The following is a 144,179-nucleotide window of genomic DNA, read 5'->3' as shown; positions in this document are numbered from 1 at the left end:
ACTCTCTTTGCTGTACACCCCAACCTTGTGGAGTAACATTTGACATTGATGGCAAATAGGAAGTAATTTGGACTTCCAGAAAAGGAAAGAGTTTTGTTCAGAGTAGTGTGAGCACATCCACAGGGATGGTACCATTTGGTCCAACTCAAAGGTCTGTGAGCAAGAGCCTAGACTTTCTTGAGACTAAAGAACAGCATTTGAGGAGAGGAGAATATGCGAAGCTTAGCAGTGTTCACTTTATAGCAAGATCCAGAAACAAGTGTAATGACATCTTAAACTAGACTGGGTTCTTACTCAGCGCTGTTCCTTTGAGCAGATGGATCCGTCTCGTGGGAGGGCCAGTGGCAGAAATTTCACGGTGTCACTTGTGCGGTGACATTTGTTTCATGATGGTCAATTTTATATTGAAGTGGCTCAGAGCAGGTATTTTAGGTGAGCTGGGTTTACACTGCAAAACTCAACACAAGCCGGGCTTTGCTTGGCGGCGGTGAAGTAAGGCAACGAGTGTGTATCGCATTATTGCCACAGCTGTCATCTTTTGTGGATTCAAAAACTTTTTCACGACGAGCTTGCTATTAACACAGGCTCCTTGTTCCCGTTGTTTTTGTGGGCGAAGAGAAAGAGTTTGGAATTTCATTTGTCTGAGCAAGGGGTATGATGTACAAGAAGGTCAATCATTTCAAGACGTGTTCAACGGTATATCATCTTTAGCGCTCAATACAGAGTTTATCATAAAATATGCACCTGAGTTTATATTTTTCTGCCAGGCTGTAGGGCAAAATGTCTTGCTATGCAAATACTCTATTTTATGTGTGAATTTTTTAAACTGTAATTTTATGTGTGAATTTTTTTTTCTAACTAAACTATATCATCCGTTTCTATGTCGACATCTGTTGTTTTGTGTGTGTTTTTAATCTGTTTCCAACTCTCTGAGTCTGTGAACCATCCCTCTGACTGGATGCTGGCCTAAAATCCTATTAGTGTTTAAACAGACCTCAGAGATACCCTGAACCTCCAGGCAAATGCAGACGCGTGACTCTGATATATCTTGGGCCCTTGGTGTCTTCAACAAACAAGATTGCAATCCCTCTAAATTCATTTTCTGTAGATGCTTTCTTCTCGGTTTTGTTAAGGAAAGTAAACCCTCCATGGTTTTCCAAGGGAAGGAAAGTCTTACCCCAGACTTCAGTGCTGGAAGGGAGGTTAGAGACGTTGAAGTCTGGTCCTCCCTTTGCCTCAGCCCCCGTGGTACTCAGTGACAGACCTGACCATAAACCTGGGATGTTCTGAGGCCTTGACCTTTCTGTGTGGCTGGAGACATGTGAAACCAACATGAGTCTTCTCAAGACCTTCACTGGGGAAGGCAAGCATGAGGGTCCAGTGTTAGGCATCTGGCTGTTACTTTGCCAAACATTTTAAGTCCCTGGTTCTTCCTGGAGAAATTCAGGAGCCACTTAAAATGTTTACAGACCTCTAACTCTGTTGTGAGTACAGCATTCTAATGAGTGCAACCTGCTGGCCACAAAGTAAGCAGCATGTTTTGGCAAATTCATTGTCCCTGGGTACTTGCATTTTAATTATAAAAGTGGCCCTCAGACAGATCATAGCTGAGCAGTCAGCTTGCCTTCCAGAAACTGAAGTTCTGATGATTGCCACGCAGGCGTTTCCTCTCCCCTTAAACTAAGAGGTACATTCAGTCCACCCCTCCACCTCCCTCTCCCTGTCCTCTGGTGCCTGCTGTGGAGCCCATCCTGGGAGCCTCTAGCCCCGTGGAAGTTTGCTCTCTGCTAAACCTCATCTCTACTGAGCAAGGGGGGGATTGTTCCATGAGGCAGCAAGGAGCCAGGAACCACGATATTCAAGTCTTTGTCTGCTGGACATTTTTCAAAGTGTCCTTGAACTCAACTCCGCAAACAAAACTTCCTGAAAAACCTCTCAAAACTTAGGCCCTGCTCCATTTGGCCAAAAATGGATGGCTGCTCCAAAACTCTGAACTTCTTGAAACTCTATCTGCTACAACATTACTTCTGGAGTTTGAACGTGACCTTTTCTGTCTTCGAGTATAGAAACGTTTGTTTAATTAACGATACACAAGTCTGTTAAGCAGAAGGCTCCAAGCGGTGTTCTACACTCGAGAACTCCTGGCGCCATCTTTATTCTACCAAGTGCCAATCACCCTGGCTCAAGGGGGGTATATTCAAGTCCATGTCCTGAGCTTAGACACTTTTCTTTTTTAATGACAAATAGTACAGGGGGTTGAACATTGTAACTAAAAGGGTAAGGTTAGATCAATTACATGCAAAGATGTTCATTTAATATCGTGTGAGCTGAGTCCATCTGTATAAATTATTTGCACCCTTTTCTTGCATGATGAACTGACTTTTTCATAGTTTGTACCAGACGGTGGCATATTTTTGTAAAACTTTTTGACACTGAATTGCAATAAATGTTTTTCCAACAACACACACTGGTGCATTTTTGGTATGCATCAATTCAAGTTGGCTTTTTATCATACTGAGTGTGTTTATCTTTTGCCTTGCTAGGTTTATATGCCTTCTCCCAGAACTTCTCATTGTTGTAAAATTTCTAGGAATACATAGGAAAAGAAGCTCGCTGCTGGGTACCAACCTAAGTCAATAATACAGCATTATGCTTACATGGGATATTTCTACTTGCTGTTGTATAGTACAAAGATTAGGGAATAATGAACTTTCAAGTCGATATCCATTTACTCACCAACATCTAATGAATAACTACTATATGCTAGACTCTGCCAGGCACTAGGAATAGGAAGATGAACAAGACTCAGATGGTCCCTGCCTTAATGGAATTTAGGTTCTAGTGAGAAAGACAACAAAAACAAATAGGAAAAAATTAAAATTTGTAGTAAGTGCTATGAAGGGAATAAAGAAGGGGCTGAGACCTGAAAAGTGAGAAGGACTTGGCCCTAGAAAAACAAGGGCATGAGCATTCCAGAAAGAGGAAATGGCTTGTGCAAGGTGCAGATCATGGCCCTGCCAGGCAGAGACCACACTTACCCCTGTCTCAATCTCCTCAACTCCAAGATGATGATAATCACTCATTTCTTATGGTTGTGGGGGTCAAGTGAACTAGTACATGTAAAGTACTTGGAGCCAGGCATATGATATGAGTTCAATTTACATCAACAATTATTATTCCCTGAGTCTGAAAAGGGGGTAAAAATTACACTGTGTTCTAAGTTGGGTGTGATTTACTCAGGTGACTTACTTGTGGGCAACTGTCTCAGTACATTCACTCTGGAAAGTACCCTGATCCTGCCACTAACTCTCCACCACAAAATGACATAAGATGTTCATGAGAGGTAATTTTTTTAAATTTCCACCAGGATCACAAAATTTCACCATTTCAGAAATAGCCCATGCATTCTTTGCTCAGGCTGTTCCAACGTGCCTAGAATGCTGTTCCCCTCCCCTCTGTCTGGTAAGCTTCTATTGCTTGTAGGGCCACCTCCTTGCTGAAGCCTCCTCCAAGTAAATCTCTCTCCCATAACATTCTAATCCTTTTTGTGGCTGTGTCTAGTACCTAGCACAGTGCCAGGGCAGAATGAATGAATAAACCACACATCATATATTCATTAAATGCTTTTAAAGTCTCAGTTATAACCACACACTTACCTTTGGCTAGAATGAGAATCAGCATGAGTTTATGTATATAGCTCCTCAGTTAAAAACTAATAGTAGTTGATAAAGTAACAAGTATAGAGACTCAGTATTCATTGAAGTTTCTTTTAAGTGCAAGTAAGTCTTTACAAGTCTAGTAAATTTTCATACAAAATAAGAGGGCCTTCTTTTACTGTTTGAAAAACTCAAGTTGAACAAACCAAAGTTTCTTAAAAAAAAAAAAAAGTCCTTTAACAAACTTAGTAAAAATTCCTTAAAAAATTTTAAAGCTGCAATTATAAATCTAATGAATTTGCTTTTTTAATAAGCACTTCAAATACCTGCTCAGAGAAGCTTTAACCCTAATAAGCAAAACACTCCCAAATAAAATTCATAATTTATAAATTTAATAACTTAAGCATAAATATATCTCTAATTTTCTTTAAAAAAAAATTCTAACAAGGTAAAATTAGTAAAAGTATTATACCTTTCCAGTTAAAATCACATCTTACACTAATTATTATTTTAAATGGACATAAATCATGCAGCTGTGGTAGGCAGAACAATGGCTACTAAAGATGGCCACATCCTACTCCCCAGAGCCTGTGAATGTTAGGTTACATGGGAAAGGGGAAGTGCAGGTGTGATTAAATTGGGCACTTTGAGATGGCGAGATCAGCCCGGCCTATCTGGGACGGTCCAATGCAATCACAGGGTCCTTAAAAGTGGAAGAGGGAGGCAGAACGGTTTAAGTGATGCAATGAAAGTGATGAGTCCTGTGAAAAGGACTTATCCCGCCATTGCTCCCTTTGAAGATGGAGAAAGGGGACCACGAGCCAAGGAATGAGAGCAACATCTGGAATCTGGAAAGCGCAAAGGCAAAGACACGGCTTTCCCCTAGAGCCACAGAAAGGAACGCAGCCCGCCCAACACCTTGACCTAAGTCCAGTGAGATCCTTGTCAGACTTCTGAACTTCTTGAGCATTTGTGTTCTTCCAAGCTACTAAATTCCATGGTAATTTGTCACAGCGTAACAGGCAACCAAGACAGTGAATCTGACAGATTCTCTAGAGTGCCCAGCAACCCATCTCTACAAAGCTTTTCTCTATCTATCCAAATTTCCTTTCAGACAAATTCCCACTGGCCAGAGCTCTGTAGACACATGATGATAGATGATAGATAGATAGATAGATAGATAGATAGATAGATAGATAGATGACTGATAGATAGATGACTGATAGATAGATGGATGATAGATAGGGATAAACATGCTGTTGATTCTATTTCTCTAGAGAACCCTAACTAATATGAGCTCCTAGAAAGAGAACAAGGGCAAGGACAGGCTAGAGGAAGGCTTCAGAGGGCAGAAGGGAACACAAGAAAAACCAGAGGGAGAGCAGAATCCAGTGGCTGTAGGAGGCCGTCAGCCAACTACCACATCCTGAGAAATCATATTTGGCAGATGCCAAAGAGTAAGTACATCCAAACAGTCCTCTTAACCCACATGCAAGTGTCTGAGTGGCTCCCCTTCTTTGTACTTTCCAAACTTGCATTCAATTGTTTTGTTTACGTCTCACTATTCGGTTTTTCTTCATTGCAAAGCTATTCCCAGGAGCCCTGTTCCCTTCAAAGAGGCAGCACAGCAGGGCAATCAAGGGCACAGAATCGAAGGGGCCAGTGAAGACGGAGGCAGAGGCTGACATTACACACCACAAGCCAGGAGCCCCACAGCCTGCCAACAACTACCAGGAGGTGGAAGAGGCCGGGAAAGACTGCCCAACGGGCTTCAGAGGGAGCACGGTCTGCTGACACCTTGATTTTGGACTTCTGATCTCTAGAACAGAGAATACATTTCTGTTGTTTTAGGCCACCAGGATTGTGGTCATGTGTTATGGCAGCCCTAGGAAATACTATACTATGCCACCGTTTGGTGACTTAAAACAACAGTCATTTATTATTTGCCCTGATTCTGTGGCAATTTGGGTTGGGCTCAGTGAGGTAGTTCTGCTGGCCTTGCTTGTGTGTGGTCATTCATGTAGCTGCAATGACCTGGTGGCTTGACTAAAGCTAGAGTGGCTAACATGGCCTCACTCGCATGTCCCAGCCGTGGAGCTGGCTGTCCCTTTCCATGTGGTCTCTTGTCCCTCAGTGGTGTAGCTTGGTGCTCCTTATGTGGTGGAGGCCACATTCTAAGAGGCTAAGCTGGAAGCTGCAAGGCTGCAGGAGGCTTCATCTGAACACATACAACGTAAGTGCTGCCACGTTCGTTAGTCAAAGCAGGTCACACGGCAGGCAGCCCAGCTTCGCAGAGGAGGGAGGTAACCTCAGGCTCTTGATGGGAGGAGCTGCAAAACACTGGGCCATTTTAATCTGTTACAGCATCCAACAGAAAAAAGTAATCCTATCCTCTTCAATCTTCACATATTTAAGCAGAAGTCTTGTCATTCCTAGCTAAAAAATACCCATTTTACTGGCAGAGAAACTGAGAACAGATTAAATTGACTCCTTCAAAAAAAAAAAGAGCAAAGAATCTGAAGCCAACCTGCCTGGGTCAAACCCTACTCCGCCACTTCCTACTTGTATTGGACAGTGGTTAACACATAGTAAACTTGACAAAAACATTTCTTACATGGATCGCAAGTCCACTTTCCATTTTATTTTTGCATCATGTGCTCTAGGCAGAAAAACCATGTAAAAATCACTGTCTATAAAAAGAAGCATAGTGAGTAAATCCATGACCCCCTCAAATTGTTTAAACCAGTGAGTGGTCTCTGACCATCCCATCAGTAAATAATTTATTTTTTTTTTATTGATTTTTTACAGAGAGGAAGAGAGAGGGATAGAGAGTTAGAAACATCGATGAGAGAGAAACATCGATCAGCTGCCTCTTGCACACCCCCCACTGGGGATGTGCCCGCAACCAAGGTACATGCCCTTGACTGGAATCGAACCTGGGACCCTTGAGTCCGCAGGCCGACGCTCTATCCACTGAGCCAAACCGGTTTCGGCAGTAAATAATTTTTAAGCATAAACCAAATATTTGTATATTTATTTATCTATGCAGTATTAACTAAATGTTAACTAATAATTCAAAGCATAATGAACACTTAAGAGTCATTATTAGTAGTGATAAATATAAATCCACATTTCAAGTAGTTGTGATCATTTTGAACTTGCTGGCCAATTTTTGGTCAGACCTCATTAGCTTATCGTTCTCGCCGCAGCCAATGAGGAGGCAAACTACAGATCGGATCTGAGAGAGACCTTATAAAATAAACCAGGCTGAGGCTCGGGTACTGGGATGAGACTGCTAATAACCAATAGGAGCTGAAAAGCTGCTGCAGAATTTGACCTGAAGGTCATCAAGAAAGCCGTTCCCATGGAAACCACAGGAAGAGCCATATAAGATTGGGAGCCAATACTGAAAAAAATTTTTTTTCATATTTACACCCCAAACTGAGATTTCCCAGTAAGCTAGTTAGAGCCATCATATTTAAGAAACCCACACATTAATGGGGAAGAGGCAGGTATATTAAACCAATTAATTTTCATATTCTATAATCAGGTATACATGAGTTTCAGCAGAGACACAATAATACTTAACTTATATCGAATAGACTTTTCTGTGTTTCAATTTCCTCATCTGTAAAATGGGAATAATACCAGCACTGACCTCATAGGATGGTTGGTTGGATTAAATGAGCTATTTTCTATAAAACTGTGCCTGGTGCAGAAGAAATAGGACACGTGCTAGTGTTCAATACTGTAGTTATTATTGTTACTTTTATATCGAATAGGTAGGCACTGTGCTTGATTAACCCAACAATCCTAGGAAAGTGTACTATTTCTTATTCCCAAGTTACAGAAGAGGGAAGTGGGCACAGCAGCAGAGGGATTCAAAATTAGTCTGTCTACATCCAGAATCTGGGGAGCGTAGGGGTTAAGAGTGGCCAATTTTGCTGGGCACTTCCGGGAATGCGAAGGCGAAAGTACTTTTTCCAAAACAGCAACCGATAAAATGTAGTCCTAAAATAACCTGCAACCCAAAAGCCCGGCTCCACGCTTTTTTAAAACATTTGCATGAATTCTTCACTCCTGTCACAATTAGAAAAGACAGAAATTCATCATGAGGTCCTGGGCATGCAGCTGTGAGCTCGCTGGCCGGTGCCACTGGCCCATCCTGACGTGTTGGTCCTTCAACCCCACAGCCCGCTCCTCTGCAGGAAGCTGTGTCCTGTTCCTCAGCCCAGGGCCTGGTTTGGTTTTGGATGCCATTCCCTCCCAAGAGGAATTTCAGGTCCTCAAAGTGTAGCCTGGGCAGGCTATGCCTGCTCTCCGTGTTTATATAACCATCCATCCCAGCTCCCAAACAAGGGATGCTGGTGATGAGTAATTACAGGCTGGCTGGCCCGTCACAGGGGAAAGAAAACACGGGTAATAGCTCCATCTGCCTGTGAAATCCAATCTCTCTCTAGAATCCCAAGAAAGCTCCTGGAAAAGGAAGCACCCGGCCAGGTCCCCTAGCACCACCATTCAAAACATCAATTTTTATTAAATTAACAGAATTTGGCTGCCCCCAAACTAAGCATGACTATGGCCTCATGAATGACATCATCACATCTGGGTAGCATTTTGTTAAATGGAGTGCCTCCTATAAAGTCCCCAGCCATATCAATAGCTCCTAAACGTGTTCTTTAATCAAGAACAGCTAGAGTTCAACTTGAGAAGCATAAAAAAAGGCATGTTCGCTAATCCTTATTTGTGCATCAATCAGGATTTCAGACACCAAAACCATGCTTCTCTTTTACACACTAATAAGTTGTGCGGTCCTGTCCACTGTTCTCATGGGGGGAGGAGAAGGTTCCAGTGAAAGGAGTTAACGCAGAATTAGGTAGACAGGGGACAAGGGGTAGAAGAAGGAAGAATCCTGGAGCTAGCTGAACCCACACCAGCTGTTAATTCAACTGCATTTTATCAATTCTAAGATGAACATTCTTTTTACACATTTATATACATAATATTTTTTTAATTGATTTCAGAGAGGGAGATAGAAACATCAATGATGAGAGAGAATCATTGATCGGCTGTCTCCTGCACACCCCACACCGGGGATCAAGCCTGCAACCCGGGCATGTGCCCTGATCAGGGATCAAACTGTGACCTCCTGGTTCATAGGTTGACGCTCAACCACTGAGCCATGCAGGCCAGGCCTCTTTTCACTTTCAATAATCCATGGCATTGGATTGCATCTTACAATCCATGGCATCTTAGATTCAATGAAACACGGACTCATGATTGAAACACATGTAGCCCATCAATTCTACTCTTAAGTCTCCCCCTGATCAGTCCCCTCCTCTCCTTCTCCACTTCTTTCTCCTCAACTAGAGCCCTCAGCATCGCTTGCCTGGAAATTTGCAAGAGGTGCATAACCTGTCTCCCCGACTCCTTATAATTCTCAGACCAGAAATAAAAATCATAGTGGTATCCAATTCACATTTCCTAAACTGGTATTCCATGGAAAACTTCCCTGGGAGGTATTAATGAGCCTGTCATGATGAAAGACCTCTGTGGTCCCATAAGTTTGGGAAACTCAGCATAGTATATCCTCACCCTGTGTAACACTGCCCATGGATTGTTCAGGGACTTTTTAAAAATGTGTTTTCAAAAAAAAATTATATGTTCAAAAGAAAATATCAGACAACTTTATGGAAGCAAAAGATAGACCAAGTAAACATGTCAAATCTATATGCATTTTTTGTCACACAAATTTATTTGGGACTAAATGTTGATCAGAGCAATAACCTGAAAACTTTAAAGTGTGATCACATTCCTTGTTAAGAGAAGCTAATATAATACATGTTTTCAAGTGGCCTTTAAAATCTAGGGGGAAAATTGCGTTAACTTTACCAAGGGGCAAATGTATTCTAAAGAAAAAAGGATCTTTCTTCCTGCCATTGAAATATAGCTTCCCAGCATTTCTGGAAAAGCTACCAACAAAGACAAAAAATTAGGTTTCAAAGTAGTCATTTTGTGGATGAAGGTAGAAACCTACAATCTTTCCTTCGCCACATTTCATATTTAAACCTTCTATTTTTAACCTGATGGTGGGATTCATGGCTAATGCTTATGAGATCTGTGTCTAGACAGTTGAGAAAAACAGGAAATGAGTTACATTGTTGTAGCTTTAGAGAATTTAACCTTTTGTCTTCTAGCTCCAAGCTCTGCTTAGAGGAAAAAAAAAAAAGCCTCTCTCCTGAGAATTTCAGGGCATTTAAGGAACTATAATCATCCAGGGCCTCTTCAGGGAGCAGAGATGGCTATTTTGGTGGAAAAGGAAAATAGAACATGGGTTTACTGTGCTTGGACCATAACATGAGCGTGGCCATTTGGAGGGCCAGGTTTACTGTCTGCTTCTGAATTCTAAGGATGTGCTTGCAGCTCTCTCTGATCCTCTGATCGTGTGCGCAAGGGCGGGACAGCCGGAGAACGCACGCTCCCTCTGTGCTGGATGCACAGTTCGATGCTGCAGGACTTCAGACGTCCCCCAGGCGCACAGTAAAAAGAAGCAGCTGGCATTTATGGAACGCTTCCTATGGGCCAGGATTGAGGTCAGCATGTCCCATATATTATCTCATTCAATCCCTGCAACAACCCAAAGGTGTGCAGGGATGGAAGCACACAGAAGTTTAAGGAACCTCACAAGAGTAGCAGAACTGGCATTTGAACTCAAATCAAAAAAAATTCTAGAACCTCTGCTAAACTGGCATGCTCTACTGTTGTAGAGCTGTTGTCAAGGTTAAATGAAATGATGTAGGCAATAAACTTATCACAATTGCTAACCCTTAATAAGCCTCATAATTGCTGCTGTTATTTACATGTGTAAGTAAAATAATGCTGCCCTTCAGTATTAAGTAGATGCTGGGACTCATCCCCCTGTTGTAAGATACACAGCACTTAGTGCTCCTAAGAAGCTATTAAATTGAAGCAAATTGAATAGTGGGGATCTGACAACCTCCGCTATCTGAATCATAACATAAAACTGAAAGCAAACAAGTCCTATTGACTCTGCAATATTGTAATGAACCTGTTCTCTTTGAAATAAGCCAGTCAGAGAAAAATAAATATCATTGGAAGACAAACAGAAGCCTGCTTAATGATACACGTGCATTTACCTTTTTTTCATTTATTGCGTTCATTTATTCATTCCCTTGCATTCATGTATTCATTCTTTCAACAGATATTTATCATGTACCTATAGTCTGCAAGACAATGAGCCAAGTGCAAGAGAAACAATAATGAACAACAACAAACAAAAAGTGCCCGACTGGTGTGGCTCAGTGATTGAGCATTGACCTATGAACCAGGAGATCTTGGATCGATTCCTGGTCAGGGCACATGTCTGGCTTGCAGGCTCGAACCCTAGTCGGGGGCTGCCTCAGGGTTTGCAGGAGGCAGCTGATTAATGATTCACTCTCATCATTGATGTTTCTATCTCTCCCTCTCCCTCTCGGAAACAAAAAAAAATTAAAGAACAAACAAAATGTAAAAAGTTAAACAATTTGAAAAATCAACAATTTTTCTCAGATCCATTAGAAAAGTGAAGACACAGGGCAAAGGGTTGCCCTGAAAATTGAAGAGACAGATATAGACACATACAGAGAATCATAAATGACCAGAGCAGCAATCAGGAACTGGGGTAAGAAAACTTAACCAACACTGATGAATTGCTACAGCTCAGTGTACACATGTCTGAGAGACACAAACTTTAGGAGGTGCTAGTCACCTTCCGGTGAGTTTTACCCCCAGGAGTAGTACCAGGTCCTCAAAATGACTGGAGAAATATCAGCTTCTGCTTCCAGAAAGAGAGAAAAAAGGAACCAGTTTTAAACACATCAGAGCACCCAGTTCTTCTAAACAAGGCCTGCCCTCAGGAGAAACTATTACAGAGCTTAACGTGAAGTGTTATCAGAGCCTAACATCCCTGGAGGCAGGGAAATACCCATCTCCAGGCTCCTCCAGCTGCTCTGCTTCACCGAGGAGGGTGGGTACATACTGAGAAGCGCTGAAGTTCAGAGACTAGGGTCCCAGGCTCCCCAAAAAAAAGATCTAATCACAGGATCATAAAATGCTTCCCCTCGCCCCCTCACATTGCATTTACCTTAAAATGAATGTATGCACCATGGCTTTTTATACAGATACATATTGAAATAAATGCATACATTTGTCTATATACAGATATTTCTTGTCCACTGAGAAGACCTAAAAGCAATGATGCTCCAGGAGCAATGAGCACACCCAGCACCAAGATCTGATTTTAAATCCATTCTCCAATAAAAGAAACTAGTGATTTGGGGGCGGGGGCGGGGAGAAAATGTTGCTTCCAAGGTCAGGGCAAGGAAAGTACAGGAAGTGACTCCCCCAAAAAAAAGAAAGAAAGAAAGAAAGAAAGAAAGAAAGAAAGAAAGAAAGAAAGAAAGAAAGAAAGAAAGAAAGAAAGAAAGAACTAAGTGAAATAAGCCAGTCAGAGAAACATAAATATCACATGATCTCACTCATTTATGGAATATAATGAACAACATAAACTGATGAACAAAAAATAGATCCAGAGACAGAGAAGCATCGATCAGACCATTAAACCTCAGAGGGAAGGTAGGGGAGGGTGGGGGTAAGGGGGAGAGATCAACCAAAGGACTTGTATGCATGCATATAAGCCTAACCCAGTGGTCGGCAAACTCATTAGTCAACAGAGCCAAATATCAACAGTACAACGATTGAAATTTCTTTAGAGAGCCAAATTTTTTAAACTTAAACTTCTTCTAATGCCACTTCTTCAAAATAGACTCGCCCAGGCCGTGGTATTTTGTGGAAGAGCCACACTCAAGGGGCCAAAGAGCCGCATGTGGCTTGAGAGCCGCAGTTTTCCAACCACGGGCCTAACCAATGGACACAGACAACAGGGGGGTGAGGGCATGAGTGGGGGGGATAGGGGGAGTAATGGAATAAGGACACATATGTAACACCTTAATCAATAAAGAAATTAAAAAAAAAAAAAGAAAGAAAGCACTCAAGAATGATGGGGCGCCGAGACCGGTTTGGCTCAGTGGATAGAGCATCGGCCTGCGGACTGAAAGGTCCCGGGTTCGATTCCGGTCAAGGGCATGTACCTTGGTTGCGGGCACATCCCCAGTGGGGGTTGTGCAGGAGGCAGCTGATCGATGTTTCTAACTCTCTGTCCCTCTCTCTTCCCCTCTGTGAAAAATCAATAAAATAAAAAAAAAAGAATGATGGGGCATGTTGAAAGGATACAGGAGCCAACCTGATTAAGTTCCCAAGGGGCCCACCTTCTCATCATTTGCCCCAACAAACCCAGGGAGGGCAGAACTAAATCCCACCCTCGGTAACCCACTGTCACAGGACACTCTAGCCAGTTCTCTTTGCCACCAACTATAGGAACTATTTTTCAAGCTCAATCCATAGTCCTAAGGAAGTCCCCATCACACACTGTCAGGGCAGGGCAAGCACCCCAGCCTTTCCCCTGGGCAGCGAGGGAGGAGTCACAACATGCATGCTCTCTCCAGTAGCATCGCCCCACCTCCCACCCCTGCTTGTGTATTAAGTCTGGCTTCAGGGCAGGTGGGAGTGGGGAGGGGCGCCAAGCCTTCGACAACAGGTTCACAAGAGTGCCCTGTTGTAGTGGATGCTGTGGTCTCTGCCCAGATCTGCCCTCAAGACTGAGGCCCACATTGCCTCCGTGCACCTCTGAAATTGCTCTAAGCTGGAGAAAACTACCTCATCCAAGGTCATGTCCCCTTCCCAGGGGCAAGGTGCATCCACGACTGGTCGGTCCATGTGGAGGTCTAACGACCCGGCCTCCTTGCCTCAACAGGGGACAACTCTGTAAAACCACCTCAGCTCCAAAGCTAATGGAGGGCCTTAGCGAGACTGCGTTGAAGTTCAACCAGCCCAACCCTACTTCCTTTGTTCTCCCACAGGTGCTGATCCCCAAACACTCCCGAATAAACCCCCTGTACACAAGTCTCCATCAGAGAGTCTCTTCCTGGGAACCTGGCTTGTTACACTTGGTAAATTCCATAGATGATGGTCAGTCTCACTCTCACTTTAGAATCTGATAACTACTGAACTGGTACCCGAGTCAACACTGAGGGGAAAGAAGTCCCACTTAGCACCATGTTATATTTATGAGAGTAACAACCAAAGAGAAATTGATTAATACATCATGGCAAAACAGCTTCATGAAATATCAAGTATCCAGCAAAAACTGTAAACATTTTATAGCAAAATATTCCAGGAAAATGACCATAATCTAATTAATATTAAAAGAACACAAAATTGATTCCGGATTGGGGAATAAAGCAACAAAGAACATCTTTGGAGAAATTTGAATATATTAGATAATATTGTTGCATCAATGCTAAATTTCTTGGACATGATCATAATATGGTCAGGCAGAAAATGTCTTTGTTTTTAAGAAATCCTGCTGAAGTATTATAGGTAAAATCTTGTGATGCCTGCAACTGGTTTTCAAAGGGTTCAGCAAACAATCATGAGCAAGAGAGAGAGAGAGAGAGAGAGAGAGAGGGGGAGAGGGAGAGAGAGAGAGAGAGAAGGAAAGGAAGGAGAGAGAGAGAGGGAGGGAGAGAGAAAGAGGGAGAGGGAGAGGGAGAGGGAGAGGGAGAGGGAAGAGAGAGAGAGAGAGAGAGAGAGAGGGGGAGAGGGAGAGGGAGAAGGAAAGGAAGGAGAGAGAGAGAGAGACCAAAGAGCAAGAATATTCACTTCCTAGTGATCTTATTCCCATTCCTGTGCTACATGCTCCCCCTTGTGTACCAACAGAGCAGAATGCAGTCATCAAAATGCATTTAAAAACTCCCCTGCACAGTGGGAATGCAAGATGCCAAGATTTAAAGGAGGCCATCAAAGTGTGGCATGTTTTAATGTATTCTTTCCCAATCCCCAACCAACAGTGTAGTTCACGTCATCCCCCAGTTTGCTCTCCATGATGTCAAACTCTGACCTTCAGTTCTGGTGGAGGGAGGGCAGGATTGGCAAAGGGGCAGGGAGAAGAGTACCGACAGCCTTGCCTATGAAGGGCACAGGCTCCGGAGTCAAAGAGATCAGGGGCTGAATCCCACTTTGTCCACTTATTGGCTGGGTGACCTCTTGGAGCATCAGCTTCCTCAGGAGTGAAGCAGGAATGATAACAGCACCTCTATGAAAGGGTAACTGGGAGGATTAAATGAGACCATGCAGACCAAGACATAGCATAGGGAGTGACCGCTGGTCTAATTAGAGTTCAATAAGCATTAATCAATTATTATGACCTATTAACATCTTAATAGGTCATAATAATTGGAGGAGGCTTCGAAACGAGTTCTTTAGTAGTCCTAGTGCCTTGTAGAGCATAATTTGAAAAATACTGTCCTAGAATATCTGATCTGTAGACTTTACTCTTTGGTGAGTGTTTTTTAGACAAAACTATTACTAATGACATATTAAAGACAAAAAATAAATTTAAAATTACCCTTCAGGGATACATGCTCTGAAAGGATTATTTCATTGGATTTATCTTCCCTCATAAGTGATTTCCAAGAAAATAGACTCTTTGAGTTCTCCACCAATTTTGCTGCTCAACATTGTGTCTCCTCTGGGTCTTCAGCTTTTTTACACTCTAATCATGGTCTCCTCCAAGGCAGTCACTCTCACACCATATCAAGATGCCCAAAGCATGCCCTGACCGGTTTGGCTCAGTGGATAGAGTGTTGGCCTGCTGACTAAAAGGTCCCAGGTTCAATTCCGGTCAAGGGCATGTACCTTGGTTGCAGGCACATCCCCAGTAGGGAGTGTGCAGGAAGCAGCTGATCAATGTTTCTCTCTCATCGATGTTTCTAACTCTTTCCCTCTCTCTTCCTCTCTGTAAAAAAAAAAAAAAAATAAAAAATATATAATATATATATAAATATATATATATATTTTAAAAAAAAGATGCTCAAAGCAGACCTTGCAACAGGGGAGGGGGATTGACATCTGCTATACCTTCTGAAGAACTATTTTGGTGGACACATGAGATGACAAAAGCCCTGAGCAGAGTACCTGGCAGATCATTAAGTATACTTACTAGTAAAAGTAAAGGTAAGACGAAGACAGAGCATGTTAAACATGTTCTATTTTCTCGCCCGGCCAGCATTGCTCAGTGGTTGAGCGTCAACCTGTGAACTAGGAAGTCACAGTTCTATTCCAGTCAGGGCCATGCCCAGGTTGCAGGCTTGCTCCCCAGTGGGGGGCATGCAGGAAGTAGCCAGGTAAAGATTCTCTCTCATCATTGATGTTTCTCTCTCTCTCTCCCTCTCCCTTCCTCCCTGAAATCAATAAAAATACTTTTTTAAAAACATGTTATTTTCTCCTTGCTTTCTTTTCAACCCGCAACTCCTACAAACCCTAACAAATCCTCAAAAACAAAATCTGCAGATCCATCCTTCCCCCGCTTTCCACAGAGGCCTCCCCAGCCCTGACCTCCATCCATTTGCATGTGGAGCCCTTTTCCCTCCAGTCTCCTCCCTCTCTCCCCCCCCCCCCGCAACCTGCCAACCACAGTACAAGGACACTCCACGCCTGCCCTTTAAGAGCTTGCCACCAAAGCCCCCTCTTCCCTACAAGATTAAGCCCTAATTCTCACCTGGTGGTTTGAGGCTCTAGGTTATTGAAGACACCTGTAGGCCAAGACAGGCCACCCATTTCTGTGCTAGGTGCTCACTTCTATATCCACCATGTTCCTCAGTCTCGAGACCAGCATGAGAAGTAAGGCCCTGATTTCACCTTTGCACTTATTCCAGTGTGTCTGGACCTATGATGATGTGGTCATTCTGGAGTCAGACCCAGGTTCAAATCCCGTTCCTCTATGTATTAATTGCATTCCTTTGGAAAAGTCACCCATGCCTGTTTTCCCATCTGAAAAACAGGGATAATAATAACCCCTACCTCATAGGGTTGTTGTGAGGATAATAACTTTATACACAACAAGTAGCTTTGAGTAGTGCCTGGTCCAAAATGAGTGCTATCCTTATGGGTTCCCACAAGTTGTTATTTTCAGATTCTTAAAAGAAATCGAGAAGTAGCTACTAAGGTTTTTCTCTCTTTGCATGAGCTCGTGGACTTTCTGAACCTTTCTGCACCCAAACTGCAGCTCAAAGCCACATGTGGCCCAGAAACACACCCCTTACCAGCACACACAGCTCCTGGGCTGTTTAAAGGTCTCACTCTTACTCACAGCAACGAAACCAAAGGTGAGAACTGTTGAACAAACAGCTAAGAGCAGGATAACAGAAAAATAACTTGGGGCATTTTCTCTCAATCCTCAGTCTCTCCTCACCTGAACATTACCTTCAAGTTCCGTCAGTGTGGCCCTGGCCGGTGTGGCTCAGTTGGTTGAGCATCCTTCTGTGTACCAGAAGGTTGCCGGTTCGATTCCCAGTTGGATCCCCAGTAAGGGGTGTGCAGCAGGAAGCTGACTGATGTTTCTCTTTCACATTGATAATTCTCCACGCCCCCCCCCCCCTTCTCTCTCTCTCTAAAAATTAATTAAAAATCTTAAAAAGTTCTGTCCGGCCCTAGCCGGTTTGGCTCACTGGATAGAGCGTCGGCCTGGGGACTGAAGGGTCCAGGTTCGATCCCGGTCAAAGGCATATACCTTGGTTGTGGGCACATCCCCGGGGGGTAGGGGGTGTGCAGGAGGCAGCTGATTGATGTTTCTCTCTCATCGATGTTTCTAACTCTCTATCCCTCTCCCTTCCTCTCTGTAAAAAATCACTAAAATATATATATTTTTTAAAAGTTCTGTCCATGTGTGTCACACATCCTGGCTTTTCCTGCTGCTCAGTGAACTTGAACTGCACACAGCCTCTGAAGCTGTACCTGTTCAAAGCTGTGTTTGTTAAAAAAAAAAAAAAAATTAAGTTGTGTGGGTAAATGTGTGAGGGGAAGGTGTGATTTATTCATTTTTTACTTCAATCCTATGTTTAATAAGTAATATATCCACAGGGCTCACAACTCTTAAACACACAGACGAACATGCAATGACATTTCTCCCCTCTCTGACCTCAGCTCCCTAGTTGTCTCCAGGGGCAACCAATGTTACCAGTTTCTTTGGGATATTGGATATTCTTTTAGATATTCTATACAAATGCAAGCAAATACATTTATATTATTTTTCTTTGTGGGTATGTGTAAGAGATATGGTAGCTTTATCCTTTTTTATTTTTGTTTTTTATTGAATTTATTTGGGTGACTCGGGTTAATAAAATTATATAGATTTCAGATGCAGAATTCTATAATACATCATCTGTACAGTTTTGTGTGTTCGCCACCCAAAGTCAAGTCTCCTTCCATCACCATTTATCCCCCTGTACCCTCTTCTACTTCCCTCCCATTTCTCTTTTAATACGCACTCTCTCACTTCCTTTCTAAACTTAACTTTACTAACTACTTAGCACATGCAAAAGAATCTAGCATAAGCTTAAGATGAGAGAATAAAAACGTCACTAGTTAGCTTAAGAAATATAACCTTCTTCATTTATTTTCATAGTTTTATATTTTCTTCTCCAGTTGTATCATAATTCATTCCATCAGTTCCCACGGAGGAGCCCCTAGGTGGTTTCCAATCTTTTGTTATCCACAACCCTATACTGACTAACCCTGTTTGTCCATCATCCTACATATGTGCAGTGTATCCATAAGATCCAGTCCTACATGGGAATTACTAGATCAAAGGGTATGTTCATAGGTCACTTTTAGAGTTAAATATCTGGATTTCCCTCCATAGAGATAGCACCAAATTGATTTGTTCATTTTTATGTTGCCAAAAAGCCTAGAGGTTCAATAGCTGGCAGTCATTTAAGTGACAGAGCTAAGAGGATTTGGAAAACAGAAAGGATCTCTTTAAAGTGACATTTATTGGGTTGTACACTTGAAACCTGTATGGTTTTGCAAACCAATGTCATTCACAATAAATTCAATTTTAAAAAATTACATTTCAAAAATAAGCACTATCTTTTTTTTTTTTTTTTAACCATGAGGTAATCATATCAAACAACTTCTGGCTTCTTCAGGAATTGTTTGATTTGGTGAAGAGTCCAAATATATGCTTTTATTCTGGTTTAATTCCTACAAGGATTGATATTGCTCGGAACTGCCAGAAGAATTCTTTCCTGTTATGAGGTAATTATTGAATCAAGTTCCGCAATACTCTTTTGCAACTTTGTTTACTTTAAAATGCCTAATGCCTTAGATATTTAAGATGTGTATCTTGGGTTCCAAGTTTTGAAATAAAAATCCCGGCCATATATAAGATCACTCGACACACAAAAGCATTAGGAATAAGCAGGGTGGTTATGTACTGAAGTGCTTGTCCGGTAATATAGCCACTGTCGGATTATAGGAAACTCTGAAAGGGAACGTCACAGCCCCCGGAATCTGGCGTTAAAGATTCAGTAACTCAATACAGTGAGTGAAAGTGACATTCCCAAAGCCAACGTCACTTCTGATCATGAGCCTATTCACAGCCAAGGAAGTGAGTCCATGTGCTGGTGGTGCCCCCGGATACCCTCTGGTCTGACCATGTCCCCGTGACGCAGAGTAGCTGGTCGTCTGGATGGTAGAATGCATGGCCCATGGAAGGCTGAGGCACAGCACCTGCTTGGGGCACCACCGGTGACACTGGGGTTCTGTCCTATAGGATAGGCTTTGAGGCAGTGACAGTGCTGCCAGAATTCATGGGTCTGGGCACCGAGGGACAGCAGCCAGGCATCTCTGGCTGCTAACCGCACTGACCCCTCTCCAAATGTTTGCTTCCCTTCTCGGTGACTTTGAACCAAATCCCCTTCAACCTCAGTAGCAAGAGTGACTTCTGCGATCTGCAACTGAAGTCCCAACGGTGTGCTTCTGAATTAGCATCTCTCAGGGAGGGGTCTGAGCATCTGGCTTTTTGTTGTTTGTTTTTTTAAACAAACTCTCCAGTGAATCTCAAATTCGCAAAGTTTGAAGTTCACTGATGAACAGTTCTTTGCAGTAACTACAAGGTAGGTTACTTCGGGTGAAGAGCTTTAAAGGACACTTCGCCCAGGCCACGGGGAAGCTGGATGCTCCACTCCTGCTCCACAATAGGGAGCACCTCTCTAGTGATGGGAATTGGACTCAGAATTGCGTGTGTGTGTGTGCGCGAGCGTGTGTGTGTGTGTGTGTGTGTGTGTGTGTGTTTGTGTGTGAGTGATGGGGGGGAGGGCAACTCTGGGAACTGGGTAAAATGAATGAAGGCAACTGCACCAAGACTGGGATGACCTGGATTCAAATCCTGCCTCACTAGCTATGTGGCTTTGGGTAAGTTACTTTAATTCACTGTGCCTTGATTTCCCCACCTGTAACATGAAGAGAATCTTACATTGTTGTTTTGAGGACTAAGCAGGTTAATACATAAAAAGGGTTAGAAGGGCTATCTAGCATATATTAGTGCTAGCTACTTAAAAACACTTTACCATTCGGAGTATAAAATATTCTCTCTCTCTTTCACACACACACACACATACACACACACACACACACAATCTCATTTGAACTCTTTCAAAATAACTCTTGTCCAAGCTCAATTGGTTAGAGCCGTGGTCGGCAAACTGTGGCTCGCGAGCCACATGTGGCTCTTTGGCCCCTTGAGTGTGGCTCTTCCACAAAATACCACGGCCTGGGCAAGTCTATTTTGAAGAAGTGGCGTTAGAAGTTTAAGTTTAAAAAATTTGGCTCTCAAAAGAAATTTCAATCATTATACTGTTGATATTTGGCTCTGTCGACTAATGAGTTTGCTGACCACTGGGTTAGAGCATCATCTCAATATGCTGAGGTTGGGGGTTTGGTACCTGGTCAGGGCACATACAAGAATCAACCAATGACTGCATAAATAAGTAGAACAAAAAATCACTCTCTCTCTCTCCCCCTAAATAAATCAATAAATAAAAAAAATTTAAAACTCTTAAGGCAACCAAGGCCCAGAGAGGTTAAGCGAGCTCCCCAAGGTCACACAGCAATTAATTAACAAAAGCATGTCTGTAATGGGGACTAAGGACTCAAACCTGATTTTTCCTGTATTCTGAAGGCAGGGCCTAAGCCACATCTGACCCCAAGGATGTCACACAGAGCTCTGCACCCTGTGGGCCTTGAGAGGGAGGTGACTCGTCCATCACCCATAGTTCTAGAAATGGTGTGTGCTAGAACAGTGTGGCTGTGTTGACATATTGCCCCTCAATTTCTTCCTAATGTTCTTCCCCGAAATTGCTCTAAAACTCCAGGTCCCCATGGAAACCTCAGGAAAGACTGCCTGCTGACTCTAAGTGAAATTCAAATCCTATGACTGCTTCCTTGATAACAAATGGATGTTATTAAAAGCCTGGCCCCAACAGACGCCTGCTGTAGCTCATGGCAAAAGCCACATTTTCCTTGGACTGCGAGGGTGAAAGAGACAGTTCACTCCCTAGCGCTAGGCTACTGTAAGCTTGGAGGGAAGGGCGGAGAGGTAACCTGAGCCCCAGCTGTCACAATCAGACACAGGACCGGGTGCTTTCCATACATGTTCACGACAGGATGCTGGAGAGAGGTGTCCACGGAGTGTGAGTGACACTAATTAAATCAACTCGTGATCATCTCTGCTATCTGCAGAAGTCATCTGTAATGTGCTTTCCAGACCAAAGGGTGAAAGAGTGGGGCTTGGAGTTGAGGCTTGAAAGATTGCAAAAGAAACCTGTTTGAAAAAAGGACAGTGTAATCTAAAAAAAGAAACTGAATCAAAGGGATGAATTCAAAGAGCAGGAATTTAGCAGCATTTTTCCAGCATGATCCAGAGATCCAGTGGAGGGAGGCTGGATCTTCCAAATTCCTTTGGGGACAGGAACTGCTTCTGCAGTAAATACTTGAGGGCTATTTGTTGAGTATCTACTGCGTCACTCTGTGCTGGGCAGCAGCATTAGAGAGGAGAATACGGCAAAGAGAGAGTTCGCAGTCTAGTGAAGGGAGATTTTTTTACAAAAAGGCTTTTAAACAAATAAATATACAAGATAATTTCAGTTAGTGATAACTGCTATGAAGTGGGGTGGGGTGGGGGGGAAGTAGTTAAATATCCTGATGTTGACTTGGGGCAATCAGCTTTCGATAATTGATCAGGGAAGGATTAGTTCAGTTGGAGATGAAACCTGAATGTCAGGGAGATGTCAGACACAAGAAGATATAGGAAAAAAGGGACTTCTTGTTTCTGAACCCTGAATAAGGACAAAGTTCACTTGGCTTATTTCCCACAAGGCTCCTGAACCTCATGCAAAACAAGAGATGTAAATGGACATTTGTTTTCAGGGTTCCTGAACATTCTGTGAAGGGCAATGATTCCACAAATATTGTGGGACACTTAGAGGGAGGCTTGCATGAGCATAGAGAATCTAACTTCACATGGTACATCACAAAGTCTTATTTCCAACCCAGTCAAAATACCATTACAAATGTTTGAATGGGCACTGTATTATTTAGAGAGGGAGCACTGTATTATTGAGAGAAGGAGAGCTGAATCAAGAGTCATCAATGATTCTGTGACTTAAAAAAATACACTTCTGCCTCTTAATGAACAGTTAGTTTCACACTATACTTTTCAGGCAGGTGTGCAACTCGGCTCCACAGGATCATTCAGGAATCCAGGCTGATGGTGGCTCTGCTATCGTCAGTGAATAACTTGTGAGGTCGTTCTAGTCATCACCATTCCATTCAGTAGAAAAGGGGGGAAAGATAAGAGGGGTAGGCAGGCAATGTTTCACAAGCCAGCCCTGTCAGTGGCCACATCTTGCCCCCCCTTACAATGGTGAGAACCTGGTCACATGGCCACACCTAACTGCAAAGGAGACTGGGAAATGTGGCACAGCAGCCGTAGATCAGTATAACTCTTTTACTCTAGAACAAGGACAGCAAATTATAGCCAAAGGGTCAACTCCTCAAACCCCCTGGTTTTCTAAGCACAGTTCTACTGGAGCACAGCCACACCCACTCATTTTCATACATTCCAGTGGCTTTACCTGCCACAGGTAGAGTTAAACAGTCATGACAGAGACCTTAAGGCCTGCAAAGCCTAAAATATTTACTCTATAGCCCTTTATAGAAACACTAGAGGCCTGGCGCACGAAATTCGTGTGCAGGTATGGTCCCTAGGCCTGGCCTGCGATCAGGGCCACCTTCCCCTGCTGCCTGCAGCCAGCCCCACCCCCTGCTGCCACCCACCCCCAGTTCCCCATTCACCATCGGGTGATCAGTGCCTGACAGTCAGGGGAAGGGACTGAGAGATCGGCAGTTCCTGCCCACTCACCGGCCCCACCCCCGCTGCAGGTGGCCATCAGGTGATTGGAGCCTGCTGGCCAGGGAAAGGGACCAAAAGGTGGTGAGTGCGCCTCATAGTGACTGGTCCAGCAGTTGTTCTGGTCGTTCTGCCGTTATGGTCAATTTGCCTATTACCCTTTTATCATATAGGATTATCCCCTTGTCTAGGAAAAAATACAACCTAGAATGGATTCGGTGGGACAACTAGCAGTCTACACTTTCAAAATATATCTCAGAAATTGTTATAAAGACACAAGGACGCCCTAGCTGGTTTGGCTCAGTGGATAAAGCATTGTCCTGAGGACTGAAAGGTCACAGGTTAGATTCTGGTCAAGGGCACATGCTCAGGTTGCGGGTTTGATCCCCAGTGTGGGGCGTACAGGAGGCAGCCGATCAATTCTCTCTCATCATTGATGTTTCTATCTCTCTCTCCCTTCTCCCTCCCTCTCTGAAACCAATAAAATCCTATATAATAAAAAGGTGATATGCAAATTGACCCTCACGCCCTTGCATCACAAGATGGCTACCCCCATGTTGTCACAAGATGGCCGCCCCACATTGTCACAAGATGGCCGGCAGGGGAGGGCAGTTGGGGTGATCAGGCCTGGCAGGGGAGCAGTTAGGTATCAATCATGCCAGCAGGGGAACAGTTAGGTGTAGGTGTCAATCAGGCCGGCAGGGGAGTGGTTAGGGGGCGATCAGGCTGGCAGGCAGAGTGGTTAAGAGCAATCAGGCAGCCAGGCAGGCGAGTGGTTAGGAGCCAGCAGTCCCAGATTGTGAGAGGAATGTCCGACTGCCAGTTTAGGCCCGACCCCCTAAGGGGTCCCAGATTGGAGAGGGTGCAGGCTGGGCTGAGGGACACCCCTCCAATACACGAATTTCGTGCACCGGGCCTCTGTGTGTGTGTGTGTGTGTGTGTGTGTGTGTGTGTACACTAAAAAATGAAATTGTTTAAAAAAAAAAAGACACAAGGACAAAAATATTCCTTGAAGCATTTCATGCCATATCAAAAGGCTAAAAACAACTTATAAGAAAGGACTGTTAAATGAAGGACCTGCATACCACAGAATACTATGTAACTTTTTTAAAGAATGAGGAAGTTCAGCATGTACTGATTAGAAAAATACCCAAACATACTAACTTTAAAAAGTAAAGTTCAGAACAGTTTATTTAGAATATTACCATTTGTGGGGAGAATGAAAAAAACAGAACTTGATACATAATAAAAAATGCTTACATGGGCATAATAGAACTCCTGGTACTATATAAATGAAACTGAAAACGGAAGTTGTTTCTTGGTAGCAAAGTCAGAAAATTGAAGGACAGAGTAGAGGGAAGTTTACTTTTCACCATATACCCTTTTATACATTTGAATTTGTACAATGTGTATGTACCATCTATTTTCCAAGTACTGAATTAAAAATCATCCTGGCCCATGTGGCTCAGTGATTGTCAACCCATGCACCCAGTCAGGGTTCGATACCCAGTCAGGGCCACGACTGGGTTGCAGGCTCGATCCCAGTGGAGGGGTGTGCAGGGGGCAGCGGATCAATGATTCTCATCATTGATGTTTCTCTCCCTCTCCTTTCCTCTCTCTGAAATCAACAAAAATATTTTAAGAAATTAAATGGAAAAAAACCACAACCACATACACAAAGGAGTTTGTCATTATGTCCATCCTAATCAACCCCTCTTCTGAAAGGCATAATCTTTCTTAAAAGGCATGGCAATGTCTTCAATCAGGAATAGTCAGTGCTGACTAGGGAAGCACTTTATATTTCTATATTTGCATCCCTGTTCCACTGTATGTCAGATGTTCAGATATACGTCATTTCTCTTATTTTCATAGTCAACTTACACATTGTATTTCAGCCCCCTGCTTTCTTGCAAGTTCCTCTTTCCAGGCAGTATTTATTCAGTTCACTCACATATGTTGAATATAAAAAGAAACAAATCTGACCTCAGAGAAAAATTAAGCACAGAAAGACAAAAGTAAAAGTTCCTAAGCCTGATAAAATAAACAACTTTGTAGAAAAATCTTGTAAGGGAACCAACCCACCTTTCAGTTCAAACTGACAATTCACACACGCTGAAGAGAGAAAGGAACCCACAGGTTTATGTCACTGGATAGCTCAATAGTTGGAACTGGCTTGAAACACAGACAGATCCGGGCACTCGGAAATGTCCTTGGAGCTATGGCTCTGCTCTCAGTACTGCTGGGTTGCACTCTGCAGTCAGGCCCATGTCTGTGGCAGCAAGATGCCCACAGAGTCCCAAACCCCCAGGTCCCTAGCTTAGCAATCCTGATGGAGAGAGAATGTCTCTCTCTGAACTCAGCACAGCACATCTGGAGAAGACTGTACCAGGTCATTCTTAGACTTGTCCAAGGCTGTGTTCCAAGCCTGGCCCAGGTTAGGCTATATGCCTTTACCTATAGGCCCCCAGAACGACATGAAATGTGCAAAGAGGGGTTCCCCAAAGGGCACTGTACGAGTGCTAAGTAAAAAGAAGCAATAGGAGAAACCAAGATGGCGGCATAGGTTAAACACCTAACCTGCAGCCGGGCACAACAATTTCAAAAATACAACTAGAGGTCAGAACGGACATCGTCCAGAACCACAGGAGAGCTGGCGGACTGAAATGCCCACAGCTGGGGGGAAGGAGAAGGCCACGGAGACAGTCGGGGAAGCCGTAAAAGCCTGAGGTATGGAGAAACGGGCGGAGACACGAGCACACGCGCCTGCGGGGAGGATGGAACCGGAGAGGAGGGGGCGGCTGATGACCTGGCCGGAGTTCACTGGCAGGAAGGAGATAAAGGCTCCGGAGTGCGCTGAGCACCGGCTCCGATTGCACTGAACCCCATTCCGGGCGAAACCCTGGGAAACTCACTCACTTTCGCAACTCCGCCGCCCCCCGCAGGCCGCCCGGCCCGGGACGCTGGGGACGCCGCCGCAGCAGCGGCGCCCGGAGCCCGGCGGCCTCCCAGCACCCGTCCCCGCCGCGCAGCCCCCGCGCGCCAGGTCCCGCGGGCAGCGCGCCCCGCACACCGGACGGAGGCCCGGGCGCCCTCTCCGTGCACCTCCCGGCGGCGCTAGACTTCAGTAGAGTTGACTGAATTCAAGGGATTAAAAAGTATAAATTGGGGGGACGCCGCGGCGGCGACGTCCGGAACACGGTGATGGCGGTGCCTGGAGCTCGGCGGCCGCCCAGCGCCCGTCCCAGCCGCGCAGCCCTCGCGCGCCTGGTTCCGCGGGACGCGCGCACCGCGCACCGGACGGAGGCCCGGGCGCCCTTTCCGTGCACCTCCCGGCGGCGCTAGACTTCAGTAGAGTTGACTGAATTCAAGGGATTAAAAAGTATAAATTGGGGGGGACGCCGCGGCGGCGACGTCTGGAACACGGTGATGGCGGTGCCTGGAGCTCGGCGGCCGCCCAGCGCCCATCCCAGCCGCGCAGCCCTCGCGCGCCTGGTTCCGCGGGACGCGCGCACCGCGCACCGGACGGAGGCCCGGGCGCCCTTTCCGTGAACCTCCCGGCGGCGCTAGACTTCAGTAGAGTTGACTGAATTCAAGGGATTAAAAAGTATAAATTGGGGGGGACGCCGCGGCGGCGACGTCCGGAACACGGTGATGGCGGTGCCTGGAGCTCGGCGGCCGCCCAGCGCCCGTCCCAGCCGCGCAGCCCTCGCGCGCCTGGTTCCGCGGGACGCGCGCACCGCGCACCGGACGGAGGCCCGGGCGCCCTTTCCCTGCACCTCCCGGCGGCGCTAGACTTCAGTAGAGTTGACTGAAATGAAGGGATTAAGAAGTACAAATTGAGAAGTTTGAAAAAGATGGCGGCGGAGGTTAAAGGCTGTTCTGTTGCCTCGCACCCAGCGAAATCGGAGGGGATGAGGTGTGGAGGTGCGTGGGTCTGGCTGGTGGCGGGGGAAAGGGGCTTTTGTTCCAAACCTAAGGGAGATTAGCTCTCCATCACCCTGAAACCCATCTTCTGGCGAACCCCGGGAGACCCAGATGCCTGCGGGGAGAGGCGGGACTCTTGCAGAGGTGCGCCCAGCAATCAGTGTTTGCTGCGCTGGAGTGCGGAACGAGGGGACTTAGATACATGGAAGGCAGAAGGACCAGACTCACAGCCATCGAGGCTCGCCGCACCATGGCCTGTTGGCGCCCTGAGACCCCGCCCCGCCCTGGGACCCGCCCCGCATGTTTTGAAGACCTGCCCCGCAAGTCTTGCAGGCACACCTGCGCCCCAAGCAACGGCTTATGCATGTGGGTGGCCTGCCCTCTGGCAGCGGACCAGATGATCTGCTGTTCTAGTCGGACTGCTCCAGGGCCACTCAGACAGGAGGAAGAAACTACAGTTTTTGCTGTAATCCTTGCTGAGTGCCTAAGGCAGTAGCTGATCTACACCCCATTGGAGACCCAGAAACGAGGGCATCTAGTGGTCTGTGGGAGATGACACCAGATTTCAACCACGTGCATAAGGGACACATTCAACGGGAATATTCAGTGAGCGCCAAAGCTTTGCTGCACCAAGACCCGGCCCATAAACGTGTCTCCTGCACAGCAACTCTTCCTTTATAGACAAAGAGAGCCCCCCCAGTGACACCAACAACAATCAAGACTTAACTATACAAAGGAGGACCAAGATGGAGGCATAGGGCGGAAGCCTGATTGTTGCCTACCACAACAACTTTGAGACTACGACAAGAGAGCAGAGCAGACACCATCCAAGACCACCATAGGGCTGGCTGAGTAGATGCTCTACAACTAGAATAAAAGAGGGGTATGTGGGATGATGCTGATGCCGGTGACCCAAAGACCACACTTTAAGAACTACAGCTCAGGCGACACAAAAGAACTATGGCTCAGGCGATACAACAGCGGCCTGGAACGTGCTCGGCGCAGTTCCCCCGGCGGTCTCCGGCTGAGGGGACGGCTCCACTGGCAGCCAAGCACGGACAGACGAGCCCCTATGAGACATGGGGTGGGAGACTCCGCGCTTGCTGACCTCTGAGTCCGTCAAGAATCTCAACGCCCCGGAAGCGGCCAGGTGCGCATGCTCAGCGACCGGCCACCTATGCAGACCCAAGGGCCGACGCAGCGACGCCAGACTGGCCCACCGCCATGCACCGGGTGCACCGGAACTTCGCCGAGCCACCGCCCGACGAGTTCTGCAGCAGCCATACTGGAGCTCTGGAAGGATGGCCAGGGGAATTGCTGAGGGGGGATTGACCGGCAGGAATTGGGATCGGGAAGACGGGGCCCCGCTGAGACCCGGGTGCGGGCGGGGTTGCGCGCCTCTGGACTCGGGTGTGGTCACACGCCTCTGGGTATAAGTGAGGCCTCACGTCCCTGGGTCTAGGTGAGGCCACATGCCCCTGGGTCCAGGTGAGGCCGGACTCCGGGTCCGGGTGAGGCCAAGTGCCCCTGGACCCGGATGATGCTGGACCCCATGCCCGGGCGAGGCCAAGCGCCCCTGGGTCTGGGAGAGCCCACACACCCCTGGGTCCAGGCGAGACCATGTGTCCCTGGATCCGGGTGAGGCTGCGTGCACCTAGGCCCGGGTGAGCCCAAGTGGCCCTGGGTCTGGGAGAGGCCAAGCGTCCCTGGGTGCGGGTGAGACCATGTGTCCCTGGATCCGGATGAGGCCTCGTGCACCTAGGCCCGGGTGAGGCCACGTGCCCCTGGGTCTGGGAGAGGCCAAGCGTCCCTGGGTCCGGGCGAGACCATGCGTCCCTGGATCCGGATGAGGCCTCGTGCACCTAGGCCCGGGTGAGCCCAAGTGGCCCTGGGTCTGGGAGAGGCCAAGCGTCCCTGGGTCCGGGTGAGACCATGTGTCCCTGGTTCCGGGTGATGCCTTGTGCACCTAGGCCCGGGTGAGCCCAAGTGGCCCTGGGTCTGGGAGAGGCCAAGCGTCCCTGGGTACGGGTGAGACCATGTGTCCCTGGATCCGGATGAGGCCTAGTGCACCTAGGCCCGGGTGAGCCCAAGTGGCCCTGGGTCTGGGAGAGGCCAAGCGTCCCTGGGTCCGGGTGAGACCATGCATCCCTGGATCCGGATGAGGCCTAGTGCACCTAGGCCCGGGTGAGCCCAAGTGGCCCTGGGTCGGGGAGAGGCCAAGCGTCCCTGGGTCCGGGTGAGACCATGCGTCCCTGGATCCGGGTGAGGCCTCGTGCACCTAGGCCCGGGTGAGCCCAAGTGGCCCTGGGTCGGGGAGAGGCCAAGCGTCCCTGGGTCCGGGTGAGACCATGTGTCCCTGGATCCGGGTGAGGCCTCGTGCACCTAGGCCCGGGTGAGCCCAAGTGGCCCTGGGTCTGGGAGAGGCCAAGCGTCCCTGGGTCCAGGTGAGACCATGTGTCCCTGGATCCGGGTGAGGCCTCGTGCACCTAGGCCCGGGTGAGCCCAAGTGGCCCTGGGTCTGGGAGAGGCCAAGCGTCCCTGGGTCCGGGTGAGACCATGCGTCCCTGGATCCGGATGAGGCCTCGTGCACCTAGGCCCGGGTGAGCCCAAGAGGCCCTGGGTCTGGGAGAGGCCAAGCGTCCCTGGGTCCGGGTGAGACCATGTGTCCCTGGATCCGGATGAGGCCTCGTGCACCTAGGCCCGGGTGAGCCCAAGTGGCCCTGGGTCTGGGAGAGGCCAAGCGTCCCTGGGTCCGGGTGAGACCATGCGTCCCTGGATCCAGATGAGGCCTCGTGCGCCTAGGCCCGGGTGAGCCCAAGAGGCCCTGGGTCTGGGAGAGGCCAAGCGTCCCTGGGTCCGGGTGAGACCATGTGTCCCTGGATCCGGGTGAGGCCTCGTGCACCTAGGCCCGGGTGAGCCCAAGTGGCCCTGGGTCTGGGAGAGGCCAAGCGTCCCTGGGTCCGGGTGAGACCATGTGTCCCTGGATCCGGGTGAGGCCTCGTGCACCTAGGCCCGGGTGAGCCCAAGTGGCCCTGGGTCGGGGAGAGGCCAAGCGTCCCTGGGTCCGGGTGAGACCATGTGTCCCTGGATCCGGGTGAGGCCTCGTGCACCTAGGCCCGGGTGAGCCCAAGTGGCCCTGGGTCTGGGAGTGGCCAAGCGTCCCTGGGTCCTGGTGAGACCATGTGTCCCTGGATCCGGGTGAGGCCTCGTGCACCTAGGCCCCGTTGAGCCCAAGTGGCCCTGGGTCTGGGAGTGGCCAAGCGTCCCTGGGTCCGGGTGAGACCATGTGTCCCTGGATCCGGGTGAGGCCTCGTGCACCTAGGCCCGGGTGAGCCCAAGTGGCCCTGGGTCTGGGAGAGGCCAAGCATCCCTGGGTCCGGGTGAGACCATGTGTCCCAGGATCCGGGTGAGGCCTCGTGCACCTAGGCCCGGGTGAGCCCAAGTGGCCCTGGGTCAGGGAGAGGCCAAGCGTCCCTGGGTCCGGGTGAGACCATGTGTCCCTGGATCCGGGTGAGGCCTCGTGCACCTAGGCCCGGGTGAGCCCAAGTGGCCCTGGGTCTGGGAGAGGCCAAGCGTCCCTGGGTCCGGGTGAGACCATGTGTCCCTGGATCCGGGTGAGGCCTCGTGCACCTAGGCCCGGGTGAGCCCAAGTGGCCCTGGGTCTGGGAGAGGCCAAGCGTCCCTGGGTACGGGTGAGACCATGTGTCCCTGGATCCGGGTGAGGCCTCGTGCACCTAGGCCCGGGTGAGCCCAAGAGGCCCTGGGTCTGGGAGTGGCCAAACCTTCCTGGGTCTGGGTGTGACCATGTGTCCCTGGATCCGAGTGAGGCCTCGTGAACCTAGGCCCGGGTGAGGCCACGTGCCCCTGGGTCTTGGAGAGGCCAAGCGTCCCTGGGTCCGGGTGAGACCATGCGTCCCTGGATCCGGATGAGGCCTCGTGCACCTAGGCCCGGGTGAGCCCAAGTGGCCCTGGGTCTGGGAGAGGCCAAGCGTCCCTGGGTCCGGGAGAGACCATGTGTCCCTGGATCCAGGTGAGGCCTTGTACAACTAAGCCCGGGTGAGGCCACGTGCCCCTGGGTCTGGGAGAAGCCAAGTGTCCTTGGGTACGGGTGAAGCCAGATCCTGGGTCCGGGTGAGGCCGTGCGCCCCTGGATCCATCCGGGTGAGGCTGGGTCCCAAGCCCGGGTGAGACCACGCGCCCCTTGGGTATGGGTGAGGCCACGTGCCCCTTAGTCCAGGTGACGCCGTGCCCCTGGGATCGGCCGAGACCAAACCAGAGGGAGTCAGACCTCCATTACCACCATTTGTCCACCATCCAGAGCTGAGGGGTCAGTGCTGACATGTACACATAAGGAACTACTGGACATCGAAATTGGGTCTCAAAAGAACTGTTGGTCCAGGGGGAAGCTCGCTACAGATTGATTCATTTGCCTGTCAGCATAAATATTATTGCTCGTCTCACATTCAGTTCTTATTAGTATATATCTAGCGACATTTGATCTCGTTCATCTAGAGGAAATGATGAACAACATAGACTGAGGAACAAGAACAGAACCAGAAGCAAGGAGGCATCGATCGGACTATCGGGCCTCAGAGGGAGGATACGGGAGGGTAGGGGGAGGGTGGGGGGAGGGGGAGAGTCCAACCAAAGGACCTGTATGCATGCATATAAGCCTATCCAACGGTTAAGTTCAACAGGGGATTGGGGCATGCGTGGGGAGAGGGGTGGGATGGGAATGGGGGGATGAGGACAAATAAGTGACACCTTAATCAATAAAGAAATTAAAAAAAAAAAAAAAAAAAGAATAGAGGAGGGCACGCTGATGATGAGAAGAGAACCCACCCTCTACTTCTTCGAGCATCAGGGATAAGCCAAAGGACCATTAGATGAGTGGATATTAGTCATTTGGGGATAGAGAATTCTCATTCCATATGCCAACCACTGATAATACCTGTTTTCTGTTAAATAAGTTGCTTACTGCAGGTTTGTGAGAAGGCATGGTACATAAAAGTACCTATGCTTTCCCCCTTGTTATTTAATCTGGACTTGACATATATTAAGCATTAGTTAAAAAAAAAAAAAAAAAAAAAAAAAAAAAAAGAAGCAATAGCCCTAACTGGTTTGGCTCAGTGGATAGAGCATTGGCCTGCGGACTCATGGGTCCCAGGTTCGATTCCGGTCAAGGGCATGTACCTTGGTTGTGGGCACATCCCCAGTGGGGTGTGTGCAGGAGGCAACTGATTGATGTTTCTCTCTCATTGATGTTTCGAACTCTCTATATCCTCTCCCTTCCTCTCTCAAAAAAATCAATAAAATATATATATTTTTAAAAAAGAAGCAATAAATGTCCTCTATTGCTACTCACAAGTTAAGACTATGGCCCCTGGATATTTTAACAGGCTTAAAATGATACACCTTGCTCCTCCCTTGGTTAGGAGACAGGGTTTTTCAACTTCAAAGCAAGGTAGCAGAGAAGGTCAAACTACCACACACACACACTGATGTGTCTGCACTAGACATAACTTTGAATACCATAGAGAAAACCTGCTTATACTCTAGCAAAAGAGGAAAAAGGCAATTTGTAAATCAGATGACCATCCTTTGGTCCCTCTGAAAACATTTCGTTCAGGATCAAGTATTCCCATGGTGCAGCCTGCCAAATTTTATCTTCTTCATTTTAGCCACATTTAAAGGTCAACAAGACACACAAGTTTGAGGTCTATATTTAGCTCTAAATTATAAAATAACTTAAGAGGTTGTATTTGTATTCCTCTTACAAACATTCATTCGCTTTCTCCCAGAAACTTCCTGGTCAGCTGAACCCAATGGATACCTGATATTTCCTTAGATTGGTTGATCCTTGAGTAAATCATTTCAGTTGTCCTTCCACAGCACAAGGCAGGAAGTTTATATTAAACTAGTGACCCGGTGCACAAAATTCGTGCACATTAAAAAGAGATTAATTAGAGGAAATAATTTAATATTGCTATTTGCCCTTTCTCTATAATAGAAGTGTCAGAGATTAAAGAAAATTAGTAAAATGTATATGAAAACCTTCCTCCTGTCAGAGTCTGGGCACACCACGGGACCCAGAGTCAAGTCCCCGCCCACCCACATGCACCTCAAAATCACGTGAGACCCAGACCCGGCCAACCCCCAAACCCCCCATTGGGCAAGATCCAGACCCAGCCAGTCCCACCCTTGTCAAGCCCTGCCGGACAGGGGGCGTAGCCTCAGGTCCCCTGGCCTGGCGCCAGGATAGGGGGCGTGGCCTGAGGTCCCCCAGCCCAGACCAGGGCGGGAGGCGTGCCTTGAGGTCCTCCATCAAGCCCCGCCAGGTGGGGGACACAGCCTGAGATCCCCTGTCAAGCCCCGCTGGATGGAGGACATGGCCTGAGGTCCCCCATCAAGCCCTGCCGGTCGGGGGGCGTGGCCTCAGGTCCCCTGGCCCGGCACTGGGGCAGGGGGTGTGGTCTGAGGTCCTCCAGCCTGACTCCAGGGCAGGGGGTGTGGCCTGAGGTCCCCTGTCAACCCCTGCCAGGTGGAGGGCACTGCCTGAGATCCCCTGTCAAGCCCCACGGGGGTGGGGGAGGGCATAGCCTCAGGTCCCTGCTGATTGCTCGTTAAGGCTCCTAATGAGAACTTGGCCTCAGCTGTGGGTGCAGCCATCTTTGTGATGGAGTGATGGTCAATTAGCATATTCCCTCTTTATTAGATAGGATTAAAGTTTTTTAATAAGCAGAAAACTCATTTAAGATCAAAAGCTTGGGTATCCTTGCTATAAGAAATTACTTATTTTTTACAGGAGAATCAGGAAAACATGAATGAGGGCTGCCGCTATATGCTGGGTTAACGCCAAACAACTTTTATTTGGAATTATATGATGAAAGCCAAATTTTTAACACATCTTCAAGAAGGAAGACAGGTAAATGTATTATTATTTTTTTTTTTAGGCTAGTCAAGTGAAGCAGTGGGAGTGGAGAAGGAACAAAGAAATCTGTAACTGGCTGTGATCAATTAGTTGTAAGACACCACTGCACTCGGACCAGCCGGTAAATGTATTTTAAAATCACAGTTCCCATCTACAAATCAGAATATTCTTTGGCATCTCTCAGGTCATCAAAATTGACACAAAATCTTTAAAATCAAAATTAATTTTAAATAAATTTTATTTTTTTTTAAAAAACACACATACAAATAGGCCAAACTACATTCAAACCTGAGCAAGCTGTCATCTTTTTAAAGAACTTAGGAGTCCAAAAAGACTAATACTTACTGCTGATTCAGCTCACAGTATCAGCCCTCTTCAAGCAGCCACACAGTCACAAACATCATCTGGCCACCTTTCACGGGTACTAGAGCCCCACTGTGCAACGAGCCACACAGCCCTGCCCGCCAGGAGCTTACAGTGTAGCTGGAGAAGAACGCAACATCCAGAACAGACACGAAGTCTACACTCTATCACAATGAAAGCAATCACTGGCATACGTCATCACATGTTTTAACCAATGAGCCGTTAGGACTCTCTTGGCAAACATACACGACATCTCGTTTCAACCTGACACATGGAAAAAAAAAACGTTTTTCTGTTTTTGTTCACTCACGTTGCAAGTGAAATGACTTAAAAGAAGAAAACACAGTTGCAAACCAAATGTACCAGGAGGTTGACTGTTCGTGTCCCCGCACTGCTCCATGGTTCTACGTCCGGGTGTCAAGTTCAGCAGCTTTGACTGCCAAAACGATGTACAAACTCAGACAGCGAGTACACAGCTCCCCACCCGACCTTGGGGTCCATACTGATAAAATCATTCAGGTTCATTTTGGAATCTAAAAAAGGACATGAGAGAAATGTCCACTGAAAACACAGTTTTGGTTTAACAGCAATAAAACCACCCAGAAGACCAAAAGGAGGGGGATTTATTCAAATGGATAAAGGGTTCAATATCACTGCTGTGGTATTCTTGTCGCAGATGTGAAACCTTGATCTACTCAGGACAAAACATCACACAAACCCAAACGGAGGGATACCCTACAAAATAACTGACCAGTACTCTTCCAAAGTTTACAAGTTACAGCAGAAAGAGAGAATTTGTCACAGATTGAAGGAGACATCACAACGAAACCTACTAGCCTGGACCAGAAAAAACATGAGTGGGAAAACTTGCAAAACGTAAATGACGTCTCTAAGTTCATAGTATTACGTCAATATTTTTTTTATCAATTGTATCATTTTCTTGGTTTTAATGATTACACTATGGTTTACTCGGAATCTGAGTAAAGTGTATATAGGAACTTTGTTCTATTGTAGCAAATTCTCTGGAAGTCTAAAGTTATTTAAAACTCAACAGTTAATTCCATTGTGTAATGGTTAGCACTCTGGACTCTAAAACTAAACAGTTAAATGAAAAAAAAAAAAATGCATGAATAACCAAACTGCCAATTTACAGGGAATTCAGAGGATACAAAAGAGACACCATTAGGAAAATCCAGACTGCTTCTCCCAGACTGTTTCTTCAGCAAATAAATTACAAGAAAATAAAAGAACTGCAAAAAGAATCTGTATATTTAAAAAGGGTCCCGGGTTCGATCAAGGGCATGTACCTTGGCTGCGGGCGCATCCCCAGTGGGGGGTGTGCAGGAGGCAATCGATGTTTCTCTCTCAATGTTTCTAGCTCTCTATCCTTCTCCCTTCCTCTCTGTGAAAAATCAGCAAAACCAGTAGTATCACTGAAGTCATCAGAAAGCTGGGATGCAGGGTGGCCAAGTACCCCGAAATAAAGGAAATATCGGAGCCTCCAAGGAGAGATGGGCAAAGCTCTTGCTTACCTTGGATAGACACCAGGCCCCATGTAAGTCAGAGAGCAGGTCAGCTAACATATTTAACAAACTGCTAATGGAAACCTCAACTTCTGAAATATAACAGTATTTGTTTTCTAGGCCCTTTAATATAATTAAGTAAAAAATCATTACTATCTTCAGGTAGTCTTACTTAAAAATATCAATAGCCCAGCTGGTGTGGCTCAGTGGTTGAATGTCAACCTATGAACCAAGAGATCCTGCTTTGGGCTTGATCCCCAGTGCAGGAGGCAGCCAACAGATAATTCTCTTTCATCACTGATGTTTCTACTTCTCTATCCCTCTCCCTTCCTTACTCTCTAAAAATCAATAAAAACATTTTTTTTAAAGTGTGTATAGCATAAAAAAAAAAAACAAAGAAGACACCTCCTCCCCCATAAAAAAACCTTTCTTAAGCACAGTGTGCTGACCCTACCACTTCCTAGCCACGCACCTTAGGCAAAAGGTTCATGCATCTATCCAACGTGGAAAATAAGGCTGAACTCGTTGAGTTGTGGTGGAAAATAAATTAATATGTAAAGGGGATGCACAAAGCCTGACACAAAGCATCACTGATTACAGGAGAGTAGTCATCAAACCCTAAGGAATGACTCAAAGACCATCAGGGCTGATGAGGTGGTGTTTCCCGCACGTCTACTATGCACAAGGCTCTGAGTTCACATCCACGAGATGGGAAGCTGCCGAAGCACATTGCCCCAGACCACGCCCCCTACAGCAGGTTGTCCAAGACTGAAAGGTAGACCTGTGAAGTCCTCGCCTAGCCAAGGATCGGTCCCAATTCCGATGCTGAGCCGGGAAAGCAGGCTGGTAGACCAAAAAGCGATTCCAGTATCAATTTTTTAAATGACGAGAGCTTCTCACAGAGACCCTCAAAAATCAGAGTTTGATTCCTCTCTTAGTTCACGCCCTTCGAATATGCCAACTATGTTCTTACTTTCTTCCTTGCTGAACTCTGGATACTTCTGCTCCATTTCTCTGGCTGTTGCACAGCTTACAGAGCACTTTCCACAGACAGTATCACCCATGTGAGGGGATGACCTCACCAATCAATGGCAAGGTTGTGAATTACTCTCAACCATTAATAATGTTTCAACTCATGTGAGTGCCAAACAATAGTAATAGGGTGAAGAACTCTTCATCTACTCAAATCTCAAGGAATTATTAACTGGACTGATGCCTAAAAGCACATAAACCGGATGAGTGGGACAATAAAACCTGCGAGCTCTCCCCTCCTCCTAATGCAGATTTTGTTCTAGCGCCAGGGATCTGACACTTCATCCATCACAAGGATGCACTGGTGATTTTTTCCACCAGAACGTGAAACCCTACCACAGCAAGGTGCTACTAGCCCCAGTGTTAAATGGCACAAACATGCAGCTCTCCTACAGGCCAGTGTCCCAGCAATAAGTACCTCCAATATTCTAGCAGGTGGCGAAGTCTACTCCCAACACTTTTCCTCTCCCATGAGGCCTTATGCCTTCCAGTCCTGTTCTCCGTGCCTCAATTTCTGAAGCTAATAAAAACACAGAACCACACTTCCTCTTCTTATCTCTTTACCCCTCAGAGGGTTTACCCAAAAAGCAATGAGATTTTTCTCCCTAAAAAGCTGATCTGCACAGGGATCGGAAATGCCTCCAAGGACGAGTGTTTGGCTCACCTCCAGTTTGAATGCAGGGATACGAGGGAGGAGGTTCTCTCCAGTTCCCACTGGAATCTTTCATGTGAGATCGGTCAGAAGCGAAGTTCTTCAAGTAAGAATCGGCGCGGATAACTCTAAATTTCCTGCAGATAAATCAGCATTCATTTACCACAGTTGAAATGAATCACAGTTGAAATTCTAACTCAATTTTTGTAAAGACTCATTTTCTATGACATGCACAAAACTAAGCAGGCATTTTGCCCTGACTGGTTTGGCTCAGTGGATGGAGTGTCGGCCTGTGAACTGAAAGGTCCCAGGTTCGATTCCGGTCAAGGGCATGTACCTTGGTTGCGGGCACATCCCCAGTGGGAGGTGTGCAGGAGGCAGCTGATCGGTGTTTCTCTCTCATTGATGTTTCTAACTCTCTATCCCTCTCCCTTCCTCTCTGTAAAAAATCAATAAAATATATTTTTAAAAAAACTAAGCAGGCGTTTTCCTACTATTAGTAATATGCAAATATGTGTGTGGCTTGTTAACTCTTAAAGAAGCCATGAGAAATGATCAAATGAAATCCAGAACTACAAAGGTACAAAATATATCTGGTATCGGGGGCAAAACACATTATTTTCAGGTGCTGCCATGACGGCCTTCTCAATTTTGGCATCATAAGGCATCCTATCCCACACCACACACACCCTACCACCCCCTCAAAAACAAGAGTATGAGAGAAATCCCCTAAATGACTAAGAAAATGTTTGAGATCTTATCACACACATTTTTAAAAGACTGCCAACCTTTTATACGATGGACAAACTTTAAAACATTTTGAATCTTCTGTGTAGCACATCATTCTCAAATATCAACTCAATGGTGATGCCAAGATAAGCAATCTTTTACTAAGCAAATGCAAAAAGAAACAAACCCACTCTATATAATTGTCAAGGTCTCATGTCAGAAAGTAGGAAAATTCATCCTGAATTTCCTCACCTTCTAAACTGGGGATGGATGTCCTCATCGGACTTAAAGGCATCTTCCACATAAGCATCAAAGAGGCAGGGAAATGGCAGGACAGTGTCGAGATCATAAATGAAGCTCTGTCCTCCACTTGAAACATGAAGCAAAACAACATGGTAATCCTGGAGGTAAAAGTTGCCCAAGTTAACCAAGTTACTCTATGATGGTGAATTCCAAGGCTGTCTAAGATATAATGCATACATAGCCCCAAGAGCAGACACAAGATGAATACAGCCCTCTTTATAAGAGCAAAATAAAACAAAGCAAACACAAAATCCTGAAAACAGACCAAATGTCCAGTGACACGGTAGACAGTGGAAATGTTCGTATATATCAGAAACTCCTTGACCCAGCAATTTTACCTCGAGGAATCCACCCTAGAGAGAAATGGCAATACACAAGAAATGGCATATATATATTTATACATATATAAAATCTCTGCAGCACTGTTTATAATAGTGGAAATTCAGAAAAAAACAAAAGCCCACCACAAGGGGTAAGGTTAATAAATGATGATGCATGCAGCCATAGGATGGAGTAGCTGTTAAAAAGATTTTGGTAAATTTATGTGGAAAACAGGAAAATGTCCATGTTATATAGCTGGGTGTAAAAAGCAAATTGCAGAATATGCATAATATATTCTTTTTAAAAAGTTTATGTGGACACACATGCATTCCGAAGTACACATGCATGCATATGAACAGAGGATAGAGTCTGCAAGAATATCCTCCCACCTCTTAATAAAGGGGACTGTTTTATACTAGACTGGTAGCTAAAGGAAAGGAAAATGTTGGCTTTTGTTTTTGCTTTTGGTTTTGTTTTGTTTGTTTGTTTTGTTTTGTTTTAATCAGCTAAAACCTCATGTGTAACCATTAAGGAGTAAAGAGAGCTTTGTGTGCACAGCTCAGACACTGTATGTGAATCCTCACTCTCACTCCTTGACACCAGGCACTGCTGGAAGGGATGTCAGGGTGGTTATCAAGGAACATGAGGGCAGTCCAGTGCGTTGAGTTCTTAGAAGCAAAAACACTATCACAGAGAACAGCACTGCGAGATTAAAAGTTCAGTCATCTATATAATAAAACCCTAATATGCAAATCAACCAAATGGCGGAACAACCGGCAGAACGACCAGTAGCTATGACGCGCACTGACCACCATGGGGCAGACGCTCAATGCAGGAGCTGCTCCCTGGTGGTCAGTGGGCTCCCACAGGGGGAGCAGCACTCAGCCAGAAGTCGGCTCACGGCTGGCAAGCGCAGTGACAGTGGCAGGAGACTCTCCCGCCTCCGCTGCAGGCGGGCGGTAAGGAGCAAGGGGTCCCAGACTGTGAGGGGGCACAGGCTGGGCTGAGAGACATCCCCTCCTCCCCCGAGTGCACCAATTTCATGCACCGGGCCTCTAGTATTAGGATAACATTCATAATATCATCTTACGTTTCTAGTACTTCAGAGCTTATAAAGCATTTTCTCAAATGTTATTTCATTTGACTCTGTGAGGTGGGAAAGGTAATTCACTTATTGAGACTCGCGATGTTGTACCGTTGGAGCCTAAAGTGCTTCCTCTGGCTCCAGTTCTACCTTAGGAAAGCAGAAATAGCTTCAGGAATGGATGCTCATTCCCTGTACTCCCCTCCTAATGCATCTGACCCTCCAGGTTTAAACGAAGAGTGCCTCCCCCATAACAGTCCAGTTTCCTTTCCCTGCGCTTGTTCATCTTATTCTCACCCCCCCCCCCCGCCCCCCCGCATCTGAGGCAACCTTTCCTACGGTTCTCTCCACACCCATCACTCAAGCTCTAACTCAAAGGCTCTCTTCCCGTAAGTCCGTGTTGTTGTTGTTTTAATCTTCTCCCATCCCCTGCCAGAAGCAGTCTCTGCCGTATCCAAAATCTGTTTCTCAAGGCGTTGGTAGTATAGTGGTGAGCACAGCTACCTTCTAAAAATCTGTTTCTCTCTTGACATCGTCTAACTCATGTTACGGTTGTTTTGCAGTACACACTCCCTTCCCTATCGTTTGTGGGAAACTGTGCTGTTAAAATATAGATACAGAGGCGAGAAAGACAGCTCCTCACCCTTGGGGAGTTCCCAGAGAAGCGAGTGGGAAACACAAGTCAATGGTTGCAGGGGGCAGGGGAGCAAGCAGTAAGGCATTCTGAAGTCGGCTCGCCTACTCGAGCCCCTCCACTGACCAGCCTCAGTTACCCTTTTATAAAATGAAGGTAACTGTAGCATGTGCCTCAGAGTATACTGGGAGAACGAATGAGATTATGTATGTAAATGTCTTTTTATTTTATTTACTTATTTACTTATTTATTGGTAAAGGCTTTTAAAAAGAGGGACATGACCACAGGTCCTCGCCCTGCAAGTTACCTAAAAAAAAGGGAAGCAAGACCCTGACTCAAAATCAGCTGAGCGGGTCATTAATGAGGATGGTCATAAATGAGATGGACCGTCTGCAACAGGGGTTATGCGGTGTCGCTAACAACAATACTAGTAGCTACCGCTTATCGAGCACAGCACCAGGCACCGTCCCGAATACCTGGATAATACTTCCTGCATTACCTCCTCGAGGCCTCCCAAACCCACTGACCTGAGAGGACACTGAAAAAAGAGGGTACATAACACGTCCAGTTCACAGCCATCAACGAGAGACTGGGGCTTCACCCCACTGTGTCTGACTCCTGATCCGAGCTCCTGACCCAACACCCAACACTGCTGGATTTGGGCTTCAGTGTCAGAGCCGCACATCACCCGCTGGGAAAGGAGTGAAAATGTGAGCTCGGTGAAGCCAAGGACTTTAGCCTGTTTTGTGCCTGACATATAATAGGTACCCAATAAATATATGTTAAATGGAGCCAATTCAAATGGTCTCTTATTTTAAATAAGTATCAGAAACTACATGTTCGTTAACTTATCATGAATGGCCCTAACCGGTTTGGCTCAGTGGAGAGAGCGCTGGCCTGCGGACTGAAGGGTCCCAGGTCGATTCCAGTCAAGGGCATGTACCTTGGTTGTGGGCACATCCCCAGTGGAGATGTGCAGGAGGCAGTTGATCAATGTTTCTCTCTCACCGATGTTTCTAACTCTCTCTCCCTCTCCCTTCCTCTCTGTAAAAAAATCAATAAAATATAATTTAAAAAATTATCATGAATGGAGTTTTTCTTTTACTTTATCTTCATGGTTACTAGCATAAACATTTCTGTTCTTCACGGGGCCAGGTTAAGGTGACGCACGATGTGCACTGGAAAGGACCCAGGCCTGAGACCCAGTTCTGCACTGATCAGCTAGATGACCTTGAGCTACTCACGTTGCCTTTCTGGGCTTGTTTCACCTGAAAAATGAAGGGGCTGGAACAGATGTGTTTTTCCAACACCAGTCAGGTTCACGCAGGAGTTTGCTAAAAACGCTAATTCCTAAATCCTTCTCTAGATCAACTACATCAGAAATTTGTACAGTATTTTTTTAATATATTTTTATTGATTTCAAAGAGGAAGGGAGAGGGAGAGAGAGATAGAGACATCAATGATGAGAGAGAATCACTGATCAGCTACCTCCTGCATGCCCCCTACTGGGGATCGAGCCCGCAACCCGGCATGTGCCCTTCACCGGAATCAAACCTGGGATCCTTCAGTCACCAGGCTGACGCTCTCTCCACTGAGCCAAACCAGCCAGGGCAGTACAGTATTTTTAACAGTTTTCAGATAATTCTCATGTGCAGCTGGACTAGATATTTCTAAAGTCCTTCCCAGTGCTGAAAGGATAAGGGTCTGGGAGATAACAAATATATCTGCCACACACACCATTTAAATTCATTCCTGTAATGCCTTAGGCAGTGTGGCTCCGTGGATAGAGCCCAAAGACTGAAGGGTCCTAGGTTTGATTCTGATCAAGGGCATGTACTTCGGTTGCAGGCTTGATCCCTGGCCCTGGTCAAGACACATGCGGAAGGCAATGAAATGATGTGTCTCTCACATTGATGTTTTTCTCTCACTGTCTCTCCCCATCCCTTCCACTCTCTCTAAAAATCAATGGCAAAAATATCCTCAGATGCGGATTAATAAGAACAACAAAACAAACAAAAAATAAAATCGTTCCTGTAATAATTTCAAAATTAAAATAAACATGGCTGTAAGGGCTTCTACCTTAGCCCAACTAACATCTATTCTCAAAAGTCAATTTATAATTAGCCTTTCTCTACTGCCCTATCCTTTCTGCTCTACCAAAACTTAAAGGGCCCTCAGGGATCACCATACTAATAGTGCATCAGACACTCTCTGTGTTGACCATCTTACCCAAATCACAGGCCCATCTCCAGGTCTTGCCTGCTGTTTCCAGATAGGAATCTACAAAAACAACAAATTGCATAAGCCACCCTTTTAGCTAAACCACCACTAAATTCTTCAAAGCAACGCATACACGAAAAATAAAATATTTCTAAGCAACCAACAATCCAGGTGAAAGAATGAGTGGGTAAGGAATCCAAATACTACTACTAAGTGTCCTTAAAAATTTTAAAGCAAAAATTAATTATACGATGGTCCTTGGAGAGTAGAGACCTGAATGAGGAATCAGAAGGCCTGGCAGATTCAAGTCTTGCTTTCTCGCTTCATTATTCATGAAACCTCCCTGAGTCTCTATTTCCTCACCTATAACACGGAGACAGCGGTCTGAAACTGCCTCGTTCACAGGATTCCCATTAGGATCAAATGAGGCGATCCTTGCAAACGTGCTTTACAAAATAGGAAGGACTTACTTTTATTTAATCCTCCATATATGTTCATTATAGTTCTACTTAAACTCCTAGGGAAAAGGAATTTCATCTGTGTGAACACACCATCCCATATTTCCCTACCTACAAGTGAGAAACTAAACACTCCTAACTCAACTGTACCCTAGAAGGTAAAAAAAAATCTCATCCAAAAACAAATGTTAAGATGCTGCTGTACTTTACAAAGCACATTTTAAAATAGTATTAAACCCACTCTATATTTAGCACCTAATGTCCTAAATCTCTTGTTTTCTTTCTGCAGTCACTCACCAACTTACCATCTTCCTCTCATTCGATATGAAGACAGCGTAGCATTCTTCTAAGGGATACTGGTCGTGGTTTTGGATGTATTCACAGAGCTTCCAAATATTTTCTTCACTGGAATAAAATAATTATCTAATCAGTATAATTAAGCAAGAACACTCTGTGTCTTTCAAATCTGAACAAAAGACTGATGATGGCATGAAACGCCATCGCATCCAACAAGTCGCAAACATTTGAACCTCCTCTAAAACATCCCCAACCAGCTGTTATCCAGCCTATACGGTGTGGACCCTCTGCAGACACAGAGCTCATTACCTCCCCCAGCAGTGTGTGTGTATAGAGGCATTTTATAACTGATAAAAAGCTGTGTCAATATTCTAGAAGCCCTGGCCCGTAGCTCAGCTGGTTAGAGTGTCGTCCCAATATGCCAAGGTAGTGGGTTCGATCTCTGCTCAGGGTACATATAAGAGGCAATCAGTGAATGCACAAATAAGTGGAACAACAAATCAGTGTCTCTCTCTTTCTCTCCCTCCCTTTCTCTCTCTCTCTAAAAATCAATTAAAAAATAGAATGTCTAATGTTCTATAAGCATTGGGTCCAGGGATGTGAGATACAGTTGGAATTCCAACTCAGACACTTAAAAAGTAAGAAACTTTAAACATCCTGAGCTGAGATGAACATCCTTTCTCCTCTGTAAAAAGTAAGAAACTTTAAACATCCTGAGCTGAGATGAACATCCTTTCTCGTCTGTAAAATGGGCATAATCACATTATATTAGAAATACTCAATACATCTTAGTAATACCAGTTGCCTGCTCCTTAAGGAATGGGACAGGGTGGGTGTGTGGGGTGGCAGGGCTCCTGCGTGGAAAGGATCAGGGCAGTGATGTGATATGTCCAGGAATTCTTTGCCGGGGGGGAGCCCCTATGAGTGCGATTCCCCAAGTCCCTCTGGTACGGAGGAAGTCCTGACTTACATAACGTTCTTTCTCATAGTGAATTGAAATCTACTTTCCTATACCTCGGCCCCAGATAAAACTCCCTTCTACAGGAGAGGCCTTTAACTATCTGCAGCAGCGGTCAGAGCCGCCTAAGTAACGCAATGGCCAGTGCGTCCAACCAAGCCACACTAGCGGCCACAGTCACACTCCTGCCCAGACACGCACAGCCCCTGCTGGCAGTACCCTCAGGTCAGCTCTTGGGCTCCTTTCTCCAGGGAGCCACAAACCACACCAAGACTCTGTTCACGCACGTGACTCAATCTGTCAAGGCCTAACTTCCAGCCTCCTACACCATGCTACCCAAAAACAAAGCAAGGCCCCAAGGGCTTGGAGGGCTGTCACCATTTTATGGAAATAAACACTTTTTTTATTCACGAGTCTTGCCCTTGTCTACCTGTCTCAATGCTACGTAAGACTGGGCTTAAAGCACCGAAGTTGAGCTTCTGGTGTTTTTCTCCTGTGATTTTGTTTTTAACTAAAATACCTAAGAAACCTTATGGAAAAAGAGGTGGTAGAGGTAACAGCAGGAGATTGCCACTAACTACTTCCATAGGCTATGACGTATGGAGCAATAAACATGTACTGTTTCAATGGGACATATAACATGTGGTATCTAACATTGTTAAAAATCTGGATGTTTTGAGACCAAGTTCTGAAAAGACATTTGTCTGTCTTGCCTATAGACATTTTGGAGAGTTGGCCACAAACATCTTCAAGAGCCTGTGATATACAAAACGCTATGCTAAGTGCTTGGAAGATCTGATAAATCAGAGCTTACAGACAGTGAGAGGAGACATACAGATCCATAAATAAGCAAGCATCCAAGGCCATGAAAGATGCATAGAGAAAGCACAGAAGAGGGAATCGCTAACTCTAAGGGATAAGGGAAGATGGAGGAACAGGTCAGTTGTTTTTTCTTGTTTGTTCCCCTTAACCTCCTCCCACAGATGTGCACAGAATGCAAAAAGTTCATGAATCCATATGTACCATAAGCAATACTCGTAGGCTGAGCACACATGTGGTTTGGACATATTTGGCCTAATTTTTCAAATACGTGTGAATGTTACACAGGAGAAACAAATTTAAGAGATACTGAACTTATAGTCCATTTCTATTGTCCTTTTTCTTTCAAGAGTGCAATTAATATCATGTAGGAGGATTTCATGAAACTTGTGATGTTAATAAAACTAAGGGCCTTATATACTTGGAAACACTGAGATGGAAAGAGCCCTTGATTTAATGTGAGTCCTGGCACCCATTTAACTGGTTTAGAAAAAAGTGGGGAGTGATGAGAATTTCTCAACCTGTCGGTTGATTATTTTGGCAGCAGAAAAGCTAACAAAGCAGCATTAGGGCCAAGATTCTGCAAGGAAGGATTGCTCGTGATGGGTTTAGTCAGAGAAGCACGCAGAAAGGTAAAATGCTCCACAAACCACACAGTGCCACACAGAAACTGGCCACCACTGGTATCACGAAGCTGGGTCTTAAAGATAATCAGCACCTGAGGGAAGCTAACCGACGTGGAGGTGGCATTTATTTCAAGTTAGAAGAACTCACAGGAGCAAAGGCAGTAAGGCATACCTGCCGGGTGTGTTCCGACAGGGCAAAGCACGGGTTCTCAATCAGAGGCGATTTGACCCCCCAGGGGGAATTTGGCAATGCCTGCAGACATTTTCATGGTCACAAATCGGGAGGGGATGCTACGGGACTCTATTGAGTACAGGCCAGGGATGCGGCTACATTTCCTACAACACACAGGACAGCCGCCACAACAACGATTTAACGCATCCAAGGTATCAAAGGCACCAAGGTGCGAAACCCTGCAGTACAGCAGAGAAGGCAGGTTCAAAATGAGACTGGAGGAACAGGCAGTGACCAGATCTTAGAGGACTTGCTCTGCTCAAGAGGCCGGCTTTGGCCCCAACCGGTTTGGCTCAGTGGATAGAGCGTCGGCCTGCGGACTGAGGGGTCCCGAGTTCGATTCCGGTCAAGGGCATGTACCTTGGTTGCGGGCACATCCCCAGTAGGGGGAGTGCAGGAGGCAGCTGATCGATGTTTCTATCTCATCAAGGTTTCTAACTCTCTATCCCTCTCCCTTCCTCTCTGTAAAAAAAAATCAACAAAATATATTTTTTTAAAAAAGAGGCAGACTTCGTTGTCTATGCCTGTATTCCTCGAAATGTGATCAGTGGACTCAAACTCCTCCACTGTGCTGCTCATACATCCAGAGTCTGGGGTGGGAGCCTAGGAGATGCATGTTTTACAAGCTCCCAGGTGATTCTCCAGCACATTCAAATTCAGGACGGCACTGAGCAGTGTGAAGCCAGCTGAAGTTAAAGACCTGGCAGGGTAGGGTACAGGCTGGCAGAATGGCCTGTTAGGAAGAACTGGATCAGGTCCCCAAGAGCTAGCCAAGGAGAGTCTGGCCTGTGGCTGAAGAAACTAAAAGATGATCTACTGGAGACACATTCATCTCCTCCCATCCTCCCATCAAACCGCTCCACTCCAACTGTGCCAACCTCCTTGTTAGTCCTAGAATATTCATGGCATACTTCCTTCTCAGAGCCCTCGCCCCTGCTGCTCCTCCTGCCTGGAATGTCCCACCAATATCCACGAAGCTCCCACCCTCTTTTTCTTCAGATTTCTGTTCAAATACCACTTTACCAACAATGTCTTCCTTAAATATCCTAATATAAAAAAAGTCAGTCTCCACCTGACCTGGTTCTGTCTTGTGTGGCACTTACCACCCAAACATGGTTTACTTGTTTTTGTCTGCTTTCCCCCAACAAAAACATTAAAAAAATATCAGATCTTACCAGGTACTTGGTCTATTTTGTTCACTGCTGTATCGCTAGTGCCTAAAATCCTGCACTACACACTCCAAATGCCTAATAGACATTTACTGAATGAATGAATGAAACAATGAATAGACATTAGGGATAAGAACTACTAAGATTTAGGTGGGAGCAGGGCAGACAAAAAGTGTAGTAGTTAAGCATGGACTCCAGCATTACAGGTTCCAGTTTCAGGACTACCACGTGCTAGATGTGTCATCTTGGGTAAACAACAGGCTTCTCTGTGGCTCATCTTTTTCATTTAAAAAATTAGGAAAATGATAATAAGCAGAACCTGTGTCCATGGATGAAAGAACTTGGCACCGGGCCTGACATGTAGTCAGAGCTGAACAAATTGTTAAGCTTTTGGTGGCACCAGATTAGTGACCAGCTGAAAGAGGGAACAGTAGTTTCAGATGGCCCTAAGGCAGTGGTTCTCAACCTTTCTAATGCCGCGACCCTTTAATACAGTTCCTCATGTTGTGGTGACCCCCAACCATAAAATTATTTTCGTTGCTACTTCATAACTGTAATTTTGCTACTGTTAATGAATCGTAATGTAAATATCTGTGTTTTCCGATGGTCTTAGGCTCTACAGCAGACCCACAGGTTGAGAACCGCGGCTGTAGAGCCTAAGACCATCAGAAAACACAGATATTTACATTACGATTCATAACAGTAGCAAAATTACAGTTATGAAGTAGCAACGAAAATAATCTTATGGTTGGGGGTCACCACAACATGAGGAACTGTATTAAAGGGTCGCGGCATTAGAAAGGTTGAGAACCACTGCCCTAAGGTTTCACAACTGTTTAGGGACTCAAGTGGAGAAGGAGTCATACAGGCAAGGGAAGGGTAGGTGTGGGAGTCAAAGGACTAAGGTAGGCGTGGTCATTCAGCCACAGAGGTGGCGGTGGACAGGGGCACAATATGTAGAGTCCACAGCCAAATTCTACATGTAAATCCCCATTCCTTACTCGCAAGCAATGTGGCGTTAGGCATGTTACTTCAGTGTTCTCATCTTTAAAATGGGTATGACAATGGGTACGTACCGCCAGGGTAATTGTGGGACTTCAATGAATTCGTTTACATAGACCACTCAGCACAATGCTTGGCATATAGCAAGTGCTATGTAAGTATAACCATTATTATAATGGCAACAGGGTGGTTACGATCATGGTTTTTGGTACAAGAGGGTCTGAATTGTATTCCGGGCTGCTATTAACTGGGTGACCCTAGGAAAGTTATTGCAAAATCTCTGTGCCTGCATTGTCTTCCAAAATTAAAACGACCTTCACATCAGTGTGAAACCACACAGGTTTCGGCAGAGTAATTTCCAAAAGGCTCTCTGCGTTCCACCCTCCAGCTCCAACTCCCCTGCCTTGCCCTCAAGCACTGAAATCTGCTGAGAAATGTCCAAGCGAAGAGCGCCCAGCAGAAGTAATGAGCCCCCGACCCTACCATTCCCCGAGAAATCCGTGCTTCCCCACCCCCACCCAGAGACCACGTTCTACCAGGAGACGAGGCTACCATACCCACGGCCTCCTCCCGCCAAACCAGAAAACCCGCCAGTCGGGGCCCAGAGCACCCCGGGAAGGGGCCGGGCGGAGGCGGGGCCCGGCTGCAGCGGAGCAAGCCTGGGAGATACTGGGGGCTGCGCCCGCGCCCCTCACCAGTAGCAGCTGTTGTAGACACAGGCGTCCCGCGGGGGGCTGGCCGGCTGGTACTGGGCGGCTGCAGCGGTGGGGACATCCCCATCCATGGTGGCTTGGACCAGGGCACGGGCTTGAGGCGGGCGACTAGATCAGCCCCGCAGGCGGGCTTCGGGGACGGAGCTGGCGTGCAGCAGTCCGCTCGGGTTCTCCTGCTGCGGTGGGCGGGGCCTGAGGCCGCTGGTGCAGTTCCGAGCGGTGGAGCCTGGGATGGGTGGGCGGGGCCTGGGTGGAGCCTGGGGGGTGAGTGGGCGGGGTCTGGATGGAGCCGGGGGTGAGTGGGCGGGGTATGGGTGGAGCCTGTTGTTGGTGGGCGGGGTTTGGGTGGAGCCGGGAGTGAGTGGGCGGGGTCTGGTGGAGCCTGTGGTGAGTAGGCGGGGTCTGGGTGGAGCCTGTGGTGGGGGCGGAGCCGGGGCGGAGCTGGCGGCGCAGTTTCTCCCGCGCACCGCCCAGCGGGTGGGCCTAGGGGCTGGGTGGACGGGCCCAGGGCAGCCCTGAGGGCGCGACACGTGTGGGGCCGGGGCCACGTGGGCGGGATCGGAGTGGGGTGAGCGGCCTGAGTTTCCTGCGAGGAAGACGGCGCGATTCTAGAAGGAGCCGGGCCCGGTGGGAGGGGCCAGGAGCGGGCCGGCGGCGCGGGTTCCGGGTGGACGGCGGAGATCCGGTTAGGTGGGGGAGAAGAGGTCACCGACCGCGACCTGGAGAGGAGTCTGGGGGCGCTTGGAGTCGGTAAGCCGCCAGGCCCTGGACGACGCTTCGTGAGGCCCCACGAGGAGCCTGAGCCCTTCATCCCGGGGCCGGGTTGCCAGCTGTGAAGGAACCGGCTGAGATGCGGAGGGCTCCGTGTGTGCGAGTGAAATAACGGAAACTTCTGTGTGAAAAACACGCTTTAGCACTTAGAGCCTGGAGTCCGCGGGAGCCCGAAGGAAGAAGGGGCCGGCGGAGGGGGCGGGGTTAATTCCAAACGGGTCCGGCAAGAAAGGTGTTTATTTAGGGGCCTTTAGTGGTTTAACAAAGCCCATCTCATGCCAAATGGACTTCATTGCAAATTGTTGGAAGAATTGATTGATTGTTGGGTTACAGTACAAACAATATAATTTTATTCCAATAAAGCAGCTGGCCCAGTTGTGTGGGGTTTTTTTAAATCCTCACCTGAGGATATTTTTCCCATTGATTTGTAGACAGTGAAATGGGGGAGAGGGAGAGAGAGAAACGTCGACATGAGAGAGACACATGGATGGGTTGCCTCCTGCACGTGCCCAGGCCTGGGAACCCGCAACCGGTATGTGCACTTGACTGGGAATCGAACCCACGACCCCTTCGGTCCACAGGCCATCGCTCTAACCACTGAGCAACCCGGCCAGGGCTGGCCCAGCTTTGTTATCATGACTCTACTCATTTTAAAAGTTAAAAGTCAAGGCAGAAAAACTGTTTTATCAGATTGTTTAACACTTTAGGGTGAGCAGCAGAAACCAGGATCTCAAGGGATCAGAAGCAGAGCTGGCCTCTCAGGCCTCCTTTCTTCCCGCGTCGGCCAGTTCCTCCGTGCTTGGCTCCACGCTCGGGTGGCTACACTTGGTGCTGTGGGGAGGATGGCCGCTGGCAATACTCACATTTTCCAGGCTTGGCAACCCCAGTGGAAAGAGAAAACTTCCTTTTCCTCAGAGCAACCACACAGAGGGACTTGTCCCTTGATTTTTTTACATTTCTGTACTGCTTGAAATTTCCTCATGTATTAGTTTTTAGGAAATTTTTATTAAACCAAATATATAAGCATTGATATAAAGAGCTGCAAGGACATACTGTTGCTCACTTCATTGATGCCCAACTGTTTGTTGCACATTAGTTTGTTTTCAGATCCTACTATTATAAATAAAGCTGCAGTCAACATCTTGACACATAAATCTTGGTCCATGGCTCTGATTATCATGTTAGGATGGAGTCCTAGAGATCGAGTTCCTGGGTCACAGGTTTTTAATATTCTCCAGGTTTGTTTTCTTTTTAAATACGTTTTTATTGATTTTTGAGAGGGAGGGAGGGTGGGAAGGAAAGAGAGAAACAGAAAAACATGCATTGGCTGCCTCCTGCACACTGCACACACCCCAACTCTGGGGACCTAGCCCACAACCCTGGCATGTGCCCTGACTGGGAATCAAACTGGTGACCTTTTGGTGCATGGGACAATGCTCAACCACTGAGCCACACCAGCCAGGGCTCCAGGTTTCTTAATACATGTCGTTATATTGGTTTTAAGAAATGAGCCCATGCTCTAGCTGGTGTGGTTCAGTGGATAGAGCATCAGCCTGCGGACTGAAAAGTCCCGGTTTGATTCCAGTCAAGGGCACATGCCCGGGTTGCGGGCTCAATCCCCAGTAGGGGACGTGCAATCCTCTCTCATCATTGGTGTTTCTATCTCTCCCTCTCCCTTCCTCTCTGAAATCAATAAAAATATATTTTTTAAAAAAGAAATGACCCCATACCTCAATATCACATTGAATACTATTATTACTTTTAAAACCAAAAATATTTGTATAAAACTGGCATTTCCATTGTTATTTTAGTTTGCATTTAACAGATTACTACTTTCCTGTACTGAAAGGGAAAATTTTAATATAAAGCAGAAAATCCTAAGAACAGCAATGTACTATGGGAACTCTGAAGGGAGCACCCTCACCATTGGGGTCAATATTGGGCTAGGTTGGAGCACAATACTATTATTGCTCATCTTACTTAGAATGGGGTGGGAGGGAGGCAATAGTCCCAGACCCCTCTGCCATGGACCAGTTGGTGACTGTGGTATTAGGGAAGGCAAACTAATGATTTCCCTTTTGTGGAAAATCAGTAAGATTAGCTGCAAAGTTTAAGTAAGGTCAGATTTGCAACATTCCTGAAAGAAATCCATGTGCAAACTGATGTTTACTTTCCAACTTTGTTACCAAAAGAGAGAGAGAGAGAGAGAGAGACCCACCTATGACCTCATCTCAAATGAGGTAATGGAATTTTGATTAGCTCTTACCTCAGCCCTCTTTTCTGCCACACTTAAGGAAAACAACAACAACAAACTTGACCCTGTTTGAGTCAGGCAGTGTGGGAAAGAACCTCAGTTTCCATCGCCCCTCCTTTGCCTACATCGGGTCACTCCGATCTGCCATAGCTGAAGACTGTGGAAAAGGAAAGAAGTACTACTTGCCAAAGGCCAGTTCTAGGCCAGGTCTTTAAGTTTCCTAAGGCTGCTGTCACAAATGACCACAAGCTAGGTGGGGGAAAAAAGCACACAAATTAATTCTCAACTCAGGAGGCCAAAAGTCTGAAATCAAGTCGTCAGCAGGGTTGGTTCCTTCTGGAGGTTCTGAGGGAGAATCCTTCCATACCTCCCTCTTACTGGTGGTGGCTGGCAATCCTTGGTGTTTCTTGGTTTAACGATGTATCACTCCAATTTCCGCCTCCATCTTCACGTTCCCTTTGCTTAGTGTCTCTGTTGTGTCAAATCTCCCTCTCTTTTATGACACCAATCACTGGGTTTTTAGGGCCCACCATAAATCCAGGCTGATCTCTTATCAAGATCTTTAATTACATCTGCAAAGACCATATTTCCAAATAAGGTCATATTTACAGGTACTAAAGTTTATAACTTAGACATATCCTTTTAGGGTACATGAATCAACCTGCTGCACCAACTGAAGGCTGAAGCAAGTGTGGTAATCCTTAATGTTGAGGGAGAGAGAATAATGGGGATAGGAAAACCCTTTGGCTGGCTCTGTCTATGGTTGTTCTAAAATTTCTATTTCTTTGCTTTTTTTAAAAGAACTAAAATGACTGCTATAATTTCCGCGGAAGGCAATTTGACACTATCTAACAAAATCACAAAGTCATATGCCTTTTGGGTGGAAGCCCTTTGTATACATTGTTATCTATATATATAAAAGGCTAATATGCTAAGTGTCCAACCCTCCAACTGGTTGCTATGATGTGCACTGACCACCAGGGGGCAGATGCTCAATGAAGGAGCTGCCGTGACGCGCACTAGCACTGCGGACCTGGTGCCCACAAAGCAACACTCGGCTTCCCCCAAGTGGGACACAGGCCCTGCCACCACCCCAGAGAGACACACCAACAAATTGCAGCCAATGCTACCGACACCCCATGGCGCAAAATGCAGCCCACAGACCAGACCAGCCTGGAAATGGTCACTGTGTGCACTGGGTAATGATGTCACATAGCAACGCCCAGCTCCCTCAACCTAGCAACAACTAGCCTCCTTGCAGTTTCTTCAGCCCAGGAACATGACTTGCTTTATAGCCAGGTGCAAATATTTCACACTGTAACCAAATTTCTGTGAAGCATTTTCCCGTGCCTCATCTCATTTGATCCTCACAGAAGTCCTGGAGTAGGTAGATAGGAGACTCGGTGGAATCCTGTTTTTTTTTCATTAGCTGGAAAACGGAGATTTAGAAAACTTAGAAACTTGACCCAACTGAAAAGAAGTAAGAAATGGTGGACCTTGAAAATGACTTCATATTTTCTCACTGCGCAGAATATAGTCAAACACTGCTGCAGTTAAATATTTTACCCTTTGTTCTCCCTGCGTGATCTACAGTAATAATCTGCTTCATGTTGATATTTACTGCTGTGTTGCTGACAATTACCTGAAAGACAAGTTGGGGTGCTTCACTGGGCTGGAAAAAGTTCAGCTACATCAGGAAGCAGGACTAATTAAGCAAGTTTATTCTACATATATACAAGCTGATTTGTGCATGCGCAATACCTATAAAGCTCTCGCTGGCACCAATTGCACGCATGTGTTTCAATCTGTCATTGTCGATTGTGAATTTGGTTGACACTTCTATTATAGAGAAAGGGCGAATAGCGATATTAAAGTATTTCTTCTAATTAATTTCCTGTCAATGTGCACAAATCCGTGCACTGGGCCACTATTTGAATATTCATAAAGAAAAGTGAACATGTCAGAAGGGTAGACTATTTGACTTTAAATATGATTTTTTCCTCTTCCATTTATGTTTGGTAAGCAGCCATTTAAAGCTTTTTTAATTATAAAATTAATACATAGTCAATGCAAAATCATAATAATTGAGAAAAGTGCAAAGAAACTACACAACAACCATTTATATTACTATGCAGAAATTAACCATTCACATTTTGTTGTAGTTTCTTCTAGGCTTTTTCCAATGCAAATATACACATATCATTGTGGGGTTTTTTTTATGATACTATTAACAATTTACAATGTATTGTACAAATATAATTTTCCATATAATTAAAACTTTCCATATAATTAAGTTACATTCATACTTTTTAATGATTGTACACCATTTCTTTTTTGTTATTGTTAATCCTCACCTGAGGATATTTTTCAATTGATTTTTAGAGAGAGTGGAAGGAAGGGAGACAGAGAGAGAGAAACATCAATGTGAGAGAGACACATCGACTGTGGCCAGGCACTGAGCCTGCAACCGAGGGACCCTCCAGTCTGGGCTGACACTCTATCCACTGAGCCAAACCAGCTAGGGCATCACATTCTTTTTAAGTGAGGCCTCACTGAGGGACATTACAGTTGTTTTCAGTTTTTGACATTATGAACAATTCATAAATATCTTTTTTAGATATGCATTTTTTAAATTTTATTTTTCAATCACAGTTTACATTCAATACTTACTTTGTATTAATTTCAGGTATTGAAAACTTTTTAAAGGTAAAATTTCAAGTGTAGAATATATAATAATTCTGTATCTTAAATGTGCATCAAAAGGAATTGCTAATATTGGCTCCAGACTTGCTTTAGCCATAGCGTTCTCCATCTAAGTGTAGCTTCATCTTTTCATTAGCTCAAACAAAAAGCCATGCAAACAAAAGACCAAACTTTGCAGTCATCCTCTCTAATGCTGAAATCCAATTAACCAGAAAATTCACTTTGCTCTTTCTTTCAAATATACCCATAATTTGACCATTTTCCATGATCTCCACTGCTCTCACACTATGTCACCATCATCTCTTACCTGGGTAACTGCAGTGGCCTCCTAACTAGGTTTGCCATATTTAGCCAATAAAAATATAGGACACTCCATTAAAATTGAAGTTCAGATAAACAACAATTTTTCTTAGTATAAGTATGTCCCAAATATTGCCTTCTCCATGCAGGAGCCAAAGGGATTCTTTTAAAAAGTCAGAATAAGTCACTTCTCTGTTCAAAATCCTGTGATGTCTTTTCATTTCACTTATAATAAAAAAATAAATAAATAAAAAACAGCTGAGGTCCACAGCCCTGCAGGATCTGCTATTAGCTGCTCTTTCCTTTTTGATCCTCCCTATCCTCCCCTTTCCTTTGCTTGCACTTCTATTATCTGGGTCAGACTTACCCTCATCACCTTGTTTAAAAATGCACTTTCTTTCCCTTTCCCTACTTTATATTTCTGTGACCACCTTTTTTTTTTTTTTTAACAAATCATTTAGTTTGTCTTTCTCCTTCCACCAGAATTGAAGTTGTATGAGGGCATTTTTGCTTTTTGTTCACTGCTGCATCCTCGGTGCTTAGCATAGTGCCCAGCACATAATAGATGCTCAATAAATATTTAATAAATGTCGGAATTAAGTAAATGTAGTTAGCCACATCAATAAATAGCTTTTGTTTCTGTTTCACTAGAACACTCACATTCTGATCATTCAGCATGTTATCTATTTCAAAGTAGTCAAGTAACTGCTGTAATCTTAAAGAAGCCTTTCCCCCCGGTAATTCTATAACAGTAACATTTATAATTGTAGACACGGTTCTGAAGTATAGTAATATCTTATAACTTTAGGTATTATTATTACAGTTAGTTTAAAGAGGAAAATTAAGACCCGGAGAGGTGAGTAATTTGCTTAAGAACGTGCACGTGGGATATGGCAGTTTAGGGTAGGGAACCTGCGCTTTTAACTCCCTTTCTGTTTGCTTTTGAACTTGTTCAGGTTAAGCTATCAATAAAAAAACAAAACAAAAAAAACAAAACAACTCTTGTGGATTCAAGCCCAAACTCAACAAAGGCCAAGCGCTTCATCCCCTCCGGGCAAGGGCTCCACATTTTGCATTTGCAGCCTGCAGGGAGGAAGCTGGAGGCAGGTGTCCTAAGGGGCGGGCCGAAGTCGCCGGGGCCGCCGCCAACCAATCAGAGCGAGCGGCAGCCTCCCTTCCCCCTCAGACAGCCTCGCGCCAAAATTCCAAACGGGACGGCGCGCCGCTACCCGCCGTCTCCCTCCGCCGAGGTCCGCGAACCGGAACTATGTAAGGAAACTAAGGCAGCGTTCTCCAGCCACGGTCCGCTCAGGGCCTCAGTACTGTGGGTGCGGGTTCTCCTCCACCTTGTCCGAAGTCCTTCGCTCCACAGACTGGGAGGAGAGTTTGGAGCCCGCCGCGGTAGGGGGCGGCGTGGGCGGGACCGGCGGCGGAGGGATTCCGGACGCGCGCGCTGCCGTCGCGGGCACCGAGCTAGTGGCGCCAGAATTCAGAGCGCGGAAGAGCCTGGGCGCCCGCTCCTGCCGCTCGGACCCGCCGCCCGCCGCTCGGACCCACCGCCCGCCGCCCACGCCGGGGCCCGGGGCCGAGAGAAGATGGTGGTCCTCCGCAGCAGTCTGGAGCTGCACGGCCACTCCGCCGCTTCGGCCACGAGCTCCCTGGACCTGTCCAGCGAGTTCCTCAGCTTGGAACGGATCGGCCGGAGGCGGCTGCGCTCGGCCCGCGCCGCTGAGCAGTCCGCCGTCCCCGCGGCCGCCGTGGGAGTGAGTACCGGCCTGGGGCGGGCCCCCGGGGCCGGGCCGGAGGGACTGCTCGCGGCTCGTTGCTCGGGTGGGGCCCCGGGGGTGGGCGGCGCGGCCGGGTGACAGTTGGGGGGCGGGGGAGGCCGTTGGGAGGAGTGCTGTCGAGGACGGGTAAAAATGGAAGGCTCCTTCAGATCGGAGCCCCACGGCGGGTGGGTCGGGTGAAGAGACCGGGCTGCCAGGAAACGGGCCCAGCCGTGACGACCCACTTTTACGCCAGAGGAAGCCGAAGCCCTCCGGAGCTGAAGTGCAGTTGAGGGGGCGAGCCTTACTTAGTTTGGGGGGCTGCCCCCCGCCCCCCCCACCCACCTCACACACTTTGCCCAGGCTCCCGCCCTAGGTTCGCATCCGTCGAGTCCGAGACGCCTGTCCTGACAGTGAACTGTACGCACAGGGGAGGTGTTAGGGGCCGCGGGGATAGGAGGATTGCCAGGCCGGTTCCCTGACCTCCATTTACGATCCGGAGAGGTTCCGTAATCAGAGCGCAGTGCCTAAGTGCCAGGTTGCATAATGTGGAGGGATGGAGACCAACATTTCGCGCACAACCGCGTCACTCGAGCCTCGGAACCGCTCCGTGAGCGCGGGGGAGTTAGGATGTGTGTGCCCGGCAGATGAAGAAACTGACTCCAGAAGGTAACCAGTGGATGGCAGCTCCCCGGTCGGGGCTTGGATCCTCAGCCTCCAAAACCCTTCCCGTTCCAGCGCGCTGCAGTTACCGGCAGCGTCTGTAGGGAAGTTTCCGAGGGCCGGGAGCAGTCCATTCTCCTTTGAAAGACGGGCTTCTCCTTCGAGGGAGAGTCCCCTCCACGCCCCACCCCTGCAGAAGGCACAGGTGGAGGGGACCGCATTCGCCAGAGGTTGGCGAAGTGGAGGAAGCAGCACTAGGGGAATGAAGGCAGCGGGGAGTCTAGGTCTGTTGGGAGGGGGAGTAGGGCCAGAGAGAGGGTTAGGAGCTGGCAGTGGGAATGAGAGACCCAGCGGAGGTGGGGGGGGGGGGGTGGGGAGGGACTGGGACAGAACGCGGTGTTGGGGGCGTTCACTGTCTGAAATGCGTTGTCAGTTTCTGTGGCAGATGCTGCATCTACAGCAGGGCAGTGGAAGAGCTCCTGTCCCATCCCTGAGATGGTGGTTCTGAATTATAAAAACGATTTCCTGACTTTCAGGGTCTGTTTCTCCAGCGTGTGCAGAAGCTGGTAGAGATCTGGGGAGGCCAGACTCTTTATTTCTGCACTGAACTCAACCTGTGTTCAAAAAAGTAATTATTTCAGTAGATAATGTATGGAATGTTTATCATTTTGAGGACAATGCTGGATCCTGTGACTGCAATAATGTATTGAGTACTGGCTAAATAACCTAGGTGCTTAGAACAGCTGTTATTTTGAATCTCAACTTACCGATAATCAGATTCCTACATGTTAAAAGGTGATACCCACCACCTGGGTAGTGTGAATTAAATGTGATCATGCATGTAAGGAGATTACCTGAACACTTGGCATGTACTGTAGTGAGGACTCTGTCATTGCCAGTTATTAAGACCACAGTCAGATAATGGCCACTCTGTCTTTCCAGTTCCTCAGGCCAAAAGCCTTGGAGTCATCCTTGACTCCTCTTTCATTTTATATTAGCAAGTTTTGTTGGCTTGCTTTCACCATGCATTCAGACCACTTCTCAGCTCCTCCTCATTATTGCCATGCTGATTCAAGACATTATTGCCTGGATTATTAAAATAGGTTCTTGACTGGCCTCCCTGTTTTCCACCTTTATGTACATATGTGTTGTAGATTGTGCTTGCTCTAACAGAACTTAGTCTAGCAAAGGAGACTTAACAGCAAAACGTATACAGAGACTATTTGCCATAAATGTCATTTCTGTGACGTGGTGGTTGAGCAATTAGCACTAAGCTAGCTGTTGTAGGGTAGGAAGGATTTTTTTTCCAGGCCTGGCTTATATCTTTTTGAGACATAATATTCCTCGCTTTTATAAATCCTCTGTGGACCAAGTGAGCATGGGATTGGATCAAAATAAATGGATAATCCTGAAGAGCTGTGTATTCATGTTGACAAAGCCCACCAGTACCAAATAAGAAACATACCTTTGTGATTAGACTATTTTCTAATTTGGGGACAATCAATGCATTTGATTAAATTATAGCTTGCCTTTTTTTTTTGGCATTTATCATGTATTTCAGAAGCTTAACACCCTGGTTTTATTTGGGTCTAATAGTATTTTTTAGCCTCCTCAACCAGTCATTGATAGAGTATTTCTTAAGGTAAGTTACTTTTAAAGATGGTTAAATTTATTCATATTCATTAACTTGGATTTTTTTTTCCATCTAATCTCAGAGGCTGACCTTATCTTTAAATTCTGAAGGTACCTGCCTATAGTCATCTATTTATTAACCACATTCTACATTTAAATTTTATATATACACACACACACACACACACACACACACATACACATATTGTTTTTTACTTCAGAGAGAGAAAGGGAGAAAAAGATAGAAACATCAGTGACAAGAGAGAATCATCAATCAGCTGTCTCCTGCATGCCTCCTACTGGGGATTGAGCCTGCAACCTGGGCATGTGCCCTGACTGCAAGTCAAACTGTGACCTCCTGGTTCATGGGTCGACATTCAACCATTGAGCCACACTGGCTGGGCCCTCATTCTATGGTTTGAATATGATCTCACTCAACTGAGCTTAAGGATTTTTTCTCCTGATTTGTATGGATTCTCTGAATTTTTTGTTTTAATTTTTTAAACTTTTGCTTATATTTACCAACTTTATGAGTTTGGATGCCCCCTCTGGTTTCCTTTTCCTTCAGAGTTAGACTAGCCATTGTCTATTTCTATGCTTTCACAGGTCTGGGCTCTGATTTATTAGATTTAGGGTTGTTTCTGACACTGAAGACTCAGTTAAGGATGGATAGTAAAGCGTTTGTTTGGTGGTGATGGTACGTTACTTCTGGATTGTGTTTATGTACACTTTTTATTCTCTAAGTTAGGTAAAGTAAAACATGCTATAGCCTGTGGAAGATACTGTTTTTTTCATTGTATATTTATTTAAAAGTTGGAAAAGATACTCTAAACTCGACTTTGATGTGTACAACATATGGGGGATTTTTTAAAAACTTGTAATAGACTTACAATCTAACAATATATTTTTCCTCTTTTAACACTTTTAAAGAATTATCAGTGCTCTCAATAATTAAGTAGGTTTTAGCCAAAGAATAAATGAGGGCATTACATCTCCAGGATTATTAGTTTTCAGATTATATTTTCTCTTTGTTTTTTACTTCTTAGGGAAACTTTTTCTGGTACTGCATGTTGTAAAAATGTAAAAAATAGAAAGTGAAAGTCCCCATTTTTATCATTCAGTGTTAATTGCCATTATGAGTTGGCTTTTAACTTACCTCTTGAGAATTATTTTGATTTAATAATTGCGCTAGTTTTTTTTGGACATCAAATGTACATAATTTATCTATGACACACAAAAATTGCAGATAACCTAATTGTGATATATTAAGCAATTTGTTAAATGCATTCATGTAATGGGTAGAATACTATTGATTCATTTAAAAAGATTTTAGAATAATATTTCACAACATGGGAAAATGTTTGTATTACTAGGAGTTAAAAAACATAAATAGCATTATCCCAATTTTTAAATGAATATTTTTGCATAGGAAAAGAATGCTGTGTACACCAAAAGGTTAATGTGTGTTATCTGTGATTGCTGCTTTCACTTCACATAATGTCTTTTATAAGAAACATTTTTGAAAGTTACTGATATTTTAAAATTCTCCCATGTGTACCTCTAGCTGATTAACCCAAAACCTGTTTTTATTTTTTTCCTCCACATAAGGAGAGCCCGTGCTTATTTAGGAAGGATGGACTAAGCCACTCACTACACAAATGAAAGGTTCACTTATGCCATGTTTCTCAAGGAATCTTTTTTCCTATGGAAAGATACTTATTATCCCTAAGAATATGGTGACATTTACTTTCTTTTTTGTTAAAATACAGATATATAAAATTTACCATTTTAACCTTTTTTTTTTAATGTACAGCTTATAGCATTAGTATAGTCACATTGTTCTGCAACCATCACCACTATCCATCTCCAGAATTTTTTCATCTTCAAAAACTCTGTACCAATTAAACATTAACTCCCCATTCTTCCCTCCTCCCAGCCTCTGGTAACCGCCATTCTATGTTCTGTCTCTATGAATTTGATGACTCTAGGAGCCTCAAATAAATATTGTCCCCAAAAAATGCTTATTTTACTGTTTTCTTCTGAGTTTCAAAAAAAAAAAAATTTTAGCTCTATATTCTATTGTACATTAAAAAAATTTTTTTTTTATTTTAGAGAGGAAGGGAGAGGGAGGAAGAGATAGAAATATCAATGATGAGAGAGAATCATTGATCAGCTGCCTCCTGCACGCCCCATACTGGGGATCGAGCCCACAACTGGGCATGTGCCATTGACTGGAATCTAACCTGGGATCCTTCAGTCTGGAGGGGGAGGCTCTATCCACTGAGCTAAATCAGCTAGGTCTATATTCTGTTGTACATTTTTAAACTGCTAAATTTCTCCCACCCCAGTTGGTTTAAAGAGTTACAATGGAGATCATTTCTATCATCTTTTAATGTCATCATTAAAAAATAAAACTATTGCCCTAGTCGGTTTGGCTCAATGAATAGAGCGTCGGCCTTTGGACTTGAAAGGTCCCAGGTTCGATTCTGATCAAGGGCACATGCCCGTGTTGCAGGCTTGATCCCCAGCTGGGGGCATGCAGGAGGCAGCCAAACAATGATTCTCTGTCATCATTGATGTTTCTTTCTCTCCCTCTCCCTTCCTCTCTGAAATCAATAAAAATATATTTTAAAAAATAAAAATAAAACTATTACAAGTATCCACTGGAATTTAAAAACCATAGTTATTTAATACCTGTCTTAAGAACATTAAAATAATACAAGAATAAGCTTTCTTAGCAGTCACAAATTTTATCTTGACTCTTTACTCCCTCTTGTAATTTGCATTTTCAATCCACTTAATCCACAGCATTTTATCTTGATATATCTTTATGCTTTAAATTTGTTTATATATTTGTAAAACAAAATTTGAACTTTTTTCCTACTTCTCTATGCTCACAAGGCTCCAATATAAAATTTTTGTGTATTGAATTATAATTACTATTCAACTGAACAAAACAACATAAACATTTTGATTAACATGATTAAGCATGGGAAGTAAGATTTCATTAGGATTTCATGTGTGAAATCCTGCCCACCCAATTCATGTATCTGTAGATAAATTTTATTGCTATAGACAGTGTTTGACATCAGTTCCATTGTTTTTATAATTTTAAGCACTGAAAACATTCATACAAATAAGTAGAATGTAATGAAAGAAGTTTGTTTAGCAGTGCCATCCAGTTTTTCTGGCTTTTCATGCCAAAAATCATTTGCCAAAATTTATTTTTAATGGTCTCTTAGCTTATTTAGGTCTTTTTTCAATTTTGTTGAAAACAAAGAATTGGAAACCACTTAACAAAGGTAAGGATTTTGTTGCTTAGCTTAGTCATTCAATTACTTAACACCTACTCTAGTGTTTTCTTTGTTTGGCTTTGTGAAGGTTTGTAAGGCCTGAAGGCAGTCCACAATAGTAAGATTCAAAATGAGAGAGAGATAGGACTCTGGGTAAATGAAAGAGGTGCCTTGTTAGTTAAGGTTGCCTTCTCAGGCAAGTCAGTTTTAAGAAAAAGTAACCTGTGCAAGTTGAGAATCTGGAAATATTCTCCTCAAATTTTCCTTGGAAAGTCTTATGTTACCTTACACCCATCAAGATGTAGGTGTTTGTTTTAAAAATAATACACTTACCTAAAAGTGTAGGTATCTTTTTTTTCAAACATCTTTAAATATAGGGATAGGCAAAAGTAGGTTTACAGTTGTGAGTACACAGAATAGTTTATTATTATTTATTAATTATTGTATAATTTATTTGTATTACAACTGTAAACCTACTTTTGCCCACCCATGTATCATATAAAAGTACACTGATAAAAGTGCTAACAAATCATACATATGACTTAGTATTTTATTAAGTATTTTCCCAGTTCTTACACAAATCCTTGTGGTATACATATCTTTATTTTGTGAACCAATCAATATTCTGGCCAAAACAAAATCAAATGACAAAATGTCTCAATAAAATGAAATAATTGGGTAAAGCCTGTGGGGGCAGGGAGGATTAATTTTTAAACACTTCCTGGTTTTCCAACCTTATCAATTTTCAGAGTAGTAAGGCATCTATCCTATCTAATAAAAGAGTAATATGCAAATTAACCATCACTCAGCTATACCCACAAGCCATGCCCACCAGCCAATCAGGAGCGAGTATGCAAATTAACCCAACCAAGATGGCTGCGGCCATGGAGCAAGCAGGAGGCTTGGGTTTCCCCGGTGATGGAGGAAGCCAAGCTTTTCGCACACCCTGGCCGGCTCAGGCCTCCACTCAAGGCTACAAAGTTTCAATTATGGAAGATAAATAAATCCCAACAAAAATGGCTGCAGCCACGGAGCAAGCAGGAGGCTTGGCTCCGATCAAGGCTACAAAGTGTCAATTATAGAAGATAAATAAACCCCAGATACCAGGGCCTCCGGCTTTGGTCTACGGGGGCGTGGCCAGCCTGCAAATCACCACAGGCCCCTCACCCAGGCCGCCCCATGCCCCAAGGGAACCCCCACCCTGATCTGGGACACACTTCAGGGCAAACCAGCTGGCCCCCACCTGTGCACCAGGCCTTATCCTATCTAATAAAAGAGTAATATGCAAATTGACCATCACTCCAACACAAGATGGCTGCCACAAGATGGCCAGCAGGGGAGGGCAGTTGAGAGGGACCAGGCCTGCAAGGGAGGGCAGTTGTGGGCGATAAGACCAGCAGGGGAGGGCAATTGGGGGCGATCAAGCCTGCAGGGGAGGGCAGTTAGGGGTGACCTGGCCAGCAGAGGAGGGAAGTTGGGGGCGATTGGGCCTGCAGGGAAGAGCAGTTGGGCGGGGGAGACCAGGCCTACAGGGGAGGGCAGTTAGGGGCAAACAGGCTGGCAGGGGAGCAGTTAGGCATCAATCAGGCTGGCAGAGGAGTGGTTAGGGGGTGATTAGGCTGGCAGGCAGAAGCAATCTGGAAGGCAGGCAGGTGAGCAGTTGGGAGCTAGCAGTCCTGGATTGTGAGAGGGATGTCCCAGATTGGAGAGGGTGCAGGCTGGGCTGAGGGACACACACACCCCACGTGCACGAATTTCGTGCACTGGGCCTCTAGTCTATGTAACAACCGGTCGCTATGATGCGCACTGACCACAAGGGGGAAGATGCTCAATGCAGGAGCTGCCCCCTGGTGGTCAGTGCACTCCCACAGCAGGAGTGCCATTCAGCTGACCAGCGGGTACCAGACATAGGGCTCATGGCTGGCTACCGCAGCCCGGAGACCACAGTGGAGCGGCGGCAGGTGCGGTGGGGCTGGGATGAGCAGGAGTGGCAGGTGGTGTTGGACTGCCGGTTTCGGCCCGCTCCCCACAGGCTATGCTGAGGGACCCCACCAGTGCACGAATCCATGCACCAAGCCTCTACTTTGTAGAGTTGTTAGGTACTTTTGCCTTCTAATGTAAAAGTATCCTTTATACATGAGGTGCATATGAACTTTTGAATAGTTTATGATAGAAGCTCTGTAGGTCATGAAGTCTATTGTGCAAAAAATAGTTACATAAAACTCTGGTTTTTATAATAGATTAATATACCTAAGCAGTCTTTGAATTCAGTTGTTGCATTATCTGGGTGAAATAGGTAACTCCTTTTTGTCTTTCAAGCCAAAATTATAATTCTAATTGTCTAGTTATTTTAAGATTGCTCAGTGATTGCATGACAGACAGCGGTGTGTGTGTATCTTTCTAATTTCTGTAGCCTTAAAAAAAGCAGTACTTAGTGTTATGAACTATCACAACTATTTTTTCAGTGATGGAAAACTTATGTCTGAACTACTCACTGTGAAATAGAACTATAAGTCTCAATAATCAATAAGTCTTGCCATAGCTGGTTTGGCTCGGTGGAGAGCACATCGGCCTGCGGATTTTTGATCCCCAGTAGGTGCATGCAGGAGGCAGCTGATCAATGATTCACTCTCACCATTGATGTTTCTCTCTCCTCCCTTCCTCTATGAAATCAATAAAAATATATATATTTTAAAATTCATGTCTTACATTAGCCATTTCATAGACATTGCTGATATCATAAAATCATTCTAGATACTGTTGGGAAAATACAAAAATGATTCTGCACAAAAAGCAGTTGTACAAACTTGTAATCAGAGAACACTCTTGGAGTAGTTTAACTTGGGAATTTTGACTAAATAAACACTTAGATGGCCTTCTTAATTTTTCTTGAAGGATGGGTCTTCAGTTAAGGAAGTTGAAACCTACCACCGGAAACGTGTTTTAAGGACTTTGAGAAAAAATGCACAGAATTCTTCAGATTCTAGTTTTGATAAGAATATGGAAGTAACGGAGAAACATGCTAATGGCAGGCATTTTACAAGGTAATACAAGTTTTCCAAATGCTAATTCAGAATAGTTTTAAAGTAACATTTTAGGATTTGCATTTAATTTTTAAGTGTATTCTTGACTGCTCATCAAGATTCCAGGGTTATAAAATGTCATTTATAAATAGATTTATTGAAATACACCCAAGCCCATTCATTCTGTTTATGATTGCTTTCCTCCTTCAAAGCTAGAGTTGTGTGAATGTTTGTGATAGAGACTATATGCACACGAGCCTAAAATATTTACTATCTAAGAAACAGCTTACCAACTGCTATAAGGGGAAAAGTGCTCCCCTTCCTCGGTAGGCAAAAAGGAAAGGAAAAGTAAAACACCCCTTCAATCATTGTGTCCCTAGTATCTAATTGGAACCTAGTTTATAAAAATAGACCTACATGGTATGGAAGGAGGGGCTCTTATGAAAAGTCTATGAGCCTGTTTCACAACAGGTTTCTCAGACTTTGTTAGCCATCCTGTATAATAAAAGCCTAATATGCTAAGTGTCCAGTCGTCCGGTCGTCCATTCACCAATCAAAGCATAATATGCTAATGATACGCTAAGGCCGCTCAACCGCTCGCTATGATGTGCACTGACCACCAAGGGGGCAGACACTCTAACCGGTAGGTTAGCTTGCTGCTGGGGTTCAGCCGATGGGGACTGAGCGAAACAGGCTGGACACAACCTGGAGCCCTCCCACAGTCCCGTCCCGGCTGGCCAACCTCCTGCGTTCTGCCCCGATCGTGCACCGGTGGGGTCCCTTGGCCTGGCCTGCGCCCTCTCACAATCTGGGACCCCTCGGGGGATGTTGGAGAGCCAATTTTGGCCCGATCCCGCAGGCCAGGCCGAGGGACCTCACTAGTGCACAAATTCATGCACTGGGCCTCTAGTAATTTATGTAAGCATAAATATTTTCAAGCTATTTTTTTTTTTTTAGTGTTTGTAGGTTTTTATGTATCTACAGTTACTCTCCAAGCTGATTTAAATTTTTGTCCTACTTTGTATATTATGAAAATAGAGGATTTAAAATTATGTCAATTATTTTGAATTATTTAATTTTTTTCAATAGGCAGTTGGCCAGACAGCAGGCTGATAAAAAAAAAGAAGAGTGCAAAGAAGGTAAGTAATGTTAAAGGCATTTTTTGATGTTGTTAATTCTTACCTAAGATATTTTTCCATTGAATTTAGATAGAGTGGGAGAAATGGAGGGAGGGAGGGAGAGAGGGAGGGAGGGAGGGAGGGAGAGGGAGAGAAAGAGAGAGGAAAACATCGGTGTGAAAGGGATACATTGATCAGTTGCCTCCCACACTCACCCCAACCAGGGCCAGGGAACAACCCAGGTATGTGCCCTTGACCAGGAATTGAACCTGAGATCCTTCGGAGTGAAGGCCAACTCTCTAATTATTGGGCAACACTGGCCAGGACTAAAGGCATTTTGAATGTTTAAAAAACATGATGTTTTGTTTATAGGTGCATTGCAATACATACAATAAACTTCCCTTATTTAAAGTATACAGTTTGTTTGATTTTGACAAAAGTATATGCTGTGACATCACCACAATAAGGTAGTGAAGATAACCATCACCCCCCCCCAGATTTTCTCAGACCCCTTTATCCCTCCTGACCCCCCAACCTTCTCCATGCCCTCTATCCCCCAAAGTTCCTGAGTATCCACCAATCTGCTTTTTATCTCTATCAGTTCATTTGCATTTTCTATCATACTCTACTTATAATTTTATAATTCTATAAGTAGAATTATATAGTATGCATTCTTTTATGGTCTGGCTACACAGCATAATTACTTTGAGAATCATCTATGTTGTTGCCTTTGTTGCTGAGCAGTTTTCCATTATATAAATACTAGAGGCCCGATGCACAAAATTCATGCAAGAGTAGGCCTTCCTTCCCCCAGCTGCCAGTATGGGCTTCCCTCTGGCCGCAAGCACGCACTCGGGACCCGGGCTTCCCTCACAGCCCCAGCTTCGTCCGGAAGGTCGTCCCGAAGGACGTCCGGTCTAATTAGCGTATTACGCTTTTATTATTATAGATACCACAATTTTGTCCCGTCCCATCCCCCCACCCCACCAGTTTTATTGTGATATAATCCTATATAATAAAAGCCTAGGTGGAGTCATGCAACGTTGTCACAAGATGGCCACTGCAACGACATCAGAAGATTCCCTCCACAAGATGGCTGGCAGGGGAGGGAAGTTGTGGGTGATCAGGCTGGCAGGGGAGGGCAGTTAGGGGCAACCAGGCTGGCAAGGGAGGGCAGTTGGGGGCAACCAGGCCAGCAGGGGAGCATTTAGGCGTCAATCAGGCCGGCAGGGGAGTGGTTAGGGGGTGATCAGGCTGCCAGGCAGAAGCAGTTAGGGGCAGTCAGGCAGGCAGGCAGGTGAGCCTTTAGGAGCCAGCAGTCCCAGATTGTGAGAGGGATGTCCAACTGCTCTCTAGAGCAGATGTCCGCTCTAGAGGGATGTCCGATGAATGATGAATCGGGCCTAAACCGGCAGTCAGACATCCCCCGAGGGGTCCCAGATTGGAGAGGGTGCAGGCCGGGTTGAGGGACATCGCCCTCCACCGTGCACGAATTTCATGCACCGGGCCTCTAGTTGACATATAATGATGTATAAGTTTAAAGTGTTAAAGGAATATTGATTTGATACTCGTATATATTGTAAAATGATTACTAAAATAGCTTAGCTGACACCTGCATCTTGTCACATGATTACTATTTCTTTATTGTGGTGAGAATATTTAACATATACTCTCTTAACAACTATCAAGTATGTATTACAGTATCATTAACTGTAGTCACTCTGCTGTAGATCCTCAGAACTTACTCATAGCTAGAAATTTGTACTCTTTGACCAACATCTCTCTTTAACCTTTACCATCCAGCCCTTGGCAACCAGCATTTTTGTCTCTTGCTATGAGTTTAGCTTTTTTAGATTCCACATATAAGTGATATCATGTGGTATTCCTCTTTTTCCATCTAACATATTTCACTTAGCATAATGCTCTCAAAGTTCATCCATGTTATTGCAAATGGCAAGATGTCCTTCTTTCTTATAATAGTTCATTGTGTGTATACAGCAGGTCCTCGAATAATGTCATTTTGTTTAATGTCGTTTCTTTTTTAATATTTTTATTGATATTTAGAGAGAGAGGAAGGGAGAGAGAGAGAGAAACATTGATTGGCTGCCTCCTGCAGGCCTCCTACCAGAGATGGAACTTGAAACCTGGGCATGTACCCTGATTGGGAGTCAAACCGGCAACCTTTTGGTGCACAGGACAATGCAGAACCAACTGAGCCACACTATCCAGGACTAACCTCATCTCTTATAACATTGATGAGATGCTGTAGGAACTTAATTCTTTAAATTAATTAGCCTAATGTAAAATTGATTTCATTATGTGTCATTTTGCTTAAAGTCACAGAACCTATTTAGAAGAGTGTTACGTGAGGACTAACTATATTCCTCTTCTTTTTTTTTGTTGTTGTTTGTTAATCCTTACCTGAGAATATTTTTGCACTGACTTTTAGAGAGTGGAAGGGAAGGGGAGAGAGAGAGAGAGAGAGAAACACATCCATGTGAAAGACACATCGATTAGTTGCTTCCCACATACACCCTGACTGGGCTGGGGATCAAACCTGCAACCCAGGTACGTGCCCTTGACTGGGAATCGAACCTGAGATACTTCAGTACACAGGCTGACCCTCTAACCGCTGAGCACACTAGCCAGCGCTCCATGTCTTTCTTCTTTATCCATTCATCCATTGATGGGCAGTTAGGTTGTTTCCCACAATTTCTTTCTTTCTCCCCCCCCCCCCCCCCAATTTCTTTATTCATCTTTTGTTGGATGTTTGGGTTGTTTTCAGTTTGGTGCTAGCACCAAACTGCTTTGAACATTTGTGTCCAAGTCATTGTGTTATATATATCTTTCCTTTTCTCTTGAGAATGGAATGGCTGGACTATATGATAAGAGTATGTTGTAACTTCATTTTTGTTTTCTAATATTTTAATAAAGGCTAAGTTCAAGATACTATAATTCTGTTATGTGAAAGTGTAGCTGTTCAGTCGTTTATTTTAGAGTTCTTTTTAAAGTGCTATTTCTATTTCTACTTATTTTCATGTATTGATCTATGAAGACAAAGTAATTCCAGTTACTCGGTCATTGAGGACTAGAAACATTGTTCAGACTCCAGAACACTTGCATGAAGAGAATGGTGATGTTGAAGTTCGCCGCAGTTGTAGGATTAGAAGTCGTTACAGTAGTGTGAACCAGTCTGTGCTATTTGATAAACTTATAACAAAGTAAGTGAAAATTATTTAGATCAAGATGATTTAGGTGATAAAAACTTTTTGTTGGGGAGGGGTCAGAAATTTTGACTAGCCTGAATATTTAATACATTTAGTTTATGTTAAGCATAAAGGAGAATGATTACTAGAGGACTTTATAATAATTCTGTATACATATTTAAATTATTTTTGAAAATATAAAAAATACACAAGTAAATTAAGAAATAGAGATATTTAAAATGCTAGTACTCAAAGAATACAATGGAAGGAAAATTAAGTTTTTTAAAATGCAATATTTTACAGTGTTAGCTTATATTTATATAAATTTTCTTTAAGCACTGCTGAAGCTGTACTTCAAAAAATGGATGACATGAAGAAGATGCGTAGACGGCGAATGAGAGGACTAGAAGACTTGACAGTGTTTAATGAAACAGAAGAAGTAAATATATTTTCCATCAAGGGGATGATTTGATAATCTTTAACCTTTTCTATAATACCTATCCATTTTTTTGGTTAAATTGATCATCGTTTTATTCAGCATTTGTTTGATTAGTCACTAGTTATTGCTGGAGTTGTAAGAGTTTATGGCTGTAAATATATTTATTTTAAGCAACATTGGAAGGTCCTATTGAATTTTTTAAATAAGTGTACTAAATGTTAATGGATTTTATTTAAATGTTTTTAGGGGAATCTTAATATGTACACAAGAGGAAAACAAAAAAGTATTCAAAGAACTGATGAAGAAACAACTGATAATCAAGAAGGCAGTGTGGGTTAGTCTTTTCTCTTGTTCTATCCCTGAGTTTGAATATTAGTACTTTTATTTAGTAGAATGTAGCCTTTTTATTCAGAAGCTGTGACTTTTATGGTAGTTTGGGAGAGATCAGAGTAGTGGTCATAATTTAAAAGAAAAAAGTGAGGGCAGGGAGAGCTTAAAGGATAGTATGTTTTGTTTGGGAAAGTATTTGAAATCAACTATTCTAAAGCAACTGGTTTTCTTGTGTAATACAAGATAACACATATCTACAGATAACATATTTACCTATTTTTAATTTTTAAAAGAAATTATTAAAATTTTGCTATTCTGTTTAGGACTTATTACTATACTCTGTTAGAAATTTTCTTGAGTGAAAACCAGTTGTCGGAAATGCATTTTAAATGTTTGGTGTTTAAATGATCATAAGTAGATTATTTGAGTTATTCTCTTATGTAACTCAGTGACAGCCAGGAAGGCTGAAGGGAATGTCCAAACTGAAATTTAAAAGGCAAAAAGCTAAGTAAGGAGATACTTAAATTTGTCAACATGTTACATTTACTTGAAGCTTAAGTATAGTCATCTATATTTATGAAATTAGAAGTAATACCATAAACTTGAATTTGGTACCTACTGACAGTAGCCTTTTTTTATTTATTTTTAAAATTTTTATTTATTGATTTGAGAGAGAGAGAGAGAGAGAGAGAGAGAGAGAGAGAGAGAGAGAGAGAGAAAATGAAACACTGATTTGTTGTTCCATTTATTTATGCATTCATTGGTTGATTCTTGTATGTGACCTGAACCTGCCACCTTGGTGTATCAGGATGACAATCTAACTGACTGAGCTACCTGGCCAGGGCTAACAGTAGCCTTTAAATTTTTTTCTCTAGTTCCTTTTTTCTTCCTCTAGTTGTTTTTAATTCTACAATTATTTTATTTCATTAAAAAATTATTTAATGTTGTGAAAGAATTAGATTCTTTATATATATATACTAGAGGCCTGATGCACGAAGATTTCGTGCAAGAATGGGCCTTCCTTCCCCTGGCTGCCGGTACCGCCTTTGCTCCGGCCAGAGCCGCCTTTCTGCCTTCCCACGCTGCCCAGAGGCCCAGAGCTGCTGGGGCGGTTCAGAATGCCTGCGTCATTGCCCCCGGCCTGCTTGGCACCTGCGTATGCAAATTAACCCGCCATCTTTGTTGGGTTAATTTTATTTGCATACTCACTCCTGATTGGCTGGTGGGCATTGTGAAGGTACAGTCAATTTGCATCTTTCTCTTTTATTAGTGTAGATATATATTTATTGATTTCAGAGAGGAAGGGAGAGAAACATCAATGATGAGAGAGAATCATTGATCAGCTGCCTCCTGCACACGCCCTACTGGGGATCAAGCCCTCAACCTGGGCATGTGCCCTTGACCAGAATCGAACCTGGAACCCCTCAGTCTGCAGGCCAACACTCTATCCACCAAGCCAAAGCAGCTAGGGCAGAATTAGATTCTTTTATACAAGAAGCAATCAATGAATGCATAAACAAATGGAACAACAAATTGATGTTTCTCCTTTCTCCTCTCTCTCTGAAATCTATCAATAAAAAAAAAAAAATGTAAAGAAAAAATTAGATTCTTTCTATGAATACTCTATGAGAGCCCGGCCGGTGTGGCTTGGTGGTTGAGCATCAACCTATAAACCAGGAGATCACTCTTTGATTCCCTATCAGGGCACATGCCCAAGTTATGGGCACGATCCCCAGTGAGGAATGTGCAGGAGGCCGCTGATCAATGATTCTCTCTCATCATTGATGTTTCTATCTCTCCCTCTCCCTTCCTCTTTGAAATCAATAAAAATATATTTAAAAGAAAAATAATAATCTAGAAGTAAATACATTTTAACAGAAGGGTCTCTTTCTCAGTTACCCTATGTTAAAAAGTGTTAACATTTTGGTGTGAGTATCCTAATAAATATTTTTAAATTGTAGAATCATCTGAAGAGGGTGAAGACCAAGAAGACGAAGATGATGGTGAAGATGAAGATGATGAAGATGAAGAAGATGGAGAAGAAGATAATCAGAAACGATATTATCTTAGACAGAGAAAAGCTACTGTTTACTACCAGGCTCCATTGGAAAGTAAGTGCTATTTTTTTCCCAGGAGATGTAACTTTATTACCTTTGTCTTGACTGTCCTTCCTCTTTTATTATTTTTTTAGTCTTTATTTTGCATAATACACATAGTTTTTGTCTTTCTTAACCTATCTTAAAAGTGCAATAAGTCAATTCTTCGAAAAAGAGTTAAATTTTAGTTATTACCCAAAGCAAATAATTGAGCTGTTTTGAAATTTCATGTCTGTCTTTAATTATTTTAGATCTTACAGCTTTCTACTTAATTTGTCAGTTTATATATAGCTAGAACTGCTTATTGTTTATGTTAAAGTTGTGCCTCAATGTTTATGAGCATGTACATGCAGGTCTGATAGTGAGCTGTTATCTATCAGTATAATCATAATGGTTATTTATGGCCAGTGTATGTTTGGTTGTTGGTGTATGTGCTATACATATTTTCAGTAGCAGCCCTGCAGACATAAATGATTGGAAATACGAATTGTAGAATATTCTATAGTAGATGTGTACTAATATTTTCATGGAAGGGGCAGCACCTTTGTAAGTGTTTATATGAAGAACAAAATTACCTTCAAACATATTCATATGTCATGTACATTCTAACTCCTTCTTTTAGAACCTCGTCACCAGAGAAAGCCCAACATATTTTATAGTGGCCCAGCTTCTCCTGCCAGACCAAGATATCGATTATCTTCTGCGGGACCAAGAAGTCCTTACTGCAAACGAATGAACAGGTTTGGTTTTGAAGTAGTAATTGATTTATGACAACATAATTGTGGCTATGTTACAGTAGGATTCTAGAGTCTTAGGATTGAGGATATCAGAATAGAATTCTAGAATTATATATTTGGGCAAGTAGTTAACTCTGCCTGTAGTGCTTTAATTTCTACTACCACTGACTAGTTTTTGCTTCCACTAATAGGAATTGTTAGTAACTACCATGGTAAGGTAGTTTACTCGGTTGTTCCACACTTTAATAATAGAGAGCTTCCTTTGTTTCTGTATTCCTAGCTTGGTATTAAGCATTTTACGTAGACTGTTTTCTTTAATCTTTACATTAAGTTAAATATAGGTTTAATTTTATCTTCACATACTATCACAAATATATTTTCCTACGATGAAAAGCCTTCTAATTTACATTGCTTCTAGACTTGTCATAACTTTGACCATCTTTTTCTGGATCAATCGTAAAAATTTCTTTCTTTTATATATGTAGTATTAATTTTCTCTATTTAAATTATTTGTGGGTTTCTTTTTCTTCCACATCCCAACATTTGTTGCTTGTTTTTCATATTTAAATCCAAAGAGGTAATTCTTGTTATTTCCTCTTTCTCCTAAGTAATAAAAGTTTTTCTGACCTATTAGAACTTTCTGGATAATAGTAACATTGTAATTGTTCATGAATGAGAGAGCTTGTTAGTGAAGACTAAAAGGGCAGGAAAAAATGACACTGGTGTGGGAAATGGCACTTTTTTCCTAATAGTAATTTGCTCAGGAGTAAGACTGAAGTCCTATGAGAATTCCGCTATTTTAACAGTTCTTAGAAGTCTCCTAGAAGCAGACTATCTGATCATGTTTTGGTCATGGAAGGCAACACCTTTGTAGGTGCTGACAAATTTCCTGTCTTGTAGGGAAAATATAAAATAAAACTGTGTCCCTGGGTCTTTTAATTTTCAGAGTGCCAAAATCACAAGTGTACATTCTAGATTTCTTGTATCATCATTCCTTTTCTCACAACTAGAAGACCAAGAAGGCAAACTCAACCTGCCTGGCTGTTCAAGATAAATTGCACTTGAAAGGAGGCCACATTGTCTATATTTTTCATAGGTTCCTTGTTAAAGACCGATATTTTGATAGTGAAATTTAATTATCTTCAGAAAAGGAGAGTAAGGCATATTGCTCCCTGGAATCCCCAACAATCATAAGGCCCAGGCAGTTCTTGGTTGCCTGACTCAAGGGACAGATCTCTATTTGATTCAGCAGAAGTGAGAGGCTGGCAGTTACTTTGAGATTTAATTTCTTCCCTCATCTTTACTGGAAGTAGCATACTGGAAACAACATACTTGTTGACTGACTACCTCTACAATCACCACCTACAGTATATCTTGTAGCAGGTAGGAATTTTTTTGCCCCTTTTGGTTCACAGAGTCTACTCTTTCTTTATATAAAGTGTCTCACATTGTTGCATAGCTCCTTGGGTGCAGGATTTTTTACCCCCTCCAATTATTTAACAAATGTTTGAGTACTACCATGTGCCAAGTACTATGGATATAAAAATGATGAAGCCAGGATTCCTGCCCTTGGATGTCATAGACTAGTGGAGGATCCTGGCACATTTAAATTAAAAGTATGAACTATGATTTACGATGTATCCTAGAGTCATATTATGTGACTTGATGACCTTCTTGGTGTTGGTTTTGATAACCCTTTAAACAGTTTTTCTTTGATCACAGCTTTATTGGGACATAATTCATATACATATAGTTTACCAATTTAAAGTATACAATTCAATAGCTTTTAATATACTCACAGAGTTGTGCAACTATTACCACAGTAAATTTATTTTATTTTTAAAATCTCATAATGTTTTTTATTTTAAAAGTGTTAATTGATTGATTTGAAAGACATAGTGAGAAACATCGATTTTATTGTCCCATTTATTTATGCATTCGTTAGTTGATTTCTTATATACTCCCTGATTGGGGGTTGAACCCACAAACCTGGTATATGGGGACAGCACTCTAATCAACTGAGCTACCTGACTAGGGCCCACAATAATTTTAGAATATTTTCTTGCCTATAGTCTTTAGTTATCACCCCCCACTCCCAATATTTCTATCCCCCAGCCCTAAGTCACCACCAGTCGACTTTCTGTCATTATAAATTTGCCTATTTTGGGTATTTCATATAAGTGGAATCTCTTGTGACTAGCTTCTCTCACTTGTTATAACACTTTTAAGGTTCATTAGTGTAGTGGTATGTATTAGTACATCATTCCTTTTCATTGCCAAATGAGATTCTGTTGTATAAATATACCATATTTTATTTATCCATTTATCAGTTGATGAACATTTGGGTTGTTTCCACTTTTTGGCTGTTATGAATAATGCTACTGTGAACATTTGTATACAATTTTTTGTTTGGATATGTTTTCATTTCTCGTGGGCATATACCTAGAAGTAGAATTGCTGGGTCAAATGCTAACTATATTTAATGTTTTGAGGAAGTGCCAGATTGTTTTTCAAATGGCTGCCTCATTTTACATTCCTAGCAGCCAGAGTTCCAGTTTCTCCGTGTCTTTCTAACACTTGGAATTACCTGGCCTTTTGAATGTAGCCCTTTAAACCTTTTTTTTTTTTAACTTCCTTCACAAGGTGGTATGAACATCTCAATTTTTTTCTAACAACTTTAATGATACTTTGCTTAGCCTTTTTATTTTTTAATCAAGAGACCAGCTTCTGTTTATAGTTCATGTTCTACTACAACTACTTAGGCACAGAAACAAAGCACACATCCAAAGAATCACTTGAACATTGCTTTTAGCAAATGGTTAAGAAAGCTTTCAACCACAGTGCAGGAGTTTCCAAGGGTCTTTTGGCAACTTATCATAGCAGAGCTTCAGGAATACTGCCTTTAAGCAGGAATTTCTTTCTTCCTTATGATTGATAACCTCTAGTCATCTAAGGATTATTCTTTAGCTTGATCTGCAGTTTCTGGAACAAGCCTAGTCCCTCTGAACAAGAAGATAATATAATAACACAATTGTTTCACCAGTATTCCAAAGTACTCCTTCCTTGCTAAGGCACTACAACTGGCGACTCTAGCACTCTAGTTAGGTTTACAGTGCTTGTCCATGCCAAATTTTTCAACAGTTTTTAATAAAGTGAAAAACAACGTGCACACACACACAAATATGGATATGTATGTTTAGAATCTTTTTTAAACTGAAATAATGGCCTTTCTTCAGTATAGAATAATTATGAAGAACCTGGACCCATGACTATGACAGCTCAGGTTGCCAGCTCAGTTCCACCACTTATTAGTGACTTTGGGCAAGTTACTTAACCTCTCTATGCTTCAGTTTTTTGATCCACACAATGGGGGTAATAGCACCTATTTCATAATATTGTGAGAATTAGATGACTTAATACATGTGAACCTTTTAAAATAGTATCTGGCACATATTAAGGGCTACATGTGATTGTTATTGTAACTATACTTTAATGTTTTAAAATAATTCAGATTTGTAAATCAAATGTTGAAAACTTTATGAAAGTCCACAAAGTCTTATTGTTTGCTTGTAACTTTACTGGTTTGTGAAATAAACAACTGAAAATCACCAGTATAGTAGTGTATAGAATGCGGATTTTTTGAATAGACAGGCATGAGTTTTAATGCTGATGCCACCATTGACTAATTCTGATATTTTGAACAAGTTCTTTAAACTGTGAGCCACATTAGCTCTGACTGTAAAATGAGCCTACTAATAAGTACTTTTCCAAAGTTTTAATTAATAGTATATGAGACTAGAGGCCCGGTGCACAAAATTCGTGCACTGTTGGGGGAGTGTCCCTCAGCCCAGCCTGCACCCTCTCCAATCTGGGACCCATTGGGGGATGTCCAACTGCTGGTTTAGGATGGGGCCTAAACCAGTAATCAGACATCCCTCTCACAATTCGGGACTGCTGGCTCCTAACCACGCGCCTGCCTGGCTGCCTGATTGCCCCAACCACTCTGACTGCCAGCCTTATTGACACCTAACTGCTTCCCTTATTGACACCTAACAGCATGATTGAAACCTAACTGCTCCCCTGCCGGCCCAATCACCCCCAACTGCCCTCCCCTGCAGGCCTGGTCACCCCCAACTCCCCTCCCCTGCTGGCCATCTTGTGATGACGTGGGTGTGAGGGTCAATTTGCATATTACCTCTTTATTATATAGGATAATATGTCAACCACTTGGTACAAGAAGCACTTAGTAAATGTTCGTCTCTTTTTTTAAATTGTGAAGTTAGTCTTAATTATATGTGAATGCATACTGAATTCACATACAATTATGTGACTACAAGTTAGAATCTCTTTATAATATTTATATATATAAAAGGCTAATATGCAAAGTGTCCCCACAGGAGTTCGATCACTCACTATTATGTGCGCTGACCACCAGGGGGTGGCACGGAATGAAGGAAGGCCCCAGCCGGCGGCTGGCAGCCAGGGAAGGGAGGCCCTGGCTGGCAGCCGGAAGGCTCGATTGGCCCTGATCGCTGGCCAGGCCTAGGGACCCTACCCTTGCTCGAATTTTGTGCACCAGGCCTCTAGTTGTGATATAAAATAGGTACGTTTTTTATATAAAATTTCAGACTTATACTAGACTGGAGGCCCAGTGCACGAATTTGTGCACAGGTGGGGTCCCTCGGACTGGCTGTCTCCCCCAGTCCAGAGGGAGGGACTGCGGGAGGTTGGCTGTGGGAGCGCACTGACCACCAGGTTGAGCGTCTGCCTCCTGGTGGTCAGTGTGTGTCATAGCGACCGGTTGACCGGTTGTTCAGTCAACTGGTTGTAACGGTTGCTTAGGATTTTATATATATATAGATAGTTTTAGTTTCAGGCTAATCACAAAGGTGTTCTTGGACATGTTTGGGTAGGTGGACAGTGAAGGATTATTTTCTCACTTATATCTATGTTTCCACAACCCTTTTTCCAAAACCATTGGGGCCATTTGTGCTTCACAATTCAGATTTTTTGAGAGGGGATTTACAAAGGTAACATGCAACATAAACATCTCCAATGGTGTCTGGGCCAGCACTCCTTAGTCAGATACATTAATTCTATAGCAGAACATATGAATAATCATAGTAAGTGGGACTAATGGAGACTGAATTGCCTTTATGACATTCCAGATCATGTTTTGCTAAATGTATAATAGAAAAGCTTGTGTTCAGAGTTTTTTAGGTACAAGATTTTGGACCTACATTATGCAGACAATAGAAAAGTGAACCTTTTATATTTTTGGAAATACCTACTTAACCATGATTGCACTCTGACTCAGAAAAAGCTCTAGACCTGGAGTCAATGGAATAATTAAAGGTTTTCCAGCCAGATATTTTGTGTTTGGTGTTTTTTTTTTTTGGTTTTTCCCTGTAGGTCTTTTGCAGCTGTCCAAAGTAGTAGAAATGATTAAAATTTCTTTGAATATTCGTAGCACTTGAGACCTTATCTAATATTATCAACCAGGGTAAGAATTTCATTATATTTTAATATTTTTGTTTGAGAAGATTGAGATATGGGTTTGGTAACTCATTTACATTTACACAGTGGTTAAATGGTAGTTGTGAATTTACGGTTGATGATATACTGTAGATAAAAGGCCATTTTATTTGTCCCTGTTTCCTAGCATTTTTTTTAACCCTTCTTGATCCCCTCTGGTTTGCATAAAAATTCTCATGTTCTCCTTCAAAGGTTATTTGACATTTTAAAATAGGTAATTCCCTTCCAAATGTAAAATTTTATATACTATAATATTGAAAATAATTTGCTAAAATTACAGTCCCAAAGATTCTAATACCCTCTTTATCCCACCTTTCTTTGAGGGTAACTGATTTATATAAAGACTAAGAACTTAAGAGTAACTGTCTAGACCCGTGATCGGCAAACTGCGGCTCGCGAGCCACATTCGGCTGTTTGGCCCCTTGAGTGTGGCTCTTCCACAAAATACCACAGTTTGGGCGAGTCTATTTTGAAGAAGTGGCGTTAGAAGAAGTTTAAGTTTAAAAAATTTGGCGCTCAAAAGAAATTTCAATCGTTGTACTGTTGATATTTGGCTCTGTTGACTAATGAGTTTGCCGACCACTGGTCTAGACCGTGTGCTGTCTTAGTGAACATTTGACGGTCAGCTTACCACAGCCTTTTATCTTTTTTCCCTTTCCTCTTAGTTATCCAAGTCTTTTATTTCCTTCAAAAGATTCAGCCAACAAAGCTTACTTCATTGGTTCAGCAAATGTATTAATTTTAGGATAAACCATTTTGGATTATTAGGTATTTCTGATGTTTACATCTTATGCCTTTTTTCCCTGCCATTCTTCATCATGATTTTAGTTTTCTTCTTTACTCCAGGCGAAGGCATGCAATTCACAGTAGTGATTCTACTTCATCTTCCTCTTCTGAAGATGAACAGCACTTTGAGAGGCGCAGGAAAAGGAGCCGTAACAGAGCTATCAACAGGTAAATGTTATTTGAAGCCTTTTAAAACTACCACCTTTTTTTTCTTAATGGTGAGAAAGCTGAATAATTTGGGAATAAGAACAGCTTGACTGATTAAAAAATTATACAACAGATTAATGTATAATAACAATGCAGCCCTAGCTGGTTTGGCTCAGTGGATAGAGCGTTGGCCTGTGGACTAAAGGGTCCTGGGTTCGATTCTGGTCAAGGGCACATGGGGCGATCAGGCCGGCAGCGATGGGGGGGGGGGCGCAGTTAGGGGCGACCAGGCAGGCAGGCAGGTGAGTGATTATGAGCCAGCAGTCCAGGATTGTGAAAGGGATGTCCAGTTGTCGGTTTAGGCCCAATCCCGGGGACATCCTCTGAGGGGGTCCCAGATTGGAGAGTGCAGGCTGGGCTGAGGGCCGCCCCCCCCCCCCCCCCCCGCGCGCCTGTGCACGAATTTCGTGCACCAGTCCTCTAGTTATAATTATAATGTGTATTGATACAATCTGAATTCTCAACCATGAATTACCTTATGGTGATGCAGCTTCTTAAAAATTGGTATTTGATTGTATGTCTTTAATAATAAAGCTTCAGATATAACTATTTTCTAACAAATTCTCAACCTATATAGAAAATGAGGAAACTGAAATACATAATCTTAAGATTGCTCTAGTTGAAATTTAATTTATTTTTAAATTTTTAAGAAAAATGCTTGTATTTTAACATGGCATTTGGGGGAGAAAGGTGAGTTGATGGTTTTGTTTGTATTTTTTCACATCCTTTTAAAAATAGGTGCCTGCCACTAAATTTTCGGAAAGATGAACTAAAAGGAATTTACAAAGATCGAATTAAAATTGGAGCAAGCCTTGCTGATGTTGATCCAATGCAATTCGATTCTTCAGTGAGTACTGTCCTGAAATGTATGTTTGAACTGTAATAATAGTGTTCTTTAACTTTAGTTTTAAAGGTGTATTTTTTTTTATCAGAAAGTTTAATTTTTACAGACTTTTTTTTTTTTTTAATCTTTAAACCACAACTAAGATATGTTTTAGTGTTAACTCAGTTGATTGTGTGTTGGTTGTGTATAGTTTAGGAATAGAATGACATTTTAACTTTGATTCCAAATCAAAGAATGTCTGTATTTCCCTTCCATCACCAGGTACGATTTGATAGTGTTGGTGGTCTGTCTAATCATATTGCAGCTCTAAAAGAGATGGTGGTATTTCCATTACTTTATCCAGAAGTCTTTGAAAAATTCAAAATTCAACCTCCAAGGTAATTTAATTACACATTTTATTTTAGCCAAAAATCTGCATTATGCTACTGTTGTCCAGAAAGATAATGCTTCTCTGTTGAAATATTTTAGGTCTACTATAATTTGTATGTTTTTCCTGCAAGGTCCTCAGTGCTTTGAATATTTTTACTTAATGTTTAGCATAAAAAATGATTTCAAAATTGATTCTCCATGGAGAAAAAAAGATTGTCCATGGTTTTTCAAACATTGAGTGAAATTGCTTCCATACATACTTTTTTCTCATTTTTAAAACTTAGTTTAAATTTGTATCATAGTAATACATGTACATAGTTTTAAAAATTATATTGTGCTATAAGTCTTTAAAGAAAGGTAGTGCCCTAACCAGTTTTGCTCAGTAGATAGAGCATCAACCTGTGGTCTGAAGGGTCCCAGGTTCGATTCAGGTCAAGGGCATGTACCTTGGTTGTGGGCACATCTCCAGTAGAGGGTGTGCAGGAGGCAGCTGATTGATCTTTCTCTCTCATCGATGTTTCTAACTCTCTATCCCTCTCCCTTCCTCTATAAAAAATCAATACAAATGTATTTTTAAAAAAAGAAAGAAAGGTACTAACGCACTTCTCTATTCTCCATTTCACTTCCCACCTCCATGGAAAATTAATTTAAACTTTTAAAATTAGTAAGCTTTTTTTCTTTTGCATTGTAAAAGTTGTATACTATAAAACGATCAGTTAAAACATTGGTGAATTCAGTTTTTGTCTTTAAATTTATTTTTCAGGAATATTACTCCATCATAAAAATTTTTAATCAGATATTAAGTAATAGCATTTCTTACAGGAAGTATTGGAACTATCTAGTTAAAGTATTTTAGTGAACTTAAAAAGGAAGAACAAACTCCCTGAATTGTTTCCTCTTTATTTTACCTTTACAACATGTATTTACTCCCATAGAAATCAAATATATGATTGTGTAAACTTGTTTTCATATATGTTCTCTTTGTATTTTAATAACTAAGTAATATTCCATTATGTGGTTGTGTCACATTTTATCTGCTTTTGCTGTTGCTAACTGTGTAGTTTTTTCCTAACTTTTCATTATCATAGTGTCAATATGATGAACATCTCATTGCTTCCTCTTTGTGTGAATCCTTAATTCTTTCTTTAAGATGCAGTCTCACAAATTAGATTGTTGGCTCAATAGATACGTTTTTATTTTTTTAATATATTTTTATTGATTTCAGAGAGGAAGGGGGAAGAGAGAGAGAGAAACATCAATGATGAGAGAGAATCATTGATCTGCTGGCTCCTTCAAGCCCCTCATAGGGATCAAGCCCAAAACCCGGCATGTGCCCTGACTAGGAATCACACTGTGACCTCCTGGTTCATAGGTCAATGCTCAACCACTGAGCCTCGCCAGCTAGGCTCAATAGATACGTTTTTAAAATCTGTACCTACCTTGGTTTTTGTACGTTGGAATCACTGTTGTTTTTTCCATTTGTTTATTTAGTTGTTTTCTTACCATGTGCTTTGTTCTTTACATCTCTACTTGATTGCCCCTATCTTATTGTCTTTTCTTTTATATTTTATTAATTTTTAGTAGATTTCATCTGTCACTTGTGACTTTTCCCCTGCCATTCTTATTTTGTCATTTCTGTTTTTCTGGGATTTTCCTTTAAGTGTTTCTTTTCAAGGGTAGTTATTTGATGATCCAAAACTGATTATTTCATATTAGTTTGGTAGACTTTAATTTATTACATGTATTTCTATCAAGAATTATGAGCATGACTGGTGTGGCTCAGTGGTTGAGCATCAACCTCTGAACCAGGAGGTCACAGTTCAATTCCCTGTCAGGGCCACCTGTCCAGTTGCTGGTTCGATCCCCAGTAGGAGGCGTGTAGGAGGCAGCCGATCAATGATTCTCTGTCATCATTGATGTTTCTCTCTCCTTCTCCCTTCCTCTCTCAAATCAATTAAAAAAATATGTTTTTTTTTAAAAAGAATTATGAGTAAAGTTCATTTTAACAGAATTCTATCCTAAGAGCAACAAATAACTTTGGAACTTCGTGAAAAACAAAACAAAACAGTAGGTTACCCTATGGCAGTGGTGTCACAAAAATTATTTTAAATTATTTACACTTAGTCCCTACCACCCAACCACTGTTATTTAAGTTCTCTCTTATCTTCCTTTCCTATTTAGTTCCAACATGTTTTTTAACAAAACTTTTAGTGTTATGTTACTGAGACTGAAGCCAAAGATTGTAAACTATGAAGTCTTTTTAAGTGTAACTTTTATGCAAGGAAAGGTAATATGATGAGCACAATGAATGAATAAAAGAAAATATGTTTTATACTTCATCTTAGCCAAAAGACCAAGACTCAATTAAAAGAAGATACGTTTTAAATAAAGGGTTTTATTTAGTTTTAGTATTAATTTTGTAGTATCAATATTAATTCCAAGGTTTTAAATTGTGCTCTGTGAATTGAAATATTTCAATTGTCTCATTTACTTTTTAAAAAAATATGTTTTTATTTATTTTAAATTGGAAGGGAGAGGGAGAGTGATAGAAACATCAATGATGAGAGAGAATCATTTATCGGCTGCCTCCTGCACTCCCCCTACTGGGGAACGAGCCCGCAATTGTGCATGTGCCCTTGACTGGAATCAAACCTGAGACCCTTCAGTCCGCAGGCCGACGCTCCACCCACTGAGCCAAACTGGCTAGGGCTCATTTACTTTTTTTTTTTTTAATATATTTTATTGATTTTTTACAGAGAGGAAGGGAGAGGGATAGAGAGCTAGAAACATCGATGAGAGAGAAACATCGACCAACTGCCTCCTGCACACTCCCCACGGGGGGGATGTGCCTGCAACCAATGTACATGCCCTTGGCCGGAATCGAACCTGGGACCCTTCAGTCCGTAGACCGACGCTCCATCCACTGAGCCAAACCGGTTTTGGCTCATTTACTTTTTTATTCACTAATCAAGTACACTCATGAAATTGGTTTGTAATTTTGTCTAAATAGTCTTATTTTTTGATGTAGTAATAATAAAATAATACTTATTCTTTTACAGAGGTTGTTTGTTTTATGGTCCACCTGGAACCGGAAAAACTCTGGTTGCTAGAGCACTTGCCAATGAGTGCAGTCAAGGGGATAAAAGAGTAGCATTTTTCATGAGAAAAGGTGCTGATTGTCTAAGTAAATGGGTAGGAGAGTCTGAAAGACAGCTACGATTGCTATTTGATCAGGTATGATATTAAAACTTACCTATATAGATTTTCAATCAATGTAGATGTAAGTATGTAAGGATTAGATAAATCTTGCATTTAATTCCTTTTCATAGAGCAAAAATTCAGAAGACTTACTCCAAATATATAATCTTCCTAGATTATTTTTCTTTGTGTGTCAAGATAACACTGACCTATAAGGAATAGTTTTATAGTAAGAAGAGAAAGGAATGATTGTATCTAAGTTCTTTGGAGTCTTAGAACCTAGAAAGAGAGCGGTAGTTTCATACTTAGGGAGACAACAGTAGTGAGCTATGTCTTAATAGAAGATTAGTTCATCCCTAGACTGGCTTTAATTTTATAAGCCAGATTCTATTGACAACACATTGTGAGATAATACATTCTGATCTACTAAGGCATATTGTTGCAGATGCTTTTAAATCTCTTTATGGAACTCATTGAGAATTTTTGTTTTAACTTTACTGAGTTATGTCTTTTTTAAACTATGGCATCGTGCTAATTATTTTCCCATCCAAATAGGAAGGGAGGTTTATCACTTTCTATTCTTTATCTTGTTTTGACTATTGGTCTTTTATAGATTTTTTATATGTCCCAATAACTATAGCTATACGAAATCTAAGTTATATAACCAGTAAAGTATGTTTTGAATATTTCCAGTTGAAATGCAAATAAAATTAAACTATATGTTATAATTTAGTCTGAACCCTTAAAACGTAGTTCTTGAATTTACATTTAGATTTATAACTTATAAATTTTGTAAGCAAGTTTTAATGAAATGGATTAAAATGGTTTATATTAAGTCTAATATTTGAAGTTTTTCATGATAACATGCAACCACTGGACCTCCTTTCTAGGCTTACCAGATGCGCCCATCCATTATTTTCTTTGATGAAATTGATGGTCTGGCTCCCGTACGATCAAGCAGGCAAGATCAAATTCACAGGTAAAAACTTGCTTGATGACACTTCTGCCTTTTTCCCTGTATTCTGAGCTGTATTGGTATTATATGAGCAATATAATGATTAGTTAAATGGTGAAAGAAACTTTACAAACCAGTGGTTTCCCTTTTTTTTTTTTTGGTATTAAAATCCCAATATACTATAGAGTGGAAAAAGAAAAGGCGAACCTGTTCTGGATGGCAGGGTATTCTCAAGCACAGTATTAAATTTTTGGTTACACATTTTGGCTCTCTGAGTGGCACCATGGTTGTCAGCAAAAACAAATGTCTTACAGGAGGAGGCAAAAGGGAGCCAAGAAGAAAGTGATTGACCTATTTTCTAAGAAAGACTGATATGTTATAAAACTGCCAGCTATGTTCAACATCCTATATAATAAAGAGCTAATAATGCAAGTGGTTGTCACGCCCTCATGCCGTCACACAGTAATGGCTCAGACATTCAACGTTGGGGAGAAAGGAATAGGGACCAGCCAGGCACAAATGAGCTTGCGAGGGAGGAATGGGGACCAGCCCGGGAGGGGACAAGCTGCATAACCCGCGGTCCCGGGTGCCAGAGGCTGCGCCTGCGGCCCAGGAGAGGGACAAGCCACCCGCCCTGTGGTCCCGGGTGCCTGCGGCCAGCAAGAGGGAGGGAAGCCTGGGTTTCCAGTGCCTGCGACTAGCTGGAGGAGGGAATCCTGGATCCCTGGTGCGGGGTGAGGCAGAGGCGGTTAGGGGCGATCAGGTCAGCAGGGGAGCAATTAGGGGCGATCAGGCTGGTAGTGGAGCAGTAAGGGGCGATCAGGCAGGCAGGCAGAGGTGGTTAGGGGTGATCGGGCAGGCAGGCAGGCAGGCATGTGAGCAGTTAGGAGCCAGCGGTCCCGGATTGTGAGAGGCAGTCAGACATCCCCTGAGGGGTCCCAGATTGGAGAGGGTGCAGGCCGGGCTGAGGGACCCCCGCCACACACACACCTCAATGCATGAATTTTGTGCACTGGGTCTCTAGTAAGTAAGAATGGAAAAACACGTCATGAGAATTCAAGGAACCAAAATCCCATCTGATGGTCTCAGGGGTCATGTTTTTATTTATTTTTTAAAAAATATATATTTTATTGATTTTTTTAGAGAGGAAGGGAGAGGGATAGAGAGTTAGAAACATCTATGAGAGAGAAACATCAATCACCTGCCTCCTGCACACCCCCCCACTGAAGATCGAGCCCACAACCAAGGTACATGCCCTTGACTGGAATTGAACCCTGGACCCTTCAGTCCGCAGGACGACGCTCTATCCACTGAACCAAACCGGCCAGGGCAGGGAGTCATGTTTTTAAAGTGAACCTAGCTGATCTGCAGAGTGATGAGATTGCATTTAGAAAACTCAAGCAAGCTCTGGCCGGTTTGACCCTTGGACTGAAGGGTCCTGGGTTTGATTCCGATCAAGAGCACGTACCTTGGTTGCCCTGGTCGGGGTGCATGCAGGAGGCAACCAATCCATGTGTCTTCCACATCGATGTTTCTCTCTGTCTCTTCCTCTCCCACTCTCTCTAAAAATCAATGGAAAAATATCCACTGGAGAGGATTAACAAAAAGAAAAAGAAAACTCAAGCTAATTACTGAGGACATTCAGGGCAAAAACTGCCTAATTTCCATGGCATGTATCTTACCTGTGACAAAATGTGCTCCATGGTCAAAAAATGGCAGACCATAATTAAAGCTCATGTTGTCAAGATTAGCAATGGTTATTTGCTTCATCTATTCTATGCTGGTTTTACTAAAAAAATACAACCATCAAATTTGGAAGACCTTATGCTTGGCATCAATAGGTCTGCGGGATCCGGGAGAAGATAATGGAAATCATGACCCGAGAGGTGCAGACAAATTATTCGAAAGGAAATGGTCAATACATTGATCCCAGATAGCATTGGAAAAGACATAGAAAAGGCTTGCCAATCTACTTATCTGCTCCACAATGTTTTTGTTAGAAAAGTCAAATGCTGAAGAAGTCCAAGTTCAGATTGGGAAAACTCAGAGCTTTGAAGGTCGTAGTACTGGAAAAGCTATTGGGGATGAGACAGGTGTGAAAGTTAAATGAGCTAATGGATATGAGCTGCCAGTCCAAGAATCTGTTTGAAATTCAGACTTTTAATGGTGATAAGTGAAAAATACTATTTGTAATGTTGTTTTTTTAAATCTTGGTTACAAACTTAAATTCACTCTGGCCACTGAAGTAAGGCATAAGGCAAATGAGATGAGTGAGGCAAACCAATGGTAAGTGTGGGGCTGTGATGTGGAATGTGGCTGAGTGTTCAGTCATAAGAGCATAACCAGTTGTTTTTATCTCCAACCTCCTGAAGTGCAGAAGCTGACCCAGACTTGAAAAATAAGTTTTCTCTTTCTTAAATTTTATATTCAAATTTATAAATATCTTTTAAATATTGCCAACCAATTCAGATTCTTTTAAGACACTGCCTGAGCCAAATAAAATATGTCCTAGCATGACTACTAGTTTAATATTCTAATACTAGCACAACTTCCTCATTTTCAGGATGGGAAAATTGAATATCCCTTGTGATAAACTGTTTACTCAAGGGAGTACTTTTCCTTAGTGCCACTGCCTCAAGTCCCAGTTCGTTTTCAGTTTTTCAGAACTTCTTTTTAAATGAGCTTGTAGCCCTAGCTGGTTTGGCTCAGTGGGTAGAGTATCAGTCTGCAGACTGAAGGGTCCTAGGTTCAATTCTGGTCAAGGGCATATACCTTGGTTTCGGGCTTGATCCCCAGTGGGGGGCATGCAGGAGGGCAGCCAATCAATGATTCTCTCTCATCATTGATGTTTCTGTCTCTCTCTAGCTCTCCCTTCCTCTCTGAAATCAATAAAAATATATTTTAAAAAATAAAATGAGCTCGTTAATTATCTGTAATTGCTTAATTAGTTTGGGATACCCTAAAGCAAATGTTTGCATGCCTTCATGTATGCCAGTATTGTTCTTTATTGTAAATGATATAAAAGAGGAACAAGAAATAATGTAATAGGTAGGTTTTGACTCTTCTAATACTTGACAATATTTACTATATTCTAGTTGCCTTCTTTGACTTGATGCTATACAATTTCATTTGTTGCTCTGAGTAGTAAATGAAAATGTCAAGTACTATGGTAAAAAGAGTTGTCTGTATATGTCCTACCAGTAATCATACAAACTTTTTATATATGACTTTTTATATGTAGAATAAACTTAACAGGAAATTTGATGTACAAGTAATTATATCGATGCATTAGAAAATAAGATTTTAGCCTAAGAAAAAAGAGGATACAAATATAAAGTAAGTTCAATTAAAATCTTTACTGTGAATTAAAAATATTATGAGCATGTGGGCTGTTTCCAGATCTTAGCTATCCTATATAATAAAGAGCTAATATGCTAATTACACTGGAAGGTGGAACAACCTTCCGGAATGACCTTCCAGAACGACCAGTGGGGGGGGGGGGGGGGCGGGCCCGCGAGGCAGTCAGGGCTGCGAGGGCCTACGCTTGCATGAATTTCGTGCATCGTGCCTCTAGTTGTAAATAACACTGCTATGAACATATTTCTGACTGGTATTTCAGGCTTAGGATATACTCCCAGAAGTGGATTCACTGGGTCAAATGGCAGTTCCATTTTTAATTTTCTGAGGAAACCCCACACTGTTTTCCATGGTGGTGGTTTTAATTTGCATCTCTCTGATGATTAGTGACTTGGAGCATTTTTTCATGTCTCTTGGTCATTTGTATGTCCTCTTTGGAAAAGTGTCTATTTAGGTCCTTTGCCCACCTTTTAATTGGATTATTTGTCTTCCTTTTGGTGAGCTGTATGAGTACTTTATATATTTTGAAAATTAACCCCTTATCAGATGTATCATTGGCAGACATGTTCTCCCATACAGTGTGTTTCCTTTTCATTTTGATGCTGGTTTCTTTTGCAGTGCAGATGTTTTCAGTTTGATGTAGTCCCATTTGTTTACTTTTTCCTTTATTTCTCTTGCCCTACGTGTTGTATCAGTGAAAATTCTGCTATGTGAGATACCTGATATATATTTTTTAATTTTTTTCTTTTTTTTAGAAAAGCAAACAATAATTTATTGACCATAGCAAACATATCACGAGGTCCCTTAGAGGTTAGGGGAAATGTGCCTGTGGGGGAAGGAAAAGGGGGAGGGAATGGCACAAACACACCCCCTGAAGGGAGAAAGCACAATTTTTAAAAAATATATATTTTATTGATTTTTTACAGAGAGGGATAGAGAGTTAGAAACATCGATGAGAGAGAAACATCCATCAGCTGCCTCTTGCACACCCCCTACTGGGGATGTGCCCGCAACCAAGGTACATGCCCTTGACCGGAATCGAACCTGGGACCCTTCAGTCCGCAGGCCGACGCTCTATCCACCGAGCCAAACCGGTTTCGGCACAATTTTTTAAAAATTATATTTTTCTTGATTTCAGAGAGGAAGGGAGAGGGAGAGATAGAAACATCAATGATGAGAGAGAATCACTGACCGGCTGCCTCCTGCATGCTCCGTACTGGGGATTGAGCCAGCAACCCAGAGCACGTATCCTGACCGGGAATTGAACCGTGACCTAGTTCATAGGTCGATGCTTAACTACTGAGCCACACCAGCCAGGCTGATGTCTGATATTTTGCTGCCTACATTTTCTTCTAGGATTTTTATAGTTTCACAACTTATATTTAAATATTTTATCCAGTTTATTCTTGTGTATGGTGTAAGTTGGTGGTCTAGTTTCATTTTTTGCATGTACCTGTCCAATTATCCCAACACCATTTATTGAGGAGACTATCTTTACTCCATTGTATGTTCTTGCCTCCTTTGTCAAATATTAATTGAGCATAATGGCTTGGGTCAATTTCTGGGTTCTCTGTTCTGTTTCATTGATCTATATGCCTGTTCTTGTGCAAGTACCAGGCTGTTTTAATTATAGTGGCTTTGTAGTATAGTTTGATATCTGGTATTGTGATCCCTCCAACTTTGTTCTTCTTTCTCAAGATGGCTGCAGCTATTCAGGGTCTTTTTTGGTTCCATATAAATTTTTGGAGTATTTGTTTTAGATCTGTGAAATATGCCATTGGTATTTTAATAGGGACTGCACTGAATCTATAGATTGTTTGGGGTAGTATGGACATGTTAATTATGTTAATTCTACCAACCCATGAACACAGTATATTCTTCCACTTGTTTATATCTTCTTCTATCTGTTTTTTCAGTGTTCTATAGTTTTCCGAGTATAAGTCTTTTATCTCCTTGGTTATGTTTTAAAAATATATATCATTATGATTTCATGAAGAATTTTTTTTAAAGAAAAAAATAATTACTAGCTCTGGACACTATAAAGGTCTAGAAGCAATCACAATCCAGTAGCAGTTGTACCCCTAGCACACAGATTATGGGCTCTAAATACTAGCACTATTAGGAGAGATGATAGACTGCAGAACTGAGGCAGGAAATAAGACAAGCCTGCAACATCTCGTCATGCCTGGAAGCAAGGAAGCAATCGAAGACTATTAGGTTCATATCAGAATGAAATAGTCAATTTTGAAGGAGTTTTCATTGGACAAAGATGGGACGATTTGAACATAAAAAATAATAATGACTACAATAGATTGAAATGCATCAAGTACATTAAAAAGTCAGTTTATAATGATCTTTTTTAAAAAATCTAATTGGGTTTTCTGAGGTTGCTAAGACAGTGACTCATTACTCTGAAAATTGAATAAAGAGAATGAATCAAGCATTTCTTTTTCCTGTTCTATAACTATGATTCAGGCCATGAATCAGGATAATTTCATAATAGATGAATTAATGTTCTTCTTTATAGGAAAATCACAGTTAATAAAAGCAAAGGAAATTACTGAGTTAGAAAAATCAGCATTTTGCAGCCCTTTATGTAAAAGTGAGTCTCTACCTGTAGTTTTCAACTGGAGGTGACTTTGTCCCCCAGAGGACAAATGTCTGCAGACAGTTTTGATTTTCACACTTGTGGTGTGGGGAGGGGAGCACGTGGTATCTAGTAGGTGAAGACCAGGAATGCTGTTGCATCCTAGAATGCACAGGACAGCTCTCCACCACAAAGAATTCTCTGACCCAAAATGTCACTTGTGCCAAGGTTGAGAAATACTGATCTAAGCAGTAAGTAATTACCAGTGGCTGCTAAACAGTAAGGTATAAAGGTTCATAGTGAAATTTATGATAAGTAGAGTAAGCTGACAACACCTCACTTAAAAACTCAACCCACTGATCTTAAATGAGAAACTAGTATTATGTACCCCTTGAAGTATACAGTTGGAAACACATGGTATATTCCTATGAAATGTGCTATTCCAAGTAATTTAACCTGCATCTATTAAGCTTCTACATCTAACTACAAGTTTATAGGATTCATAAATGATAAAAGACAAGTTACGTTGACCCCATCAGGAAGCTATCAACCCAGTTCACAATGTGGGAAGAATATTCTTTAAGACAAATGACCCAGTTTCTTCAAATAAATGGCATGGAGGAAGGAAAAAAAAAAGGGAGGGAATGTGATGGGAACTGGTATGGATTTGAGGGTTGTATGGCCAAGTGCAGAGTATGGATCTTGATTGAACAAATTAATAAATTGGGGGTGATTTGGTACTAGTATTAGGTCATATCAAGGAGTTACTATTATTTACATTGATGTCATAGTATCATGGGAGTGTTTAAAGTCCTTATCTTAGAAATGCATACATGATATATTTATATTAAATTAACTGCCTGAGGTTTTGATTTTTAAAGCTATGAGGTAAAGACATAGAAAAGGAATATTGTTGGTTGAAACTAGGTGATGAAGATGTGGAAATTATTTTACTGATCTCTCTCCACAATAAAATATTTAAAGTAATTAAAATTCTATGCTTTATTTATATTCTATTTTATGCTTTATATGTATTCTATTTTATTTTGGGGTTCTTTGATGATCTGTATGCAATGGAACATTTTACAATTTTAGATACTGTTTATCTGTATGGTACTTACTAGTATTTTTTTATGTTTTGTTTGCGAATTCAGGTTCCTTTGAAAAATGATGTTTTATGAAATAGCTTTCAGGATCCATTCTAAAAACTATCTATGTCTTCTATTTATTTTAATCTGTACATATTATTTAGTATGCTGTTTTACAGACATTTTGAAAATCTATTGAAAGTAGTGGGATGCTCTTAAGAAAATTCATTCATGCTTAATGTATTAACCTCTTATCAAAAGAAGTGATATATTCCACTTCCAATCGATTAATCTCTTCTCTCTTATTTTTAAATTTAGTTCAATTGTTTCCACCCTGCTAGCTCTTATGGATGGATTGGACAGCAGAGGAGAAATTGTTGTCATTGGTGCTACCAACAGATTGGATTCTATTGATCCTGCTTTACGAAGGCCTGGTCGCTTTGACAGAGAATTTCTTTTCAGCTTACCTGATAAAGATGTAAGAATTTAAGTAACATCACTCAAATTTTGACAAAATATGTCACCCTTATCATGAACAAATCTTAGTACAGTGAAAATTTGAAGGTTGAGTTTTGTATGTTCTGAAGCAAAGTTCTATGATTAACTCCCAAATATGTATGTGTGTATTTTTAGAGAATATTACTCTATTTAAAGAAAATAAGTCAGATAATTTATTATTTCTTTTTTAAAATAATGCCTCCTTAAAAATACTCTTAAAATTCTTTCAATTTGAACACAGCCTTTGAATTTAATCATACAACTTTGTTTTGCTTCAGAACATATGGCCAAATGGACAGTCAATCCTTAGCCAATGTATTAGCCTTGGCTTTTTCATGGGTACCTCCATGTTATTTTAAAGCCACTTAATCTTGCCCTAACTGGTTTGACTCAGTGGATAGAGCGTCGACCTGCAGATTGAAAGGTCCCAGGTTCGATTCTGATCAAGGGCATGTACCTTGGTTGCGGGCACATCCCCAGTGGGAGGTGTGCAGGAGGCAGCTGATCGATGTTTCTCTCTCATCAATGTTTCTGGCTCTCTATCCCTCTCCCTTCCTCTCTGTAAAAAATAAAAAAAAAAAAAAACCAACAACACACCACTTAATCTTTTGAAAACCAAGCAGAAAATATGGCAGAGATGTCAGCACTGTTAAAAAACAATTATATATATATATATATATTAGGGATTTCAGAGAGGAAGGGAGAGGGAAAGAGAGGGACACATCAGTGATGAAAGCGAATCATGGATCAGCCCTTCCTGCATGCCCCCCCTCCTGGGGATCGAGCCTGCAACCTGGGCATGTGCTCTGACCAGGATTCAAACCGTTACCTCCTGGTTCCTGGGTCAACGCTCAAGCACTGAGCCATGTTGGCTGGGCTAACAGTTCTTAATATGTACCAGAATGAACAATAGTTCATTAGTTATTTATTTTCTCTCATTCACATTTATATGAATGGAACTTGAGTGCTATAAATGTAAATGTGTTTAATATAAAGTTCTTAAACTTGTACAAATACACTTTTTTTTTTTTTTTTTTTTTTTTACTATTTCATATTTTTGGTTAGGTACTAGATGCCCGGTGCACAAAATTTGTGCATTGGGGGAGGGTCCCTCAGCCCGGCCTGCACCCTCTCCAATCCGGGAGCCCTTGGGGGATGTCCGACTGCAATCAGACACACCCCTTGCAATCCAGAACCTTTGGCTCCTAACTGCTCCCCTGCCTGCCTGCCTGCCTGCCTGCCTGCCTGCCTGATCGCCCCTAACCCCTCTGCCTGCCTGCCTCATTGCCCCTAACTGCCTCTGCCTCGGTCCCCGCCACCATGGCTTTGTCTAGAAGGATGTCCTGTCTATCCGGTCTAATTAGCATATTACTCTTTTATTAGTATAGAGTGATATCTTTAACATTTTAGATAATTAAAAGTATTTTAAAGTGAAATTCTAATCTGAATATCACTTTATTACAGATGTAAAAAATTGTTTTTATTTGTAGGCTCGAAAAGAAATTCTAAAGATACACACCAGGGATTGGAATCCTAAACCACTGGACATATTTCTAGAAGAACTAGCAGAAAACTGTGTTGGTAAACATTGCTTTTAAGCATTAAAAGAAATACATGCTTTTCAAAGATATATAGTCTTACAATGTTATAGTTAAAGAAATACAAGCTTATATTTGTTTCTCATCTCTATTGTTCCCTTCCTACAAAGTTCCGGATATGAAATAGAGATATTTGACAAATTAGCTGTTGGGGATTTTGAGAGCAAAGTAGATAATAATAGGTATCTTTTGCTGTTTACAGTTTTCTAGTCATCCTGTTGAGCATTCTACATATATTTCAGGTGATTCTCACATCAGTCCTATAAAGTAGGTAACATTATCCCCATTTTACAAATGTAGAAAGGGCTGACAGAGCATACATGATTCTCCAAAGAGCACACATCTAGAAAATGACAAACTAGAATTTGAAACTTGTCTGTGATTTTAAAACTGTTGCTGTTGACCTCTATGCTATATTAGTATTTGCCTATTTCACTCACAAAATTGATTTGTTGATTGTTATCACCTCCATATTAGCCTTCTTACTCCTAAATATTTTGCTACTGTGTTGTTAGGGTGATTTTTAATTTTAACCATCATCATGCTAATAGGATGTAGTTTACTATTCCTTTTTTTCCTCTTTTTTTTTTTTGCCTTGGGTAGGATACTGTGGTGCAGATATTAAGTCAATATGCTCTGAGGCTGCTTTATGTGCTCTGCGTCGACGCTACCCACAGATCTATAACACTAGTGAGAAACTACAGTTGGATCTCTCTTCGATTACTATCTCAGCTAAAGATTTTGAGGTAGCTATGCAAAAGATGATACCAGCCTCCCAAAGAGCTGTGACATCACCTGGGCAGGCACTGTCCACCATTGTGAAACCACTCCTGCAAAGTACTGTTCACAGGATCTTAGAAGCCCTTCAGAGAGTATTTCCACATGCGGAAATCAGAACAAATAAAGCACTAGACTCCGGTATGAAATTTGATCAGTTATTAAAGTTAATTTTCATAATCATAAAGCTAAATGTTTTATACATCTCAGAAATGTTTCTTTATACACAACATCTTGAAAGGAACTTGGTCATGCTTTGCTTGGATATTTTAAGTTTGGAATGCATTTTTATATTTACAGCAGGTCCTCAAATAACATTGATTCATTTAACATCGTTTCATTATAACAATGATGAGATGCTGTAGGAACTTAACTCTTGTTTATATCAATTAGCTTATGGTAAAATTGTTTTTTATACATAATTTTGCTTAAAGTCACAGAACCTATTGACTGTTAAATGAGGACTTAACTGTACTTGTTATTCATATCTACACAATATCTTTGATTCTCTAAAAAATGTCATTGATGTACACTGATTTGCTAACTGAAGCACTGCATTAAAATTTGCTTTGCAATCCAGAAAAGTTACTAATGTACAATTTTTTGTTTTGTTTATAGATATTTCTTGTCCTCTGCTAGAAAGTGACTTGGCATACAGTGATGATGATGTCCCATCAGTATGTGAAAATGGGCTTCCTCAAAATTCTTTTAATAAAGCAAAAGAAAATTTTAATTTTCTTCATTTGAATAGGTACATTTCCCTTGCAAATGAATTGTGTGTGTGTGTGTGTGTGTGTGTGTGTGTGTGTAAATTCCCTAAAACTAAATGAGATAGTTGTTGAAAGATTAAAAAAATGCCAACTAATCTGCTTTCTTTTTTAAATTAAAATATCAAAAAAATTGTTCTTGCTGTTGTCACTATAGTGGAAATGCCACTGCATATGTATTCTTTTTGAAAACATATATATATATAAATCAATATATATATTGATTTCAGAGAGGAAGGGAGGGAGAGAGAGATAGAAACATCAATGAGAGAGATCATTGATGAGCTGCCGCCTGTACCTCCCCCCACTTTCCTCACCCCACTGGGGATTGAGCCCGCAACCTGGACGTGTACCCTGACCAGGAATTGAACTGTGACCTCCCGGTTTATAGGTAGACACTCAGCCACGAAGACATACTGGCCAGGCTGATATTCTTAAAAATCTGTGGAAGTTATTTCCAAAACCATGTGAGTCATGCTGACATGATTGCCCAATGAAACATTAAAAATTTTTGACTATGTAAGTCCATAGTTGGTAGTTTGGGAGAAAAATTTAAACTTTATATTTTTCTAAAACATAGCTTATTACTCATTTCTTTCAGAAATGCTTGTTATCAACCTATGTCTTTTCGACCAAGAATATTGATAGTGGGAGAACCAGGATTTGGGCAAGGTTCTCATTTGGCACCAGCTGTCATCCATGCTTTGGAAAAATTTGCAGTGTATACATTAGACATTCCTGTTCTTTTTGGAATCAGTGCTACATCTCCTGAAGAAACATGTGCCCAGGTAATTCATTGTTGCCTAGATAAGCTGTAAGACAAAGGAAACTTCCAGAGACAAAAGGTAGAATTGCCTCATTTTTTTTCTTTTTGGTACTTTTCTTTGTTTACTGATTTGTAACTGTAGGTTTAAAAAATAAATAAAACTAAGGCATAAATTTCTTGGTCATTAAAGAATATGGGTTTAAATCCCATTTTCACCACTTAATATCTAAGTGACCTTAAGAGAGTTGTTAGATCTCTCTGCCTCATTTTCCTCATTTACAAAATGGAGATAATAGTATTTACCTTGTATGGCTGTTGTGAGAATTGTACTTGAAAGAGTGACTGCTATGTTGTAAGTACTCAGATATTATGCTGCTCCTGTTTTTGTTGTATAAAAAAATTTTAATGAAAAGTTGTTTTATACTTATTTTTATATTTAACCTTGGTTACAGCAGAAAAGTCTTCTATATTTCTTGAGTTGTTTTCTAACTGCTTGAAACAGTTACGTTTTTTAACAATGAGACAAAACATTTATAAACAGGATTGAGGGGGAAGTTATTTATTTAGTGAGGGTTTTTTGTTTTATTTTAGTTTTTCCTTATCACCCTTTATCTCCTCTATGCCCCCTTCCACCTCCACCCACCCCTCTATTTAAAAAATTTGATGGATTTATATGATAATTCTGAGAAGTTAAACATTGTTCCAGACTAATAAAGCTAGCATTACTGATGTGCTGATTCTCTAACTGAATGTAAATCTTTTTCTCTCTACTAGATGATTCGTGAAGCTAAGAGAACAGCACCGAGTATAGTGTATATTCCTCATATCCACTTGTGGTGGGAAATAGTTGGACCAACACTCAAAGCCACATTTACCACATTATTACAGAATATTCCTTCATTTGCTCCAGTTTTACTACTTGCAACTTCTGACAAACCCCATTCTGCTTTACCAGAAGAGGTAATTTGTGTGGGGAAATTTATTATACTTAAAAAGAAAGTTATTTTTATTAAAATATAAAAATTCCAAATGCTTCAGAATGAATAAAATGATAAAAGCTTTCTTATCAAAGATAACATTGTTAACTATTTGGTATATGTGCTTGTTAGGTAGGTTGATGTATGTATATGTGTGTATGTAGAGTAAGGTTACGTTATAGATTATTTTTCTCTTCCATAAAGGGAATTATATATATGATGCATACATTTCTGCAATTTGCTTTATATATTTTATGTAATCTTCAGTATATGCCTTATTCCTTTTAAGAGTAACATAGCTTTTCCCATTGTCTTGATGTACCATAATTTATTTATCCAAATCCTTGTGCATATGTATTTGGTTGTTTTCTAGGGTTCTTTTCTATTGAACTGCTACAGTGAACATTCTTGAGTTTTATTTATATATTTATTTTGCATTCTTGGGTTTTAATTTGCATAAGCATTACTATGTGGTTTCTAGCATTCGTTCTTTTGAATAGGTACATTTATAAAAGTGAAATAACTAGCTTAAAGAGTATGCACATTGAACACTTTTTTTAATTCCTCCCCTGAGGATATGTTTCTATTGATTTTATAGAGAGAGGAAGGGAGAGAGACAGAAAAACATCGATCAGCTACCTCCTGTACATGCCCCAGCCGGAAATTGAATCTGTGACCCTTTGGTGCATGGTACGATGCTCCAATCAATTGAGCCACACTAGCCAGGACCATTGAGCATTTTTGATAGTACCAAATTACTATCCAAGCTTATGCCTATTTATTCATTATTTTAATCCTTTCCTGAGGATATTTTTTTTTCCAGAGGGAGGAGGAGGAGAAGGAGGGAAGGGAGAGACAGAGAGAGAGAGAGGGAGAAACATTGATGTGAGAGACACACATCAATTGGTTGCTTCCACACACCCCCAACTGGGGTTGGGGATGGAACCTGCAACCTAGTTACATGCCCTTTACTGAGAATTGAACCCATAAGCCTTCAGTGTGGGGGCATATGCTCTAACCGTTGAGAACACAGGCCAGGATTGTTTTATTCTTATTGAAGAACCTCTCTCATATCTCACTTTGACCGTGAAAGTGAATTAATTGATTTTTAACAAAACCCTTTAAGTAAAATATTACCATGTCAGTTACCAGAGTCGAGTTTTAAAGATCCCATTTTTTTAAATAATAAAAATCTGTTATATGCCTGGTTTATTCATAAATTCGGCATATATAAAAGATTTGTTTTAAAAAATTATTTCTTTATTAAACAACTTAGATTGTCATTAAAATTGTGTATAATAACCTATTGTTGCACTTATTTTTATTTTTTTAAGGTGCAAGAATTATTTATCCGTGATTATGGAGAAATTTTCAATGTTCAGTTACCTGGTAAAGAAGAACGGACAAAATTTTTTGAGGATTTAATTCTAAAACAAGCTGCTAAGCCTCCTATATCAAAAAAGAAAGCAGGTTAGTTTCTATATCAAAGTTAGTATGTAATGATTTTGAGGAAGTGAGAATAAAACATTAGTTAATGTCTTTGCCATCTTATATTATTACAAGCTTAAAACCTCAGGCATGAGGTTGCTACCTCTATTGCTTAAAAATCTGTTTTCCATTAAAATAGACTAAAGTTCCTAAAGCCCACACAACCTTCCAAGTATAGCTTCTATCTGTGTGTACTTTGGGCCTGAATTCAGTATAGCCCAAATCTGTCTTTCTAAGCCCATTTTTGGCACTTTTGTTACCTGCCTCCCTCCACCTCTTTCCTTACAAAGTATTCTGTCTTTAAACCATGCACAACATATTCCTGCCTTTTCATAAGTTCATTCATGCTTGCTCTCTGTCAATAATGCTTCTATCCTCACCCCCATTTCTGCCTAAGGAACTCTTTGTTCTTCTAGTATAACTCATTTTTTCTTCCTTAACATATCTAGGCAAAATTAATTTTTTATTCTTTCATACTACTAATATGATATTACATTGATGTTGTAATTATGTCTCTTTCTCCCTTAATAATAGATTGCTAACTTATTGCGACAATACTCTCATATTCCTTTTTTTATCCTGAGTACTCAGTACTCTTTAAACAAAACTAAACTTCTGTTATATTTGAAATATACCGCAGTTTTTCATTAGTTCAAAAATTAACTAGTAAAAAATACATTTTAATAGAATATTTTTGTCCTAGAAATAATGCATTTTCAAAGTTATAATTGCCGGTTAAATTATCTAAAAATGGAACAGAGGCAGTGGATTGGAAATTAGCATTCCAAATTATATATTACCAGTTATTGTTGGGGGAATGTATTCCATGTTAGTATTCCAAATCCTCTGATTCCTGGCAAATGTAAGGAGGATAGCCCTGAAAGCCTGATACTGTGTGCTCTGAATGATTTATCACACTTGATATGATGGGAGAGTAGTAACTAAAATCTTCCATTTATGTGAAGTTTTGCAGGCCTTGGAGGTACTCCCAGTAGCACCACCACCTGAGCCAAGACCATTGACAGCAGAAGAAGTGAAACAACTAGAAGAACAAGAAGAAAATACATTTAGAGAACTGAGGATTTTCTTAAGAAATGTTACACATAGGCTTGCTATTGATAAGCGATTCAGAATATTTACTAAACCTGTTGACCCTGATGAGGTATTGATTTAATCTTAGAATCAAATGTTTTCTAAACTATAATGCTTCTAAAGTAGAGATTAGTTGAATAGTTTATGTGGTTCTCTGCTTACACTCTGAACTTGTTTTCTCTAAATGAAAACCTACCAAGAATGTCCTAAGCACATGGAAACTAATAGACAACTAAATTTGTCTGCTCAACCCAAACATTCTAGAAGCAATCTGTGAATGTCGTAATGCTACATGATCTTATTCTTACATACACAGAGTGAGCTGGAGAGCAAGCTTTTACATTTTCATTGAAGATGGGTGGCGTTTGGTTGAGGAAAGCGATATAGGCTATTACTAGAGAGATAGTTGCACAAGACTAAGAATAAATACAAAATAAAACCAACCTTAAAGAGAGAGGTTTCATATTAATATATTATCATTATCTCTTATGTATTTATTCTCCCTCTCTCCTGTATTGCTTGACAAACTTTACTCAAATGTATTTTTGTTCAGAGTTAATTTAAGTGACTTGGTCATTTGCTTGAATTTTAGGTTCCTGATTATGTTACTGTAATAAAGCAACCAATGGACCTTTCATCTGTAATCAGTAAAATTGATCTCCACAAGTATCTGACTGTGAAAGACTATTTGAGTGATATTGATCTGATCTGTAGTAATGCTTTAGAATACAATCCAGATAGAGATCCTGGAGGTGAGCATTAGTGGAATGGGGGCTGCTAACTAACTTCAAGCGTTGATTTTATGCCAGGTGCTATATTATAAACATTTTACATTCACAGTGCCATTTAGTCCTTATACCAGCCTTACCCCTTATGTTACAATGGAGGAAAATGAAGTTTTGCAAGGTTAAAGAACTTATTCAAGGTTATACTGCCCCAGTGGCAGAGGCAGAATTTGAGTGCAGTTTTCTTTCACTCCAAAATCCTTGTGTTTATTACATAATATATTCTCTAATAAGACTCAACATTGCATAACAACTTAGCTTGTTTCCTTTGTATGTTAATATTCTTTCTCACATTGGAAAAATAAACACTCTCTGTAATCAAATAGGTTTGAAATAATTTTCTTGGTTATGACCATTATAATTTTTATTACAAAAGTAATAAAATATTTTAAAAACTAGTTCTTCCATTTCCTTTCTTCAAAGGTGGACACTTAAGTTTGAGGATATCTTTTCAATGCATGTACCCATTCTGCCCTCACCCAATCTATTAAACATTTTATAAAGTACAGGATTTTTAAAAATTACATATTTATTCATATACATCAGAAGTGGGGAACCTTTTTTCTGCCAAGGGCCATTTGGGTATTTACAACATCATTCGCTTAATATAATTCACTTAGTAAAAATTTATGTTCCTTTGAAAACTCCTAGATTTATTGAATTTTGAGTCCCACCTGGGGTTGCCTTGGCAGGACCAGACCAAAGGATTTTGAGGGCCTTATACGGCCCATGGGCCAGACATTCCCCATCCCTGACATACATAATGATGCATTCAAATATCTACATATTTGAGATAAACTTATTTCCAAAAATATTTTTTTCTCCGGTGCTTCTTTTTCTTATTTAGCATCCTGTTCTTGTTTTATAGATGCAGTGTCCTTAACACTTTCAGTGGATAGTATAGTTTTAATAGTCTGTTTCCTACGTTAACTATCCTCTAGTACATTGGCTGCTACAGTTGTTTGTGCTTGTAAACTAGATTAATTAGCATAGGGGCCTACTGAGTTTCTCAGCAATTGAAAAGCTCACTAGTCTTCTACTTCACTTTCCCTGGGCTTTCCCAGACTTCTGGTGGTAAGCAGTGGAAACAGGCTACCAAACTGGGAATGCCCCTTAACTAGCAGGAAGGAACATTTACCGTGGAAGCAGAAGGTTTTTTTCTCTTCGGCTTCTTCTCTTTCTGTCCATGTGGCAGCCTAAAATTACTTTAGACCAGTGGTGTTCGAACTTTATGAAGTATCAATCTCCTAAAGGACTTGTTGAGATTCAGAGTTTCTGAATCTGTAGATAGAGTTAGGGCCTGAGAATTTGCATTCCTGGCAAGTTCCTCGGTGATTCTCATGCCCCCACACTTCTGAAACAAATACTCCAACTTTGCTCTGCTTTTCTTCAGGCCCAGATGCCATGTTAGAAGCCCCCTCCAACATCCCTTTTGATGTTGTAGCTATTGCTGTCATCTACATCTTGGGTGCGAACATTGCAGCCTATTGCCCTGTGAGAAGGACTGATAAAACCCATTCAATCAACCTTGTGTTCACTTACTGTCTGCTTTCTGCCTCAGCATATTCCATTTTACAGTAGTTAGACTCAGTTTAGGATTTCTTCCAGTGTTTCTTGTGTAGGGTTGCTCTTTCATTATCTTTGCTTAGTTTCTCTGTCAATGCAGTAACATTCTCTATATCTCTTCCAGATTATTTTACATTCTGTTCACTAATGACACTACTTCCTTTCTGTTTTTGTTTGCTTTGTCATTATATTTAATCTTGCTATTGATTGATACTTAAGATTTTTTTTCTGATATTTCAGAAAGGTATAGATAGGACATAGCAATAAAATTTTTTGGATTTAGTCTGCCATATTGAATTAGATGTCTAGGACACTAGATTAACACAAAGAAAAGAATTACACAATTTTTGTAACTGTTACTATTCATGATAAAACTAAAAAAAGGAATTGTAATGGCTACAATCTTAACCTAAAATGTTGTTTATTTTTGGTAAGTTATTAAAAGGAGAAAATTTTAAATCCTTTATTCATTTTTCAGATCGTCTTATTAGGCACAGAGCCTGTGCTTTAAGAGATACTGCCTATGCAATAATTAAAGAAGAACTTGATGAAGACTTTGAGCAGCTTTGTGAAGAAATTCAGGAATCTAGAAAGAAGAGAGGTAAAAAAAAATATATTTGGCATTAGAAAAAGATGCTTTTGATGTAGTGTGAGTACTTTTAATTAATCCTTCAGGTAATTTTGAAATCTAGAAATTTAATTTGACGTTTTATGTGTCTATTTATAAGGTTGTAGCTCCTCCAAATATGCCCCATCTTATTACCATGTGATGCCAAAGCAGAATTCCACTTCTGCTGGTGATAAAAGATTGGATCCAGAGCAGAATGAAAAGCTCAAGATGCTCAATATTCCTGTGGCTTGCAGCACTCCTGGTAAGTGCACTTGGGTAATTTTTACTTATGAAATTGTAACCTTTATGCTCTTCCAATGCCATTTATTTTCTCCCTCAGTTTCCTTTATTTATATTGATTTAGTGAATTATATCGGTTGGGTTAATATTGAGGCAGCTATGCATTCTTGAAATCCAGATTGTAATGATATGCCACTTGCAGTCCCAGTTCATCTTCATCTAATTGTGGATTGATTTGATTTGAAACTAATTTTCATTTCCTTAAAATCCTGGTCATTTCCTATTCCTCCTTATTTTTAGGGTATACCTTTATAGGGTACCAACCCAAAGCCTGTGGATTTTCCAAAGACCTCCCTTCCTTGGCAGGCTCTTAATTCCATTTTTTGTTCTTTAAGCCCCATGAATGTGAAACTCTCAGCTCTTCATTTGTTTTCCCAGATTTAGTTGTCTTAATTCCTTAATGCCTTATTAGACACCAATGCTTTTATTTTTTTTAATTTTTTATATATATTTCTTTATTGATTTCAGAGAGGAAGGGAGAGGGAGAGAGATAGAAACATCAATGATGAGAGAGAATCATTGATCGGCTGCCTCCTGCACGCCCCCCACTGTGGATCGAGCCCGCAACCCAGGCATGTGCCCTTGTCTGGAATCGAAACTGGAACCTTCAGTCCACAGGCCGATGCTCTATCCACTGAGCCAAACCAGCTAGAGTGACACCAATGCTTTTAAACAGAAATTATAAAAGTGTGTGTGTGTGTGTGTGTGTGTGTGTGTGTGTGTGTGTGTGTGTGTGTTTTTTACTGGGGTTGGAATTTTCCCTTATTGTATTGCATGTTTTTCCATTCTGGGATAATTGATTTGAGATAGGTAAGCCCTACTTTCGTAAAAATGGGAAGAGGCAGGAAGGAAAGGAAGGATAAGAAAGGCAAACCAGCAAGAAACCTTTACCAGAGGGTTCTCAGTCAAATAAATTCTAAGCAAGTATATATGTAGAAATTGAGGACATGAAAAATGACTTCCTTAAAACAATCCATTCCTAACTATATACCCAACAGGATTGTATGCATTATGTTTACCAAAGACACATACAAGAAATGTCCATCAACAATAGAATTGAAAATGTGGACTATTGTACAACAGTGAGAATGATTAAACTTCAACTACATTTAACAGTATAGATGAATCTCCCAAGCATAATGTTACAGTATGGTTATATATTGTGTCTGGTCTAGGCAGAAACTTTAATCTTTGTATACCTTAGTTTCATCATCTGTAAAATGATGTTGATAATGGTAACAAACTGATCAGGTTAAAGTGAAATTTCAGTTACTTTTAGCATACATTAAGAACTTAGAAGCGTTTCTACTGTATGATAGGCATTTAAGTGTAAGCCATTTTTAATCTTGCTTTTTCTCTAGTTTATTCCTCAGACTACTGCCAAAATGTTCTTTGTAATACATGCAGCAGACAGATCATCCATTGCCCTCCTTAAAATTATTCAAGGTTTTACTTTATTATTTTTTTAAAATATTTTTTTATTGATTTCACAGAGGAAGGGAGAAGGAAAGAGAGATAGAAACATCAATGATGAGAAAGAATTATTGATCGGCTGCCTTCTGCATGCCCCACAATGGGGACGGAGCCCGAAACCCGGGCATGGGCCCTTAACCAGGAATTGAACCGTGACCTCCTGGTTCACAGGTTAATGCTCAACCACTGAGCCATACCAGCGAGGCATTATTCAAGATTTTTAAAAATATATATTTTATTGTTTTTTTTACAGAGAGGAAGGGAGAGGGATAGAGAGTTAGAAACATCGATGAGAGAGAAACATCTATCAGCTCTCTCCTGCACACCCCCTATTGGGGATGTGCCTGCAACCAAGGTACATGCCCTTGACCGGAATCGAACCTGGGACCCTTCAGTCCACAAGCCGACGCTCTGTCCACTGAGCCAAACCAGTTAGGGCTATTCAAGATTTTTTAAAAAATTATTCAAGGTAAAACTCAAACTCCTCAGAATGACAAGTCATTGCCCACTTCTCTGCCTTCTTGTAGTACTATATATTTCTGTTTCTATACAAACCACTCAAAACTATGGTGGTTTCTCAAACTTGCTTATCCTATTATATCTCAAGGTATTTTTCTCCCCACTTACATAGACTTTAGAAAATTGTTGAATGTTCTTTTATCCTTTTTCTTTTAATTCTCTGAAGCTCAGTTGAAGAGAAAAATCCGCAAAAAGTCGAAGTGGTACTTAGGCACCATCACAAAACGAAGGAAGATTTCACAGACAAAAGATGGCAGCCAAAATGTCACAGATGACAAAATTGAGAGTGATACAGAGGAAAATCACGATATAAGTGTAGACCACATCGAGACTGGAAACACAGGAGAGTCTTCAATGGAAGAAAATGAGATGCAGCAAAATGGCTCTGAAAGCAAAATAGATTTGGGAAATAACTCAAGTACCTGTAGTATTGAGAATGAACTTGAATCTGGGAAGGCTGCCGCAAGTACAGAACTGAAGAAAGATAAGATCACTTGCAGTGGAGATTCTTTAAGCTCTCAAATAATAAATGTTTCTAATGAAAGTGAAGCAAAAGGTAAGTCTCAATTAAACAACTTCCTAGTTTTAAAAGATGTTTTACTCCCGAGTTCTTAAGCAACTAATTACCATCTCAATTTTGTCCTTGTCTTTTGTAGTGCAGGTGTTAATTCATTAGGAAAGATAGCATTATCTTTAATATCTTTTATTAACTATGGAGCTAATAAATTCACTGTTGCTAAAAGACTACCGTGGCATCTAATAGACCTGGATTTGAGCCCCTAGTCCATCTGCTACTTGGTAGCTTGTGACTTTGGGCAAGGTTCTTGGACCTATCAGTCTCAGTTTTCTCTTCTGCAGAATTGGGGTAGATAGCTGCGGGTAATGAGATATTTTGAGGATTGAGTAAAATAATCTAAAGCAAGAAGTGAAGGAATTTGGCTCTGTCATTTTTTTAAAAGCTGGCAGGATACCCTCATTTTTAAGCAAGATAAGCAGTTTCCTGTGGTTCTTGCTGAGTGGTGTAGAACAACTGTAACCTCCATCATTCCTCTATTCATATTGTAGGTTAAGTCCAAGATTATTTATATTCTAATTCTGCTTCCAAAGTTTTTCATTGAGAATTGTCTTCATCTGGATCTTCTTGGATATTTGGCAGTAGATTTGTTTGATCTTTGGAAAAGACAAACATTATTTGGTCTTAAAAGTAAAAAGAGCAGGAATAGGGTCAACATTTTCTTTTGGTCAATGACAAGTATTAAGTGAGTTAATGAGACTTTTTTTTTTCCCCAGTGGCTTATATGCTGTAGGTAAATCTTTTTCAAATACTTCCTTGAAATGAGTTCCAGTGTGTTTGAGTAATCATAGCAGAAGGGGCTAGGATGCAGCCTTTCCAGTATAGATAATTTAAATGTTAATCTTCTGACTATATAATTTAGTATGTTTTGTTTGGGTTCAGAATTGTTTTATTTTTCTTTTATTATTATCGTCTTTAAAAGGACACTATTTAGTGGGACATGTACTTGTTTACATATTAAGAGATTTGGGTTCTTATCTGGGGTCTTATAACAGGTATGTTAACCTTAGAAAAGTCTCTTCACCTTTCTTGACCTCATTTTTTTAATCTATCAGTGAGTAGAATGCCCTAGATTAGGGATATGCAAACCTTTTCTGTATAGTGCCATATACGAAATATTTAGCTGCACAGTATCTGTCGCAACTACTCAAACCTGCCAGAAAAGCCACACTGACAAGCATATGTAAAATGGGAGTGGTTGTGTTCTAATAAAACTTTATTTATAATGGTAGTCCAGATTTGGTCTGTGGGTGGTTGTTTGCAACTCCTATTCTCAATTACTGAGGTTCCTTCCAGCTCTTAAATTTTGTGTTATGTCTAAGTAGAAAACAGTTGAGGATCCCCTGAAATACTCAATTTGAGAAATATTCAAATGTTCTTAATTTTTGAGTGTGTAAGTGGGATCATTTTAATCTTACAGCAGAATCAGTATACCAGAATTGGTATTTGTATCTTAATAAATATGTCCTGCAAGTTAATCTGCCTAATATTTATTTACTTTAGGCATTATAATGTGTGTTTACCAAATAGTAATGTTATTTAATCACTCATTCTAGAAAGGTGGATTCTGCAAATGACTCGAGCTAGACATTCCCAAATAGAGCAACAGCAGCTCATCAGTGCGGAAAAGGCTTTGGAAATTCTTTCACAGCCTATACCCTCACTTGTTGTGGACCACGAGAGATTAAAAGTATGTAAATTGAAATTGTAATGCTGTCATTGTGCAGATTAGTAACATAACATACCAAAAGAGAACTGAAATAGTATTTTGTATCAATTCAGCATGTAATAAATAGTGATCTTTTATGAAAGGGTAAGTTTGGCATAGAATAACTTTTATAAATGTGGTGGTTGGAGGTGGCTAGTATATTGATATTATGGTTTTAACAGACTTGACTACATTATTTATCCCATAAATTGTTTTTACGACTGTTACCTATGACTATTTTAGTTAGTTTTTACTTAGCCATAATGGCATGTTTTATGAGGTAATGACATATCCTGCTAGGGCCAGACTTGAAGAATCACAGAAATCCAATGACCATTTCAGTCGTGAGAAAAAAAAAACACTAAGCAAATGGAAAATCCTTTTTATAAGAAAAATAATTTTAAAGTGGTGAGGTAATTCATCATTTATGAAGTTCTTTCTCTTTTTATTTCACATAATGAAATTAGTTACTATATACTGATAGTGTAATAAAATACTCTGCAAAAATGGTGCTTTTTTTCCCTATTAATCTAGTTCATCTGTAGAGATTTATGACTAGAATTGAAATTGGCAACCTCCTCAGCTATAGTTTTTAAGATATAAGTTACCCAGGGCAGAGACTTGGATCAGAGGATGATGATGAAAGTTAACTACAGCCAAATTACAGAGCCATCATCAGAGGCTGCCATGTTGCATCAGATGACTTGGTCCGTCCTCTCTCTGGTTTATATGCTAAAAATTCCCCAATCTTCTAAGTTAAAACATCTCAGAGAATTTATCTCTCACCTGTAAACACTTATATTTTCTTTTAGAATCTTTTGAAGACCGTTGTTAAAAAGAGTCAGAAATACAATCTTTTTCAGTTGGAAAATTTGTATGCAGTAATCAGCCAGTGTATTTATCAGCATCGCAGGGACTATGACAAAACAACACTTATTCAGGTAAACTAATCTATATAAGAAATTAACTTATTTTATAAAAATTTTTAAAGACCATTGTTTAATATATGCAAACAATGGAACTATAGTATCAGCAAATTATGGGAAAACCTTCATTTTCTGTATGTATTAATGAAGATATGTAGCTCCTTTTTAAGACATACCTATTTTTCTTTACTTGATCTTTACAGTGGGCATTAGAGTTTTAACTTTTAAAAATAGATACTGGAAAAAAGGAAATAAAAAAAGATATTGGATGATACCTATATAGTATAATATAAATATTACTGGTACCAAATATATACCTACTAGTATATGTAGTATTTAGTGTACCTACTAAAATATACTGTGGTACCTACATGGTATCATATATGTGATACTAGTACCTATAAATAGGTACATAAGTGTCTTGATTATAACTATTTGAATTTAACATAAGATGATCACATCTCAGACTCATTTGAAAGGGATTTAAATAATGAAGTCCCATCAGTGATCTCAGTTTATGTGATAGTCTTAAATACTGAACTAAATTTTTGTTTTCAGTATCAGATATATACATGGGTAATAAATTCTTAAGGGTATTTACTGGGGGAAAAAAGGCAATAGAAGAATGTTTCTTTAGCGTTTCCACATTGAAACTTACTACTTTTCCTTTCTACCCTTTATCTAGAAAATGGAGCAAGAGGTAGAAAACTTCATTTGTTCCAGATCCTGATGTCATGGTATCACATATTCTTTATATTCTGTTTTTACTTAGTTCACCTCTGTCATGTTCACATAACTGATGCAAGGTGAAATCCTGCATCTTTAAGAAAAATATTAAAATAGTAAATAAAAATATTTAAACTTTTAATATCTATGTACATGTGTAAGATAAATTACAGAGATAAAATACTGGGAGTTTGATGGAACAAGGCACTGTAGTAGTAGTAATGCTATGGCATATCATTAGTTGAAATGTGGACGACTCTTAATATAAAGATAGCTAATGTTTTATAGCACTGAAGAGTAATTAGTGACATTGATATTTTTTTTGTTTTAAGCACTTTTAATTTTACCCGTCCTGCAATAGTTTATTGCATCAGACTAGAAACTTAACTGTTGTATCTTTGCCATCCTTTTGTTGTCTTCAGTACCCATTCTCTCATCTACCTTTAGCTTGTCCTGCTCATTCACATAAAAGCCAGTGTTCAATTCATGAGCACCCTTGACAATTTTTGGCTGCACCACAATTCTGTACCTGAATGTCAAAATAAATGCTTTTTAGATAACATTTTTATAATTCTTACTTGGGTTAATAAATTTTAAATATTTTCAGTTAAGTCTTATGATTATACACAACAAACATATTAATAAATACTATGTTGAACAGCTTTTTAATAGCACAGAGTTTTTATATTTGAAAAATGTTTATATCCTTCTAAATTTGTGTTTAGGTTATACTCTATAGATATCTTTTATATGCAATTATATAAATATAATAAATTTTGTAATAATGATACCAAAAATATATTTCTTTCTTAAATGAATAAAACCATACACCACCATGCACATTCTTTTTCTTTTTCTTTTTTTTTTTTTTTAGGACCCATTCTAATATTTGTAAAATAGCTTCTGTTGGAAACTTTCAAAAGTAGTTAGGGGATAATGATCTCAAATGAGAGATTCTGGATTCTAATAGATTCAAAGTTGAGCTGCCTTTCGTTGATTTACCTGGATATTGTATTTAAAGCATTTTAAAACCCAGTAATTCAGATACCTTAATTAAAAGATACTCTCTTAGTAATGCATAAAGCAATGCCATTCACTATAAACATCTGAGTATGTGCATATTTCTGGATTCTTGCACATATACACATACATACTTATTTTTATTGAAATTTATTATAATTTATTCCAGATGCATCTTTTATAACTAGGATTTCATTTTGTATGTATAATTTCTGTAATAAATGTTAAATGTAAAAATTGTTTCTCAAATTTCTTCATCATTTTAAATTGTCCTAAAGATAATTCAATGCAAAACAGTTATAAAATTTTGTTTTATTACTGCTTATAATTTATAATGTTGACATTGGAATGTTTATATGGTATAGGTTTTTAGGCTACAAAAACTGATGTGCTTCCTGTCCTTTTAAGACATACTGTCTACAGACATGGGAAGTAATAGGTCTACATTCCTAGATTTTCAAAACCATACTGAAATAGCAAGCCTGAAATGCTTCTTTCTCATTTGTTGCTTAAAAATACAGTCAGTCTATAGTAATTAGGCAAGAAAAAGAAATAAGAGACATCCAAATGGGAAAAGAAGTAAAACTACTTACAGATGACATGATCTTATAAAGAGTCCACAAAAATGTTAAAGCTAATAAATGAATTCAGCAAAGTGACAGGATTGAAGATCAATAGATAAAAGTCAGTTTTATTTCTAAACCTTAGCAATGAACAATACAAAAAGGAAGTTAAGAGAGCAGTGCTATTTACAGTAGCATCTAAGACAATAAAACACCTACAAATAAATTTAACCAAGGAGGGTGCAGGATTGTTGCTGAAAGAAATTAAATAAGACCTAAACAAATGGAAAGACATCCTGTATTCATGGATTGGAAGACTTAATGTTATTAAAAATAGCCATATTCCCCAAAGATGTCTACAAATTTAGTGCAATGCCTATTAAAATCTCAATGCACTTTTTTGGAGAAATAGGGAAGTCAATGCTCAGTTAATAATGAAATTGCAAGGGACTTTGAATAGCTGAAACAATCTTGAAAAAGAAGAGAAAATTGGACTCACAGTTCCTTCCCTATTCCAAAACTTACATTAATAAAAAAGCTACATTAATAAAACATGTGGTATTGCCATAAGGACAGATATAATAGATCAGTGGAATAGACTTGAGAGTCCAGAAATAAATCCATATATCTATGGGCAATTGATTTTTGACCATGGTGCCCAAGACCATTCCATGGGGAAAGAATAATCCCTTCAACAAATGGTGCTGTGAAAATTGGATATCTACATGTAAAAGAACAAGGATGGACCTTTATTTCACACTGTATACAAAGTAATGTAATAAAATGGAACAAAGACCTAAATTTGAGAACTAGAATTAAAATTCTTAGAACACAAGGACATATCTTTATGACCTTAAATTTGGCAATTATTTCTTAAATATAGCACCAAAAACACTAGCAACAAGACGAAAATTAGATAAATAGGACTTAATCAAAATGTAAAACATTTGTGCTTTTTCTAGAGATACTATCATAAAGGGCTATTTGGTTGGAACATTGTCCCGTACACCAAAAGGTTGTGGGTTTGATTCCCAGTCATGGCACATACCTAGGTTGCAAATTTGATCCTTGGTCAGGGAATGTATGGGAGGCAACCAATCGATATTTCACATCTCTCTCTGTCTCTAAAATCCTATATAATAAAAGGCTAATATGCAAATTGTCCCCTCCACCGGGAGTTTGACCAGGGGTTGGAGCCAGCCAGCCAACCACCCATACCCCCTGCTGGTCCCCCCCCCCCCCACATCAACCCTCACCCCCACCCTGATCAGGGCGAGCCGCTGAACCCCACCCATGAATGAATTCGTGCACTGGGCCTCTAGTAAAATAATGATAATAAGACATATCCTCAAGTGAGGATTAAAACAAAACAACAGTTCCATTAATGGATGTAAATGCTTTTGATGACTTGGACTACTGATCAAATATTTTGGAAGATGCCCTCTATTGCAATTAGTCTGTTTTTTTCTGCACTGGATTTTGGGAGGAAGATCACAAAAGTAAAGTGATCATATCAAGGTCACCTGTTATCAATGTAACATGATGATTGACCTTGATCACATGGCAGAAATAATGTTTCTCATGTTTCTCCAATGTCAAATTACTCTTTCCCTCTCTTTGGAAGATCACTGTGCACATCCTACTGTTAAATAATGGGGAGTGATTATCTTCCTTTGCTTTTTTATTTTAACTGATTGTCTCAGGGATTCCTATAAATATGTACTGTGGTATTGTGGTTACTTCAGACTCAACGTCTTCACTACCACCACCACCACCACCCCCATACACACACACTACTTTTTTGCACAAAATAATGCATTTGAGATTGCCCCATAATATGAGGGACTTCGTTAGGATTTGAATATAAGTTAATTATTTTTTGCTGAAGGATAATGTGGGAGTAATAGGTCATTAAGGAAAAGAGTGCTAGTTTGCCCTCTAATACCATTCTCTCATTCCTGGTAACAGCCCTGGGCACCCAGCTGGTATGTCTCAGTGGTTGAGTGTCAACCTATGAACCAGGAGATCAGTTTAATTCCCATTCAGGGCATGTGCCCAGGTTGGGGGCTCAACTCCATCCCCAGTAGGGGGCATGCAGGAAGCAGCCCATCAATGACTCTCTCATTGATGTTTCTCTCTCTTCCTCTCCTCTCTGAAATCAATAAAAAATGTGTATATTTAAAAGCCCTGGACAATTTTCCAGTATTTTACTGGGAAATTATGTTTTTGTTCCTATATTGTGGCAAGAGGTGGCCATGGGACGAAGTTCTGGCCAACGAGATACAAAGGGAAGTGCACAATTTCTGGGAAAGCTCTTTGGAAGGGAAGTGGGTGAGAGCTCTTTCTGCCTTTCTGTGCTTCCTTTTCTACCTGCTGCCTGGATTGCATACATATGGGTGACTGGAACTCCAGAAGCTATCTTGGACTCTGAGATGACCTTAAAGATAGAATCCATTCCTACTTTCTCAAGTGAGAAAAATAAGGACTTTGCTCATGATAACTTCAGGGTATTGTTGTTGAAGCCCTCAACTACATCTGGACTTCTTATTTGACAGAGAAATAAACTATTTTGTTTAAACTGCTGTTGTTGGGTGGATCTCTACTATTGACAATGGAATGCAATTCTAACCAACAAAGGCATAGAGGATACATAAAGAGTTGGGGAATATTTTTGGTGCTTGGGGTCTCAAAAGGTCTTACTCAGGACTTGATTCTTATAGGAAGCAAAGCTAAATAAGGAGTCACTGAGTCCTTGAGCACACAGATGGCATGTTCAAATGGACTTGAAAGCCTTTCTTGGATGGTCTAGATCAGTGGTCAGCAAACTCATTAGTCAACTGAGCCAAATATCAACAGTACAACGGATTGAAATTTCTTTTGAGAGCCGAAAACCGACTTCTGCGCATGGGCCACGAAGTTTCAATCGCACTGTACAATACCCGCACGTGGTATTTTGTGGAAGAGCCACACTCAAGGGGCCAAAGAGCCGCACGTGGCTCGCGAGCCGCGGTTTGCCGACCACTGGTCTAGATAGTCTAGACCAGGCGTCCTCAAACTACGGCCCGCGGGCCACATGTGGGTGTTTTTGCCATTTTGTTTTTTTTACTTCAAAATAAGGTATGTGCAGTGTGCATAGGAATTTGTTCATAGTTTTTTTTTTAATCTATAGTCCGGCCCTCCCAACGGTCTGAGGGACAGTGAACTGGCCCCCTGTTTAAAAAGTTTGAGGAGCCAAAACCAGTTTGGCTCAATGGATAGAGCGTCGGCCTGCGGACTGAAGGGTCCCAGGTTCGTTTCCAGTCAAGGGCATGTACCTAGGTTGCGGGCACATCCCCTGGGGGGGGGGGGTGCAGGAGGAGGCTGATCGATGTTTCTAACTCTATTCCTCTCCCTTCCTCTCTGTTAAAAAATCAATAAAACATATTTTTTTTAAAATAAAAAGTTTGAGGACCCCTGGTCTAGACTCTAGAGAAATGACAGGCCAGAAGCAAGGCAGTCAAAAGGAAGCCCTCGGAGGCACTTTTGTAAAGGAAAGCTTAGTAAGACCCTGCTTGGTAATACAAGGCACATTAAAGATAATTCCAGAGGATTAGTGGGAATATTGACCGTAATAGCAAAAAGTTGCTGATTTCAAGGATGAGTTGACTATAGTTAGAAATGTTGATTTTCAGGTAATAATGGAATGCTAGGGAGGCAGAATAGAGTTCAGTCTTTATAGTCCATATTTTGCACATAATTTTTATGGAAGGCTTAAAATGGCCACCCTAAAGATAACTTCATCCTAAGCCTTGGAACCTGTGAATGTTTCCTTCTGTGGCAAAACAAAAAAGGAGAGAGGGCCCTTTAGATGTAATTCAATTAAGGATCTTGATTATCCTGGATTATTTGTGTGGGCCCTAAATACAATCATGCATCCTATGAAAGGGAGACAGAATGAAGTTTTAGAAGAGAAGGCAATGTGACCATAGGTCAAAGAATGGTGAAATGCAACCACAAGCCAAGGAAATCTGACAGCCACTAGGATCTGGAAGAAACAAGAACAGATTCTTCCCTAGTTCCTCCAGAGGAATGCAGCCCTGCCAACACTTTGATTTTGGCCAAGTGGTACCACTTTAGCCTCCAGAACTGAAGGAGTTATTGTCTGGAAGTAATGCTGCTGAGAAAGAACAACCCTCCCTTTGAGATGAGCCTTCCGCAGAAGATAAGGAGGAAGAAGGTTGTCATGTGCAGTTCCCACGCAGTATCTTACTTTAATTCTTAAAAGACCCTCGGAGGCAAATTCTAGTATATTTTACAAAGTAAGTGAAGGCTTGGATAAATCAGGCAATTTGCTCAATTTCACAGATAAGTGGCAGAATCAGGACTTAACTAGGTCTGTGTGATGGAAACCTATGTTCTTAACCACCTCCCCTATACTATTGGCATTCAACATTCTGGTATGTGCCACTGGCAGCCTTCTGCAAACATCTGTAACCCCACCTGAAGGTTTTCTCATGGTTCATACTGGATGTGAAGGGAAGGTAACATCCCCAGGAATAGCTGCCAACCAGATACAGATTGGAGTTGGTAAATGATACCCCAGCTCCTTAGCGCCTTGGGAGGGGCAACTCTGAGGTGTGTTCAACATTTTTGTCTCTATGTTCTCCATTGTGGTTGAGTCCTAGGTCCCAGCACAATACCTGCCTGAACCTCCACTCTATATTAGCTCCCTTCCCTTCCCTGTCTCACTTCACGTCTCTGTTTGTACTTCTTAGCATCCCCTCCCAAATAACTACTTGCTCTCACATCTTTTACTCAGGATCTACAATGGGGAGGACCCAACCTAAGAAACTTCCTTTATAACGTAAAAGTAGAAAAATATGAAATGCCTCAACAATGACTATACAGCCGAAACCGGGTTTGGCTCAGTGGATAGAGCGTCGGTCTGCGGACTGAAAGGTCCCAGGTTCGATTCCGGTCAAGGGCATGTACATTGGTTGTGGGCACATCCCCGGTAGGGGGTGTGCAGAGAAGGCAGCTGGTCGATGTTTCTCTCTCATCGATGTTTCTAGCTCTCTATCCCTCTCCCTTCCTCTCTGTAAAACAAAACAATGACTATACATTTTTTTAGGTTTCTCAGCTATTACTGAATGTCACAAACCACTAATTTTATTGTGACAGTCTATTTTAAAATTTCTTCAATTTCAAAGATTGTCTGAATTATAGCAATGTTCAGTTACGTTTTTATTCCCGTTTTTAAGAGGAAAACTCTGGAAGCTTCAGGTTTAGGCTATGTACTAGTAATTTTAGTAAGCAGAGGTTGGAAATAAAATCACTACATTTGAGCAATCAACCCTGCCAACATCCGAACTCTGGCTGGGAGTCAGAGAACAGCACTTAGCATGCAGTGACCGGGCTCTTGGAATACTACTACCTTCAGAGCACATGCCAAATCAAAATGATTTAAACATCCAAAATATATTGAGACTAAAACATTTAATGGATCAAAGAATGCCAAACATGGGTACCCTGCACATGCAAACATTTGTTTGCTAAAAGTATTGATTTAAAAGACGATTGTGAAACTTCAACTAGTAAAGATTGGGAGTAAAAGGGGCTCATTGCAATAGATAATGTATTCATGAAATAATTTGGAAACTGATTATGTGTGATGAATCCTAATTATAGCTATTTATTGTGGTGAATATTTAGGAAAATCAGGGTCTTAAAAAAGACACAAGCTTTTACTTTAATTATTTAGGAAGTAAAATAAGTTACCCCAATTTTATTTGGTGTAATTATTTCTTTCATACAGTTTGCTTATTTCATATTTAGGACCACAGGATATGTCTCATTGTCTTTTTTCTGTTTCTTCCTTAAATTTTTCTTAAGTCTCCTTCCCCACCCCACTAGGGAGAAAATGTAAATTACCATCACTCAAATGAATTCCCTGGTTTCTTCTGAACCTTCACCTCACAGCTGTTGCATGAAATATAATCACTAAAATACTAGTTAAATGAAAATGTCTATCCAAAATGAAAGTTTTTGAATAATCTTATGCCAAATAACCTTGTAGGAGAGGAAACAGAGACTACTACGTGTATTTTCTTTTATCTATAAATAGCTGATTTTGCCCTGCCAGGTAGCTCAGTTGGTTAAAGCATCATTCTGATACCCCAAGGTTGTGGGTTCAATTCCCAGTCAGGGCACATACAAGAATAAATTCATGAATGCATAAATAAATGGAATAACAAATCAATAATCCTCTCTTCTTCTCTCTCTCAAAAATGAATTTTTTTAAAAAGCTTTACAAAAACAGCTGATCTGAAAATATGCCAAAATGCTAATAGTGGTCAGAAAGAGGACAATGGATGGATTTTCATCTCTTTTTTTAAGTTGCTTTGGTAATGAAAATATGTTGTAAATATTTAAAAGTTGCTTTTAAGCTATAATTCTCATTTTCATTATGAAATCTGAAATATCTAAGGACAAAAAAGATCAGAATGTACCTTCTTGTATATAAAGTGAAAATTTATGTCTTATCCTATCTAATAAAGAGGGAATATGCTAATTGACTGCCCTGCCCTCTAATATGGCAGCACCCACAGCCAATGAGGGAATATGCTAATTGGCTGCCCTGCCCTCAAAGATGGCTGCACCACAGCCACAAGATGGTGTCTTCCAGTCCTCTCAGGCCCCCAGCCGCCCAGGGCCGGCCAGAGGCGCAGGCAAGCCTTGGATGGTGGCTGCCCAGCCGCCCAAGGCCGCCCGAGGCTCAGGTAACCAGGGCCGGCCAAGGCAGCAGCAGAGGTGTGATGGGGCATCGCCTTCCCCTGATCACTGGGTCACCTCCCACCCCTGAGGGCTCCCAAGACTGTGAGAGGGGGCAGGCTGGGCTGAGGGACCCCCCCTCCAGTGCATGAATTTTCATGCACCGGGCCTCTAGTATTTTTATATTGTCCCTCAACTGTCTTTTGCAAGTACTTTTCCAAAAAAAATTTGTTAAATGATGAACAGAGTGAATCCAGAGACATGGAAGCATGGAACAGAGTGCAGAATCTTGGAGGAAAGGTGGGGGAGGGTGGGTGGTGGGAGGTAATCAACCAAAGAACTTGTATGCATATATGCATAACCCATGGACACAGACAATAGAGTGGTGAAGGCCTGGGGCGGGACAGGTAACTGGGGCGGGCTCGAGGGGGTCAACGGGTGAAAAGGGGGAACATATATAATACTTCCAACAATAAAGATTTTTTAAAAATACTTGTCTAGGAATATATCCTATGAAATCAGAAACACCAATCATAGAGGATACATGCACCCCTATGTTCATAGCAGCACAATTTACCATAGCTAAGATTTGGAAACAGCCTAAGTGCCCATCAGCAGACGAGTGGATTAAAAAACTGTGGTACATCTACACAATGAAATACTACGCTGCTGTAAAAAAGAAGGAACTCTTAGCATTTGCAACAGCATGGATGGACCTGGAGAGCATTATGCTAAGCGAAATAAGACAGTCGGAGAAAGATAAATATCACATGATCCCACTCATTTGTGGAATATAATGAACAACATAAACTGATGAACAAAAATAGATCCAGAGACATAGAAGCATCAAACAGACCATCCAACCTCAGAGGGAAGGCAAGGGGAGTCGGGGATGGGGGGTAAGAGATTAACCAAAGGACTTGTATGCATGCATATAAGCATAACCTCTGGATACGGTAGGGGGGTGAGGGCATGTGCTGGGGGGTGGGAACATCTGGGGAAATGTCAATGGGGGGGAAAGGAGGCATACGGAATACTTTAAACAATAAAGAATTTTTTTTAAAAAGTTGTTAAAAGGTCTGAAGATCTATCTGATCAAAAAGGTATCTGACTTTTGGGTACATGCATTACAAACCTAGCATTGTATCACCTTGCTGGCTCTAAGCTATGACACAGGAGAGAAAGAAACGTGGAAGGTGGAGGTAGCTTACAAACTACAAATTAATGAGAAATCCAAGCAAATTGCTCTATATTTTCCATTTATAACATTCACAATTAAAATGAGATAATAGGAGTTCAATTGAAAATGACAAGACACAACACTAATATGTTATTTTGGGGGTATTTTAATTGTAGTTCTGAGGACAAGAACGAACTGCATTGTCCAATTTATACTTGCTGAATTTCTGTATACGTGTACATACATACTATTACTGAGGTCCTACTGTATGCAAGGCATTAGGAGAGATAAAAATAAAAATGAGGTATGGTCCCTGTCCCCCAAGAAATGTATAGTACAGTAAAATTACATGTCAATGCACCTAAATTGTCTCATACCTCAGTAAAGAATTTAGGTTTATCTTTATCATTGAAGGCACAGAAGGATGGACTTGAGGCTTCACTGTGTGGTGGGAAAGAGGGCCTGTGGAGTCAACCTAGGTTTCAATCTTATTGAATATGTTCTCCACAAAAGATGCCTTTTGCCCAGCCAGCGTGGTGAATATTTAGGAAAATCAGGGTCTTAAAAAAGACACAAGCTTTTACTTTAAGGCCTGGGGCAGGACAGGTAACTGGGGTGGGCTGGAGGGGATCAATGGGGGAAAAGAGGGAACATATATAATACTTTATATATTGGTTGAGCACCCACCTATGAAACAGGAGGTCATGGTTCGATTCCTGGTCAGGGAACATGCCTGGGTTGTGGGCTCAATTCCCAGTGTGGGGCAGCAGGAGGCAGCCAATCAATGATCCTCTCTCATCATTGATGTTTCTCTATCCTCCTCCCTCCCTCTCTGAAATAAATATAAATATATATATATATATATATATATATATATATATATATATATATGTCATATATGCCTTTGTTCAGGTAACAGGGTGGAGGCATTTACTGCTCACCAAAATGTTTTTGTGCTCCCCCACATTTCCTGTGACTAGTCCTGATCAAAGGGCTCTAAGCAGACGTGCTATGTGTCATTTCTAAATAAGCATTTACTAGCTGGTGGAAATCTCCCTCCCCTCTGCCTCAGCAACTTAGGAGACATATATTCCAAATGGGATAGCCTAAGGGAGAAAGCAGCCTCGATCCCTGAGTCACCATTTGGTGAGAGCTAAAGAAACCTTGATGAATGAGAAATCATTGTATGTTAAGCCGAGGATATTTGTTCACAGCAGCCCAGCTGAGTCTGTTTTGACAATCAGAGATATTACACTCACTTTATGGTTGTTGAGTGGGTGAAGGAAGAATCACTGGGAAGGCAAGACGGTGAGGTCTCTTTCTTAAAAGTGACCAGAAATGGGTGTCTTTCTGTGCTGATTCCCTCAACAATCAATGGAGAAGGCCTGACCAACCTCCACCCCTATCAGCCCAAGCGAATTGGCCTATATTTTCCATTTATAGCATTCACAATTAAAATGAGATAGTGGGAGTTCGACTACATTAAAAATGACAAGACACAACACTAATACGTTATTACGGGGGTATTTTAATTGTAGCTATGAGGGCAAGAACCAATTCTGTGATCCTGAGCAAGGCAATCTTCTTGAGCCTCAGTTTCCTTGCCTGTAAAATGGAGGTGTAGTACTAATACTCATAGGATTGCTTTGAAAATGAAATTATACAGCAAAACACTTAGCTCATGGCCTGGCAGGTTGAGGTGCTTCCTAAGAGTTGTCTGTCTCCCCTAACCTTTATGTGAGGCCAGTAGTTCTCAAAACTGCCTGCATTTTAGAATCATTTGGGAAGATTTAAAAAAATAAGTGCCTCTATCCCACCTGAAACCCAATCATGAGACACTTTGGAGGTGGGCTGCACCAGGTGCCCTGGCAAGTGTGGCTCAGTGGATAGAGTGTTGGCCTGTGCACTGAGGGTCATGGATTTGATTCCTGGTCAAGGGCACGTACCTAGAATTCCGGGCCCTGGTCAAGTGAGTGTGGGAGGCAGTCAATCAATGTGTCGCTCTCACATCAGTGTTTCTCATCCTCCATCCCTCCCTTCCACTCTGTCTGAAAATTAATGGAAAATATACCCTCAGGTGAGGATTAACAACAACTAAAAGTAAAATTGAAAAAAAATTAAAAATGAAAGCACCAGGTAATTTTATTGTCCAGTCAAGGTTGAGAACCAATGCCTTAGATAATGTATAAACAAAATATTTGATTACACATAATTTTAAAACAATGTCTTCATAATTTTTTTACAAGCCTTCAAAGAGCACATAGTATGACCACTTTTTCACAGACTTAAGCTTTAAAAAAGGCTTATTTATAAATGATAGACATAGAGTCAGCAAGCAGTTACTGGAAGCTCTCAGGGACAGAGGGGCATTCCGACAGGCGGAATTATAGACAAGCCCAGTGATGTCCCAATGGAAAGAAGAGGCTCAGATACCATTTACACTGTCTATAGTGATGACTGTTTTTGTGTTGTTATGGGCCGATTGTGTGTCCCTCAGAATTCATATGTTGACGTCCTAACCCCAGTATCTTAGAATGTGACTGTATTTAGAGACAGGATCTGTACAGAGGTAATTAAGTGAAAAGGAGGTCCTTAGGGTGGATGCTAATCCTATATAATAAAAGCCTAATATGCAAATTGTTCTCTCAACTGGGAGTTCGACTGCTCGCTATGATGTGCACTGACCACTGGGGATGGCACGGAACATGGCAGGCGTCGGGGACGCAGCGCTGGCAGCCAGCAGCAGGGGAGGCGCTGCCAGCCCTGATGAGCCCCAAAGAGAGTGGGACCTCAACAGGATGGTGGAGCAGATGAGCGGGTGGTGCCAGGCCAAGGCAGGTGTGAGCGGGGGCCCGATCGACCCGCAGATCACCCCGCAGATGATAAAACTGTAAATACTTCATCACAAGGGAAATAAGTCAAGCACTCTGAAAGTGTTTTTACTCTTAATGCAGTATACAGGGAGACATTAAGATAAGTTAACTCCATTTATCAGTAATTGTTTTTTTCAATGTTGTTTTTATATCATGTTTTTGTTGTTTTTATATCATGTCTTTGTTGTTGTTCTATCATGTTGTTATTGTTTATTTATTAATAAATTCATATATTATTTTCATATACATTTTACTAATTTTCTTTAATCTCTGACACTTCCATTATAGAGAAAGGGCAAATAACAATATTAAAATATTTCTTCTAATTATTTTCCTTTCAATGTGCACTAATTCATGCACCAGGCCACTAGTCTATATATATATATATATATATATAATATGCTAAGTGTCCGACCGTCCAATCGGTCACTATGACGCACACTGACCACGATGGGGCAGATGCTCAATGCAGGAGCTGCTGTGACGTGCACAGAGAAATGACACCATGGATCTGGCACCCACAAAGCAACACTTGGCTTCCCCCAAGTGGGACACAGGCCCCGCCACCACTCCAGAGCGACACCCCACCAAATTGCAGCCAATGCTGCCAAGGCCCTGTGGTGCAAAATGTGGCCCACAGCCCAGCCCAGCCCGAAACAGTGGCTGTGGGCGCCGGGTAATGATGTCACATAGCAACACCCAGCTTCCTCTCCCTAGTGACCACTAGCCTCCTGGCAGTTTCTACAGCCCAGGAACACAACTTGCTTTATAGCCAGGTGCAAACATTTCACACTGTAACCAAATGTCTGTGAAGCATTTTCCCATGCCTCATCTCATTTGATCCTCACAGAAGTCCTGGAGTAGGTAATAGAAGACTCGGTGGAATCCTATTTTCTTTTCATTAGCCAGAAAACTAAGATTTAGAATGCTTAGAAACTTGACCCGACTGAAAAGAAATGGTGGAACTTGAAAATGACTTCAGGTTTTCTCACTGCACAGAATATAGTCAAACACTGCTGCAGTTAAATATTTTACCCTTTGTTCTCCCTGCGTGATCTACAATAATATTCTGCTTCATGTTGATATTTACTGCTGTGTTGCTGACAATTACCTGAAAGACAAGTTGGGGTGCTTCACCGAGCTGGAAAAAGTTCAGCTACATCAGAAAGCAGAACTAATTAAGCAAGTTTGTTCTATATCTATAAAAGGCTAAGTTGACTTGCACATGTGCGATACCTATCAAGCTCTCACTGGCACCAATCTCACGTGTGTGTTTCGATCTGTCATTATCAATCGTGAGTTTGGCTGACACTTCTATTATAGAGAGAGGGCAAATAGCGATATTAAAGTATTTCTTCTAATTAATTTCCTTTCGATGTGCACAAATTCATGCACCAGGCCTCCAGTTCTATATAAAAGAGGAATTTGAACACAGACATGTGCAGAGTGAAGACAACCATCTGCAAGTCAGAGAGAGAGAGAGAGAGAGAGAGAGAGAGAGAGAGAGAGAGAGAGAGAGACCTGGAACAGATCCTTCCCTACAGCCCTCAGAATGAACCAACCCTACTGACACCTTGGACTTAGAGCCCCTGGAACTGAGAGAAAAATAAATTGCTGTTGCTCAAGCCACCCAGTCTGTCGTGCTTTATTACGGCTGCCTTAGCAAACTAATTCACTTGTGCTACAGCTGAGGCGTGAGTAGGTTTTTGGTGAGTGAGTGGGAGAAATAACCACCCTGCCTCCACTTTATCAAGAGGTGGTCAGAAAGGGGTTGGATTTTTATCAGGTCCCTGAAGTGGAGTACTTTGACTATTTGATGAGCACGTAACTTAAAATATTAGCGAAGGCTGCCTGGGTCCAGGAAATGTGAATCACTTTGTCTGCTGGCTTACAGCCATCGTCTGAAGGAACTGCCCTTGCTCACAGCCTCTACTGCCCACATAAAGCTGGCCTTCCCCCGCAACTGCCCACTCTCCCTGCCATGGCAGACTAGACTAAGCTGAACTTGTAAGAAAGTATGTGCTGGACCAAACAGTTTCTCTCTTTAGATTTTGGAATTGGAACACTGAGAACCAGCCATTTAGCTCTAATAAACGGAGCTGAACAGTCATATTGGACTCCTGGGCTAAGGCCTCTTAGCTGGGCCAGCTTCTGAGGAATCTTACAGGCGAGTAAAGGGTGGAAAGGATGGGGTGGACCTACAGGACAAACAGTAGCTTTAGCTTCTTTAATTGAGCTAGCTTGAGTGGACTTCTGCACCACAACCAGAAGAGGGCTAACTGATACATCGCTAAATCAAGAGAGAAAATCAGAGCCAAAGTCCTGCCTGAGGGGCTACCAAAAAAGCAGCCTAATCTCTCTTCCACACGGATACAGATGTGTAAGATTTTCAGGCTGGAAAGACCCTAGCCATCATCATGGCTAATATTTGCTGGGAAATTAAGATAAGCCATAGCCCTGGCTGGGTAGCTCAGTTGGTTAGGTCATCATCCTGATATGCCAAGGTTTCGGTTTTGATCTTCAGTCAGGGCACACACAAGAATCAACCAATAAATGGAACAACAAATCTGTGTGCGTGTGTCTCTCTTTCTCTCTCTCTCTGAAATCAATCAATCAATAAATTTTTAAAAGATCACCCAGGCCCTTTGCATGAACTATCAACCCCTTGAGATAAAGCAGAATTATATTACCTTCATTTTACAGATGAGTAAAAACAGGTCAAGTAAGAAAAATGCTTTTAGTCATATAGTGATTGTGGTAAGTCAGTTACAAAAATGGTCACAACTGTTTGCCCTTCCTGTACTCTCATACTTTGCAGTGTGACTTTGTAGCTGCTCCCATCAAGAAGTGGTGTCTGAGCTGGCCCTGTGACTTGCTTTGGCCAGGAGAATGTGACAGAAACGACTGTGTCAGTTATGAGCCAAGCCCAAAGAGGTTTAAATGCTGTGTCTTGATTTCTTAGAACCCTGTGCATGTGAAGGAGTCCAGGCTATTCTACTGGGAGATGAGACACATATGGCTCAGTCACCCTGGGATCAATAGCCAACCACTGGAGGTGTGACCGAGGGCATCCTAGATGAACTAGCTCCTAGACAGTCAACTGCCAGATATATGAATGGGTCTCCTGGACCAGGAAGCCCCCAGACAACTCACTTGCTAAACACAGATGCATGACTGAGTCCAGTCAAGATCAGCCAAACCTGGCTCAGGTCAACAGAACCACCAGGTGATCCACAGACCTATGAGCCACATAATAGCTTAGGCTTTTAAGCCACCGAGTTTTCGTAGGTTTGTTAGGCAGCAACAGCTGCAGATGCAGAGGATCTGGGACTTCAAGACCAGTGAATGTTTTCAAATCCTGTGCACACTGTAGCCTGACTAATGCTACATGAAAGTGCAGAGAATCAGCATAAAAGTGAAGTCTATAGGTCACTAACAAAAGTGTCACCAGCTGTTTGTCAAATGCAGATTCACCCCCTTATCCCAGACCTACTGAATTCGACTCCCCTGGGATCAGGGTCTGAGAATCTACATTTTAAACAATTTCCATGCACATTATTTTAGAACTGTTGCTCTAGACTCCTCAGCTAAGACTTTGAAACACAACAAAGCATTGCATTATTTCACTCTGGTATCTCTTTCTCCTTGGGTGGTCCTATAGGCTTATTTGTATGGTGAGATTTCAGGTCAAAAAAGATACATTGACACCTTTTTTTTTTTTCAGATGTAGTGTTGACATAGCCATTTTTTATGGAAATAGAGTATATACCAATGAATGAACCAAACCAGATGACGCCATAATTTATTTTATGTGTATCGACATGACCCCTTGAATAAATACTGACAAATCAGTTTTTCCTGATTCTGTAGTTCTATATATACGGTCTTATGCTAGATACAGAAATAGGGGAGGAATGGAGTAGATAGGGCACTTACCAACAATATTAACTTGCCTTTACTGTTATTATCAATAACATTTTTATTTTTCCCAAAGCAAAGACTAAGAGGAATAGGAAATGACCTGGCCCTAACTTGACTTTGAGTTTGTTCAGTCTGAACTAGCTTTAGCAGTAACATTCGTTCACCTCGGAGGTAGCCATTAGAATTGTGGGAATTACAATTTCACTAGTGCTACATTCTCACATTCAACAAACTCTAGTTAAAAGTTTAAAGTGTCTTAGTTTGATGTCGTTTAGGCTGCTCTGTTTCATGCTATCATGTTTTATAGAAGACTTTTTCACCGAGAGTAGAAAAAGGAAAAATAGTAACAGAAGGAAACTACAACAAAAAGCCTGTTCCTCTTCAGCGACACCAGTGCTTAGAACTTTTGATTCAAAGTTCTTCATTTCCTATAAATATTTCTTTCAACGGTTCCAAAGGTAGAAGAGGCTCTGAATAGTCAAAGTGCTGTGCTTTTTAAAACCTGCTGGACAACTTCTCCTCTCTAACAGAGCTGAAATTTTGCCATAACCGACTGTGTATGACAAACCACAAAACATATGCATAAAAAATCTAGACTCTTCTGACTGTGCCAATCCGTGGCTAAAAACTTACTTCTGGAGCCGCGCAGCTGTTGAAATCAGTCATATTTACAATTTTTACAAATGAGTTTATTTTAATAAAAACAAGTTGCTCTGTGAGCCTGATCTCTAAACAGATTTATGTGGGCTGGCACAATCTGCTATGCGAACTATATATTCCTATTGCTTAGGTCAGCAAGCAGTTTTTTGGTTTTGTTTTTTGTGTGTTTTTTTTTAGGGTGAGTCTTGCTTTGTACAAGGATACCAAATAATTGGCAGCAATCCAGCTGAGGACACTGTTCTCAGCACTGTGCTATTAAAATTGTTTTCCTGGACAGAATTGCCCTGTGGGCATGGCAATGAACCAGATAGACAGCTTATAGAGAGAAGGAGGTGACACTATAAGCTGGTGCTAAAGTTAAAGAACGGGGAGACAGGTGAAGAGGAGGATGGACAGGAGAAAAGGAAGAAAAAAAGAGGGAGATGAAGGAGGCAGGAGAGAGAGAGAGATGATTTATATGCACCAGTCCATACCCTTAAAAGGATCTCTTTATGTATCTCTCCTTGATCTCTGGCTTGATTTTTAAAAAAAATATATTTTTATTGATTTTAGAGAGGAAGGGAGAGGGAGAGATAGACAGAAACATCAATGATGAGAATCATTGACTGGCTGCCTCCTGCACGCCCCCTACTGGGGATCTAGCCTGCAACCTGAGCATGCGTCCTTGATCAGAATGGAACCAGGACCCTTCAGTCCACCAGCGACACTCTATCCACTGAGCCAATCCGGCTAAGGCTGGTTTGATGTTTTTATGTTCATGTTGTTTTGCTTGTTTACTAGACTGTAATCTCCTTGAAGACAGTAATACCAGTGCTTAGAACTTTTGCCTGACTCAGCTTTGCATCCTCCACAGTGCCTGGCATAAGCTGCTGCTCAAAAATGATTGTTAAATGCAGGAACAAAAGAATGAGTTTCTGTATCTGAAGCATTTCCTTTCCTCAGAGAGGTTCTCAGTTCGCACAGTATTGCTCCCTCGGAAATATACTGAAATTCTATGGGGGGGAGGGGCAGTTTTTGGCCTGTATAGTTCTCATATTGGTGTACTTATTTACATAGTGAAAAACATTGTTTTATTATTTTTACTGATATTAGTATGGCATTTTAGAATCAGTGACTTTCTCTTTATTTTTCACTTGTAGAACACTGACTTCTTGAAATTATTTGTGTAAATAGCTGGCATTATCTATGAATTTAATTCCAGGAGAGTAAAATGATGTTAAATTTTTGTTGTAAATACAGGGTGTTGAGTATGGCAGACTGAGTATTAGTACCTATGTTTATAAGACTGTTTGTTTATAAGACCATTAAGCTTCGCTTGTTTATGCTCCCACAAGTTCTAGGATTCTAAGATGAAACATACAAATAAAAAGAAGCTGGTGTGCATTGATTTCAACCATCAGGCCTTCCCTTGAAGCTACTGCATATCCTAGGATTAGTGGGGCTCAGCGGAGCTCTGCTGTCAAAGCACAGAGGGTCGGTGAGTGGGCTGGGGGTGGGGGATGAATGTCAAGGCACCAGAGTTCTCGCACGTCCAGGCCCGCGAACCTGTGTAGAGTAGCTTAGAGCGTGAGTCGTGTCTCTCTGCGTTGGTTTGAACTTGAACTTTTCTTCATTTAAAAAATGATGCGGGGGTGGAGGGGAAGTGAGTGGGGAGGGCGGCGACGCCGTCTGGTTTTCCCAGAAGCCTGGGCCCCCAGCTGGGCCCCCCTCTGCGGGACTGGTTCACATGGGAGCTGTTCGGATCTGAGGACCACAGCCTGCAAAGAAAGCCCTCCAGGAGAGTGACTCATGAGGGGGGAAGGAAGGGCTTTCGGGGAGCAAAGGATGCCTCCGTCTTGCAGGGCGGTTCGAAGTGAGGGTGAACTAAACTTCTGGTGTTTGCGGGAAGCGCTGTGGCCAGTGGAGGCAGGGACCCTAGAGGCGAGAAGAGGCGGGGCATTGGTTGACCAGTAGCCAGGCTTCGGCTGGAATAGAGACAGGCCTCGGGGAGGCGGGGCTTCTACTGATAGGGGGCGGGGCTTCCTCTTGCGGGGGCGGGGCTTGGACAGAACTGCCTCCGGGAAAGGGGCTTAGAGTGAGTATTTCTCACGAGACGGCGATGAAAATCGGCAGGCGGAGCGCTCAGCGGGTATGGCCGAAACTGACAGAAGGCGGGGCTGCTTTCTGGACGGACCCGGGTGGAGGCCAGGTTTCTGCGGTAGAGGGCGGAGCTACCGCCGGCCGGGATCGGGGCCACTGCGAGACCTGGAGAAGGCGGAGCTTCTGCCGACGGGGCGGGGCTTATGCTGACGGGGCGGGGCTTCTGTTGACAGAGGGGCGGGGCGGCTCCTACAAGTCCGTCTGGGGCTGGTACGGGGCGTAGAGGCCGGGTGGAACCCCAGGGGTGCAGCCGGGTGCTGGAGCCGAGAGCCGGCAACGGAGCGGGGTCAGGGCGCAGAGGGCGCGCGGGCGGGCGGGCCCCGCCTCGGCCGGCTCTCCCTCTCCTCCCGCCCCTCCCCCCCAGCCGGCCGCTGAGGCGTGCGCCTCGCCGTGCTGCCTTCCGCCCCAAACCGCGGGCCCCCCACGCTCCGCGGGGCCTGCCGAGCTCCGAGGCCCTGTGAGAGCCCGCCGAGCAGTTCCGGGGGTAGGGTTCACAGGTCAGAGTTGACTCCCTGAAAAGTGCAGCCGCTTGGAAATGCAAGATGGCGGCGGCGGGGCGCTGAGAGGCGCGGCGGCCCCCGCAGGTAGCGGCGCTGCCGGTTCCGGGGCGGGCGGGCCGGGCTCCCCGGGGCCGAGGGCGGGATGGGGCAGCGCGGAGCCCGTGCCCGGCGCGCGGGCCGGGAAGGCGAACGGCGAGCGGACAGGACGGAGACGGCGGCCCCGGGGCAGAGACCCCGGGGACGAGCGCGCGCGGCGGCGGGCGGACCAGGCGCTGGGCATCCAGGGGGAGGGACCGGGCCTGCCGGGGCCGGGCATCGCCGCGGGAGGCCGACCCTGCGCCTCCTTGGCGCCTCGGGGTCTCTGTGTGGAGGGGAGGGCTGGGGTGGGCTCCCTGAGGTAAACCTCAGCTCCCTGCCTGCGGGAGGGCTGAGCACCTTGGAGCTGTTGAGGGGAAGCGAAGACTGGGTCTTCCGGGGGGAGGTCGCCGCAGGGGTGGGGGACCCCCGCCATACGGAGAGTCCCCGGGCAGGTCGGGAGCCCTGCCCTGGAGGGGCGTGTGGCCGCCCTCGAAGCCGGGAGCGAGCCTCTTGCTGGAGCCGAGCGCACTGGCACTGGGGTCGGGGCCCCGGGAAACAAGTCGGGGAGAGCTGCACCCCACTCCAGGGGCAGCTGGGCACCCATTTCGGGCCAGGCCGTGCCCCCACTTCGGGCCAGGCCTCAGAGTTGAGTCCTTAAGGGCTGGATTACGTTTTGAAGAAACCCTGGGACTCGGGGCGAAGTTGATTCCAGAGAACGGAGATGGGATCTGCCCCTCGCGGAGGCAGCCGGGGAGGCTGAGCGGGGCGCCTCCGAGCCCAGGCCCGAGGGGGCAATCTCCCGGGCTGGGCGGGGAATGCCGGGCTGGGAGGGAGCGGGGCTGAAGGCAGGAAAGACGAGCCCTCGGGGGTCCCTGTCCCCCTGAATACCCACCAAAGTTCTCGGCCAAGAGATTTGAAATTCTTTGTTTCCACCGCGTCTTTCCCACCTCTCCTCCCTGTGGGGACAGCGAGGAAAGCGCCGGGACCGGGCACCTTGGGTGTCCTGAGGTCAGTGGAGGGTCGGGCTCCCGCCGGGCTGCAGCGAGAGGCGGGGTAGGGAGTTGGGGAGCAGAGGGGGCGCGCGGAGGAGGAACTTGGGGAAGAGGGCGGCAGGGCGGGAATTCCACAGCGCTGTCCTGACATCTCACGCCAGCCCCAAAGGAAACCATGAGCCAAAAAGAAGAAGGAAAAAAAACAAACCACGAAATAAATAACCAACAACACAAAAGACAAAAATAAAGAAAACCTTGAGAAGAGGCTAATCTTTGCTTGCGCGGGGAGGGGGCCGGGGGCGTGCAAGGAAAGGCTATAACTGGTGCAGAAATCAGAAGGTGACGAGGTGGGGATTTCATGTAACTTGAAGGGAAGCAGCAGTTCTCTGGGAGGTGGAGAGGGTAGCAGGAAAGAGGGAAAAATCACAGGTTTGGGAAATGGAGCGGTTCACGGTGAGGGAGGAAGGAGCAGCTTACCCCCAGGAGGAGGGGCTGTTGGTGTGGAGGGGGCGTGTGTAGGGACCCGCGTAAGTGCGCCTTTAGATGGGCTGGTATTGGCCCTCGTTTCTCAGTCTTTGTCTAAAAGCTGCAACTTGTGTTATGTGGAGCTACGTGAATTATCTTTGCTTCTGAGAAATTATCCTGAAAAAGTCGTTTGTTTTTATGCCAACAGTAAAGATGAATGAGAGTTGGTTCTAACAGAGGTATTGACTCTAGTGCATACATAGATTTTATTTCTTAAAGTAGCAATTTGGACTCGATTTTAAGCATAAGAAATGTGAGTGTTGCCAAGGACAGTAAAGTGATGCAGGATGTAAAAGAAAAGGGGCTTTCATGAATATTATTTTCCTCTCAGTTTTTCTCTTGTTACTCCAAGCATTTTAGGGCTAAGCAGACTAATTTTATGCAAAATAAAATGTAAGATTTTGGGTCCTTTCAGTATAGAGATAATAGCATTTCATGTATCAATGAGTCTTGTAAAAGAACCTCTTCAAATGCTTTATTCAGTGAACAGGATGAAAATGAGAAAAAAAGAAAAAACCTGGATAACTGATGACAGCTATGATCCATACAGATTTCTTGAGTCATTCTATTTTTAAAAGAGCTTGAACGTATTCAATGGAAATGTTTTTAGAAACCCATTTCAAGTATAAACTCGTTTAGAGCTGCACATTTGAAAATTTTTATACATGTGTGCTCTTCTTTGGTTTCCCCAAAGTGCATGTAGCTCTAGTTTTATATTAGATTCTGAACAGATTAGGCTGGTGAACCAGAGTGGCACTGATGCCAGATGGTTTGGAAATATGCTAAGGCGGAAAGCATAAATGTGCCTGCACTGTGAACGCTCATTAGTAGGTGTATTTTCCTGATAGCAATTATTTCAATGAATTTGGAGGACAGTCCATAAATGACACACCAATTATTTCATCTTTCATGATACTTGTAAGTTCTTTTAAAGATAAATGTGAATAAAGTTTTGCAGTTATTTTTTTTAAAATATGTGTTTATTGATGTCAGAGGAGGAGGGAAAGAGAGAGAGAAACATCAATGATGAGAGAGAATCATTGATCAATTGGCTGCCTCCTGCACATCCCACCCTGGGGATCAAGCCTGCAACCCAGGCATGTTCCCTGACTGGAAATCAAACTGTGACCTCCTGGTTCATAGGCCGATGCTCAAACACTGAGCCATGCTGGCCGGGCGGCAGTTATTTTATTAATGAACTTAATAGCATAGGTAAGATGGGTTCATTTTGGAGACTTTCTCCCTTTAGTATTAAATTTCACATTAAGACTGAAAGGTGATGTTATAATGTATTATACTTTTTTTTTTCGTGTAGTGTTGGTTGGGCACAATAATGTGATATTTGGGACTACTTTGCTTTAAATCAAGCATGTCACACTCATGGTCCATGGGCCGTATGCAGCCCACAACAAATATTTTTGCGGCCCATCCAATATAACGGTATGTAAGATACGTTTTAATAAAAATTTTGTAACTTAATTTTTACAATATCCTGCTTTACATAATTATTAATAACGAACTACAATGTTCGCTAATGACTGATTACTATAATCGTGTTGCATTCATTTCCCTTACGCGCCTTACACGCAGGCGCACCATTTCTCTCCACTAATACTAGCAGCGAATATTTTAGCCGATTGCCATGTCATTAGTCTTGGACTGACTTGTTCGGTGTGTACGACAGGAATTATTTCACTTTCAGAGAACAAGAAAAATAGGTTTATTTGAGTTACGCTTATTAATTTGTGCAGTTATTCAATGTATGATAAGTTAATGTTCAAAAAATATTAATTTTAAAATGTTCTATTATTTTATGTTAACGATTACTCATTTACTTTAGCTCTTTGTATTCAGCATGTCTCTATCAAAATAAAACTACGTTTCTATGAAAATTGAAGCTTTTGTTTTTTTGCAACCCACATAAACTTAAACCTTGTTTATTTGGCACGTGTTAGCCTTTGAGTTTGACATGCTTGCTTTAAATTATAGCTTTATTCTTAAATAGAAGTACCTTTAAACTATTAAAATGATAGCAAATGTAGCTGAGGAAATAACCTTTTTAAAAATATATATTTTATTGATTTTTTACAGAGAGGAAGGGAGAGGGATAGAGAGTTAGAAACATCGATGAGAGAGAAACATCGATCAGCTGCCTCCTGCACACCACCTACTGGGGATGTGCCCGCAATCAAGATACATGCCCTTGACTGGAATTGAACCTGGGACCTTTCAGTCCGAAGGCCGATGCTCTATCCACTGAGCCAAACTAATTAGAGCTGAGGAAATAACCCTTTAATGTATGTTGTAGCATTATGGAGTTTGGATCAAAAGACTATTTGAGCCCTGACCTATTTGGCTCAGTGGATAGAACATCGGCCTTCAGACTGAAGGGTCCGGAGATCGATTCTGGTCAAGGGCATGTACCTTGGTTGCAGGCTTGATCCCCAGTAGGGGGCATACAGGAGGCAGCTGATTAGTGTTTCTCATTGATGTTTCTAACTCTATTCCTCTCACTTCCTCTCTGTAAAATCAATAAAATACACTTTTAAAAAAAGAGACTCTATTTGAATATTGACAGTGTAGTCACGAGTTAGCCAGACTTGCATGACTGAAGCTGCTGATTACTAATCTGAATATATATTTGAGTTTACATTTGGAGGTCTGTATTTTATACAGTTAATTTTAAAGTAAATATTTAATATTTTTAGGTAGTTGCCATGTTTTGATCTTAAAGAATACTTAATCTTTGTAGTTTATGTCACCAGTATTCCATAATGTATTTAAGAGTATATGGATGGTCTTATACACCTTTGGTCTAAACAAATATAATGATATACTTTGAAAAATTATTACATGTGAGCAGTTTAAGAATTACATTTATTCAAGGGAGTTAAAATTGAGCAACTCATAGTTTTGCAAGGTTTTTTTCAGTTTTTAGATTTAGATTTTTAAAATTTATTTTTAGGGAGAAAGAAAGGGAGAGGGAGAGAGAAACATCAATGTAAGAGTGAAACATCAATCGCTGACTCCTCTACGAGATTGTGTGGCGCTCACAACCTGGGCATGTGCTCTGACGGGGAATCGACAAGCAACCTTTCCATTCATGGGACAATGTCCAACCAACTGAGCCACACTGGCCAGGGCTAGATTTAAATTTTTATTTACTTTTGTTGTTGGTAATCCTCGCCCAAAGATATTTTTCCATTGACTTTTAGAGTGAGGAAAAGACAGAAACATCGATGTGAGAGAAACCTATCGATTGATTGCTTCCTGCACAAAACCAGGAAGGAACCTGCAACGAAGGTATGTGTCCTTGACCAGAATTGAACCCGGGACCCTTTGGTCCGCAGGCCGATGCGCTATCCACTGAGCCAAGCCATCTAGGGCTAGATTTAGATTTTTTTAAAACATCAAAGCTTATCTAAGAAAATTAAAACACTGATGTGGTAGACATATCATATACATATTCAGAATTTTAAATAAAATGACTTGCCAGTCAGTTTTAGTGATTCATATTTCCCACAGGATTTCTGATTCTCTTTTTCCCCTTCCTAAAGATCTTTCTCCTTTTGGGTTATTGAGAGGAATGAACGGAGATAGAAAGATTCTGATGTTTCTAAGTAGTTCACTCATAACTATGTTTTTCTTCTATATACGTGTTTTCTTTAATATTGTCAAAAAGAAGTTTTTAAAAACTTTTCTGGGCATGGACCCTACTGGGAGTGAGGGATGGTGAAAAGAGAACAATTTATCTTCATTACTATGATAATATTTTTATATCAGAAGCTTGTTAGTGCTATGAAATACCCCTTAAAATGTGTTTAGACAAATTATTCTTCTTGAAGGTCAGAGAAAGTATGTATATGTTGGGGTGGGAGGTTATAAATTATGATTGATTCATGTCTACTTATTAAAGCCAGCTTATTCTAGCATTGTTTGATATGCTGAAAGATATGAAATGGAAAATTGATTATTGCCCGGGCTTTGAAAATATTTTATACTATTTCAACATTTAACAAATTTTAAACAAAGACTTCCTTTGTGCTATAAATTAGTTAATACCTAAGTAAAAGTCAGAAAATATAACTGTGGACTTATTAATGCCAGGAAATATTCTAAAGACTTTACATGTGTTATTTCCTTCAGTCCTCACAGCAACCCTATTAAATAGGTACTATTATAAGATACTGGGTATTAGAGAGAATTGTTCTAAAGTAATCCCAGTTTCAGGAACTGAAATAACATTAGGCAACTATGCTTTCCATCCAGAAGTATTGAGCAGCTCATTTGTTGCTCCTCTAGTTGCCTGGTGCCTTCACATGTCTTGGCAACTATTCTCAAGAGACTCCCATTCGGTAAAACATCTTACAATTACTGTGTGATTTAAGAGTGGATTCAAATAGGTCACCAATTTCCTATAACATTAATAATTCATTTTGGAAAATAACCTCCCCTCTTTGGCAGCTGTTTCCTATCTTCTCCTCTAGTTGACATCCTGTAGGTGGATGGCTAAGGAGAGGTGGAACAAGGAGATACCAGGAAATGAAACTGGAATCCCAGACTGCAGGGATAACAGGATGCTCCACTGCACTTACCAGGAAAATGCTATTTTGCTTTTCATGAAAATAGTGTAGCTATTCAGTCTAAGCTTTAACTTTACCTAGAAGTATTTTACTAAAGGATTGGTGGGTTTACATTATTGCTTTTTTAAAATATATATTTTTATTGATTTCAGAGAGGAAGGGAGAAGGAGAGAGAGAAACATCAATGATGAGAGAGAATCATTGATCTGCCTCCTGCATGCCCCCCACTGGGGATTGAGCCTGCTACCCAGGCATGTGCCCTGACCAGGAATCGAACCGTGACCTCTTAGTTCATAGATGCTCAACCACTGAGCCACACTTGCTGGGCTACATTATTTCTTAACTTAAGAGGGCTCTTTGTAAACTTGTATATAATAATAGTAAGAATCAAAGGATAAGGTATTTGGGGGGAAATCATCTTCCTAAATATTCATTCACTATGGTTACAGAGCTTCAGTGCTTAAAGAAAAACAAAAATGATTCAACCCTTCAAAAGCATTATTTCCTGTTATTTAATAACAGAAACAATTACAGCTTTTATTAAATTTTGGGATTGGTTTAACTCTGAGTAACATACCACATTTGGACACAAATCTGAGTTTTCAGAGAATGATTTCGCCCTGGCTGGTTTGGCTCATGGATAGAGCATGGGCCTGTGGACTGAAGGGTCCATACCTCAGTTGCAGGCTGGATACCCGGCCCTGGTCCAGACCTAGGGGGAGGCAACCTATCAATGTATCTTTCTCATATCCATGTTTCTCTCTGTGTGTCTCTCCCCCTTGCTTCCACTCTCTCTAAAAATAAATGGGAAAATATTCTCTAGTGAGGATTGACCAAAAAAAAGGAGGGGGAGAGAACGATTTCCAGTTTGGTTTTAACGATTAATCAGTTTGGCACTGATTAAAAAGCCACTTGGTCTAGCTTTCTTGAAAAAATGAAATAGTTGAATACCAACTCATTCTATTAGATACTACATGTTTAGGAGTACCAGTGGTTTATTTAAGTAGTACTGGCTTATTGCCGGCCTTAATAACCCACTACATTCCACTTAACACACAGTAAATTAGGATGCAGTACTAATTCTATGTGTAAACATAGAAACATATACCTCTTTTGAACTCTTTAAGTTGTCTTTCATAACTTTTGTGTGGTAAATTTTTACAATTCCCAATTTCTTAATCTTAGCTTTCCTATTATATTCTGCATATATTCACAGTTTGAACATTTTTATTGACAATAGTATCATAATAACTTGGTTGTTTTATATAATATAGAATTTTTTAAAGTGTAGTTTTCATTTTTTGTGTTTCTTACTAATATTGGGTTTGGCATTTAGATAATTCTTTTAAAGTTTCTATGAGGAAATTAATTTTTTTCAAAGTTACATTTATTTTTTAAAAAGCCAAGGCATAAACTTTAAAATTTCCAAAGACTGAATAAACAGCATCATCATCTCTAGAATAATAAAGTGAAATTACTTTTTTTGTAGGAGATGGCAGATAGGTACTTTGGACCTGTTGGTAATGATGGCCTGAGCTAAACACCTAATTTGAAGGGACACCCTTCCGTGTCAAAGCACAGAATGCTGAGGAAGCTATGGCAAGTATGTGTTCCGATGTTTTGGTAAGGTACTGAATGTGCTCACTTTAGATCCCATGACACTCTCTTTGGCTCAAGTTTTAAAAGCTTTTTTTAAATGAACACAGATATATTCCTCACACTTTTGTAGGAAATGTACATTTAAACTTTAAAAATATAGGAAGATTAGCTGCTTCAATTTAAACGGAAACAGTATCATATGACATAATACATCTATGAGCTATATTTATACTTGATTTTTAATTGATATTTGCTGAAATCCTTTGTTTCAGGCACTATATCAGGTGCTATGGTAACAGTGGTAACAAGACAAATGAAGGTCATGAGGGCAGAGACATTTCATGTGGGGAAATAGTTCCAGAAATTTTACTGTTTTTTTGCCTATATCCAGAAAAATGCTTCAAGAACAACTCCTGAAAATATATTTTCAATAGATAGTCTAGTAATAATAATTACTTATAATTATAAAATTAGGATATTAAAAATTAAATAATATAGATTAAACATACCCTTATTTAAATATTCAAATATATTTTTACATAATTACATGTATATTTTATTTACCTGATATATATTGCTTTTATAAGAAGCATTAGATTACATAGTATATTGTTTGAAATATTTATACTTTCATTCAATTGTTGTTGTTTTTTTTGTTTTTTTTTCAATTTTTTTAATTAAGGTATTATACGTGTACATATCTTACCATTGCCACCCCCCTCAATTGTTTTTTAGATGATTCCCGAAAGTACTAAGAAAGCTTACATAACCATTAATATGGTGGTTCGCTTTTAATTTTAAAAATTGATTTCTTACAAGTTGACATTACCAATCTAATTTCTATTATATTTTAAAAAAATTTTTAAATTGAATTTTTATATCCTGAGGGAAATAGGTAACAACTACTATATTTTATCAAGGTGAGGGAGAATAACAGACAGATGAATGGTTTTCCAGCCTCTTGATGATAATCTCACTGGGAATCAAGAATAGTATTCTTGTGTTAGACCGTGTGTTAGACTGTCTGTGAAAGACTTAACACACCTCCTTGAGAAAAGAAGGGGAAAGCTATTTCAGCAAAAAATTACTTTTGGATCATACAAACTTAAGTAACAAAGATAGGAGATTTCATTATAGTTCTAGTTTATATATCACTCTCAATCTGTTACATACCTACTGACTTCCCAGGAGAAGGCAGCAAACCAGGATGTTAGTGTCCTGGAGAGCTTTCAAAAAGACATTTCACTCCTCAAATCTGGGGACAGAGCTTGCCAGAGAAATCTGTCCAGCTTGGATTCTTCCTTTAATCGTTAGCAGTATTAAGGTCAGCTTTCTCAGGTGGAAAAAAACAGGAAAGAGGATAGAGTTACTAAACCTTTAAGCCTTAATTAGCATTAACAAAGGGATCTTCTGAAATTAGATTATCTTTGGCCATAATTTCTTAAATGCTTTCATATTTGTCATATTCATTCCTGTCTATATTCATCTTAATACTTGAATTTTGGTTGTCTTGAGACCACTTTGGAAATTTACTTAATAATTCTAGGTTACAGAAAATTTAAAAAACATTTGTTGTGGGTACAAATTTGGGTTGTTAGATTTCTCATTTAATTTTAAAAAATAACTGCTGTTCCTGAATATTTTTACATTTTAGCTTTTAAAAAATGCCTTAAGTGTGTAAAGGCTAAAATTTGTTTGTTTTTTATTTAAAAATATCCTCTTAGACTTTTTTTTTTACATGGTAGATATCCTTTGTTTTAATTTGATCCCATTATTCTTTGTTCTTAGTATTATTTCAGGCATTCTGTGATTTTGATGGATTTCTGACTTCTGGTTTGAATACAAACATGTACAAGTAAGTATTTTCAGCTGGCTAAACAGAACTCTGACTCAAAGAGGGAGAAGTGAAACTAAATAAAATAAAGAGTTCAAAAATTTTTCAGTGTATGTATGAATATTTAGTCCAAAGGATTCTCAGTTTGTATATTTTAGCCACCCTAAGAACAGTTTTATTTAGTTGGTACTAGGTCAAAACTAACATGATCCTTAAAAATTATAGTTATCTTCTAAATGTTCTTACTGGACCCAGAATTGGTATAAAAAACAAAGTTTGTTTTTATTCACATAAAACTTTACCAAAATAACATGCTTTTGTGGCTAACTAGGCCAATAAACTGCTATCTGTTAATCATTTAATTTGAAGTATAAGACAGCCAAAAAATAGAGGCTTGGAAAATTCAGTGTAGCTATGACTCTGCTTAATTATAAACAATATTGGATTTTTTTTTTTTTTTTTTTTAGTACTAAGCATAAAATTTGAAGCAATCCACTCACTTTTTATAGTGCATACCTTTGAGAATTTATATTTTAAACTCTTTAAAAATGTAACACCATTAAAGTATAGTTTTCTCTTGGAACAGAAATAGTGATTCCAAGTTCAAATTTGCATTTGCCTTCTTGTAAAGACTAATGCTTTGAATGAATTTATCTCCCTTGTTTCAGTCTTACATAGACCACAAATTTAGATATACACTGTTCATGCATAAAACTGATTTGTTACAATAGAATTATAGATGTTGGAAAATATTTGTTGAATATCCATTGTGCCATTTTATTAGGTAGAATGTTTGATAATCAAGGAGGTTTTAATATTCTAATGACTGAGGTAATTTTATTAGTAAGGATTTTACCGTTGAAAGTAATCTACCATAAAGCAAGCACAGTTGTTTTTTTATAGCTCCTCCGTAAATGAGTGTTTAGTGAAGTAAAATGTATGTTATAATATACAATACAGATATATTTTAAAGGTGGGTTTTTTCAGCAGATATTATTGGGGCCTTGATAGGCACTGTGTTGGGCCCTGGGAAGAGCTAACCAGACATTCTTTTGACCAGGTAAGGAGAATTGCTATTAGAACTGCCCCAGATTTTTATACTGGGATGAAATAAATTTTGCTTTCATTAAATGCTTTTCTGGAGAGAAACTTTGTTGTGATAATTTTGACGAATTGAGGATCATGAATTGATTAAGGGGCAGCCTACCTTCAGGAAAAGAGCCAGGATGCAGCTAGGACCATGGAAATTGGCTTGGCCTAGATCTACACCCTGGAGATTATGGGTGCTCTTGAGTGTTCTTAGAACCAGTCTGACTTCTCAGACCTGGGGCAGGAGCTCCAAAAAATATCTGTAATACACCTGAAAGCTATACAGAAATGACCACAGAAATATTTTAATTTATTTGCAATTTTAAGGCCTTAAAACCATTGTTTGTTATATTTTATAATAAAGCAATGTTATAACAATATTAAAGAAAACTTGTAAATACCACACACAAATTTTACCTATTTTGTGAAAATTTTATTTTTTTATATTCTCTAGTCTTTGTCCACATGTAAATGGATAATTTTTTATATTTCTTAACTACTCTTTTGATTATCATTTTTTAAAATATATTTTTATTGATTTCAGAGAGAAAGGGAGAGGAAGAGAGAGATAGAAACATCAATGATGAGAGAGAATCATTGATTGGCTGCCTCCTGCACGCCCCCTACTGGGGATCGAGCCCACAACCCGGGCATGTGCCCTTGGCTGGAATAGAACCCGGGACCCTTCAGTACCCAGGCCCACACTCTATATACTGAGCCAAACCAGCTAGGGCTTGATTGATCAGTTATTTTTTCACATATTTCTCTACTGAAAGGTTAACTGAATATAGTTTTCAAACATAATTATATTTACAATGCTGGATGCATTTAGCATATAATTTTTCCTTTATTGGCAGACTTCATTTTAATTGTGTTTTAATTGCAAAGCCACTTCACTACTCAGTTGTGCAACTGAACTCTAACCCCCTTTAACAGGTAAATAGTGTGAGGTTCCCCAAATTGATTTTTCGTTCTGTTTCCAGTTAACCTTCAAATAGAGGATAAGATGTCTGTCAGCTAACAGTGATTTCTGTATGGCAATTCCCCTGTCCCAGCCCTACTGCACTTTAATGACAAAGGAGATGAATTGGAACCACACCATAGAATTTCTTATCCTGTATTTATACCCCTTCTCTGCTTTTTCATTCAATTTGTGTGGATTGTCAGCTGATTAAGTTCCTTGAGAGAGAGAGAGGAAGGGAAAGAGAATAGTACTAAATAAGTAGTATTTCTTCATCTCCCAAAAGAATTTTTCAGGAACTGGAAAATAGTATTAATTAGTTACCTACTGTGTGTCAGAGTGTATGAAGCATTTTATTTTGATCAGCCTCTGAAGTAGATATTTCTATTCTTATTTTCTCCAGGGCAGCCTTCTCTGTGTCTTTTCTAGAAACCTCCTACAATGTGCTCATATAGTTCCTGATACTTCCTCTCTTGTTGCATTGATAATAATTATTCTAGTTACTATTATTGTGTGTTTTTTGGTAGAAAAACCAGCAAGAACTTATTAACCACAGCAAAAACATACTTAGGGCAGTGAAACAAGGAAGGGCATAGAAGGAGCAACAGGAGAGCCTAAGCTGGGCTGCTTTGGCTCCTGGGAAGTCAGAGAAAAGGGGAAAAATGGGCCTTGGAGACAGGTTTAGGGGGTTAACCCAGGATGAGCTGCCACTGCCCATTGCTCCCCTGGTTGCAAGTCTCATGGGGGTCCCTTAGAGTTTAGGGGATAGCTGCTGGGGTAGGGGAGGGGTTGGAGAGGTGGAAGGGAATGTCATGGTGTGCTCCATGGAGGGATAGTGCCTCTAATTATTTACTGACTCTTCCTTGCTCAACTGCTAGTACCTGGCAGACCAGAGACTATTTGTCTTGGTCCCTGCAGTATCTCTAGTGCCTAATACAGTGCCTGGCACATGATTGATATTCAACAAATAGTTGTTGGGTGAATTTTTGAATTGGTGTTGAATTGTATGTGTTCTTTATAAATTTTGGATATTAGCCCCTTATGCTATGTATATCTTTGACTTTTTGGTATTAGTAGACCCCAATTAATATAACCTATGATTCTAGGAGAATAGCAGTCACAAAATTGCTTACTCCCCTGTCCTTAATCTGTTCTCCTTCACTGGAAAACATATAGGTATTGCTTTTTTGTACTCCTCCACTTGCTTGAAGCTATTTGAGGAATTCCCTGTTTTTATTTATTTCTTTAATATATTTTTATTGATTTCAGAGAGGAAGGGAGAGGGAGAGAGAGAGATGGAAACATCAATGATGGGAGAGAATCACTGATCGGCTGCCTCCTGCACATCCCCCACTGGGGATGTGTCCTTGACCAGAATTGAACCTGGGACCCTTCAGTCCGCATGCTGACACTCTATCCACTGAGCCAAATCAGCCAGAGCAGGAATTCCCTGTTTTCAATGACAAAAAAAAAAAAAAAGATCAAACCGCTTTGTTAACACGAACAAAATAGAGGTGTCCCTATTGAATTGAATAGGGAAGATGGCATTAGCTTAGTTTATATCATTTAGTTAAGAAATAGTTTGCAATTTCAGATTTCTTTATATTCCCTTAGAAATCAAAGAAATTTTATAGGAAAAAAAAAAGAACTACACCTTTGCGAGGAGAGAATTGGATTATTGTGACTACAATTATTACTAATTGTAATAATTGGAACTCAGGGAACAAGGGGCATTTAGTCCAACTTTTCATCTGTTGCTTAGACCTATCAAAGGCTTTGTAGTATGTATTTGAATAATCTCAGTGGGGAGGTTCTTACCACCTTCAAAGGCAGGGCATTTTCTCTTTGGACAGCTGTTTCCTAAAAATGTTTCTCCCTTTCCTGAGTCAGTGTATCTCTGCATAGAGAACTGGTTTTGCTTTATAATCTTTGAAGTAAACTTTTTCTCCTCAGTTCAGCTAGGACATGGATCATGCTAGTAAATGAATAGTTCCAATTTGTGGTAGAGAATCAGACCCCTTACTCATTTTATTCATTTTTTATTTCTTGTAGACTTCAGAAGCCCATCAACTTTAAGTAATTTAGTATCAAAATTTTGAAATATTTAAATGTATTTATATGAATATAATGCACTTTTTCTTGATGATTTAAGATCATTCTTATGAATTTCAGGTACTCTTCTCTCTGGTGATGCCCTCATGGTATGTGGAGTTTTGTAGGACTGTTTTCCTATTCATTCTTATTCAGTTAAAAAACATTTAGTGAGTTCCCACTTCCTGGCTTCTTACATGCAAAGAAGATATAGAAATGAATGAGATTGCCAAGACAGCTCAGCTGGGAGAACTTTAGGTTAAAGATATAAAGTTCATTGGTTTGATCTAGAGTTTCAGGGGCTTTGTTATATCTCAACTAGAGGCCCGGTGCACGACATTCGTGCACTTGGGGGGCAGGAGGGGGGAGGTCTCTCAGCCTGGCCTGCGCCCTCTTGTAGTCAGGGAACCCTCGGGGGATGTGAGCCTGGCTCAGGGCTTCTGGCTGAGCTGTGCTCCCCCTGTGGGAGTGCACTGACCATCAGGGGGCAGCTCCTGCACTGAGCATCTGCCCCTTGGTGGTCAGTGCACGTCATAACGACTGGTCATTTCGCCTTTTGGTCGATTTGCATATTACCCTTTTATTATATAGGATAAAGCTATCACATAAAAAAAGAAGAAATAATGAAACACATCTATAATAAGGACTATGTTGTGGGACAGAAATGTAATATTTCTCTACTACAACATGGTCAATACTAGACCAGAAAATAAACCGGGGAGGAGGGTGAACTATAGGCAAACAGAGAGATCATCCCACCAAGTGCACAGACATGTGCTCTGGTATAAGGGTCTGCCTGCATGGAGGGTCCCTGGCACAGCAATCATTTCTGCTGGGCTTAAAGCATATAGAAATAAGAGTCAGGAGATTGAAGTCGGGCCAGGTTGTGAAGGGAACTCTGTGTGGCTTCAGGAGTTTGGACTTTATTCTTTCATAAATTTTAAGTCAGAAGACTGATATGATTAGATGTTTTTTATAAATTCTGGTAGCACTGTGGAAAATGATTAAGAATAGTGTTTCTAAAACTTTGATCACACATATTGTATCTTTGCTTCTTTACCATACTTGGGCATGCTTTTGGGATGATGAGATAGACCAGTAGGAGCAGGCATAACTGATGGATTGAATTTCTTATACACTTAATGGCCATAGTCTCTGAGTATCTATGACTGCTTTTTATAGTTTTAAAGTTTCTCCCTTGTTAACTGATTATCATTTCACATTGGTAATACTCTTGGCAAAGCAAACTTGTTCCCCAGCATCCCTTCCAATATATAGCTAGCTGAAAAATCCAAATAAGCCTGTGGGCTGACCCATGAATATAGTGCATGACCCTCAGTGAGTTGGTTTGGAGACATCTATTTTAATTCTTAGAGGACTTTTTTCCCCTAGTTTTGATCTT

General features: G+C 41.6%; 2 protein-coding genes and 1 non-coding gene across 5 annotated transcripts; 1 reads left to right on the top strand and 2 right to left on the bottom strand.

Moving 5' to 3' along the window:
- Positions 1 to 34,138: 34,138 nt before the first annotated feature.
- NTAQ1 (N-terminal glutamine amidase 1) lies at positions 34,139 to 49,174 on the bottom strand. The gene is made up of 6 exons (XM_008143293.3): positions 48,995 to 49,174; positions 43,502 to 43,601; positions 42,748 to 42,798; positions 38,429 to 38,577; positions 37,460 to 37,584; positions 34,139 to 34,773 (listed from the first exon to the last, which is right to left on the bottom strand). Exons 1-6 carry the CDS (start codon positions 49,081 to 49,083, stop codon positions 34,664 to 34,666), a joined length of 624 nt encoding a protein of 207 aa, XP_008141515.1. The 5' UTR covers positions 49,084 to 49,174; the 3' UTR covers positions 34,139 to 34,663.
- A 7,391-nt stretch (positions 49,175 to 56,565) lies between these two features.
- On the top strand, positions 56,566 to 109,981 carry ATAD2 (ATPase family AAA domain containing 2). 3 transcript variants are annotated; one of them, XM_008143295.3, is made up of 28 exons: positions 56,566 to 56,803; positions 65,290 to 65,438; positions 66,507 to 66,556; positions 69,591 to 69,756; positions 70,078 to 70,180; positions 70,427 to 70,514; positions 72,472 to 72,621; positions 73,229 to 73,346; positions 79,725 to 79,832; positions 80,610 to 80,718; positions 80,977 to 81,092; positions 84,144 to 84,318; positions 85,173 to 85,261; positions 92,588 to 92,747; positions 94,258 to 94,348; positions 94,969 to 95,283; positions 95,761 to 95,893; positions 96,511 to 96,697; positions 97,450 to 97,635; positions 98,987 to 99,122; positions 100,106 to 100,302; positions 100,825 to 100,984; positions 103,062 to 103,184; positions 103,312 to 103,455; positions 105,652 to 106,041; positions 107,616 to 107,749; positions 108,580 to 108,708; positions 109,379 to 109,981. In XM_008143295.3, exons 1-28 carry the CDS (start codon positions 56,636 to 56,638, stop codon positions 109,421 to 109,423), a joined length of 4,119 nt encoding a protein of 1,372 aa, XP_008141517.2. In that variant the 5' UTR covers positions 56,566 to 56,635; the 3' UTR covers positions 109,424 to 109,981. The 3 variants fall into 3 exon arrangements, with proteins under 3 accessions (XP_008141517.2, XP_054564510.1, XP_054564509.1); XM_054708535.1 differs by lacking the exon at positions 56,566 to 56,803 and adding an exon at positions 57,201 to 57,226; XM_054708534.1 differs by lacking the exon at positions 56,566 to 56,803 and adding an exon at positions 57,211 to 57,475.
- A 12,279-nt stretch (positions 109,982 to 122,260) lies between these two features.
- MIR9187 (microRNA mir-9187) lies at positions 122,261 to 122,346 on the bottom strand. The gene is given in 1 exon segment (NR_128904.2): positions 122,261 to 122,346. It is a non-coding gene; the product is annotated as a microRNA mir-9187 (primary transcript).
- Positions 122,347 to 144,179: the final 21,833 nt, after the last annotated feature.

Source organism: Eptesicus fuscus, chromosome 19, assembly GCF_027574615.1.
Source record: "Eptesicus fuscus isolate TK198812 chromosome 19, DD_ASM_mEF_20220401, whole genome shotgun sequence".
Taxonomy (NCBI): Eukaryota; Metazoa; Chordata; class Mammalia; order Chiroptera; family Vespertilionidae; genus Eptesicus; species Eptesicus fuscus.
The sequence above is the reverse complement of the archived record's forward strand: the minus strand, read 5'-3'. Positions and strand labels throughout refer to the sequence as shown.

Bases quoted from the DNA above. Each gene is read 5' to 3' on its own strand.
- NTAQ1 (XM_008143293.3), bottom strand. From the start codon at position 49,083: ATGGATGGGGATGTCCCCACCGCTGCAGCCGCCCAGTACCAGCCGGCC. The intron at 43,602-48,994 runs GTGAGGGGCGCG...ATTTTATTCCAG, and splicing joins GTCTACAACAGCTGCTACTG to TGAAGAAAATATTTGGAAGC. The intron at 38,578-42,747 runs GTAAGATGGTCA...TTTTACCTCCAG, and splicing joins GAGATGGGCCTGTGATTTGG to GATTACCATGTTGTTTTGCT.
- ATAD2 (XM_008143295.3), top strand. From the start codon at position 56,636: ATGGTGGTCCTCCGCAGCAGTCTGGAGCTGCACGGCCACTCCGCCGCT. The intron at 56,804-65,289 runs GTGAGTACCGGC...TTTTTCTTGAAG, and splicing joins TCCCCGCGGCCGCCGTGGGA to GATGGGTCTTCAGTTAAGGA. The intron at 100,303-100,824 runs GTATTGATTTAA...CTTGAATTTTAG, and splicing joins AACCTGTTGACCCTGATGAG to GTTCCTGATTATGTTACTGT.